The 143,405-nt window shown below is 46.0% G+C and overlaps 4 protein-coding genes and 2 pseudogenes across 8 annotated transcripts; 3 read left to right on the plus strand and 3 right to left on the minus strand.

The window, feature by feature from the left end:
* Positions 1 to 8,571: 8,571 nt before the first annotated feature.
* On the minus strand, positions 8,572 to 72,002 carry DGCR2 (DiGeorge syndrome critical region gene 2). 3 transcript variants are annotated; one of them, XM_079956819.1, is made up of 11 exons: positions 71,660 to 72,002; positions 46,323 to 46,355; positions 35,523 to 35,645; positions 29,371 to 29,496; positions 28,134 to 28,344; positions 26,862 to 26,938; positions 24,698 to 24,874; positions 23,246 to 23,449; positions 16,609 to 16,761; positions 15,525 to 15,761; positions 8,572 to 14,485 (listed from the first exon to the last, which is right to left on the minus strand). In XM_079956819.1, exons 1-11 carry the CDS (start codon positions 71,736 to 71,738, stop codon positions 14,244 to 14,246), a joined length of 1,662 nt encoding a protein of 553 aa, XP_079812945.1. In that variant the 5' UTR covers positions 71,739 to 72,002; the 3' UTR covers positions 8,572 to 14,243. The 3 variants fall into 3 exon arrangements, with proteins under 3 accessions (XP_079812945.1, XP_079812946.1, XP_079812947.1); XM_079956820.1 differs by lacking the exon at positions 46,323 to 46,355; XM_079956821.1 differs by lacking the exons at positions 35,523 to 35,645; positions 46,323 to 46,355.
* Positions 72,003 to 81,712: 9,710 nt separating this feature from the next.
* On the plus strand, positions 81,713 to 82,752 carry LOC307204640 (testis-specific serine/threonine-protein kinase 2-like). The gene has a single exon (XM_079956242.1). The coding sequence runs from the start codon at positions 81,834 to 81,836 to the stop codon at positions 82,671 to 82,673; it is 840 nt and encodes a 279-aa protein (XP_079812368.1). The 5' UTR covers positions 81,713 to 81,833; the 3' UTR covers positions 82,674 to 82,752.
* A 6,818-nt stretch (positions 82,753 to 89,570) lies between these two features.
* LOC307204909 (testis-specific serine/threonine-protein kinase 1 pseudogene) lies at positions 89,571 to 91,542 on the plus strand (annotated as a pseudogene). Its single transcript has one exon. The product of its transcript is annotated as a testis-specific serine/threonine-protein kinase 1 pseudogene (transcript).
* A 14,670-nt stretch (positions 91,543 to 106,212) lies between these two features.
* Positions 106,213 to 107,910, plus strand: LOC307204874 (testis-specific serine/threonine-protein kinase 2 pseudogene; annotated as a pseudogene). Its single transcript has one exon. The product of its transcript is annotated as a testis-specific serine/threonine-protein kinase 2 pseudogene (transcript).
* Positions 107,911 to 113,347: 5,437 nt separating this feature from the next.
* Positions 113,348 to 124,321, minus strand: ESS2 (ess-2 splicing factor homolog). The gene is made up of 10 exons (XM_079956877.1): positions 124,037 to 124,321; positions 121,766 to 121,934; positions 121,091 to 121,186; positions 120,595 to 120,764; positions 119,573 to 119,693; positions 118,991 to 119,124; positions 117,330 to 117,432; positions 116,315 to 116,424; positions 114,432 to 114,547; positions 113,348 to 113,937 (listed from the first exon to the last, which is right to left on the minus strand). Exons 1-10 carry the CDS (start codon positions 124,187 to 124,189, stop codon positions 113,652 to 113,654), a joined length of 1,458 nt encoding a protein of 485 aa, XP_079813003.1. The 5' UTR covers positions 124,190 to 124,321; the 3' UTR covers positions 113,348 to 113,651.
* Positions 124,322 to 132,149: 7,828 nt separating this feature from the next.
* On the minus strand, positions 132,150 to 134,365 carry LOC307205243 (uncharacterized protein; the record flags this gene model as incomplete). Its single annotated transcript, XM_079957438.1, has 6 exons — positions 134,146 to 134,365; positions 133,883 to 133,978; positions 133,441 to 133,749; positions 133,233 to 133,373; positions 133,100 to 133,120; positions 132,150 to 132,424 (listed from the first exon to the last, which is right to left on the minus strand). The coding sequence occupies exons 1-6, from the start codon at positions 134,276 to 134,278 to the stop codon at positions 132,150 to 132,152; spliced, it is 975 nt and encodes a 324-aa protein (XP_079813564.1). The 5' UTR covers positions 134,279 to 134,365.
* Between the last annotated feature and the right edge of the window lie 9,040 nt (positions 134,366 to 143,405).

Below are 143,405 nucleotides of genomic sequence, written 5' to 3' on the forward strand. Positions count from 1 at the left end.
TCGGCCAATAAAGCGAGATGAGCGCCGCAACCCCAGAGTCGGTCACGACTGGACCTAATGGTCAGGGGTCCCTTTACCTTTATGAATATATAAATAAAGACCTTGCTGTATCTGTTATGGCAGCAATGCAAAAACATCAGAATTTATGTGATGCCTGGTGGTGGTGGCTGTAAAGAAATGTGCTCACTTGCATCAAATCCCTAGCCTTACACACACAAGCAAACGCACGGACCTTCTTGTGAAAATGCGTTTTAGTTCTGTGCTTGTGGGCACACTGCCAACTTTGTCTGAAAGGTGTTGCCTGGCCCTGGTGGAGAACACAGGTTGGGGGGGAAATCCCCTGCCAAACCCACAGCAGAACAGTTGGAGTAACAGCAGGTGCCAGAAGCTCCCCCTACTATTTTTTCTGACAAAACACACAGACGAGCGTTGAAGGCAGCAGTTGATGATGGAAAAGCGGCCTGCAGGAGCTGCTTTGGCATTGCTGCTGTTATTTAACTTCCTCACCCAATGTGCGTAGCACTTTTCAACAAATCAAGATGATGGCGGCCTCTGCCCTGAGGAGCTTACAAATTCAAACAGAATGGAGGGAAGGAAAAAGAAAGAGGGAGGGAGGTGGATGTGAACAAGGGAGGACGAGTTCTTCAGTTTCATGTAAGCCTTGAGCAGGACCCACCTGTCAGAAGTAAAATAATATTTCTAAGGCATTTTATAAAAAGAATAAGAAAGAAAAACTACCTGAACACAGGCCAAGAAGTATTGGCATGAGATGGAAATCCCTGCATATGCAAGCCAGGTGCGTTGTGGGAATATCTCTGAGCCTTTCTTAAGCACAGAATTAGCCAGTCTGTTTAAGCATGTGACGGCAGACCCATCCAAACCATCTGAGCTGTACAGAAAGGGGATTATTGCTGATGCTTAGCCAACTCCAAGGGAGGCACAATTGAAGCTGAGCTCTGAGAGAAAGGAGATGAAGCACAGGTTGCTTTCCAGCAGTTCAGACCACTGGTCCATCTGGACGAAACTTATGAAAACATTGCTCCATCAACCTCAAGATGCCCTACACCGACAGGCAGCAGCAGTCTATGGTTTCAGAATTCAGTTTTTCTCTTCAGGCAGGAAGCTGCAGCTCAGAGGTGTGTGGGGAGAGCAGAGCCACATGTGTCTCCCTCGGTCATCTCCCCAAAGCACTGACAGCATGTGAGATGTGCCTATTCTGGGATGTGGAAGCAACAATTGCATTACTCTAAGCAGCCGGGACGTGGGTGGCGTTGTGGGTGAAACCACAGATCCTAGGACTTGCTGATCAGAAGGTCCATGGTTCGAATCCCCGCGACGGGGTGAGCTCCCATTGCTCGGTCCCTGTTCCTGGCAACCTAGCAGTTCGAAAGCACGTCAAAGTGCAAGTAGATAAATAGGTACCACTCCAGCGGGAAGGTATATGGCGTTTCCGTGCGCTGCTCTGGTTCGCCAGAAGCGGCTTAGTCATGCTAGTCACATGACCCGGAAGCTGTACGCCGGCTCCCTCGGCCAATAAAGCGAGATGAGCACCGCAGCCCCAGAGTTGGCCACGACTGGACCTAATGGTCAGGGGTCCCTTTACCTTTAAGCAGCTGGGAGGCAGCAGAAAACAGCAACAGAAGGAGCAGGCGGAAAAAATTAGAGCATTTCATATTTGGAAACCTTTCAAAGCAAAATGCCAACAGTAGGGGGGGTTGGGGGGGAGCAGATCTACAATGAAACTAATAAAGCTTAAGCTCCAGGGCCCCTAACCCTGAAGGGCCCCCAGAAGCAATTTCAGTCCACGTTGCTTTAAAAAATTGGGTCTGCTAGACCCAATTTGAGTCCCACAACTCAAATTGATCATTTTTTTTGCTGTACGTATTTCAGCATACTCAGAGTTTGAGAGTCAGCAGCTTGTACATTGTGAAGGTTGCTGTAAATTGAAGAAGATAACAAGGGTTACCCAGACCTCGTTGCTGGTTGCAAAGGGAACCCCACAACAGCTCAAGCATCAGAAACGTAGATCTGCCACTGGATGGGTTGCAGGCATCACAAAATCAAAACACAGAACAGCAGCCTATAAAACCAGCCTTGAAATGTTATTCTTCTGATTCAGAATGCTGGACCAGAGGGGCCATTGGCCTAATCCAGATGTTCCAATGGGCTATGGATCTGATCCAGCAATTGCTCCCTGGTGTTCTAATAATGTGATGCTCTTTGGGGATGTACAAAAACCCCTGGAAGAGGTTTTTGTTTCCCCAGACGGAACCTACGCAGAGGCATTTTGGCAAACTCCCCAAAGAACCATATTCATCTGCGTCAGATTGCAAATGGTGAGCATCTCACACACACACACACACACACACACACACACACACACACACACACAAGCCTCTGTGTTAATGCAGAGACAGGATGGAGCTGGCGGCTGCCTTCGAACCCAGCGATTCATAGGAGCGCTTTGCTCTGCCAGCTGGCCACAATGACATCTCTGGATTCCTGCAAGACAGCGTGATGATATCAGCCAGAGCAGCTCAGAGCAGCAGCAGAAAGGATCCTGCTGAAGGAATTGTTTTGTCCTGGGATTTTGGATTTGTTTACAGGGCCGCTCATCATCTCGATTGCAGTTGGCTTTGATTGTTCAGTTCTTTTAAAAGGAAGAAAAAAAGACGAGCAGGCTGCTTTTGTGTATTTGGAAAGATTTAACAGTGCCTCCCGATCAAGACGGATCGGGAGGCACTGTTAAATCTTTCCAAATACTCTACTGCTTTATATGCATAGTTCACCTACGGAACTCACTGCCACAGGAGGCAGTGATGCCCACCATTTGGATGGCTTTAAGAGAGGATGAGGCAAAGTCATGGAGAATAAAGCTATCACTGGCTACTAGTCATGATGGCTATGCTTCGCCTCCATGGTCAGAGGCAGCAATGCTTCTGGGTACCAACTGATGGAAATTAAGGAAAAGGGGTGCCGTCTGGTGCCCAAATCCTGCTTGCTGGTTTCCCACAGGCATTTGGTCGGCCACTGGGAGAACAGGATACTGGACTAGGTGAGCCATTGGCCTGGTGCAGCAGGCTTACATGAAAACCCCAAACCCACAAGACCCAGGTAGCCTAAGTGCAGAGACTGATGCAAGAGGCCAGAGAGTGATTCCTTTCTGCTCTGCAGAAACTGAAGTCAGAATAGTGCCAAGTGTTCCCTGACGCACAAACACCCAAGAAGTCAAAGCAAGCTCCCTGCTGCTGCTCCTTCTGTGGCCGAGGGAATGGGGCCCAGCCGGTCTTCTCCTTGCCATGTTCTTCCAATGGGGCAAGGAGAGCAGCCGCCTTAGCCTCTGAAACCGGATGGGGCCGGAGCGTGCAACACCACATCAACTCTGCAATCCCAGAGCAATTGGAGCTGAGCTTTCTCTCTTGCAAGAAAGGTGGGGAAGGAAGCTCCTTGCTGCTGTTCTTTCTCTGGCTGGTGACTGTGGCCAAGCTAATCTTCCTCCTGCTGCGATGTTCTTCTTGGAAGGCAAGTGGTAAATCTCTCAGCATCTTTTGCTGCAGCAGCTAATGGATAGGGACCAGAGCCTGTTTCCTTTCTGCTCTGAATATCCAGGTCAACTGGTTGCATTTTTATTTACAAATACTTCCATCTTGCCCCTTTTCTGTTTCGTGCAAATGTGCCTTCTCTGAATCGCGTGTAAACAAAGCACTGTAAACCCCAGCTTTTGCCAGTCAGATGAACTATAGAAATCCTGAAATCCAGAACAGACGGAACAAAGGTTGCATTGGCTCTACAACCTGAAGCAGATCGGGCGATTTATGCCTCCACAAACATCCAAAATAAAAACAAATGTTTGCGATGGCGTGGAGAAAACCAGCCCGGTCTGTGTGCAGAACATTTGGTATGGAGTCCACAGATCATGGCAGGGTTCTGCATTAGAAAGCCTGCAGTTCAAAACATGTTTTGAACTCTGGTCCCGTTTGCTGGCTTCCCAGAGGCATCTATCTGGTGGTGGACCATAGTAAGAACAGGATACTGGACCAGATGGGCCATTGGCCTGATCCAGCCGGGCTCTCCTTATGTTTTTAGGTTGGCAAAGGTTGATTTACATGCACAAGTTATTTTTTATTAAGCCAGTGAAACCTGTGAGGGTTTTGGACTGCCCACTTCACTGCAGCACAAAACCTGGAGCCTGGTAGCCGCTAAGAGATGTCGTATTTATTTATTTAATGAAATGTATATTTCGTTAATTGTGCTATTTGTATATTTCGTACTAATGTATATTTCGTTAATTGTACCGCTTAATTGTACTACAGCCAACATGTTTTGTGTGTGTGTGTGTGTGTTGAATTATTAGTAAAAGGCTGTTAAAAATGGGTACTCAAAAATATCCAAAATATATTTTTAAATTGATAAACTAAAAACCGATTCAAACACGTCAATATTCTACTTAGGTACCGTATTTTTCGCTCTATAAGACGCACCAGACCACAAGACCTAGTTTTTGGAGGAGGAAAACAAGAAAAAAATTATTCTGAATCTCAGAAGCCGGAACAGCAAGAGGGATGGCTGCACAGTGAAAGCAGCAATCCCTCTTGCTGTTCTGGCTTCTGTGATAGCTGCGAAGCCTGCATTCGCTCCATAAGACGCACACACATTTCCCCTTAATTTTTAGAAGGGAAAAAGTGAGTCTTATAGAGCAAAAAATACGGTATATCCCCCCCCCAAAAAAAAATTCAGCATCAGCAGCTGGAAAATATATAGCAAAGAAACCTGTATCAAGAAGCAGGGAGTTCCAAAGAGTAAAAGTGCCACCCCACTAAAATATTTTTATTATATTAATAAAAATAAAAATAAAAATAAATTTATACCCCGCCCATCTGGCTGGGTTTCCCCAGCCACTTTTACAGATGCAGAACAGGTATTTTGTGGCACCTGTAACAATGCCAGTTCTACATGTAACCAACTATTTAGCCAACTTATACTCAAGAGTCAACCCACCAAAATGAATGGCTCCACGTCATCTCAATGGGTCTACTCTGAATAGGTTTAAAAAGAAATACAACCCTCTGTTTTCAGTCAAAATTGCTCCCTGCCCCCACATAACCAGACTACAATTTCAGGGTTATGTGATATTACTTATCCACTAAATATCTCCAGTTTTATCTAAGATATCTTTGCCAGGCTTTTAATGGATAATGTTATTGCAACCATCTCTTATTTCATTGCGGCTTTTACTTCTGTTTTTAGCTGGCGGTGCAAAAAAAAAAAAAATGTTCATCAATTTTTATGTCAATTGCTAGAGTCCACATCTTTCGTTAAGGTGGCCACATTGAAGGCTTCATCTGAAAGGCAGAGTCTTTTTTAAATCTTCCTTCAAAATAAAATAAAAATTGTCCTTTAGAGAAAAGCAAGGCAGGTACTTATGTGCAACGATAAAAACTCAGAATGCAAATTATTCTGCAGGTAACTAACTAGTTCACAAGGGCTTTAAACATTGTTCAATTTAATTGCATGGCTTTTCTGCCATCTGAAAACCAGTATCATCCTGGTGGTTTAAGACATTGTGCCTGAAGAGCTTTATGCTCTTAGTTGGGGATAGGAACAACTTTGCTTGCAGCTACTGCCCTCTGCAGGAGCGGAAAAGGTACTGCAGGAACTCTCCATGGTAGCAAAATTGAACCATACAACCAAAACACAGCAGAAACATGGAAATACCCAGCTGTTAACAATCCTGCTTCCCTCCAGACATCGCTGGTTATACAGCACAGGTTTTTTTGGTAGTTGGGATGCAGCGAATCCAAGAATGGGTTCCAGCCCCATTTATAGGAAGACCCATCTATGGACTACTCAGGACAGCAGATCTCCCGGTCTCAGGAAGATTCCCATTTCCAATCACCTGTTACCCTTTTAGATACCAAGGATTGAACCTGGGATCTTTTAGCTGTGCAAAGCTCCACAGACTAGCTAGTCAAGGTGCCTTCTGCTTTTTCAAACGCGTCCTAAGAGTAAGAATGAATAGTTCACGTTTTTCTAACACCTTTTAATCAGTTAAGTAAAGGTAAAGGGACCCCTGACCTTTAGGTCCAGTTGTGGCCGACTCTGGGGTTGCGGCGCCAGCGTACAGCTTCCGGGTCATGTGGCCAGCATGACTTAACCGCTTCTGGCGAACCAGAGCAGCGCACGGAAATGCCGTTTACCTTCCTGTTGGAGCGCTACCTATTTATCTACTTGCACTTTGACGTGCTTTCAAACTGCTAGGCTGGCAGGAGCAGGGACCGAGCAACGGGAGCTCACCCCGTCGCGGGGATTCGAACCGCCGACCTTCTGATCGGCAAGTCCTAGGCTCTGTGGTTTAACCCACAGCGCAGTTAATCATGGGCAAATCTTCACACCCTATTAATCTTGCTGCTGCTCCTGTCTGGTCCATATACACTTTTGTCTCTGGTGATGCAAATGCTAAGAGCTCAGTTGGATCGGGCCCAATGGTAAAAAGTAAAGGACCGCTGGACAGTTAAGTCCAGTGAAAGGTGACTATGGGGTTGCGGCACTCATCTTGCTTTCAGGCATTTGTCCACAGACAGCTTTCTGGGTCATGTGGCCAGCAGGACTAAACCGCTTCTGTCACAACAGGACACCGTGGCGGAAACCAGATTGCACAGAAACGCCGTTTACCTTCCTGCTGGAGCGGTACCTATTTATCTACTTGCACTGGCGTGCTTTCAAACTGCTAGGTTGGCAGGAGCTGGGACAGAGCAACGGGAGCTCACCCCGTCGTGGGGATTCGAACTGCCAACCTTCTGATCGGCAAGCCCAAGAGGCTCAAGTGGTTTAGACCACAGCACCAGCAAGGCTCACCTAGTCCAACATCCCATCTTCACAGTGGCCAACCAGATGCCTGCAAGAAGCCTGCCAGGACACGAGTACAACAGCACGCTGCGCTCCTGCCGTTTCTGGCAACTGTTACTCAGAGGCACACTTCCTTCGACAGCGGAGGTTGTTGGCATCCATCTTGCCTCAAGAAATGGAGGGAACTTCCAGGGGTAAAGTCAAACTGCTGCATTAGCAGCAGTGAAGCCACCTCCAGGGGCGCATACCTGGGCAGCGTGTCTGGAGGTCCGGAGCTTCCCAGACAAGGACCCTGCCCCCCTTGGCCTTGCTGATGTGATCCAAAGCAGAGCAATACATTTGGCACCAGCTCGGCTGCAGGAGTTGCTGGGAGGAAGGAATACAAGGCGCCATCCACCTGTATTAGGACTCCACTCTGGATGTGTGTAGAGTTGACTGCTTAGCCTTTTGCGTGGCGAGTTCCCGCCTCCCCCCATGGAAATAAAGACACAGGACACAAGAATTCGACCAGGTCAGCTGCAGCGCGGGAAAGAGAGAGGTCATCGGCCACGCCAGACCTAAGTAGGCGAGGCCACGCCCCCCGCACCAGCCGATTGGCTGGCACGGGGTATGACGCGGCTGAGGATTCCCTGCTATCGCGTGGGGCTGGAGCCAACCCCCACAAGTGTGGGGAGGGGCGTGAAGCCTGCAACCCCACCTCCTCCCTATCTCGGAAGTGGATTTCTCCTCCAATAAGGCAGCATAGGTTGAGGATCAGTGTCCCTCTCCGCCCCCCACCCCCCAAAAAAACCAGAGTCCTTTTCATTGGGGATAATTCAGATGGAAATTCCCAGGTGTTGGAAAAGGTTATCTATGTATGCCAGTACTGCGGTCCATGTTTTATTAGCCCCAAAATGGGAAAAAAACGAAGTCCAGACTAAAGAAGACTTGCAATTTAAACCGATGGAATATGCGCAGCTTGCAGACTTAACATACAAAATAAGAGAACAAGAAGAACGTACGTTTAAAGAAGGATGGAAGATGTTTATTGAATGTATGGAGGAAAATTGTGTTTATTTGAAAACGTGGGCAGCATTAAGATAAATTCAACGACGTAATTAAGTTTTGATGGATGTAATGATGGCATACTGAATGGTTTGGTTTATATAAGATATGCAGGGGTTTATGTTGAGCAAAATGAACCATGGAAAGAGAGGAAGGGAAGTCACTGATATCTAAAGATTATTTAAGTGAATATTATAAACAAGCCTCATATTATTACTTGGTGTAATAATCTCACTGCTGCTTTAGCAGGCTTGGGAGAGGTCAGTGGCCTAATGGGAATGCAGGGTTTGCCATTGCCAATTTCATGATGGATGAAATGCAAGATAGAGAAATAGATAGATCACTGTTACTCAACAGCACCCACAGCAAGGTTTGCAGCGCCTCACTAGAATCCTGGATTTGCATTCAGTCAGAGACAGGGAGAGAAGCCAGGTTTTATAACGGTGGTTTTAAAGAAAAGCAGTGACGGACAGACACAGAGGAGCAGTGAGGTTGGGGGGCCTTCAAGGAACCAGGCAGGGATGGGGTGTAAAGGGATGGGGTGGGGTTAAAGCAAGCAGGAGCAGGAACCCCTGGCAAATATGATCTTTAAAAATATCCCACAACCACAATGGGAACTCCAAAAAGTTAGGGAGGTCCACTGCCTCCCTTTAGGGGCACACACAAACACAGAGACAGGGCCCTCTTTACAGAACACGATTTATTTGGCATTTGGATGAAATGTCTCTCACAGCATCTTGAGAAAAATAAAAGATTAGTGTCATCCCATCCCACCCTCTTTTTCTCCTAAAAAATAAAATAATAATAATAATAAATCAAAACATTAAAACTTAAAAAAAAAATGTCACAGGGACCGAACTATTACAGTATCAAATTTCTTTTCTACATAGTATTTTCATGGAATATCAAAATCTTTTTTTTTTTTTAACACGCACACGCACGCACACACAGCCACAGTTACATCCAATCACAAATCAACAACACGGGGTGGGGGGAGTCCTGCAGACACACAGCCTTGGCTAAAAGTGATTTTCCGAGAAGCTAATAAGCAAGTGTCTCATTTGTCGCCTTGTACGCATGTCCCAAGCAAACAGCAAGTCTAGCATCCAGCCATCAGAAAAAGAAGCGTGGCAATTAAGAGATTCGAACACAGAAAGCTGCCTTGTGCTGCGTCAAATCATTGGTCCGTCTGGCTCACAAATTGTCTACACTGGGGGAGGTGGAGAGGGAGAAGAGGACCTGAGGATCTCCAGATGTTCATGGAGCCCAACTCCTGTTGCGACCACAGGATTCCCACCTGCGGTCTACACTGGCTGGTGGCAGCTCTCTGGAGTCTTCCATAATGCAACCTGGAGATGTCAGGGGATGAGTCTAGGATCTTTCACAAGCAAACCTTGGGTCTACCCAGAGTTAGAGACCTCCCCCTTGGGGTTTCCCCATAATAAAAAGATGAGAGGGGCTGAAATTCAGCCAATGCGAACTGGCTCCTTGTGCCTACCAGGAGAAATCCCCTTAAAACTGGGGAAAGGAATCCACCTCTGAACACATCTGCTGCTGCTGCTGGCTTGCCTTCGTTTTTTCATGTTAGCTGGGGTTTAATTTGGCCAAGGATGCACAGTCTATTAAGTGCTCTTTCCTGCCTCTCTTCCCCATCTCCACAACCGCATGCCGCCCTGTTGAAATTGACACTGTGCGGCAAAGGTTTCCGGGAGGCTGCCTTCCCGGCGGCATGTACAGAAACCCAACACAATCGTCCCTTTCAAACACAAGACCCACATCTGGGGGTGGGAGGAGACATGAACTGGAAGCCAACCAAGCCTATGTCCAAACATGCAATGTTTGAAGAACGACATCGGGGTCCCCAGAACCGATGAGAAGTTTCTTCCCTCCAGACCAAAGTAAGACTATTGTTTTGTGTACATTGAATTTGGGAGGGGGACACAAACACACACACAAAAAAATACCTTCGTGAACAAGCCACCCGCCCCACCCACCCGCCAAGAGAAAGGAAAAGAGGGTTTGCAAAGGGCAGCTTGTAAGCAGAGGGATGTGTCATTTCAATAGCAAAAAAACCCCAAAATAGACTTCGTTTTAATAAACTGAAATTCATAGCAGGGGCCTATTTGTCTCAAATTAAGAGTTTGGCTTTTAAAAGGTTTGTTGTTGGTGTGTTTGTTTCTGCTCTTCATCCTACACCATTCCCAAGCAAATGGTCAACATGGAACCTGTGGCTACAAGATTAACCGCTAAAGACATTTATGCTCTGATATCCGAGTTAAAGATCAATAGCCTCAAGCAGACATTTGTGGAAAGATATGCAGAACCTTTACTGCTGACATCGGCTTTTTTAAAAAATGGGGCAAAACAGTATTAAAAATAGGCAGAGAAGAGAAGAGAAAAACAATTGGGCTATTTGCAAGATGCAGAAGCCTGCAGTACCGGAGGGGGGCATGTACCCCAACACAAGAAGTACTGGTGAGCATTGCAGATTGGTTCTGCAGTTTACTATGGCACCTGCATTAGGCCTTATAGAACTGCAGTTGGAAGGGACCCCAAGGGTCATCTAGTCCAACCCCCGGCAATGCAGGAATCACAGCTAAAGAATCCCTGACAGACAGCCATCCAACCTCTGCTTCATCTCCCAAGGCAGTCTGTTCCACTGTCAGATCTCATCCTCAGAAAGTTCCTCCTAACGTTCCGCCAGAATATCCTTTCCTGCCATTTGAATCCATCAGTTCGATTCTTCCTCTCCGGAGCAGCAGAAAAACAAGCCTGCTCCATCTTCCATGTGCCAGCCTTTCAGATATTTGAAGGTGGCTCTCATCTCACCCTCACAGTCTTCTGCTCTCCAGGCTAGTCTTTCTGGCAACGCCCCGAGAAGCAAAGCAGGAAGAAAATTAAAAGATCTCCACAGGCTAATAAAACAAAAAAACACCGGCACTTGGGAAAGGGACAGAAGCCTTCAAAGGGACACTCTTAATAGCTTTGTGTACAAAGGTACCTCTGGATGCGAACAGGATCCGTTCCGGAGCCCCGTTCGCATCCTGAGTAGAATGTAACACGCAACTATGTGTGCGTGGGTCGCGTTTCGCCGCTTCTGCATGATGTCATTTTGAGTGTCTGTGCCTGCGCGAGTGGTGAAACCCGGAAGTAACACATTCCGTTACTTCCAGGTCACCATGGAGCATAACCTGAAAACACTCAACCTGAAGCATATTTAACCCGAGGTATGATTGTACAGTATTACCTTCCACTGACCCGCTGCAAAGCATGGGCAGTTCCGAGCAATAACACACAGAGGACTGGCTGCATGTGGCGATCAATTCAAACACTTGGGTTAACCCAGCTGAGCTATTGTAGGACTACAGGGACTGGGCATCTTACTTCGCTCTTAGGCCCAGACCCACCTCCTGCAGAACGAATCCAAGGGCCAGCTCTGCAGCCTGGGGAGAACCGGTTCCTATCACATGCTGCTCTGCTTTGCTTAAGACTGCAAGCGGCAGAACATGCAGGTATACTCAGCACCCTGAACACTCACTCTCACACACGTACAAAACTCAAGAAGCCAGTACATACAATGTATAAAACTTATGAGTGTGCTAAAAACGCACAAAACCCGCTTTTATTTCTCATACTTCAGAAACGCTCAGCACCATCCAACTCGGAACACGTACCTGTGGCCACAGCAGTCCAGCTACACCCGGACTCGCAGCTGAGAGGCAGAAGAAGCTGCAAGTCCTCTCAATAAAGGATAACTCCCTCTTGTCCTGCACTACATCCGGGGTGTAGGTGTGCAAGAAATCGAGGAACCAGATTTTCCTCGGCTGCAACTTCTGCAACCATTCGGAGGACATCACATTTGAAGCCGTGCCTTGCAGTAGCCATCGGGTCTGGTTCGGCCACCACAGGGAGGAGGGGGGGACCCGTTCTGCCAACCTACCAATGCTTGTTACACAAAATCCTATTACAAGACGGGTTTCCTTGCAGTTTCACACACACACACACCCCCGGGGCAACTCCACAGAGCACTGCTGTGCTCTGAAGGAGGGTAACTGTGTGAGCCTATCCTATGCTGCCAGAAGGGCTGTGTCTGCAACGCTCCTCGAGGAAAGGGGATCCTCTTATCAATGATTATCTAACATGCTTGGACAGGAACGTGATTGCCGCGCTGCAAATTGTCTTCCATCGGCTTGTGCTGATTGCTTTCAGGGGCTCTTCGCAGCTGCCCTATACAGACTCGGGCAAATGACTTTCCGAGTGGGTACCATCGGCTCCCGACGGGCAAGCAGCTCTCCAGGGATTCAGAGAGGGCTCCTTTTCCCCAGCCCTACCCAGAGATGTCGGGGATTGGGACCTTCTGCGTAATGAAGCCTATCCTCCTCCTTTAAACACAGCCCACGTGGTGGTTACTATCACAAATCCTAGTGTAGAAAAATAGAAAAGAGCCCTGCAAAATATTGCATATGGAAATACACCCAATGCAACGCAGGGGGAATGGAAAGACACCCTGACAAGCTGGGGCCTGAACTAGCCTGGTGGGAAAGTAGCTCCCTCCCTCTCTCTCTCTCTCTCTCTCTCTCTCTCACACACACACACACACACACACACACACACACACTCCATGTTCCTTTCCTGTCCCTCTAGGCTTCCTGCCTTTCATAAGGTAAGAGGAACACATCAGTGAAAGATGGAGATTACCACCTCCTCGCCTGGCCAGCCTCTCCAAAAGGAAACTAGCTAGCGACGAGAGGCGTCCTCTCGGCTCAATTCAGAAACCTTGCTATTTACAAGCTCTCTGGAACGAAACGCACCTTGCCTTTCAAACTGGAGACAAAACTTCTCAGGGGAGAGTAACACCCTGAGCATCATGACCTAAACTGTACAAAACGCATCTTCCGACTCGGGTTTGTCATGAATTCCAGCAATGTTCACTGCTGGCGACGGCTTTTGTCAAGCGCCGGGGACCAAGGGGGAAGGTGGGGAGGGAAAAAAGGAAAGAAGAAACCCAGCCACCTGCCTAGTGACTCTTTCAATCCCAATCCCGCTTACGACAACAGTGGCTATTGGTTGGCCGCAATATTCACTGCTGTGCTAAACTCCACCCTCACCCAAAAAGCCTGCTATCGTTCTCTAGGGTTGCCTAATTTTTTTAATGATACTTTAAGGCTTCAACTATCAACCCCCCCCCCAGTAGTGTAAAATTAACATCAATCTAAGTAATTCTAATGAAAACCTAGAATTAAATAAGGGGGGGGGGCATGGAACCTGATGACACTGGACCAATTCATTGAAGCTTTATGGAGTTACCGACACCATTTCATCCCCCAAACCCAGAACCTCAAAAATGCCCAATGCCTGTTAGAAGCCATTACATTACAGGTCACAGAGTTTAAAATAGCTGCTGTACAGGACTTGCAGTTTCACAGAGAAGGAAGCAGGTTTTTGCAAACCGTCCCCCTTGCCCTCTCCCCAAAAAACATTTGGATCTCACTGCGCTTCGTCGAGGAAACAGCCAAGTATCCAGCAAACCCTTTTTAAAACCTTGCAGTCCCTCCTCCAAGGCAGTGTTGAAAGGAACATGACAATCAAAAGCTGCACGTCCACGTCTACCTGCCTCTCTTTTCTTTGGCTCATGTTTCTATCTGCCAGGAGGGTGATGGGTTGTGGTTCTGCCTTCTGTTCAAAGGGACACCCAACAAGCAGCACCAAAATCCAATCTTCTGTGCTCAAGGAGGAAAGGTCTGAGTTGTGGCCGGGGAGCGTTTCAGGGCGACAAAAGAGATTCTCCAGCAAGCAGGCTCTCTGTAACCGCTTCTGAGTTTCCAAGCTCCTGTAGCCCCGGTCCCCACAAAATTCAAGAAACGTCTCTATCCAATGTACAGCTCGCGGTTTCCTTTCCCGTGATTGACAAGGGAGGTGGAAAGAGGCCAGGCGACAAAAAGCTATCCATGCTTTTTTCTTCCTCCTTGCGAACAAAGAGTTGGGATGCTGTTGTTCAAGAAAAATAAAAAAGAACATCCTCTGCATTCTTCCCATCATTAGTGAGAAAGGTGCAGCTTCCATAATCCTTTTTTTAAAAAACAAAAATAAAATAAAATTTAAAGAGGGCAACCCAACCAGGCTAGAAAATGACAGCAACAGCCAAGACGCATGATTTCCTAGAACATAAAAGTAGTGTCCTAAATAAGAGAAAAAGAAAGAGAAACAAGGAGCGGAGCTTATTTCTGAAGTTCGGTCCATTAGTGTCCGTCTGTACATCTGGTGTGCAAACAGTTGCTCAAAAATTTATTTCTGACCGGCAGTAAGATTTCTTTTTTTTTTTTTCAATCCCCTCCCGCCCCCCCAATTTTCCTTTATACAATGGTATTCAGAGAACAGTGAGTGTGGAGGCTGCCTGAAAGTGTCTCTGCCGGTGGGCTTTCACTTAAGGGCGTGTCGGGAGGTACGAGGAGGGTGCTGCTGTCAACAGAGTCTTCCAGCTCTGCTGGAGAAGGACCGACCGAAGGAGGAAGAGATTCCTCTGTCAGCGGCGGAGATGCGTCGCCGTTTCCGAGGGACAGCTGGTTGCTCTGGCCTGTCTGGGAATGGATTCCACCTGGAAAATGGAAAAGGCAAGGCGGAATCGACAAGTCAGAGGCAGCACTCTTGAGTACGTTTCCGAGCACAATTTGAAGTGTCGGAGCTGACCTTTGAAGCCCCAAACGGGCTCAGCCCAGTATACCTGAATCTCCACCCCCAACACTCAGCCCAGACACTGAGGTCCAGCTCCAAGGGCCTTCTGGCAGTTCCCTCCCTGTGAAAAGTGAGGGTACAGGGAACCAGGCAGAGGGCTTTCTCGGTAGTGGCACCCGCCCTGTGGAACGCCCTCCCTTCAGAAGTCAAGGAGATAAGCAACTATATCATCTTTAAAAGACATCTGAAGTCAGCCATGAATAGGGAAGTTTTTAATGTTTTGTGTTTTATATATATATACATCTGTATATGCTAGAAACCGCCCAGAGTGGCTGGGAGATGGTAGTGATACAAATATTACTACTACTACTACTACAGTGGTACCTCGGATTAAGAACTTAATTTGTTCCGGAGGTCTGTTCTTAACCTGAAACTGTTCTTGACCTGAAGCACCACTTTAGCTAATGAGGCCTCCTGCTGCTGCTGCCGCATCGCCGGAGCACGATTTCTGTTCTCATCCTGAAGCAAAGTTCTTAACCCGAGGTACTATTTCTGGGTTAGCGGAGTCTGTAACCTGAAGCATATGTAACCTGAAGCATAGGTAACCCGAGGCACCACTGTACTACTACTACTACTACTACTACTATTATTATTATTAGCAGCAGCAACAGAGTCATCATCAGCTACTTGGACATGGCCACCACCAATTCTTTGGAGCAGAATTCCACTGGCCATGCTACCTGAAGCTGATGGGAACTGCGGTCCAAACCATTTGGAGAGTGCCATGTCCCTGGACTAAGCTGACCAACAGTGGTCCTCTGGGATTTCAGGAAATGCTCTCTTCCAGCCCCAACCTGGAGATGCCATGAGTTCAACCTGGCACCTTCTGAGTGCACAATGTGCTCTACTGGTATAACATCCTGCAGGCCAACAATACTCAAAACAACATCCCAATGATGTACCTGGGGGAGAACAAAGAATGCTGTCTGGGTTAATGGAAGCTTCGTACGGCGGAGGTGGGTCATCGGGATGCTGGATATCTGGGTATTTGTACGCCGTGTAGGGAGGAGGAGGGTCGTGGAAATGAAACGCCCCACCTTCCCCGTCATCGGAAAGGTGGAGCGGCGTGAGTCCAGTCCCAAAGCCATCGGGGCCATAATCAAAACCGGGCATCCTGCGACCCAAGTTGAAGTGGTGCACTATTGGGGGAGAGGGGAGTTAGGAGAAAGCACACAAAACCCAAAATGCATTATTATTCCGCCACTACCTCTCGCCAAGTAGGTCATTTGTTCTGCAAAGGGTAAGCCTAACTTGAAACCCAAAAGCTCTGTGAACTGAAAGTGGAGACATTATTATATGTACTTTTGTTTGCTTGTTTTGAACACAAGGAAATTGTTAATAAAAACTAATTAAAGCAAGAAGCTTGGTCCTGTTAAGGATGAACAAAGCATCACAGGGAGTTACCAACGATGAACTGACATGAGCCATTAAGAAACTCTGGGCCATATACATTGCTAGCCCTGACTCAGCGTAGTAGATCCTTTGAATCTAATTGATCTAAGCCATGTCCATTAAGTTTGATGGGCCTAACTCTGAGTAAGGCTGCAAGTTCAGCAATATCTAGAGGGCCAGAAGGCTTCCACACCTGCGCTGGGTCAAAGAGAGACATGTTTTCAAAAAACAGCAACTGAAAGCTGCACGTAAGTGATTTATTATTATTATTAATTAAATTTCTTACCCACCCTTCACCATAAAGTCCAAGAATGAGTGAACATATGGTCACAAGAGTAGGCTGCGTCTAGCGTGCCTTCTCTAACTTTCTTGTTTTATCTTCAGATTTCTTATGGCAATAGTGGGAACCTCTGATATTGCTGGACTACTTACTAACACTGCCATGACACCCTAACCCTGACTGGCCAGGGTTAAAAAGGAGCATATTCAGCATATGACGGCAATGACTTAATGAAGGTGCCAGGAGCACCCTTGCTGCAAAGGAGAGTTCCGTAACTTGGGGGCTTCCAGAGCAAGCAGAGCCAAGGGACTTACGGTTTGCTCCGATCAGAGACTCGATGCGCTCCCTGCGCCGCTGCCGTAGCCGATGGACCATGAAGAGGAGCAGGGACAAGATCAGGAAGGAGGAAATACAGCTCACGATGAGGCGCATGCCGCTCGCCATGGAGTCGAACAAGCTGTTGCCGTCTGCATGGAGGAATCAAAAGTAGAGATCTCATTAAAAAGGTAAAGGGACTCTTGACTATTAGGTCTACTCGTGGCCGACTCTGGGGTTGCGACGCTCATCTCGCTTTATTGGCCGAGGGAGCCGGCGTACAGCTTCCGGGTCATGTGGCCAGCATGACTAAGCCGCTTCTGGCGAACCAGAGCAGCGCACAGAAATGCCGTTTACCTTCCCACCAGAGCGGTACCTATTCATCTACTTGCACTTTGACGTGCTTTCGAACTGCTAGGTTGGCAGGAGCAGGGACCGAGCAACGGGAGCTCACCCTGTCGTGGGGATTCGAACCGCTGACCTTCTGATCAGCAAGTCCTAGACTCTGTGGTTTAACCCACAGCGCCACCCGAGTCCCATTACGTTACGTTACAGCAAAAAATCAGTGGTGTGCTGTTCATTTCCAACCAAGTTCTTTTCCGGCCATTCAGCAGGAGGGGGCAACCAAAAAAGAACTTCCTGGTAAACTGTGGAAGAGGAAGGGGAGATAGAGCAAGAACGTGTCTAGGTGTCTGGCGGTGGAGCTTCAGCCTCCGAGCCAAACGTGGCCTGCCAGGCCTCGACAATCGGTCCATGCGGCTGTTTTTCTGAAACCTCACCCACCTGAGGTCATATGTGCCATCTGATGTAGGGCAGGCAAGAGAGGGGGACGCAGAAAACAGAACTGGGCTCCCCGCACAACTTTCTGCTGGACATCCTCTATCCCAACAGGCAACGTTGACAGGACAACCCCACCTGTCAATCGCCTGATGACACAATGACGGGTGATTGACAGGTGGGTGGGGTGGGACCTGTAAAAGTTGGCCTGGTGGGCTGGGGGAACATGAAGATCTGGTCCGCTGAGTCAAACAAGTTCTTCACACAATTCTCGGTAGCCTGGACCTGCAGGCTGCTTCTAATGGAGACTCCTCAAAATGGCATTAATCCTCTTCCAAAAATATCTTTCAGTGCCCCCACTATGCTTTTAAAGCACCTCTCAAATTTAGGATGCAGATGCAGAACTGAGTCCTCTCCGTGCATTAGAAATCTGGACAGGAGTGCTGAGATGCATGCTGGTTTTCCTAATGTAAGTTATGTTCTTGACTGGCTCTTGACTTGAGAGCCAGTGGGGTGTAGTGGTTAAAGAGTGGGGTGTAGTGGTTAAAGAGTGTCGGACTAGGACCTGGGGGACCAGAGTTCAAATCCCCACTCAGCCATGAAACTCACTGGGTGACCTCGGCCCCATCACTGCCTCTCAGCTTAACCTACCTCACAGGGTTGCTGTACAGGGATTAAATGAGGAGCGTGAGGACCACGTATACATCACGGTTGGTGGGACATAAATGCTATGCGATAAGTAAGCCAAGAATAGATGTGTAGCTTAAACGACTATGATTCCTCAAAATTAATAATCCACGTGAGAAAACACTTCCCAATAACTGCATCAGCTGAGAAGCCCTCTGTTCTGAGAAATGCACTGTCAGCTAAAAACTACTTTCCTTTTCATATTGCTCCCACTGCAAAACAAAATTAGCTAGTCACTAATCTGTTTTCCAATACAAGCAAATCCACTTAGATACAAAGCATTTGGAAAGCAAAAATGCAAGAAGTGTTAAGATCCTAAGTTTGCAACAAGACAAGGGGGAACAATTGTGAAACCACCAGGTGCCTATAAATTGCAATGGCCTGTTATTCTAGCATTACTGCTTCTTGTCATGAAACATACTGTAACCTGATTCAAGAGCCTCTCTTCTGAAGCTAACCAAGAAACAGGAAGAGCATGTCGTGCCTCATAACAAGGGGTGATGGAAAAATAATTGAAAAGCTTAATATAAATGTTTTTGTTTCCAAATCCAACCAATTTACTTAAAGGAAACCCATTTTCTGAGTTTAGATCCTTATAAAGCCCAAACAGCTCCAAACATGGGCAGCTGTTTTAGACGGGCCTTCACTATGTGAATTTCTCTTTAGAAAGAAGCAGCACCTGATGTTTTATATATGCTTTTAATTATGTTTTATAGATGTTTGCAGACTAGCTATACTCTATTTTTCATACTGTAAGCTGCCTCAATATACTTGATTCAATTAAATATTTTTAATCCGCACTTGAATAAACAACAGGGGTGAGGTGCATCAGCAGTCTCCAGGGAACCACATTTGCAAAAGCATGGGGGGGGGGCTTCTGCATCCTCAGTGAGAATAGAATATTGACCAATTGTTAACAGGAAACCAGGAGGAAGAGGGAATGAAATGGAGCACTCTGGGAAAGAGTGTGGCTGGCTGAAAAAGGAGTATAAACAGCAAACAACAGTTTCAGGTCTAGTTTCACTGGTCTAAGTCATCCCTACTGCCCGGTTATCAGACAGACAGCATCTGGGACTTTTCACAAACTTTAGAGGCACAAAGAAAGTTTCAACTCAGGCAGGTGTGGGGGAACCTTTGGCCCTCCAGATGCTGTTGAACCACAACCTCCCGCACCCCTGGCCATTGGCCATGCTTGCTGGGGCTGATGACAGCTGCAGTTTGACAGCATCCGGGACAGCCAAAGGCTCCCACACACCTGAACTAAGCACTGAATGAACTGGGCATCTGGTCCCCTCACAGACACAATAATGCAACAATGCATAATACTGCTCACATTTCTGGCCACCTTGGCTGAAAAGTAACCTGCCACAAGCGTTAAACATAAGGACAGGAACTTTAGAAATAGTCGAGAACACCCTGCCACGTGCGTTCCAAGAATCCAAATATATTTCACAACAGCCAAGAGCCAATCCATTTCCCAGGCAATCCCAAACTGCAGAAGTCCAAATAGGTTCATGCCACCCGGGTTTGGGAGAGGGGCATCTCTCCAGTTTGGTCAAAAACTATTCCCTCTTTGGCTGAGGGAGGGGGGAAATAGGCAAGGAAATTTCAACCAACCAAGTGTTTCTGTCAATTTCAAGGAAACAAGACCAAACAGCAGCAGCACCATCTGCTGGCTACTTGCGGGACTGGCGGGCATTTCAAGTAACGATGGCATCACATATAACAGAAAAGTGAACAGTGGGTGGTGGTGGTGTTGGTTTTTGCAATGCACGATAGGTATCCACACCTGGGTGCCCAAGGTAAATATGTTCCCACCACATCTCCCTGGCTTAACCCAATTCAGCAGGCTCCTTAGAACATTTGCGACCTTCCAGTGATTTGAGACCTTCCAGTGATGCAAATATCCTTCCGTTTCCTTAAAAGAAACAAGGTTGACTCAGACTGGTCCAAGTCCTTGGTTATAATGCAGCAGCTCTTAAACAAAGAGTAGGAAACTAGATCCGACTGGTGAGTGAGATCCTTAGCTTTTCATATCCCTCACTGGGCCAAGTTTGTCAGGTAAGCAAGTTTGCCTGCCTGCCAGTCAGGTCACAATCATGTCAGGTGACCGCAGTGTCTGAAATCAAAATGTGCAGCCAAAAGAATAACATTGTGCAAGCTCTGCTGATCAGCTGATTGCCAGGACTTGCAAAATGCTGTACGGCGACTTTTGCAGGTGCAGCCATACCGCTGACTGGCGGGGCCTGCAAATGCCCTTTTGGCCCAATCACCTTTCTACCTGCCCACACCCAGCAGTGCAGTGCAGGTGGGCATGACTTGGCCAAAATGGCCTGGTGGGCCAAAGAAGGGAGGTTGGGGGACCTAGTGAAGCCTGCAGGCTGAAGGTTCCCCAACTTGGTCTTAAAACTACAAGGCTGATCTGCCAGGGAGGGGAGGGAATCACAATGTTTGTGGGCAGGCCAAGATCCTGAGGCAGCAGGAGTTTTCATCCACCAGAACCAGGGTCAATGGAATGAAGTATCACATTGACAGGGAATCCTGGCTGGTCCACATGGGATTCGTTATGCTGTTATAATGATCATCGGTTGGATGCGATTTTAAGAAGAAGTCAAGTACCCCCATCACTCCAACTCTTGTAGCAACTCGCAAGAGGTGAGTGGAAACAGGATTGCAGAAGAACAGAGCGACCAAGAAATAAAAGGAAGGGATCAGCATGCCTGGAGACCACTGAAGCACACATGTTCACTAGCCACAGAATGTTGGGTATCATTTGGAAGACAAAATGGGGAAGAGAGGTGGATTGGGAAACATGAGCTTCTTACAGCTGATGATATCCTGAAGGATTGCACGGCTGGCAGGTAGGTACTTCAAACTGGAGCACTCCTTCCCAATTGGCAAGGCTACACTGCAACATTTTGTTGCAGAACTGGCCTCTCCTCCCTGCTCACTTTCCGATACCAATGTTGGGCAGGTACCCTAATTCACAAATACTCACATGCAAGGCAGTGTTGAATGCCCCTTATGCAAGGGGACAGCTAATGATTGTATTTCTGGTCCTGGCTTCTAGTCAGACCACAGCTTTTCAGACTTGATGCAAGGGGAAACTGCGGTTTGATAAACCACAGAAGATTCAAGTTACAGTGTGCAAGGGAAGGGAGAAGGGGAGGAGGCATGAAGCGGCAAGGTTAAATCAAGGCTTGAAGAGCTCACTTGTTGCATTTGAACAGAGGCAATCTGAAATTTGCAGCAGAGCTGGAAGAAGCTTGTATGGCTACTAACACATTAAGGGTCTTTTTCTGCCCCAATGCTTATCCATTCAGAAAAAAAAGGATTCCAGGTAGGAACATAAGTAGAGCCTGCTGGAAGCCCCAAATGGAAGCATACAGTGGTGCCTCGCAAGACGAAATTAATCCGTTCCGTGAGGCTCTTCGTATAGCGGTTTTTTCGTCTTGCGAAGCAAGCCCATTGACAGCTTAGCGGATTAGCGCTATTAGCGGCTTTTAGCGATCAGCTGTTAAGCGGCTTATCAGCGGATCAGCTGATAAGCGGCTTAGCGGCTTAGGAAAAGGGGGAGGGAAAGGGGGGGAACCGCAGGAACTCGCAAGACATTTTCGTCTTGCGAAGCAAGCCCATAGGGAAATTCGTTTTGCGAAGCGCCTCCAAAACGGAAAACGCTTTCGTCTAGCGGGTTTTCCGTCTTGCGAGGCGTTCGTCTTGCGGGGCACCACTGTATAGGGAGGATGCGAGGGCAGCAGCCCTCTCCACTCTTGCTGTTTCCAAAAGCTGGCATTCGAACTGTCTCTGTCTGTAGAGGTAGCAACTTATCTTTGTTGCAGAAATCAAACCACAGGACAATGTTTGTTTTATGCCTGATGCTTCTCTTTATTTCCAGGTATCTGGGAGAGGCCTCTGACACGGGTGCCAGAGAGTCCTCAGAACATGGTACAAAGCGTGTATTTATAAAGGAATCACCGTGCAAAGTACAGAGGCTAACTTCCTTCAAAGATAGTGGAATATTACAAAAAGCTCAAAGCAGTATTTCAAGACGTTACTGAAATAGCTGGTCAACCATTTAGATTCAGCTTACGTAGCAGGTGTTTTGCTTCACTGACACAGTCCAAGGGTCCACATGTTATAACATTTTTGCACAGCTTTCATTGGCACCCAGAGCCAATGATACATATGGTGGCAGCCACAATAATATAAAGTATATTTGATCCCCAATCTTCCAGCCATGAAAAGAGGTTCCACTGATCCCTCTCATGCAGCTTGGCCATCTATTATTATTATTATTATTATTATTATTATTATTATTATTATTATGTGCTCCTGCCAGAGCACATGCTTCTCCCTGACCGGTAAGCAAAACATCCAGACCATTCTATTTTGCAATGTTGCCTGTCTTATACTAGGCAATTCCACAGCAGTGTCTTCCAGTGCTTGCACAGCACTATTTGCAATCTTTCCATCACGGCGTTCATTTTTTAAAATTTGCCTTAGAAACAATTGCCACACCAAACTGAGGTACGGTTATGTCCCAAGACTTCTGGGACTCTGAAAGTTCTCTGGTGTTCCTAATTTTACCAGAAGGGAACTGGGATATACGGTATTTTCCCATGTATAAGACTATATCCCCCCCCCCATTTTTTTAAGTTTAAAATTGGAGGTCGACTTATGCACAGAATGTTGCAATTATTTATTTCTTAATTTTGGGCTCAAAAAGTAGGGGTCATCTTATACATGGGAGCGTCTTATACACAGAAAAATATGGCAATTCTAACAGCAGGAGCAACTGTTCTTGTTTAGCAAGAACCATGTTAATTAGGTGGGAGTTTTACTAGCACATTTTCCACAGATAAAATATTGATCCATGAGAGCTAGAACAAAGTGAACATAGCAGGAGCTCTACCTTCTCCACATAATTTTTGAGAAATTCCTTAAAGACAGTCCATTCCTTATTAACTTTCTGAAAGTATTTCCTCTAACTCTCCCTGTTAATTTAGCAATAAATATTCAATCATTTTAGCTAGCCAGTCTGTTTTGGTGGGGACATTATTACTTTCCCAGTTCTTGGATTCTTGTTTTTAAGGTGTATGTTGGATATACGATTGTAAAACTTTCATCTGAAAAACCAAATAAATAAACTTTAAAAAAAGAAGCAGCTCTTACCAGGATCTAAACAGGTAAACTTGCAGCACTCCTTGGGGTCCTTCCGATACTGCTGGCAGCCCTGAGGCCGCTCACATAGGGCCGCCACGCACATCTCTGGCTCGCCATTGTGGCACGTGCAACTCAGACAGGGGTCATCTCCTTTCGGGGTGAAATAGTAGCCTTCATCGACAATGTTGTCTTTTATATCTACACAGGTTTGGCCTGAAACAGGAGAGGCGCGCACACGTTAGCTCCCACCTTCCCTCACTGATGGACAATAAGATGCACCTCACTTTCCTGGACAGATCAGTGTGGGTCTGCGCAGAAGCTAGCCTACTGTATAAAGGATTACATGTGCATGCCTTCTTCAGCTAGTTTTTGCCTTGGGCCCTGCCCACAACTGATACATCCCCTCCACCAACCCCACCGGAAGGCTGCCCAGGAAGAAATACTGCCCGCCCTGACAAAAATCTTTAAAGGCAAAGAAACAGGTGTGAGGCTTTTCATACCAATCAGGGTAGATAAAAATCAATGGTCTTTTAAAAAAAAACACAAAGAATCTTTTTTTATTTAAATCTGATTTTTATTATTTAAATTGAATTTTTAATATAAAATGCTTTGGAGGAAAAATCTTTCTAAAGATACGTTTTCTATTTAAGTAACACTATAGGCTATTCATCAGGAAATAAGAATTTGTTTCAAGTTTTTCAAGTGTGCTAAAGCTCAGTCTAAGTGTTTGGGTTTTTTTAAAAAAATATTTAACCATATCAGTTAACAAACATGGATATGTGTGCTATAATGTTATAGTTTTAGTTAAATAAATTGTTCACACTGTTATTAAGGATATGTTTATTTTTCTCTTTCCAATAAAGTACAGCAGAAAAGTTGTCTAAATATAAACCGTTAACTTATTAAACCTCACAATAATTTCATAATTATCCGTCTATGTATTTTGAATAGTACAAACAAATCAGTGATTTTTGATATAACCGAAAAACTACTCTGAAAATTTATTATTCCAAAAGTGAAACCTTCATCTGGTTGTAAATATTAAGAGTATACCAGCAAGAATGAGTCCCTCTGTAAAAAAATCAACTCTTACTGACTAGTGATTTAAAATCAATTTGATTTAAGTAAAATCCACCTGGATACCAATTGCTTTTCCAAGCACTTCAGCCGCAGCCTTTTGTAAAGTGGGGGAAATGCAGTTCTCGCCCCTGCCGTTGCAACTACCACAACAGCTCCTACCATGCCAAATGCCACTGCAGAGCAGTGGTAAGAAATACAGCTGTGGTCCAAAGAGCAGGGTGACCTGATCCTGGTCCGTACTACAATACAGTTTTGCTTGGTGGCCTCGGCCTCTCTGTCCCCTGCTGCAGTGCAAGTGAGCATCCCTGCGGCTCTTTTGAGTATGTAACTGTTCCTGCGTGCTTATAAGAGCTTGTGTGTAACCCAGAACGGATGACTCACTTCTTTTGCAGAGGAATGAAGACTTCTCATAGCAGTTTTCAGCATACCAGCTGTGAAAACCGCGGTGCCGCAGGGTTGGGAAGTGGGAACATTGGAACTGGGCGCAAAGGATGTTTTCGTTTTCCGACACGGACGTACTGAAGGTAGGGTTAGGGGGCAAAAATACTTCCGATGAACCTGAAATGACAAAATGCATCATAACTAGAAGAAAGTTGTTGCTGCAGAGCCTGTGGACAAATTCGGCTTTGCTGCCTCTTAGAACATTTTAAAGGAGAAAGTCATTCATGCGATGTACCAGTGCTTTACTCTGTATGCTTGGGTAGCTTGCTACGTTATCAGAAGGCTGATTTCAGGCTATTGTAGCTATATCTCTATTCCAAAGACATTCAGGGGCCTAATGTTAAAAAAGGTGTTGCAAACATTGACTTTATTCTCAGAAGTGTACAAAACCAGGCTCCTGCACATGAGTCCTTGCTCTTTAAATTCAAACAGCATACACCTTTTTAAAAAAAATGCATTTCTTTCCAAAGAAGGCTAAAGCAGGTTAAGGGAAGTATAAATCCAGTGGATTAGCACACAAAGGACATATACAGTAGTACCTTGGTATAAGAACAGCCCTGTTTACGAACGATTCAGTTTACAAACTCCACAAAACCGGAAATAGTGTCCCGGTGTGCGAACTGTACCTCGGTCTAAGAACAGAATCCGAACGGCAGAAGGGCACCAGCAGCAGGAGGCCTCATTAGGGAAGGCGCACCTCAGATTAAGAACGGTTTCGGTTTAAGAACCGACTTCCAGAATGGATTAAGTTTGTAAACCGAGGTACCACTGTATATGCACCCTTGTGATATTCCACTGGTTAGTGGAGTCAGTTTCATTCTAGCAGACTTTTGCCTTGCAGGGCAGTTAATGGTTTTCTTTAAAAATGGCATTTTATTTCCTGTATCCATCTCTGCTGTATTTGTATCAAGCATTGTTTTAGGATGATATTGTGTTTTCAAAACTGTCAGAAGGCACCCCGAGTAATACTTAAACGGGAACGCAGAAACTCTTGCATAAATAAAATAAGCTGGCTGAATACTGTGCAACCTCCAAGACTTCGCTTACAAAGCTGGAGTACAGGAAAGGGAACCTTTAAAGAAGGATATACACTGATACAGAATAATAGAATTGTAGTTGGAAGGGACCCAAGGGTCATCTAGTCCAACCCCCCCCCCCAAAAAAAATGCAGGAACCACAGCTAAAGAATCCCTGACAGATGGTTGTCTGTTTAAAAACCTCCAATGAAGTAGAGTCCATCACCTCCTAAGGAAGTCCATTCCACTGTCAAACAGCTCTTCCCATCAGAAAAGTATTCCTAATGTTTAGTGAGAGTCTCCTTTCCTGTAGTTTGAATCCATCGGTTCGGATTCCTAAACACCAAAACTTCTGACCAGTAGAAGCTTTGATTTGTCATGTGTTAGGACAGGTGAGCATTTTCTTTCACGCAAAATAATATCCTCATTCAAACATGCCACATAACTGTCAACTTGAGCTATCCCTTCTGCTTTTTCCTCCTTTTATAAATTAGCATTTAAACAACAAATCAAAAGCCAATTGCTTTCAGCAGTTCTGCCGCCAGATGGCAGTATTATTGCTAGCTTTGGGAGGAAAGCAGGATTGCCCCCCAAAAAAACATTAAACACTTGATCAGATTTCCTTATCACTGTGTTGACGCTTAGACCACCAACCACACTAAAATACAAAGTTGTATTAGGAGGACTGGGTGGTGCAGAAAGGTACTCAAGAACTGTGAAAACTTCTATAAGATGTGCTTAGCAGCAAAAATCCACCTGGCACCTACCTAATAACTTTACAAGTCCATGTAAAGACTTGGCTGTTTCCATGGGCCTTTTGTTAGAGGGGGAGGGTTTTGTTTTGCTACAATGTGCTGCCCAAACTTCCTATGGCTATTATGGGGATTGTTGTTTTGGATAGTGCAATTATTTATATTAAATGTGTTCTAAGTCATTTGGAGACCTTTGGGCAACGAGCAACTAACAAGCCGTCATTAATAACATTAACAGCAGCAGCAGCAGCAACAGCAACACAAATACATGCTTTAGATGGCATCAATTCTTAACCAAGTGACACAAGAGCTCATCGCTCATTTCTTGGGCCTTACCTTTGTAAGCAACCTCCCAGTGACCTTCCAGAGAATGATTTCGGTTTGTGATGACATACTGGTATCCGACCCAGAACCTACAATCAGAAATGTGTAAGCTTTGTAAACTCCAGGGAGGAAAAAACAAATTATGCAAAAAAGCAAAATCCTAAAAGGTAAGTTGAAAAGCTCCTAAGCATGGCTAATAAGCTCTTCTCTTTCCTGAGGTTTTCTGAGGTTTTCAAGAGCCAGTGTGGTGTAGTGGTTAAGAGTGATAGACTCGTAATCTGGGGAACCGGGTTCACGTCTCCACTCCTCCACATGCAGCTGCTGGGTGACCTTGGGCTAGTCACACTTTTCTGAAGTTTCTCAGCCCCACTCACCTCACAGAGTGTTTGTTGTGGGGGAGGAAGGGAAAGGAGAATGTTAGCTGCTTTGAGACTCCTTCGGGTAGTGATAAAGCGGGATATCAAATCCAAACTACTACTACTACTACTACTACTACTACTCTTCTTCTTCTTCTTCTTCTTCTTCTTCTTCTTCTTCTTCTTCTTCTATTTAGACAAGCTGAAAGCTGACTGTCACTAACATAACAATCCTTGCAAAGGCTAAGGAACACCATGCTAACGTTGCTGTGAATCTCAGTTAAACCTTCAAATCCCATATTTTGCAATGCAATCTCTTCAGATAATATCCATCACATGGACTGGGAAGAGTGACTAAGGCCCCATTAGTGTTATGCATTTAAAGCAGTTATCACATCACTTATAACAGTCATGGCTTCCCCCAAAGAAACCTGGTGATTGCAGTTTGTCCAGCCCCCCGCTATTCCCGCCCCCCCACATTAACTCCCTAGAGCTTTCCTTCCATGAAACTACTCAGCTCATTTTTCACCTTCCCAACCCTCCTCCTTCACAAAAATCCAGGATTGTGATTTGGTGCTACAAATCCTGCAATAGAGACTGCATGATGACAGCCTTACATTTTTCTGTATATAGGAAGATCAAATATATATTGCAAACACACACACACACACACACACACACACACACACACAAGTTTGTTTGTTTTAAAGAATGCATTTAATTTAAATGGTACACCCATCCAATCCCCCACCCCCGGTCAATGAGCATTTAGATTTCTCGATACCTGCATTAAGACATGGATTCCATTCTAGTTTGGATCTTCACATAGCGTAATGTAACCTGTCCCATATTTATCCTTAACATATCCACCCATAATTGCCCATGTGTTGCCAGTGGGAATTCAGTTCTTCCGTGCATGCTCACTGACCTACTCTGGTCTTTCCTCCCAAAGGCTTTATCTTGCGAGTCCCATTCCTGCTGCAAGATAAACTTGAGCTCCTGGTCAGTTGTAAAAGTGGCCAGGGATCCATTCACCCTCTGACAGGTCTGGACGGCGTCCCAGTAGTTCTCACCACTTAAGTACACTCTGTAGCAGCTAGCCGTGCCCTCGTAGTGATGCCATTCTGACGGGCATTTCCCTAGGAAACATAAAGGAGAGAAGGGAAACAATCCCCCCCAGTTAGGATCTCAACCTGATTCATCACTTCTGAAAACATTAGCATCAGCCCAGTCCTCACTGGGTGGAAAGCCCACGCGCCTAGTCAGGGCAGACTTCAGGCAGGGGCTCAGGTGGTTAAAAATCTCTCCATACACAATTTTTCTCATGCAACTTATGTGTCTCCTGCCCTTGTACAGAACACTGGAATCCAGCCACACAAAAAATTAGAGGCTTCGAAAAAGAAACACCCACATCTCCCCATGCAGTCAAGCAAGAGACATTGTGACAGTTCAAGAATACAATCCAGCCAGGGAATATGCCTGATTATCGTCTTCCAGAGCAACTACTCTACTCCCAACTTAAAAATGGTAAGCGTAATGTTGGTGGTCAACAAAAGAGGTTCAAAGCCTCTCTCAAGGCAAATCTAAAAAAAATGTAGAACAAACACCGACAACTGGAAAACACTGGCCTGCGAGCGCTCCAATTGGAGAACAACTTTTACCAAAGGTGTCATGGATTTTGAAGACGCTCGAACTCAGGACGAAAGGGAGAAATGTACTAAGAGGAAGGAATGCGTGGAAAACCCTCACTATGATTAACTCCCACCCGGAAACCTATGTCCCCGCTGTGGAAGGACGTGTGAATCCAGAATTGGCCTCCACAGTCGCTTACAGACTCACTGTTAAGACCATGCTCATGGAAGACAATCTTACTCGGCTACAAGTGATCGCCAAAGGGTACAGAGGTGTTGCGGCCTGGGGAGAATCCCAAAAGCCAGAAAGAGCTGCCTGGCCCGAAGTTCCCCATTCCTATGTTATACTTTATTCTAAATGTTCAGAGAATCTTATCCCAAAAACAGCTCAGACTAAATTGCCAAGGAACGTTAGGGAGCTTTAATATAAAATAATTTGCGTACACATGGAAGCACTTTTAAGAAGCATGTGCCTGGACCTGCAGCCGGCAACTTAGGGGGAATTTCAACCCTGCTTCCAAGTCTGCAACTTACTGCTGAACCGCACTGGCTGTGCCACATTGACGGTGTGGAAGCGGGTCGTGTCCCCTCCTCTTCCGCGATTGTGCCTGGAATCCGCATTATCCTTCCCGTGGTAAGTGCGCTGGTCCCCAGTAAAATCTAAAAGTGAGACACAGCCCATTCTTAGTGACACTGTGTGAGAACCATTAGCTTTTTTTTTCTTCATTCAGCTGCTGTAAGGAAAATATCGTCATAAATCCTTCCCAACATTCAAACGGGCAAAGACAGCTCCAAGTGGGCACAGGCAAATAGAAGGTTCTTAGGCTACAGGGAACAGTCCAACATTTCCCAAAAGAAAGCAGAAAAGAGTGTTAGGGCAGGTTTGGGGAACCCGTAGTGCTCTGTTGTCCTCCCAACAACTTTGCCATGACATAGATTGGCTACGTCATAATTTAGGCTACTGCAATGTACTTACTACGCATGAGGATATCCTTGTGCCTGGTTCAGAAGCTGCAGCTAGTGCAAAACGCAGCTTTGTGGGACACCCAGGTTTACACGTTACACCGGTGTTGAAAGATTTGTGCTGGTTCTCTATTAGCTACTAGGCAAAATTCGAGGTTTTGTTGTCATCATTAAAGCTCTAATAAATTGGGATCTAGATACCTTGCAGATTGCTGGTACAAATCGAGTCAGTTTTAAGACCTCCCTAAAATACACTGATGGTCATTACATGACCAGAGAATTGTCAGTTGATGCAGTTATAGAAGCTAAGCCCCAAGTGGCACCTTAAATCTTGATTACAGTCGCCACAGCATAATGTCTATTCGCCAAACATCCCTTCCAGTGCTACAAGTCTACAATTCTATTATCTCAACTACACTGCTCGACCATAGCTTGCTCTTACAACCATTCACTTCTCCCAGTGTGCAAAGAGAAACACGCATAGTGGAAATGGAAATAGCATTAATTAAGGCAGAGGTATTTGAGCCATGGTTGCCAACCTGGTACCCAGTAATCTCCCCTGCAACATGCTCTCTCAAGTAGTTCATGGGGCAGAGACACTGATGACCTTTCAAACCTTCATTAATGCGGGTCATGGACCATAACAATAAAGATCTGATCTGATTTACCCCTTGCTGCCATTTGCTACCAGACTCTGCCAACCTGAAAGGGGTAGCCACACCCACTTGCAAGCAAATTAGCACAGACACACGCATGATGAATGTAAATGACGTAGGGTTGGACCCAGTTAATGATACTGACAGACACAGGTGCAGGGACACAGGTGGCGCAGTGGTCCAAACCACCAAGACTCGGGCTTGCCAGTGGCAAGGTTGGCAGTTCGAATCCACACAACGAGGTAAGCTCTTGTTGCTCTGTCCCAACTCCTACCAAACTAGCAGTTCGAAAGCATACCGGTGCAAGCAAATAGGCACTGCTGTAGGTGATGGACTATATGGAACTGGCGGAAATGACTGGCAGAATCCGAGACCAGGGAGAAGAGTCGGTAGAAGAAGATTGGAAGAAATTTAAAGACTATCTACAGAAATATTGTAAAATTAAGGAATGTTAGAAGGATGTTGGAATGAAGTTATGTGGTTTTAGTAGTAATGTTATAAAGGAGTATTTAAAGATGGATTATTAACAGGTGAGAATGTGAAGTTATAATATATTAAGATAAATTAGTAAGATAAAAGTAAAAATGGAAAGGATTTGCTGAAATAACCGATTGAACTAGAATACAAAAAAGGGAAGTATGAGGAGGTCAGGGAAACAAGTAAATGAAAGACAAGATATGGAAAAGTTGGTTTGTTTTTAATTGTTTTTATCTTATTGTATTTTGTATTTTTGTATTTTTTCTGATTTTTGTAACTTTTTTGAAACTTTAATAAATATTATTAAAAAAAAAAAATAGGCACTGCTGTGGTGGGAAGGTAAGGAGTGTTTCCATGAGCTCTGGCTTCCATCACAGTGTCCCGTTGTGCCAGAAGCAGTTTAGCAAGATGAGCACCACAAAGTCCAATTTGACTGGACCTAGCCATCCAGAGGACCTTTACCTTTACCATACTCAAAACAGACCCACTGAAAGTAGCAGAGTTGACCAACCTAAGTCCACTTCAGTGGCTGTACTCAAATTTAGTAGGATGCAATCCCTGTTTCTTTGAGCACAAAAAGTCTCCCAGGATTAACAGTTCAAAGAATCAACTGTAGAGTTGGAAGCGACAACGAGGGTCCTCTAGTCAAACCCTCTGCGATAACAGAAATCTTTTGTGGAATGTCGGGCTCCAATCCCATGCTCTACTGACTGAGCCATCCCTAACAATTATTCAGCGTGTGTCCCCCAAAAATGGAAAGCATTAAGAAACAGGGTGGTTAAAACATGGTTGTGCAGAGCTGTTTACATTCACTGTGTGGAATTACAACTCTGCTGTTCTCCTCTGAAAGTTCTTTGGCCAGGGGATCACACTTCGAAGAGTTCATGGAACAGTCAGCAAAACTGGAATCACAGCTCTTTGACCTCTTGCATGGACGCAAAATCTGCAAATGTTTTGTCAGCACTAGAACACAGTCACTCACTTGGTGTACGGCCAGCTTACTTGCCCTTTGCCCCCTACAGCAGAAAAGAAATTGATAATAGGGCTGTCAGAAAAATGTGAAATTGCAAAAGAAGGGGTCATGGAGGGGAGCTTAAGACTGCCAGGAAAGTGAAAGACAACTCATCTATCTCTGCTTAAGTTTCCACGGAGAGACAACATCTTAAAGAGCTTCACTGGAGACCCAGTTCCGTGTCCCTGCCTTCTGAAACAAAGCGAGGGACAGGACTTTCTCACTAGGAAAGAGCCAAAGTGCCTTAAAACATTTACTGAAAACTAGTACACAGTAACTGCACAAGAATGGATTGTTTTTATTTGTATTAGTGCAGGGGTTGACAATTTTTTTTAGCTGCGGGCTGGTCCACTGTCCCTCAGACCTTGTTCTGGGCTGGAGAAGTGGCACCGGGGGGGGGGGGGAGAGAGCTGGAAGAGGCGAAGGGAGCAAGTAGTTCTCCTCCCCAACCCCCAGCCGCTGCGCTTACCTTCCCAGGGGCTGCTACTACTGCTGCCGCCGCCGCCGCTGCATCTTCTTGTGGGTAGGCAGAGCGAGCTCGTCCAATCAGCTCTCTGGCCCACAGGTGCACCAGAGGTAGCAGCAGAGGGAAGATGAGCAGCACACAAGGGCTGGCTTCAGAGAGGGGCTGCTTAATGGCGCTCAGACAGCTCAGCCCAGCCCTCTTCCTCCTCTAGGCAGGGCGGGGAGAAGCCAGGAGGAGGGAGGGAGGAGGTGTGTGAGGGAGAAGGGGGGAATATGGCGCAGGGGGGAAATGGTGCAGCCCAAACAAACAATCCCCACGCTGATCCATGGACGGTCCGCGGACCGGATCCTGAAGGCAATTGGGCCTGATCCGGCCCGCGACCCTTGCTTTGCCAACCCCTGTATTAGTGCTATAACATTTACATCGTGGTGCTACTTTTAAAAAAACAAACAAACAAACAGCCATTAAACCTCTGCAAAGTATTCAGAGCTACCAAGACTGAATGTCTGGTGGGAAAGCATTTGATTTGGCATCAAGTAAATGAATCAGGAGAGGAAGGAAGAATTGCCATTTACTGTGTTCATAAAGTTGGATAAGAAACTTAAACAGCCACAGCAATGATACTCAGTGCTCTAGGTGTTGGGACACTGATACTATCGCTGTTTGAACTGGTAAAATCTGCCGGTTTTCAAACAAGACCCTGCGGGACATTATTTCATGTGACTAAGACTTAGAGCAAAAGAAAAGGAGCTGCGAATACATGCTATACAAATCCTCCCAGTAATTTCGAGCACACAGGCAAGTTAGCGGCAGCCAGTGACTTCATCCCCTTTTTGAGCAAAAGATCAAAGATACAAAACTGCTGAGCTACAGATGCTCCTAGTTATTTGGGTTTGATGTTAAGAAAAAGAAAATGTTTTGAGTGTCGGAGGCTTAAAGTTAAGCTGGATTTAACAGAATTTGGATGTTAAAAATAAAATTCGTACAGTGAGCAAAAGGAGTCTCTTTTTTTGCCGGCGGGGACCTGACAGTGATATAAAGATGGCAAATAATGAGTATGCACTCAGAACGCCTTAACCGTTCTGTCTGCTGCTCACATGCCATATGGGTTATTGAATGGAGGAAGTAATGCATGAGTAGGCAAACTAAGGCCCGGGGGCCGGATGCGGCCCAATCGCCTTCTCACTCCAGCCTGCGGACAGTCCAGGAATCAGCGTATTTTTACATGAGTAGAATGTGTCCTTTTATTTAAAATGCATCTCTGGGTTATTTGTGGGGCATAGGAATTCATTATTTTTTTTCAAAATATAGTCCGGCCCCCCACAAGGTCTGAGGGGCAGTGGACTGGCCCCCCACTGAAAAAGTTTGGTGACCCCTGAAGTAATGACTCCCACCAAGACACATTTAAGAACCCCCCCCCCCAATTTGTGGAAATGGAATGGGTCTAACTGTCTTGATATTTTTGATCCCTAAAGTACAGACATTATGGCTTTACAGCCCCTTAGATTGCATACCTGACATCTAGTTAGAAACTCAAATATATAAGCTAGGTACCAAACTCTCAGCTTCTCTACCCAATGCAAGCTGCCTTCCTACCATCACATAACAGAATTTCCCTATTCCTGGCCTGCTGTGCTCAGATTCGCTTATGTAGGCATATACATAGCAGAGTTGTTTTAAATCAAAATGCCTAGAAACAGCTGTTATGTTACGAATTAGGACTGTCAAGACAAGCAGAGCTCTCCATCTGTACTGAACACAAATGGTGAAGACAGGAAAATAGCTGGCAACTGTCCGCAGATGATAAAAAAGTATGTCTCTTATGTAATCTTGCCAGGCACTTTGAGTACACTGAACTGCACGCTGCATATTCTCTCTCTTCCAAGGATTCTGAATTTCCAACTTCAGTAGAAGCCAGCTTCAAAAAATAATGATGCATCTGCACACGTTAAGAGACTTTACACTTGATATTAAACATGACTCATCCAAAGGTGTTTCTGTGTGAAATCTGAAAAGCATGTCATTCAAAAATAAGTTATGACTCTAGCTTTTTCAGAAGTGTACAGACTAAATGGATAGAAAGCCCCCATAAAGGGACACCAATGTGTTCAGGTAGACCCTGAAATACAGCCCACAAATAGCAATAAAGGGGGAAACTAAACTACAGCCTCTGAGAAGAAATGAAGTTGCAATAGGAATTCTCAGACGAAATTTTCTAACCAGAATTTGCTTGCAAATATGTAGTAAGTGCCATAAAGCTTTCCTGATGGTGTGGTACATTGTTGTTGTTGTTGTTGTTGTTGTTGTTGTTGTGATTATTACTACTTACCTACCCTTCACCCTAAGGTTCCAGGGAAGGTTCCAACATTAAAACACAGTACTAGATTAAAACAGCTTACAGTCACAAAGTGGGTCCTAAAAATATACGCCCTGAGTGTCAGAAGCCAGGGTAAAGAGGTGCATCTTCAGCATTCACCAAAAGCTCTATAGTGAAGATGCCAGGCACACCTCTGTGGGGAGTCACAGCTCAGAGGCCGCAACAGAGAACTGGTCTCTCCTGGGCCACCATCCATTGAACTTCTGAGGACAGAGGAACTGCCAAGGGGGGCTCTTTCTGCTGAACTCAGCAGCCGAGAGGATCTGTAGCGAAGGAGGCGACCAGCTATTTGGGGCCTAAGTCATTTTGGGCTTTAAACACTAACAGAGCACCTTAAATTGGCCCAGAAAAGAACTGGCAACCAGTGCAGCTGTTTTACAACAGGGGTTATATGAGATCTAAACGAAACCCCAGCCTGTAATCTGGCTGCTGCATTTTGGAGCAACTGAAGTTCTCAAGTCATCTTTAAGGGCCACCGCACATACAAAGCAATCAGTGAAAGCCGGTGAATTAGGGCACTGCCCCACTAACCTGAGCCTGTCCTCAGCCACCAAGCTTCTTAGTCATTCCCATCATATTTAGTATTTATTCAATGTATACCCCACTATACCTGACCCTGGCTCTGGCTCCCCTTACTGTTGGGTCTCCCTGCCTCCCCCACCCCCAACCAGTACTAATGATCTTCAACCATCGCTGCGTACAATTCATTCTTTCTTCTTTTTTAGGTGCACTTACTTGGGCAGTCAACTTCATCACTCTCATCCTCACAGGTGGGCCATCCATCACACTGCCAGTTCAATGGGATGCACTGGATGGAGCCACTGCGACAAGCGAATTGCCCTGGGATGCAGCGCAGTTCTGCAAAACACGAGGAGAAGGAAGCTGAAGGTTTCAGACGAAAACAATTGCTCTACTAGATCTACAATAGATCTACTAGGAAACTTCAGGCTGATATCCCCACTGTACAAGTACAAAAAGTTTAACCCCTTACAATCGTTTATGAGTTTTCTAGGGTGAAAATGGTGGTCAAGACTTGATATACAATGACCAGAAGGAAGTTTTACCAGGTGGTGGTTGTTTTTAATATAGCTGAAAAGCAGGAATGACTTCACTGAAATAAATACATACTCTGGAGACCTAGGGCTGATGTGCACCATGGTCTGTTTTGCACATAACACTAAGCCAAGGTTTAATGGCTTAGTGTTATGTGTAAACCCAGCAATTTATAAACTATGATAAAAGTTCACTCATTAACCAAGGTGTACAGCTTGTTTATAAATCTTACTGTTAAACATAAGCTTAGTGGTACATATAAATCTGGACTTCCTCCTCAACTATAGCTGGGTTGTAGCTCACTTCAATAAAATATTTTTTTTAAAAAAAAAAAACCTATAGCTGAGCTGTAGCTGCTCAAAATCTGCAGAGCCCTGAGTGAAGTCTTTATTTGCAACAAGGTCCTACTTATTTTCTGCAAGGGTTCCTGGAATTACAGCCCACAAAAGCTACCTTACCAGTGTGACTGAAGGCGTCTGTTCAAATTACCCATTTTGCAAGTGTCTTCTAATCAGAAGACACACCCTTTGCAGGGCATGTGGGGTGATCACAAAGCTTGCCAGCTTTTATAGTGTGGATTTTTCAGGCAAGGTGACAGGGGGCAAAAAGTTTAGTCTAAACTAGATACATAGAGCAAAGGCAACAAAAACATGGCAGCACAGGTAAGACATCCTTAAAAAGCCCGGCAAGGCAAAATTGGGATGCTAATATATTAATTCAACCAATGGGGGTTGAATTAGATGACCCTTGGGTCCCTTCGAATTACACAATTCTATGAATGTACAATTTATGTACCCATGTATACAAATAGTTCAACAGTACCCTCATACTGTTATTCAAATGTAAAGTTCAACAAGTGTACAGTCTATACAGTGGTACCTCGGGTTAAGTACTTAATTTGTTCTGAAGGTCCGTTCTTAACCTGAAACTGTTCTTAACCTGAAGCACCACTTTAGCTTATGGGGCCTCCTGCTGCGGCCGTGCCGCCAGAGCACGATTTCTGTTCCCATCCTGAGGCAAAGTTCTTAACCCGAGGTAATATTTCTGGGTTAGTGGAGTCTGTAACCTGAAGCGTATGTAACCCGAGGTACCACTATATATCTGGGTATATAATAGCTGAGTTATGCAAATCAAGTGCACACTCTTTCACACTAAGACAAATGCCTGCATAGAACTATCTTATACCTATGTTCAGTGCAGAGTGTTAACAAGTCAAATGTTAGCAGCAATCAGAGGACTGATCCTGCTTATCAGTCTGGATCAAAAGTTACGCAAGCCTAGCAGTTCATCTAGGAAAGCTGTAGCTCACTGACAGGGAAATTGTTTTGCATGCAGAAGATCTCAGGGTTCAGTCCCTGGCATCTCCTGGTAGGACTCACTGTGGGCAATACTGAGCTAGATGGACTCAGCTGCATAAGGCAGCTTCCTATGAACTGATCCAACCAAGTGGGTTTATGCAGTGCACACCAGCCTCATGGAAAAGATCCACTGAACAGGTTTTAAAAACTGTGCATGCTCAGTGCACAATCTTGGGGAGCATTTGGATCTCTACAAGGTAGCATGTGCACTGCTGAATGCTGTCTCTCCCACACGTACTCAACATTAAGTCTCTGCACACCTTCCAGGGCAGATCTACCTGCCAAACCCCATTCTGGAATGCAATCTTCTGGAGTGGGGAATTCTCCAAAGCAGGAGTTCCACCCGATGTTTTGAACTACAGTGGTGCCTCGCAAGACGGAAAAAAACCGTTCTGCGATTCTCTTCGGCTAGCGGTTTTTTTCGTCTTGCGAAGCAAGCCCATTGACGGCTTAGCGGATTAGCGCTATTAGCGGTTTAGCGGCTTTTAGCGGCTTAGCGGCTTAGAAAAAGGGGGGGGAAAGGGGGGGGAACCGCAGGAACTTGCAAGACATTTTCGTCTTGCGAAGCAAGCCCACAGGAAATTCGTTTTGCGAAGCACCTCCAAAACTCAAAACTCTTTCGTCTAGCGAGTTTTCCGTCTTGCGAGGCATTCGTCTTGCAGGGCACCACTGTACAGCTTCAATCAGCTTCATCAGAGCCTATGGTCAGGAAGCTGAGGTTGCTGTTGGCAACACTGTGCAGGCCACAGGTTCCCCACCCCTGAATAAATCAAGTGAGAGAAAGGAAATGTTGGCATTGCCAAACAAATAAAGTAATTTCTATCATACTGTGAGGCTTGGGGGGGGAAAGCTCCAGATTTCTGGAAAGAAAGTGGCAGTCAGCACCATTTGTAAAAGATTTCAGTTACAAATACCCTTAAAACCAATGAGTCATTCCTGGAAAAAGTTAAATAAACCTGCCCTTGGTATCAAGAGTTTCCCATATATATTAGCTATTGCTAGACTTCTCTCCTTGTCAAATATTCTGAGACAAAAGCAGGTAGAATGGCTCAATAAAAATATAAAGCAGCTATAAATTCCTGAAATTGAAACTGCTGCAAATATATATTTAAATATGAAGAGGTTAATCAAGCCTAGAGTCCTCTAATTGAATTATCAAAAAGCTCTCGATGTCCACTCTGAACCTGAACCTGTGAGGACAGCAGAGAAAGGGATGCCGTAGCAGACAGACTTTTGTGACCATTCAATTGGCAGACAGTCATTAACCTTGACAAGATCACCTTTGCAGCACAGCAGGAAAAGTCCATCTCATTACAGTTCAAATCAGTTAAGGCTTGCAGCAAGAATCTGCCAGTACTTTGATGCTTTAAAACATTAAATGTTATTCTCCTCCGAAGTGAACTAGGTGTTTCCTAAATTGGCATCAATCAAAGGCAGAATCAGTCTGACATGCTGGAAATGTTCGAGCTTAAGGAGTCCTTGCTTTTAATGCATGCAATCCTATATTTACAAGTCAAAGCAGAATTTTTAAAAACCCCATTTTAACACACACTAGTTATTTTTACTGCTGCATAACTGTAGCTTCCTTCCAAGTTAAAAAATGATTTACAAAAGTTGCTTTGCTTCAAGGTCTCATGCAAAAAGACAGGTCAAACTCACTGAGGAGGCAACCAGAACAGAGGGTACCCACACATCAAATAGGTAATAAGAGAAATAAACAGTTTCATGATAGCGTGAAAGGCTCTCTGTTAAGGAGCAGGAAAGCAGCTCAAGTAAGAGGGTGGGAATAAAAATAGGCCTTCCTTGCCTGACACACCGCCTACTCGGGATGAACATTGAGGTCACAAAGACAGCTAAGAACTCAGACCTGCCAGACTGCTATAGACAACTATGCAAAGTTACAACACAGCCAGAACAGCTTTGACTCATTTGCGGGTACATGCTTGTTTTGTTTTCATATTATCATAATTATCATAGTCTAAGACGACTGGATGGCATCTTGTACGCCTCCTTCCAGCAACTCCTGCAGCCAAGCTGGTGCCAAATGTATTGCTCTGCTTTCCTTTGGACCACACCAGCAAGGCCCAGAGGGAGAGTTTGTTGTCTGGGCAGCCCAAGACCTCCAGACACACTGCCCAGCCTTGTCCCCGGGAGGTCGCTTCAGCTAAAACAATACAGGAGGCAACAGTTATGAGCTACAGGTCTTTGCAGCCCCAGCAGGCGCTGTGATTCTCCAGTTCCCCCAAGGAGCACTCCACTGTCTCTCAAGACAGACGAATGCCAGTAACAACAGCGAAAGAAACACAGCACAATTGGGCAAAGCTAAAAGTCATACCCACCCAGAAGCAAAGGAAAGCTGGAATGCCAAACTCAGAGTTTGGGTTCTGTATAAATACCACACTTCACCAAGATGAAGGAAAGATGGCTGCTATATAGATTATCACCAGAACTCAAGAATGCTCAATCCATGATCAAACTCCCATCATCACCATCTTGTGGGTTAATGGGGGGGGGGGACTTAAACTAGGGCATCTTACTACTTGGGTTTATAGGATCTGTGGTCACTCATCTCCATGTTTGTAACTTAAGGTGCTAACAGTACAGAAACTTGAAATTCAAAGTATAAGTGTCTTGTGTCAAACAAGAATGGTGCATGCATGTTTAAACATCACATCTGAACCAGGCCAGTGTCTAAAACCATCTTTGTTCTCCATAGCCTATAACTCCTGCTCCCCGCCACTCCTTCATTTGTCTGACAAATGTAAATGAAAGGGGTTGTCCTTTTTGGCACAATTGTTGTACAATGGCTACCTACTAGTAGGCACTTTGTACATAATAACTATTGTTACTTAAGTCATCTCTCATCTTAAAGAAATACACAGAAGTGGTCAGGGGCCCTGTTGAGTGACAGCTCTTCACTTCATCAAATCTGGCCCTCTTTGAAAGAAGTTTGGACACCACTGCTCTGAATACAGGAAGGCCCCAAGTTTAATCTCCAGCATCTCCAGTTAAAAGGATCTCAGGAAGCAGGAGTACAAGGAAAGATCCTCTGCTTGAGACAATGGAAAGTCACCATCAGAGTAGATGGATTAGATCAGGCATCCCCAACCTTTGGCCCTCCAGATGTTTTGGACTACAATTCCCACCATCCCTGACCACTGGTCCTGTTAGCTAGGGATCATGGGAGTTGTAGGCCAAAACATCTGGAGGGCCGCAGGTTGGGGATGCCTGGATTAGATGAACTCATTGTGTAATTCATTTTAAGGCAATCTCCTTATGTGCCATTCTCAAAATAATTTTACTGCATTTATTAACCACCCTGTGTGCTCGGGGAGTAATTCAAGAACCAAGGGGGGAATAAAATAAAAATCCTAAAACACAAGGAACACAGCACTAAACCAGCTAAAAGGGGTCTAATGCAGAAATAAACAACTTTTAGTCATTTCCAAGAGTAAATTCAGAGGCTAAACTATGAGATTTTAAAGGTCTGGGAGAATAAAAATGGCTTTGTTTGCGAACAAAAGGTCACTGGCAAAGGCACCAGGAGAACCTCTCTGGGAAGAGCATTCCATAAACAGGGTGCCACTACTAAGAAGGCCCTTTATAGCAACCTGCCATACCTACATTCGTTGCTGCACCCATAACCTAGGTTTAAGCTGCCATTCAGGTCCTAGCTTTCATATCTCAGTTTCTAACACTGCTCGGTTGGTGAGGGTACTCAGCACAGAGCCACCATAGATTAGCTCATAGAACAGGCAGGTACATATGGGAAGAGGCGGTCCTTCAGATACTGTGGCCCCATATCAATGAAGAGCCTCAAAAGTCAAAAACAGCACTTCGAACTGGGCCCAGAAAGGAACAGGTAGCCGGTGAAGATAATGGGAGTTCTAGCAAAACTTCAACGGGGCATCTACATTTTACATTCTAGATTTTGAACTAACAACCAAAATACAAAACAGTTATGATGCACCAGCACATTTGAGAATGGTACGCAAATTTTATTTTAAAGTGCAGTTTGTCCTGGAGAAATACTCAGGAAGCAAAGCCCAGTTCCAGCTGTCAGTTTGATGCACTTCTCCAAGGAAAGCTATTTAAGCACGCATGTGCAGCCCTCCATGGAAGCACATGCATGGATTCTGTACGTACTCTGGCATTCACGCCCTAGTGAAAAATATAAAGTGGAATGCGTCCCAAAGACTTGTTGCAACACCAAATAAATGCACAAAATGCTGTGTCAGTTAATCATCCCAGGGCTTCAGATCAAGAAGCCAGCTCACATTTTTAGGATGAAGCAGCTGCTCTCTTTTTCAGAGCTACTGCATCTCAGGACTGGCCATATAATCTTATTCACATATTCAATCTCTCCCCTTTTAGCATGTAGAGCAAAGAACAAACATTTACACAATGTAATTGCCGGCCTACCACAAACACCTCATTACATTCAGCAGCTATTGGTTTTGGGTTTCTAGCCCAGAAGCCAGCTAAGTATTACTTTTGTTTGAAATAAGACTACTTTTTAAAGGAAAGAACAGCCACAGTCCTTTGCTAAGTATCTGACAATGCAAGCGTTTTGATGCAATGGGACATTGTTAGGAGGCCAACGTTGTTAACAACACAGCCAATTGTTAAGCATTATTCCACAATGAAGTTTATACATGATGAGCATGGACAATGTGAAGACAGTTTGTCTCAAAGAAATCTTTAGTAGTTCAACATATGTTCTACATGTGACCAGGTCCTATATTCAGCCTTTCCCAACTTGGTGCCCTCCAGATGTTTGCACTGAACCTCTCATCAGTTTCAGCAGCACATCGTGCTGGCTTGGACTGGTGCAGGTTGTAGTCCAAAACATCTGGAGGGGACCAGGTTGGAGGTGGTTAAATATGCATACACACACACACACACACACACACAAGTCCTGCTGAATTCAACAGGCCATGGCTGTATACAAAGACCATAGGGCAAAGGCTTGGAAGTACTGATCTTCCAAAAAAGAATTTGAAGGTCAACCCTAAGGTGACAGAACTACATGACCAGAAGTCAACCTTTGCCAAGCCTCTTATACAGTTCCAAAAGCAAGCACTTCCAGGTCATTACCCACATTATTTAAACTAGTGTAGTGTTCATCATCAGGTCCCTAGATGCTGGACTACAACTCCCATCAACCCCAGCTGGTTAAGTCAATGGCCATGGACAATGGGAGCCGTAGTGTTATGGTTAATAGTGTTGGGCAATGACCTGGGAGACTAGGGTTTGAATTCCCACTCAGCCATGAAGTTCACTGGGTCATGTCGGACCAGTTCCTATCTTGCAGCCTAACCAACTCACAGGGTCATTGCAATGAAAAAATAAGGAGGGAAGAATCATGTACACCACCCTGAGATCCTTGGATTAAAAAGTGGCATATTCCTGTATTAAATAAGCAAAAGTACATCTGCGAATTAACCTAGAGAATGCCATGAAAAGGACTACACACAGGGCAAGGAATATGTTTATGTTCTCAGCTGTCCTGATCAACAACTCAAGAGTAGACAACAACATTCATGTCCATCTCTTCACATCTGAGAAACACCAGAGGAATCCCAACCGTGAAAAACAGTCACCACCATTCCACTCAAATGGTGAAAAAGAACTTCCCAAGCACAGCTTGTAATCCAGGAGCAACCAGACAAAACAGACCAAAGCTGTTACCATTGACAACAGAGACAAATGTAAGGTCCTACACTTAGGCAGGAAGAACCAGCTGCAGAAATATAAGATGGGGGACACCATGTGAAAAGGATCTAGGGATCTTAGCAGGCCACAAGCTTAACATTAGTCAACAGTGTGATGCAGCATGAACAGAAGTATAGTGTCATGATCAAGGGAAGTAACAGTCCCACTCTATTCTGCCTTGGTCAGACCATACCTAGAATACTGTGTCTAGTTCTGGGTGGCACAATTCAAGGATACTGACAAGCTGGAACGTATGCAAAGGAGGGAAACCAAGATGAAACCATAAGGTAAACCTTTATGAGGAACAGAAGAGGTAGCTGGGTATGTTCAGCCTGAAAATGAAGAGACTGAGAGGAGATATGATAGCCATCTTCAAATATCTAAAAGGCTGTCACATGGAAGATGGAGCAAGCTTGTTTTCTCCAGCTCTTGAGGGTAGGACCCAAACCAACGGATTCAAGTTACAAGAAAGGAGATTCATACTAAAAATTAGGGGAAACTTTCTGACAGTAAGAGATGTTCAACAGTGGAACAGACATCCTTGAAAGGTTGTGGACTCTCCTTCCGTGGAGGTTTTTAAGCAAAGGTTGGATGGCCATCTGTCATGTGTGATCTAGTTGAGATTCCTACATTGCAGGAGACTGGACTAGATGATCCTTTTCAGCTCTACAATTCTATGATTCTTTGAGACATCTCTAGATCCCAATCCCTTGACCACTGTTCTCTTCAGCTTTGCAGAGTAACCACTTTCAGTCTGTTCGTGCCTCTACTGCTTGAGATCAAAACATGCACTGCAATGCAGCCACTGCAGAACCAACGGGATATTAAAAGGAAAGCAGAGAGCTGGATGCTTCAAGCAAGCCCTCCAGCGTTTCACAAATGAGAACTAGGATAGGCCTTTATCACTACAATCATCACACCAGAAAGGACTCCTAAGACTCTGTCTGCTTGCCCCTATTGTTTACTGCCAGTGGTGTACCACACTTCCTTTATGTTCACACTGATAAAACTCTGGAATGAGTTCTACCAATTTTGAAGCTGGGCGAGTGCATGTTCTTATGCCAGAAAATGTGACTGTCCCTACAGTAGGACATTAACAGTTAGTAGCTGCAGTATGAGAAACTGCAGCAGGCTGTAGACCAGGGGTTGTCAATTTTTTTGGACCAGTGGGCACATTTCGAATTTTGAGGGAGTACTGCAGGTTGCTGAGGGAGCACGGTAAAATACAACAGAGCTGCCTCCCATGGGGAGTGGAGGCATGGCATAACACAAAATTAGACAATACAGCCATAGTGAAGCTTTTCCCATAACTGTATGTTCATACTATAAAAGGCTTAGCTTACTGCATTTCTGCCTGCCAAGCAGCCACTAAAGGCACAAGAAACCTGTTCCCTCCCCCATGCCAACACTAGATCAAAGTCTGGGCTGCCCCATTAAAAACATATAGATTTTGAAGCAGCGCATTTTGCACCTGGCTATCAGCCACTGTCTCCACCATCTGGAGGTGCATGCCTGGGGATCCTTGGATCTTGACTGTTTTAACACACTAGCGACACATGCTGTAGAATTCTACAGTGGTACCTCTGGTTACGAACTTAATTCGTTCCGGAGGTCCATTCTTAAGCTGAAATCGTTTTCATCCTGAGGCGCACTTGCGCTAATGGGGCTTCCTGCTACTGCAGCGCCGCTGGCATGCAACTTCCGTTCGCATCCTGGGGCAAAGTTTGCAACCAGGAGCAGCTACTTCCGGGTTAGTGGAGCTTGTAACCTGAAGCACTCGTAACCAGAGGGACCACTGTATCAGTTATATTTTGTCTGCACAATCAGAATGAATTTCAGGAACCAAAAAGTTGCACTGAAAAATTCAACTTTTGAGCTGTCTGGTCCAAAAATGGCAACAGGCATTCTGTTTTGGCAACGGTAACACTGATTTAAGGAGCCATTTGGCACCTAACTTATATATCTAAGTTTGTGTCACTGATAGTGCTCACGCTCATGCACTTACTTGCATGAAGGAAACAGGGCAAGTTGAAGTGTAAGCATTAGCTGAACCACTTCAAACTTTCCAAGCAAATCCTTCTGCAGAGGAAAAGCTTCCAAATCCTAATACCATGACTATTAAGCAACCATATTAAGTTAAAACTACTGGACAAGTCTGAGGGAGTTAGCATAACCATGAAAGCTTCTCACATCTTTGGGCTGGATTTCCAAGGGCTACCATGTCATATTTCGCAACTGATGGGATGAGCCCAAGGATTCATAGCAGAGGCTTTTCAGCAGCACTCACATGTCGGCAGGTTTGGTTTTTTTTTTATGAAAGACATCTTGACAGTATAGCAAGCTGTGTCAAGCAAAATGTCAAGCCTGCATTGTGAGATTCAAGAGCCTGCTTAAAGAGTCTGAGGCAGATTCGAGTTCTTCCAACTTAAAAAAAAAACCAAACTAAACAAAGTAACAGAAATGGCATATGAGAAGTTCTTCAAAGAGTTTTCTGCACCAAATTTAATGAAATGCATCAAGGCTTTCAAGATTTCCTTTAAGAAAAAGGTATGACACGTGGAAATAAAATGGCCGGGGTGCAAATACCTATACACTCAGCAGAATGATAAGGGCAGCCCTTTCCACAAAGTCCATTCATCCCTGCACCACAAGTGTCACTCCTGAAGTTTGGAGAATCTTTTGAAGCAGTTGTGGGGAGACCTTTGGGCCTGCAGATGCTGCTGAACTACAACTCCCATCATCCCTGGCCACTGGCTATGCTTGCTGAGGCTTATGGGAGCTGTAATTCAGCAACATCTACAGGATCACACCTGCTTTGGATCAACCGCCTCAATAACGTAAGAGTCCTGCTTGGTCATCATTTGTAAAGGCACCTAAAAAAAATTAAGCAGCGGCAGGAAGTACAACACAAAACAGTCCCCGCCCACAGGCTTCAATTGTAAGACACACAATACAACAGCAGGAGAGGAACAGAGAGGGAAGCAAGCAAATGCAGACCAAACTTCTCCTAGTCTACCATCCTGCTGGCCACAGTAGCCAATCAGATGTATCTGAGAAGCCCACCAGCAGGGCCTTAATGCAACAGCCTCCCCACCAACTAGCATTCTGGTCAACAGCTGCCATCGGACCCACCTTCCAGGTATCTGCCTGTTTGTCTTTTAGAGCTATCTATTCTACTCTGCTGTTCCATAAGCTAATTACATACTGCATAAAATACTTTGTCCTGAATCTATTGTACCAATCTAGTTTATTAGTGGATCCTGTGTCCTACTGCTAGAATGGAATATGCAGAACACACTGGGCATCAAAAAGAAAAGAATGGCACAAAATTGTTAAATTCAAAAGCTGTAAGCACCATTTGGTTAGGTTATCTGACCCTGTCAACAATCCGTCCACATCGAACACTCACCTGAAAGAAGTCTTGCCAGAGCTAGTCTTGCACCTGCAGGTTGAAATGTAAAAGAAAACTTACAAAAGAATAGGAGACTTAAATGTACCAATATCAGAGAGGTCAACTGCCCCTTAAAAAAAATGAAATATGGATGGAGGCATGAAGCTAAGCTACTTCAACAAGGTACACATGCCTGCTAAAGCATAGAGTCAAATGTCTTTCATGAGCACAATGCAGACCTTCCAAAGGAAAGGTCATGTTGGAAAGAGGGAGCGGGCATATTTAACTAACCACCACTGCACAGCTCAGCAATGCACTCTGACAATTACCTGCATTAGTACATTACTAGCCTCATTCACACATCGCTGTAAGCCACCTTTAATAGTTTTACCATGAGCAGACCAATTTCGCTCACTTTGCTCCTTCCCACAACTGGGGAGAGATCCACAATTCCTGGCTTATTGTTATGTCTCATCAGTTTATGTTTTGCCCAGACAAACCATGATCAGTAAGCCAAGAGCAAGCCTTGGCTACAGATCATGGTTTGTTTGGAACAACAGAACCCATGATCCCAAGTCAGACAAAATGCTCAATCAGGGATTGTGCTTTGTTTCCCCGCACATGCTAGCAAGCAGCAGCAAAGTGGGGGAGAGCAGCATGTTCGCACTAAGCCATTAACCATGGTTTACAGTGATGTGCAAACTGGGCTGAGGTTTTAGCAACATTTCAAGTCCCACATCAGTGCCGGTGTTAGAAACTCAGATATATAAGCTAGGCGCCAGGTACCACCTTAAACCTAAGTCATGGTCACCCCCACGGAATGTCTGTTCGCCGGGGGGTTGGACTAGATGACCCTTGGGTCCAATGCTACAATTCCACGATTCTATGATTGTGCGATCTCAACTACATTGTTTGATGTAGCGTGCTCTTACAACAATTCACTTGTCCCAGAATGCAAGAAGGAGAAACACACACAGTGGAAATGGAAATGGTATTAATTATGGACTAAGGCAGAGGTCTTAAGCTGTGGTTGCCAACCTGGTGCCCAGCAATCTCCACATGGTCGCAACTGGACCTGTGCCAGAAGCCAAACGTGCCTGGTGAATTTTGAACACTGATCAGTGCTACATGTTGGGCACCATTGGGTCTATATCTGAATGTACCCTTTTGCCCAACATGCCTTTGAAAAGAATATTGGATGGGCCATGTTCTCAAATAAACACCTGGTTGGTTCCAGGTCAAGTGGTGGTGTAACACAGTGGGCGAGAGCATCCTGCTTCCCAGGATAACATCAGGAAAAGCTCAGCAACATATGGAGGAAACCGCTTTTCCCAACTGGAATTCAGAAGTATATTGCCTTTTATGTTCCAACATGGCCAATAGCCATTGCTCTCCAGTGCAGCTTTCCCCCAACCAATAAGCTCACTAAATGTAAGCTACTTTTTTTTAGCCCTCACATCTGCATCACAGGGATAATATTGTTCTATCTTAAATAGCTGTTGCGAGGCTTGCTGAAAAACACTTGGAACATTTGGAGTCCACAATATGCACACACCTTAAATATGCTTACATGCTAACAAGTGGCACCGAAAAAACAGATCCAAGTCTCTACATCCCAGCAGGTTGCACTTCAAGCAGTTTAAATTAAAGGCAGACAATCCATGTCTTATTGAACCCTTTTCATCTGCTCTTAAGTGTGCATGATGAAACTCAAAACATATTATTTGAAAAATTAAGGCTATGCTGGTAATCCCTCTGACAGTATAAAGTAGTATCTTCAAAGAAATTTAAGAGGAGAACACAGAGAACATTTGTAGGAGTCTCAGACACTGGATAGCAAGACTCTTTGATCGGCTGTACTGGGACGGAGGCGGGGGGAGATGATGCTCAGATTGGGTGAAGGGGACTGTTGTACTCAGTCGATCTTGCCAAATTGTGTCCTCAGAGAAGCATTCAACCTCTGCAGCTGTGCACCGTACAAGACATTGCATAAATAAGAGTTCTAATACAAGTCAACTACAGAATGGTTGGCTAGGCTCCAACACTCATAATTTATGTTTATGGAGGAAGTTATGTTTTATGTTCATACAGAATAAGGAACAACGCAGACAGTGTTGCAGGTACGGCACCCTCTTGTTACTGGTCGGAATACTTTGGGATCAGACAATTATGCAAGATCGTGCTTTGCTTCTTCAAGTTTCCTTACACAATTTCACCATATTAGTTGCTTTAAAATAAACAGTGATGTTGCCACCTTATGAAAAAAATGTTTCTAATCATCCACAGGGTTAGAGTCAGAGAAAAATGAGCTGAAAGCGGGATGATATAAGCAAATTTTTCCTCCTCTGGCATCCCCATAATAGGTCCTCATGAGGATCAGGGGCATTGCTGAATGACTGCAATGTGGCACGAACGGTGATCGAATTATGTGGAGGCAACATTGGTGACCAGACATTGTCGGCTAAGGTCATTTCTAATAGCGCCCCTCAGCGCAATTATCTCTGCATCTGCAATATTTAGCACAGTTTTCCAAACCTTTTGAGTTCACCGACCCCTTGATGAGCTTATAAAGTTATCATTGACCCCAACACAATTTTTTAGAAAAGGAAAATAAAGTCAAGAAATATCATCAATCACCATTACTAAGAATCATTAAGATACAGGGAATACTTTTGTATTGTGGAAGCATCTTATTAAACACGGAGGTTTCTCATTGGCAAGTGATGTGTACTCTGTACACGCCCTTTATTTCTGAGGCCCATGGCCCCTCATTATATATTTTTCACTGTAGCTCACAAACTTTTTTTTCACCCCTCATTTTTCGCGGGTGCCCTTTCCGCCCGCAAGAATTTTATTTACTCCCTGGAACAGCCCAACCATTGAGGGGAGGAGGTCAATATTGAACGCTCTGGTTGAGTAGGAAGGAATCAGAAATATCCTGCCCGTCTAGCCCCATACAGTGGTGCCCCGGAAGACGAACGCCTCGCAAGACGGAAAACCCGCTAGACGAAAGGGTTTTCCATTTTGGAGGCGCTTCGCAAAACGAATTTCCCTATGGGCTTGCTTCGCAAGACGAAAATGTCTTGCGAGTTCCTGCGGGTTTTTCCCCCTTTTTCCCCCTTTTCCTAAGCCCTTAAGCCGCTTATCAGCTGATCCGCTGATAAGCCGCTTAACAGCTGATCGCTAAAAGCCGCTAAACCACTAATAGCGCTAATCCGCTAAGCTGTCAATGGGCTTGCTTCGCAAGATGAAAAAACCGCTATACGAAGAGCCTCACGGAACGGATTAATTTCGTCTTGCGAGGCACCACTGTACTATCCCCAAAAATAGTGCCGTTTAGAGGAAAAGGGGGAATGCAAGAAAAAATGTATTATTTAAAGGGAGTGCTGAGCAGAGCCTGTATGCATTCCAGGCTCTGCTCAGTGCTCCCTTTCACGAGCCGCGAGGAGCATGTGTGTGGCGCTTGCAGGCTTTTACCCGAGGAGGGCAGCCCGTCACTGATGGGTTGTCCTTCTCCCTCCTCGGGGAAAGTCCCCAAGAGTTGCACACACGCTCCACACGGCTCTTGGGGGCTTTTGCGGGAGGTGGGGGAAGGGACAGAGTGCGACTAAGCCAGAAGCTAGAACAGCGAGAGGGAGCACAGCGATCCCTCTCGCCGTTCTGGCTTCTGGGATAGCTGCGCAGTCTGCATTCGCTCCATAAGACACACACACACACATTTCCCCTTACTTTTTAGGAGGGAAAAGTACGTCTTATAGAGCGAAAAATACGGTACTTCTTCACACAGCTTATGGTTAGACAAGTTCATGGAGGATAATTCTACCTCCGCTGTCAGAGGTAAGCTTTTGGATACCAGATGCTGGTATCTGCAAGGGGGGGAAGAGTTGCTGTTGCACTTAGGTCCTGCTTTCAGGTTACCCATAGGCACCTGGCTGGCCACGGTGAGAGCAGGATGCTGGACTAGATGGGCCAGTGGCCTGATCCAGCAGCCTCTTTTTAGTTTTTAAACAACTGACGCACCCATATCAGCTGCAAGAAGAAATCCTGAATGGGGCTTATTTCGTGAGGGCAGTTTGAGGAGCAGAGCCCCGAGCAATTTGAAGAGCTGCAAGTGAACTTGGGTCTGCCCCAGCTTCACCTTTATCCTTGCAAGTCTCTTGTTCCCAAACTGAGCATTTGCAATCTTGCCCTTTGTTCAGAAGAGGCCAGATGCTGTGCCAGTAAGATCAACACAATAAGCTAAAGAAATGTGTCATTTTGGCTGAACATCAGGATTGGCAAGGACATTTTTTTAAGTGGGTGAACCGAATCCCTGGTTCTAAATTCCTCGGGCCTCCCCCTCTGCTGAAGATGTGGTGTGTTCAAAAACAAAGAGACCTTTTTTCAAATGCTGAAAAGAGGGGTATATTTTCCAAGCACCTCATGTTCTTCCAAAATATGAAGGGAAGCAAGAAAACCCAAATGCCTAAGCAGAGCTGCAGATTACACAATGCAGAAATCTGGCTCAAATACTTCTCTTCCTTCCAAAATATTGGTGCAGTTCAGTAAATGAACTACTTACTTTGCATTGCAGAAGAACTATTACCTCATGATGGCAAGTAAACAAGGGAAAAGTCCTAAGCAAAGTGCTAGCACAAGAAAAAGTCAAACGAGAACAAACTACCCACACTACCTATGAAGGACTCAGAATTAGTTTGGCTTCAAGGCTATTGGTTTTACACCTATGTAAAATGGATCAATCAACTAAATTAAACAGAGTGGGATTTCTCTGAGAAGCAGCCCTATTATTAAACATATTCTAATATGATTGTGCTGATGTTCAGAATACGTACATATGTGCAGTACAAATTCAGACTCATGTGGTACATATGCCCTGCCTCAGCATAATACATTGGATGGAAGTGGTCACACCAGACAAATTAGATATTCTGTAGTATTAACTTCCACCCATTTCTGAACTGTAAGTCCAAAATCAGCTGAATGGACCATCCTGCCCTGTCACTAATGCAAACGCATTGCTCATAAGAAAATGAAATACATACACAGATATACTAATGCTAAGCAGGCACTGTACCTCTTATTGCTCAGATGACCAACCCTCTGCCATCCCTCCCCCTATAGACCGCTGTGCAACCTGCCTTCTGTTTTGCTCCCCTTCCTCATCCTAACATCATGCAGATCCAGTATTGGGATGCAGTGCTATAAATCCTCCAACAGGGACTGCATGATGACAGCCTTACATTTAGATATATATATATATGAATATATTTGGACTGTGATATTAAAGAGCATAATAGCCTGAAGTATAGAAGGCATGTTACCCATTGGATCACATCTTTGCTTTGAATGAGCCTAGGATATTTGGTATGTTTAATGGCTTACTGGTCTACTTAAGTTTATACCTTATTTAATAAATATTCAGATTGGTATTTTAAAACAGTTGTGCATACAATGCTCTCCTACATTGCTTTATCAATGAAAGTAGTAAACACTAGCATAGGACCATTTGTAGACACAACCACTGAGCCTAATGAACCATCCTTTGCAGATACGATAAGAACAAATTTACATGCACTGATATAAACGTTGCCATAATAATAATAATAATAATAATAATAATAATAATAATAATAATAATAATTTATTATTTATACCCCGCCCATCTGGCTGGGCTTCCCCAGCCACTCTGGGCGGCTTCCATAGAAACCAAAAATACACTAAAATATCACACATTAAAAACTTCCCTGAAGAGGGCTGCCTTAAGATGTCTTCTGAATGACATCTCGTGGGAGGGCGTTCCACAGGGCGGGCGCCACTACCTAGAAGGCCCTCTGCCTGGTTCCCTGTAGCTTTGCTTCTCGCAATGAGGGAACCGCCAGAAGGCCCTTGGCGCTGGAACTCAGCATCCGGGCAGAACGATGGGGGTGGAGACTCTCCTTCAGGTATACTGGACCGAGGCCGTTTAGGGCTTTAAAGGTCAGCACCAACACTTTGAATTGTGCTCGGAAACGTACTGGGAGCCAATATAGGTCTTTCAAGACCGGTGTTATATGGTCTCGGCGGCTGCCCCCAGTCACCAGTCTAGCTGCCGCATTCTGGATTAGTTGTACTTTCCGAGTCACCTTCAAAGGTAGCCCCACATAGAGCGCATTGCAGTAGTCCAAGCGGGAGATAACCAGAGCATGCACCACTCTGGCAAGACAGTCCGCAGGCAGATAGGGTCTCAGTCTATGTACCAGATGGAGCTGGTAAACAGCTGCCCTGGACACAGATTTGACCTGTGCCTCCATGGACAGCTGTGAGTCCAAAATGACTCCCAGGCTGCGCACCTGGTCCTTCAGGGGCACAGTTACTCCATTCAGGACCAGGGAATCCTCCACACCTGCCCGCCTCCTGTCCCCCAAAAACAGTACTTCTGTCTTGTCAGGATTCAACCTCAATCTGTTAGTCGCCATCCATCCTCCAACCGCCTCCAGACACTCACACAGGACCTTCACCGCCTTCACTGGTTCTGATTTAAAAGAGAGGTAGAGCTGGGTATCATCCGCATACTGATGAACACCCAGCCCAAACCTCCTGATGATCTCTCCCAGCGGCTGCATGTAAATGTTGAAAAGCATGGGGGAGAGGACAGAACCCTGAGGCACCCCACAAGTGAGAGCCCAGGGGTCTGAACACTCATCCACCACCACCACTTTCTGAACACGGCCCAGGAGGAAGGAGCGGAACCACTGTATGACAGTGCCCCCAGCTCCCAGCCCCTCAAGACGGTCCAGAAGGATGTTATGGTTGATGGTATCAAACGCCGCTGAGAGATCCAGCAGAACTAGGAAACAGCTCTCACCTTTGTCCCTAGCCCGCCGGAGATCATCAACCAGTGCAACCAAGGCAGTTTCAGTCCCATGATGAGGCCTGAATCCCGACTGGAAGGGATCCAAATGGTCCGCTTCTTCCAGGCGTGCCTGGAGTTGTTCAGCAACTACTCACTCAATCACCTTGCCCAAGAATGGAAGATTTGAGACTGAAAGTCTCCTACTATTCAAAATAGACTAGCTCAGCCATCCCCAACTTGGTGCCCTCTGGATGTTTTGGACTTCAGTTCCCATCAGTCTCAGTCAGCACAGCTAGGCAGGCAGGCAGGTGATGGAAATTACAGTCCAAAGCACCAGGAGAATACCAGGTTGAGAGTGCCTCAGCTAGATTATGCACATTTGCCATAACGTGAATCAAACCGCGTACATTTTATAGCCTTTTTTCATTAATTAAATAAATGGAGTTGCTGACCCTTAAAAACTGTTGATGCTCAGCGGAAATCAAGGAGCTTCAGCTTCACTTGCAGACTCAGCGCTGGGGGAATGGGGGACGACAAAAATAACATGCATGATCTCAGCCAAGTTTTCTTGCTCTTGCAGGCTATCTAAGATTGGAGAAACCCAGATTCCAATAATAAAAAAGCTGCAAAATATTCACATGCTCCCCTACCCAGGCATGCTGCTACTGTTCAAGCACAGAGGAAGCTTAGGTCCGGCATTCATCATCTTCGGTTTCAACTCAGGGGTGGGGAACCCCAGGTCCAAGGTCCAAATGTGGCCCTCCAGACCTATGTGGCCCTCAAAACACTCCCCAGGCCACATCCCTCGCTGCCCTGCTTTGCCACTGAATGTTTTTGCCAGGCTGGAATACCTCGTTGATCATGCCTCTTGCTTGCCTATATGGAGGATGGAGTGGTGCATGATTATGCAGATACCATCTACCATGCAGAGATCAATGGTACATTCTGTGCTCCACCCATTTCCCCCTCTAGCCATGCCCAGCACTGGCATGTGGCCCCAAGGTTGCCCAAATGGGAACGCAAATCCCAAGCTGAAAAAGTTTCCCACCTCTGCTCTACCGGATAATATCACTTTGTAGCCAAATGTGCTTGGCACTAGGAGCGAGACCAGCTCCGTTATAAATACGCAAAAAGGATGGTGTGTGCCTTCTTCTATCACTACTTGAGAGAATGAGAGGAAATGATGCCAAGTTAAGACGTGCCTCCTGGGCCAATCAAGATTCGCAGTGTGGGTGGCCAGGACAAAGCTGCCCAGGCAGCCATCCAAGTCTGCTCAGCCAGGGCCCATTTCGCACTTGGAACACAACAGCCAATACACTCAGGACCACTTCACAGGGAGCAGCTCTTTGACATCTATGACGAATCATTTAATTACATTTGCACAGAACCTCTCACAATGCGGCTGAGGCTCACTGCAATCCTTCACTGGCATTTGCTTAGATGTTTCTCAGGAAGCGGGTTTATACTGAATGAGACCACTTGCTCGTCTAGCTCACTTGTCTTCAGCTGCTGGGCCACGGCCTGATCCAAGTTGGATTGCAACAGAAACACTATCCCCATGCAAATACACGGGGAGAGCCATATTCGAAATTCCCCAAGCACATTTTGTGACTGGCATGGGTCCAATTGCAACCATATTTTAAAGAACAAGTCTCAAAGCAGTTTACATTAAAACATCAAATAATGCAACCCAGAATAAAACAAATTCAAGCTTCAAGGGAAATGTTTCAGATCCTTCTCTAAGTGACCTTTCGCCTTCCCGAGTCGTCAACCTAGCACCCAGCGATCTCCACATGGTTGCCATTGGACCCATGCCAGTTTCAAAACATGTCTGGCACCTGGCTAATTTTGAACACTGCCATGTGGAGATGGCCCGGCTGGCAACAGACATCTCCATCTGGCTGACCCCTCCAGCGTTCTTAAGCAGGTTAGAAGAAGCGCTTATCTTTTGCATTTATTTCCCATCGTTTGCTCCAAGGAATACATGGTTCAGCTAGTCCCTACAATGACCCTGTGAGGTAGGTTAAGAGGCTGCAACTGGCCCAAGATCAAACAGTGAGCTTCATGACTAAGGGCAGATTTGAATGCTGATCTCCCAGGTCCTAGTCCGACACTCTAACCACTGCACCACCCTGCCTTCCTAGAGTACTTCTGCTATATAAATCAAGTAGGTAAATAAATATGAAGAAAGCAACATGTCACTTAGAGAAAGAGCTGAAACATTTTCCTTGAAGCTTGAATTTGCTTTATTCTGGATCCACAAATTCACATCTTTTGCCACGTGTAGAAACTGGTTGGGTACTTCTGCTATGCTGTCACATCATATCAGGCAATGGGATAAAGTTTAATAAGATTCTAATGTACCAAAAAGTGCAACAGAAGCAAAAAATGTTGCCAAAAAATAGTATTAAATGTTCTTTTCCTTTCAATTCAGGATTCAGCACCAGCTACTGGAACCTAAAAAGATTCTGTAATCAGCTGACACAAAATTCTTCATGTCCCTGTTCGATGAGCTACTTTTAGTAGACAGCTATGTGGCTTCTCCAGAAAATAAAGAATTGAATCAGGAACTTTTCCAGTGCACTAAATCTCATTTGGCATGTTGAATTATTATGTGTACTTTAATTAACTATACCATCTACCCCACTTTAGAAAGAGGCGGGGCTGCATTCATAATCAGTAATGAACAACAGCAAATCTTATACCACATGTTCCTCATCGTTGTCCACCTTCATCTGCGCACAAGCAGGTGAAATTAGAAGCTTCGGTTTCTGGTTAGTGTACAGTACACCATGTTTTGTCGATGAATCCAAATGCAGTAAACTACAACTTCCCTGCAAACAGCGACTTGGGATCTTTGTTTCTGGGCAAACTATGGCTTGAGCAAGTCAAGGTTTACACATCTGGATGCATCACCAAACTATGGTTTGCGGCTAACCAGAACCAGGAAGAAGGAGCATGAGAGCCCAAACCTCCAAACCAGTTTAGAATAGTGTCTGTATGGAGTCAGATAATGAGTGCATATGATTCTTAGGGGAAGTCACCTGGAATTAAGATAGTTACCATTTTGAAACCGCCCAATTTGACTGATATTGCAACCATTCATTAGGTGACCATTTTTCTGAAACAATGGGGTTGTTTTTTTCCATAAAACTGTTCAGGAAACAATATCAGGTTAGATGATAAACAGAGTAATTGGGGGGGGGGGATTTTTGCTGATGTTGAAGTCATGGTCATGTGGTCCACAGGCCCAAGATAGAATGGGGGAAGAAGATGGAATACGAGAGGAAGAAGCAGACATTCAAAAAAGGCTCTTTTAGATGCTAGTATCAAGTTGCAGTAAAGGCCTGCTGGGAACAAGGAGCTTAACACTGGCTGATTCCTAATCTCGGGGAAAAAACCAAGACCTGGCTGTTACCCAAGACTGTCTCCAGCCCCAGGCAAAACAGACTGGTTCCTTGGTAGGTGGGAAACAGGAATCAATAGATCTGAGGGAGTCCTTTATATTAGGAAGAGGAGGGATTTAATTTCAGGTGGTAGGCTAGGCAAAAAGTCAACAGAAGCCAAAATGAATTGCTTTACCTAGCAGTTGGAGGGAACATTCCCACAGGGAATAATTTACATCTTCAGGTGATAGAAGATCCTCTTCTTCCAGTTTAGAATCCCACCACTTCGAAGCTAAATTTGGCATTTTTCAAAATCCCACAAAATGGGAAAGTAGGATGTTATTCTCCAAGGGAGCATTCCCTTCCATAGCTAGGCAAAGCTAGCCCAATTTGGCTTCTATTGGCTTTCCTTTCCCTACATAGAACAATTAATCTCTTGGTAGAGCATGAGAAGCTCAGGTTCGTGGTGGGGTCGAGCCCCACATTGGGCGAAAGATTCCTGCATTGCAGAGGGCTGAACTACTTCCAGCTCTACAATTCTATGACTATAAGCATTCTTCAAATAAGTGAAAGCAGCCAGTTTTGGAAAGGCACTTTATTCAAACAGGCCAAATTCAAATAAGCAGTTTAAAATAGCTCTTTTAAAATCAACAATACTGGATAGTAGAATACAAGTTTAGATAATTTAAAAGGATGAGGAAGAAGGCCACTACTCCAAGAATCCACATATTTGCTGCCAGCTCTCCAGAAGCAAATGCCCCCTAACCTCTGGCACCCCGCAGATTCTACCCCACAGGTCTCATCTGCTTTAAAAAATGTAGAAGATATAAGAAGAAGCAGTAGAAAATCATATTGATGCTTCAACATCTAAATTTATGACACAAATGACAGACAGCCCTGACCATCTCCCAATCCTTCTGGGCACCCCAGAACCTGCAGATTGGTTGCAACCACACATAAGAGATGGGCAATAAAACAAGTCCATGCTTGTGGTGCCCCTTCATATCTTAAACTGTACAACTCCATTAAACGGGAATCAAAGTCTATCCCGGTTAATGAGAAAACAAGATTCAAATCAATTTTTAATTATACCAGCAGTGGTGAGCCTCATAGCTAATGTTGATTAGCCGAGACACAAGATTTTAACAATATTTAATTTCCTCCAGGTAACCTTGATTATTCCATCTTGTGGGGAGAAGCTATTAAGAAACTTTGGTTAAGAGCCTGCTAAAAATGCCCAGTGACCCTACAGAACAGTCTTCTGGTCTTGCTGACTGTTGATAAGATTAATATTCTAAAAAGCTAGCCTGTGTTAAATCCTCAATAACAGGTTTCTGAAAAATATTAAAGCATTACAATTGCCCTGAGCTACAATAATCTGAATCAAAGTTCTACACAATCAAACTGCATTGCAGGGGGTAGGATTAGAGGACTCTCAGGATTCCTTCCAATGTTGAAATTCTATGATAAAATATGACTTGCCGTGATCATTTCAGGCTTTCAATCAAACTTTTTAGTGTTCTCAAGCCATATTACTCTTACAACTAGAACCTTCAACAAGGAAACAGTAGGCTTCTCTCCTATAGTAAAGGTAAAGGTACCCCTGCCCGTACGGGCCAGTCTTGACAGACTCTGGGGTTGTGCACCCATCTCACTTAAGAGGCCAGGGGCCAGCGCTGTCCGGAGACACTTCCGGGTCACGTGGCCAGCGTGACATCGCTGCTCTGGCGAGCCAGAGCCGCACACGGAAACGCCGTTTACCTTCCCGCTGGTAAGTGGTCCCTATTTATCTACTTGCACCTGGAGGTGCTTTCGAACTGCTAGGTTGGCAGGCGCTGGGACCGAGCAGCGGGAGCGCACCCCGCCGCAGGGATTCAAACCGCCGACCTTTCGATCGGCAAGTCCTAGGCGCTGAGGCTTTAACCCACAGCGCCACCTGCGTCCCCACTTCTCTCCTATAGAAACTAGCTAAATCCAATGTCAATTAGCGTAAGAAATGGAGGTCATCCTCAAAATACAACAAAAAAATTATTGTGGCACCTTTAAAGACTAGAATATACACTGTGGCATGTTTTCATGGACCAGAGAGATCACTGGATCAGATACAGGAAAATTGCAAAGCTCTCTTAAATAAAGAGAGACCACTGTTCTACCTCCTGCTCAATACTGCCTCCTCCACACTGATTGTCAACAGCTTTCCCAAAGCTTCAGAAAGAAGTGATGGATTGACCCTGCACCTTTTGGCAGACACAGAGTTATGTGCCCCACCACAGGGTTATCTTTGGCTGGCAGAGACAAACAGACACGGATAAAAATTCTGAACAGCAAGACTAAAAGGCTGCAAAATACACAAGAGTCATTTGGGGCCTAGCTTATATATTTGAGTTTCTAACACTACACCAGCTTGGCAAGGGCAGGATTGGTCAGTTTCTCTGCTGCTATCACACACGTAAGCAGTGGTGTTTGAGTGCTTTGAGTGCATATTTAAACTATGTAATAAAATGATGTCATGATGAACAATGGTTGGCCTCGATCCACACACGGCAGGAGCAAGGTGTACATGCAAGCTTAGACATGCAAACACTAGACAAACACACAGCTGGTAATATTGGTTTTTATAGCATCCATCACCTGACTTAGGGGAAGGGCTGTAGATTGAGTGGTGGAGCACATGCTTTTTGTGTATAAGGTCACAGGTGCATGCCCTGGCATCTCATAAGAACCTGAGAGGGGACTGCCGGATCAGGCCAATGGCCCATCTAGTCCAGCATCCTGTTCTCACAATGACTAACCAGATGGCTGTGGGAAACCTGCAAACACAAGAGCACTCTCTCCCCCTGCCATTTCCAGCAACTGGCATTCAGAAGCATTACTGGAGGCAGAGGGCAACCAATGTTAGAAACTTAGATATGAGGAGATTTCACCCCTCCCATATCCAAGAATCTCCTGGCGAGTCTGCTGATTCTCCAGAGAGGAGGATCAGTGTACTGCTTTCTACTTATTCAGCTCCAGCACCAGGTCAGTCAGTCAGTCAGTGTGTCGGAGAGAGAGAGAGACTGAGTGTTAGAGATCGCGTGTAGAGATAAGGTTGCTGCTAAGAGCAGCTGCAGACACTCAGTGCAGCATTCATTTATGCTTAGACCTATTTAGCTCTGTATATAGTTTTGTATTATAGTTGTAGTTATAGAATAAAAGAAGATATTCTACAGAGCTGCTCTCCGAGTTGTTTATACACTGCCAGACTCTGCTATACTCTGCTGTGCGACGACTGTATTGTGGAAGTGAATCCGGTGCTCACAACTCTAAGCTGTGAGTCCACAGCACTTTGACCTGGTGGTCTCTGGAAGTGCTACCCAGCTCGCCTAGCCCAGTCGGGGTTGAAGTGCATGAGTCCAGTTGGTGACACTGGCTCAAGGGCGATGCTGACAAGATATACAAGCTGGCTCTTTAAAACCAAATGGCTCTTTAAAACCAGGGTTACAGTCAGAACAGAATGTCTAGTTGCCATTTGGGGGCCAGACCGCTCAAAAGTCGTATTTTCCAACCTAATTCTTTGGTTATTCGCTCCGATTGTGTGGATATAATTGATAGAATTCCACAGGATGTGTTGCTAATGTGCGAAAAAAGAGAAGTTCCAAGGATCCCCAGGCATGCACCTCCAGATGATAGAGACATCAGGCACCATCCTGGTGCCTGGGCATCTTCACTTGGTCGCAAGTGGCTGGTATGCAGTAAAGGTAAAGGGACCCCTGACCGTTAGGTCCAGTCACAGGTAATGTGATTACCAGCATTACTAAGCCACTTCTGGCAAACCAGAGCAGCGCATGGAAACGCCATTTACCTTCCCACCAGAGTGGTACCTATTAATCTACTTGCACTTTGACATGCTTTCGAACTGCTAGGTTGGCAGGAGCAGGGACCGAGCAACGGGAGCTCACCCCATCACGGGGATTCAAACTGCCGACCTTCTGATCGGCAAGCCCTAGGCTCTGTGGTTTAACCCACAGCGCCACCCACGTCCCAAGTGGCTGTTAGCCAGGTGCAAAATGTGCATGGCAAATTTCAAGCACAGAGGGTAGCCATTGTGATTAGTAGTTTTTGGGGGGGTATTGCAGGGAGATTCTGAACCACTAGTGCCAGTCCATGTAGGCAATGCTGAGCTAGACAATGGCTTGCCTCAATAAAAAACAGCTTCCTGCAGGGATAAGGAGAAAAGGGAACCTGGATTAAGTCTGCATATCCAAAGCAAGCAAAGCAGCACTGTCAACACTGCCAATTCCAAGCAGGAGCGATATGCATGCAGCTCCATTTGTATAAAAGGAACTCCTACAACTAAATGGTAGCTGCTGAATGTGAGGATCCCGCATTCATAGCCATCGAGTCAAATGGAGACCCACACACGCGAGTCTGTTCTGTACGTCTGGTACCTTTGCATGACAGGGGAGGATAAGAAGGGCACCAATCCCAGGGGGAGTAAATATAAGCATATAGTAATATGGGAACGAGACTAGCACAGATTTACTGAAAAGCTAAAAGGGATTACTTGACTGGCAGAAACAGAGTCACAGGATACAAGTTCAGGCCTAAGCCTCATGCTGCATAGCGATTATTACATTGAGAAAGATTTGAGAACAGTATTACGCACTACATAGTAGCCATAATGGGAACATAAAGCAAGACAGAAACCTTAATAATATAGTCCTTTAATTAAAAAAAATCTTCACTCTATGGAAATTATTCTCTCTAGAAAATCCCAAAAGAAATCTGAATTTAAGGGGAGGAAGTGTTCTAATTACATGGCCTTCCGTAATTGCCCCTTGGTTTTCCAAATATTTTGGAATACAGCTTACTTCTAAGCACCTTTGTAGCACTTTCCTGCATCTTCGGCCTCATTACACCAAGTGCGGGAAGTACTGATGTTTCTCTAATTATATAGTTTTAAATGTTATCTCATAGGCACTTCCTGAAGGAAGAACTAGGAGCAAGACAAACAGTCTTGATCTATCCCTTAGGGCTGGCAAGCTCCAAGCTGTAGGTCGCTGAAATGGAGAGTCAGTCGCTGGGAACAGCTCAGCAAAGCTCAACTAGCTGGTCAGTATTTTTAAAATTATGTTTGTGGCAGTGAAGTCTCAACTTGCACACAGCGCATGAGCTAAAAAGGAAGAACAGAGAAAGTTGGGAGATGGGGCACGCCTCTGCTATTATCCTCCTCATCATCTGTTTATTAGTATGCCACTTTTCCACCATGGTGCACAAAGTGACTCACAACATACCAAATGAACCATAATAACTAACAATTAAAATGCATATTAAGAAAAATTAGAAACAATCATAATGTCAGTAGGTAAAGAAAATAAATCCATACAAAAATGGTACAAATAAGCCAACACAATAAAACAGCTCAAAACTGAACGGGGGAAGAGAATAATCTCCAATAAAGAAAATGGCAGCACACAAAATTGGGAACGGGGTTGCTATTCCCAGAAGCTCACCACAATTAACTTGCAAACATTGTGGTAGCCTTATCTCCCAGCTCTCACCTGGGTCTCCCTCTCTCAATCACTTCCCAATTTCTCACCTCCCTACTGTCATCAAATGTATGAGCACAAAAGAGGGCAGTGTGAGAGAAAGTGCCCCGTCACAGTGTTCGAAACTCCCATTGTTCCAGGTGCATATTGCAACAGGGAATTTCATTAGCGCGAGGAGTTTCTGAGATCAGGGCGCAGTACTGCGCCTAAGATTTCAGATTAAAACTGCATAGTGGAAGGAAAGGGCCTTCTTCTGCGCCTCCACTTCCAGCTACTCTCTGAAGACTGGAGAAGAGACCCTCTTAAGAATATTAGGGGAATAGGCAGGGAAAGGACTAGACCATGTGAAAAATGAACATAATATTTTAGCTGAGGTTCATTCATTTCCAGCTTTGTATTCTTATAAAAAGCCAGGCCTAAATATTCCATTGTTGCACCCATAACCTAGGTTGAAGGTGCCATCTAACTCCTAGCTATCATATCTCTGTTTCTAACACTGCCTGTTCACTATTTTTAAATCACCCTTCTAGTGATATGTTATTGCTTCTCACCTCCACACCTCAGCAGATCTGCTTCCCTTCCTTGGCTCACAGGTAAATTCCACATTTGTAAGTACAGTGGTACCTCTGGTTGCGAATGGGATCCGTTCCGGAGCCCCGTTCGCAACCTGAAAGGAACGCAACCTGCTTCTGCGCACGCGCGGGTCGCGATTTGCCGCTTCTGCGCATGCATGTGACATCATTTTGCGCATCTGCGCATGCACGAGCAGCAAAACTCAGAAGTAACCCTTTCTGGTACTACCGGGTTGCCACGGGATGCAACCTGAAAAGACTTAACCTGAAGCATACGTAACAAGAGGTATATGACTGTTATGCAAAGTAAAGAATCTTGGCTTAAACTATACCCCATGCACACAGTGTTAGAAACTGAGATATGAAAGCTAGCAGCTCAATGGCACCTTAAACCTAAGTTATAGGAGCAACAACAGAATGTCTAGGCACGCTTTTTTTATAACAAGAATACAGAGTTGAAAATGAATGAAGTGCAGCTAAAATATTTTCACATAGTCTAGTCCTTCTCCTGCCCACCCCCGTAATATTCTTAAGAGGGTCCCTTCTCCAGTCTTCATAGAGTAGCTGGAAGTGGGGGGGGGGGGGGAGAGAGAAAAAGGTTCTCCTTTCCTTCCATTCTGCAGTTCTAATCTGAAAACCTAGGCGCACTACTGCGCCCAGAGCTCAGAAACTGCTCACGCTAATGAAATTCCACCGCAAAATGCGCCTAGAACAATGTGAGTTTCGAACACTGCCTGCATGAAGCCCCTACCTGTGATGAGCTGGTAAACAAACCAGGAAGGAGATAACTTCATACTATGCCCATAAAACAGGATGGCTAGCCAGCTTTAAACAATGTTTGTTGTTGGCTTACAAATCCTGGTTTGTCAAGGTAAAAAAAAAAGCCATGATCCTGGGCATAAGCCATAATGCTAAGCTATCATCTTCTTGGTTTGTTTTTTACTCACTTGAGCCAAGGGAGAAGCAAAGCAGAAACACTGGCATGTGGGCCATGCACAGTATGGTTTGCTAAGTCAAGGTTCTTCACATACCATGACCTGCAACACAGCCAAAGAGTAGCTGCTGACTTCCTTCTCCCAGCCACTGAGCAACAGAACAGGAAACCAATGCTCTTACCAAGCAGCTCCTGCTCTTCCTCAAAAGCGTGTGTTTTTGAGAGGAACTTGGCTGCATCTGTGTTTAGCAAATAAAAAGCGTGGGGGGGGGGGAGGACCTGGAATGGACATTTTCTGATGGAGGGAAAGAAGAGGGTACATTCTGTACCTGGGGCTGTAAATACATATCAGGGCTCAGCTCAGGAATAGAATTCTGGATGGAATGAAAAGGGACAATTTAAGCAGGCAAGAAGGGAGAGATTTGTTTTTTTAGATGCGGGGAGAAAATGTCCTCTTGAAAGGAGCTGCTAGCAAGGGGGTGGAGGTGAAATAGCAGGTTTTGGGGGTGTCATTCAGGCAAAGGAGGAGTAAAGTAAAACTTAATTTCAAGGTGGGACGCGGGTGGCGCTGTGGGTTAAACCACAGAGCCTAGGACTTGCCGATCGGAAGGTCGGCGGTTCGAATCCCTGCAACGGGGTGAGCTCCCGTTGCTCGGTCCTTGCTCCTGCCAACTGAGCAGTTCGAAAGCACGTCAAAGGGCAAGTAGATAAATAGGTACCGCTCGAGTGGGAAGGTAAACGGCGTTTCCGTGCGCTGCTCTGGTTCACCAGAAGCAGCTTCGTCATGCTGGCCACATGACCTGGAAGCTGTACACCGGCTCCCTTGGCCAATAAAGCGAGATGAGCGCCGCAACCCGAGTCGGCCACGACTGGACCTAATGGTCAGGGGTCCCTTTACCTTTACCTTAATTTCAAGGTACTGAAGCTCAGGCCCATATGGAGCATAGGAAGCTGCCTTAAGACTGAGTCAAACCACAGGTATGTCAAGCTCAGTACTGTCTACACTGACTGGCAGCAGCACTTCAGGGGTTTCAGGAAGGGGTCTCTCCCAACACTATCTGGAGATGCCTCTGTGGATTGAACTTGGGACCTTCTGCATGCAAATTCAAGGCTTTGCCACTGGCCCTTGGCCATGCTTATGGAAATTTAAACATTGCCATGGCATTCCCGGGAGAAGCATGCTGATGTACACCCACAACATCATTGTTCTGGGGCTCAGGGTGAGATCCCACAAAGTGCTGCCATACCTGCTCAAGACGGCATGTTAAATATAATTACCCTACCCTTCACTTCCTTGTTAATAGTAATTCTGTTGCCTTTGAAATATCAACAACAACAACAATCTTTATTACGGTCCAGAGACCCAACAAAACATTACAAATCAATACACAATTCATACAGCCTATCTCCAGGTTAATCAAGCATTTTGTTTAGAATATAGGGCTCATTTGTTCTTGCAACCACCGATAAAAACTTTGCCACTGCCAACGTTATAGCTTTTCTCTGGTCTTCCAGTAGGAACCTGACATAGTGAGCCTCTGATTTTCCAGGGAAAGGTACCAGCAAGGGTAGTATCAGTTCAGCCCTGGCCTGCTCATACTTCGCACAATGCAACAAAATATGATTTATGGAATCGATGTCATGAGCACACGAGCAAAGTCTGTCCTGGTAGGGAACTCCTCTCAACCTACCATCCAGCACTGCAGAGGGGAAGACATTTAGTCTGGCTTTGGTGAAAAGCCTTCGATAGTTAGGTACTGTCAGGTTTTTGATGTAAGACATACCCATATTGAACATATTGAACATACTCAAAGACATACCCATATTGAACTCCTGCTGCCAGCAGACTACAGACTGCGTGTGATCGAGATCGCAAGTCACTGTGTGCATTGTCCCATAATCTTTGCTTTAAAACCTTTTGGGCGCCTTCATAACCCAGGTAATACAGTTGGGGGGGAGACAGACCAATAGAGGTGGCTTTTTTAGCCATGGTTTTCTGCCATTTGCTGACAAATTCCTCATTGGTCAAATGTTGGTACAGACCCTTCCCTAGATTAAACACTGAAATCCTGAGCCAATGTTTTAGGGCAGCCCACCACGCTCTAGCTGAAATTGGGCATTCACCAGCTTCCAACAGAAGTACGGAGTTGGGGACGCAGTTAGGTACCTGCAGCAGAGATAAATTTTGCCTGAAAGCAATCTAGCTTTGGCAGGTCCCCATTATGTCAGACATTTGCTGCATACAGGCGTTGGGAAACGGGCTTTGCGTTGAAAACCCTTAAGGCTGCTGGAACATATTTGCCGCCCTTTGTGAAGAAGAATCTATGTATGGCTAGCTTTGTAATCTCCGCCTTTTGAAGGGAGGTTTGCCAATGGTGCTTCCAAGATCCTGTATGATGGAATGTGAGCCCTAGGTAACTGAAGTGTTTTACCTGTTCAAGGTTATGGCCATCCAGCACCCATTTAGACTGGGAGAATCTTCTTTCGAAGACTAAAATTTTATATTTTTCATAATTAATGGATAAACCATTTCCAGAACAGTAATCAGAAAATTTCCTCAACAGATAATTCAAACCCGGTCTGGAAGGTGAGATGATGGCCGCGTCATCAGCATACAACAACAAAGGGGGTTAATAGTAAGTTCCTGTATGGCAGGCACTCCAAGGAGTCCTGTCCTCCTCATCTCGCTTTGCTCTCTGGGAAGCAGCATCCTAAAAGGTGCACATGGTTTCAAGGAAAAAAGGATGTGAGCAATCATAGAATCATAGAGTTGGAAGAGACCACAAGGGCCATCGAGTCCAACCCCCTGCCAAGCAGGAAACACCATCAGAGCACTCCTGACATATGGTTGTCAAGCCTCTGCTTAAAGACCTCCAAAGAAGGAGACTCCACCACACTCCTTGGCAGCAAATTCCACTGTCGAACAGCTCTTACTGTCAGGAAGTTCTTCCTAATGTTTAGGTGGAATCTTCTTTCTTGTAGTTTGGAGCCATAGCTCCGTGTCCGCTTCTCTGGAGCAGCAGAAAACAACCTTTCTCCCTCCTCTAAGTGACATCCTTTTATATATTTGAACATGGCTATCATATCACCCCTTAACCTCCTCTTCTCCAGGCTAAACATGCCCAGCTCCCTTAGCCATTCCTCTTAAGGCATCGTTTCCAGGCCTTTGACCATTTTGGTTGCCCGCCTCTGGACACGTTCCAGTTTGTCAGTGTCCTTCTTGAACTGTGGTGCCCAGAACTGGACACAGTACTCCAGGTGAGGTCTGACCAGAGCAGAATACAGTGGCACTATTACTTCCCTTGATCTAGATGCTATCAGCTGGCGACAGATAAGAAAGTGGAGCATGGAAGACAGCAGCACCTAACACAAGGACTAGAGTAATTCTGTGGTGTTAGGTAACAGAATGGGGCCTCTGCAGCCCGTTCCTTGTTGAACCACTGCTAGTAAAGAGTTCTGGGCTAGAAGAATTAATGGGCTGACTCAGTGTGGTTGAATCAGCTATGCTGAAAACCAAAAACTTGCAAAGCACACACAAGGGAGGCCAGCACACCTTGTGGCACAGAACAAAACAAAAAAACTAGAATAACTGCAAACCTTGGTTTGGAGCACAATGAAAAGGGAGGCTTGCACTAGTGTGATTTGCTTGGAGTCTGACTTAAGCAAGGGCCACCAACGTGTGAAAAAATGGACCACAGTGTAACCCAGTAGAGAAAGCTCAATTATTACACTACAGTGATACCTGAAAGGGCATGACGATGCTCTTGATTCTGCAAAATGGAACACTGAAATCATTCATAAACAAGTTAGCTGCAAATCAACAACTGGGTAACAATCAAGTTTTGAACAGGCGGGACAATTTGTTTTTGAACAGCATGATGTGGCAATATTACAATGTGACAGCAGAGCAACACAACCCATTTTATACAGTGGCCGGATGCAGTTATTTTTGCCATGCTGTGGAACTAAAGGCTTTAAATTAGGGATAGGGAATGCATGGTCCTATAGATTTCATCATTGGACTCTAGCAGCCCTATGTAGCATAGGCAATGGACAGCATCTGAAGGACAATAGGTTCCCCTTCCCTGCTTTAAACAGAACCATACAGAGAACACATATCAACCCCTCAACTTCATCATATAGAGGACCTTAGCCTTCACTTAAAATGGCAAACTAAAAAAACTATGAGCATTCATCAGTAACAAAAAAGGTGGCACTCTTTATTTTAATAGGAAACAAGAAGCCACCAAGTTAACATACCAATGACCAAGAAATGTAAAAAGAAATTCCTTCAGAAATTTAAAAGCCCTAGGTCTCTGTGATATGGCTGTACAATAAAGCTGATGTAGTATCTACAATAAAACACCAAGAACAATTTGCAGGAACATGCTCTTGAAAGCACAAGATCCTCAGATCAGAGGAAAAGGTCTCAATTTGTACAGCTACCCAAGCTGATAACAAGTGCTTTAAAGGAGGGGTCGGGGAAGAGAGAACCACTTATAACAGAATCTGTTTATTAGGAAGCACCAAAGCAGCAGAGAAAATAATAAATTACAGAAAACGCATGAAAGAAGTCTTTGCTTTTGCTGCTGCTTCCTTTAGGTATTACCATGCTTAAAAGGTAACAGACTTCATTAATTCAGACCAAAATATTCCATTTCATTTCACTAGTTATATATATTTAAATAACGATTTTATCACCATTAAAATCACTCACACATACTAATTAAGGACCCAGGCCGTGATCTAACAAAGATATATGCTGCACATGGATAAACCCCTTTGAGCAGGCAAAGGTTGCTTTAATTTTCACCTCTCCTACCGCTGAAGAGGCAAACCAACTGCCTATTTAAAAACCAGCTTGCCTCTTCAGCAGCAAGAATGGTTCTCCCTCATATACGTGCAGTTTTGCTAGTTCAAAGTTCCACTTTCCACATTCAGATATAATCCCAAGTTGTAGGATGGAAAAGATGTAGGAGACAATTTTAAGAAACCATTGCTCCAAGCAACAAAAGCTCCACTTGTCAGCTCAGTGTATTTTACAGCCAAATTTTAAACTTATTTAAAAACAAAAAGAGGGCAAAGAACACACTATGAAGAACTTGATAATATTACGGCAACAAGCCTCTTCCAAAGCAAACCACCTAAAGACTGGTGCATGTTCTAAAGGTTTTTAATGTTGTGATTAAATCTTAAATGTTATGCTCCATGCTAGATAGAGTGCATCAGCAGTTAAGCAAACAAGCCACTACTAGGCTCTATGAGATCATCATTCAGGTTCTCAGCAATATTCTTATTTATAAGAGCAAAGGCAGAAAAACCCAGTTAAATTCTGCATGCAATGAGGTTATATAACATGGCAAAACCATTTCATGAAGATTAACTTTAAAAAAAGTTCAAGTTCTGAAAAGACCATATAATCTGGAGTTCCTCCCGACCACACACATATAATGACCACTTACGTAACTCTAGTCATATTACTTTGAAAATGCTAAATCATATCCTCTGCAGATTGTTTCCTGATAAGGATTCCTTCCAAATAAATGTAACTTAGCAAGAAGCAAAGGCGCACCATTAATTTCATCCATACATTATAATTTTCTCCACAGCTAGGTGCAAATTTTTTGGATGGGGGGGGCATGGGGGGGACTTAACAGCCGCATTTTCTGAGAGCTATGTAGAATGCCAAATTGCACTACAGAAAAATGAAACAGAACAACGGGAAAAGGTCCCATCAGTCAATTAAAACTCCACCACAAGACAAAGCCCTCTGTTCTCAATGCGCTCACCATTATTCCTTTGCCAAGTAGCTTCTGTATACAGTGACAGGTAGACAAAGCAGGCCTTTTTCCTACCCAAGGGTGATTATCCAACATTCTTCTTTAGAGTAGACCCATTGAAATTAATGAACTTCAGCCTGCTAATTTCAATGGGTCTACTCCAAATATGGCCAGAGTTCAATATCCTCCTCCTGACTTACCTGCAGAACTACACTTCTAGATTTCAGCTTGCGTTGCAAACTGCAGACAAATATTGGGGGGAACAAGTACTGAAAGGGAAAATCTGTGGAAAGCATCCTGCTTTTCCCTCAGCCCCACAACAGGTGAAGTACTGAAAAGGGTCCTAGATACTGCCACCCCCATCAGCCAGGTCCAACAGAAGTTTCCAAAGTGGAGATCACCTTCTGTTCAGCAGGGCTTAATAAGAAAATGGCACTGCAACTAGGACAGGATTGTTTTGTCCTATCATTCAGCACTACAACATTCCACTGGGAAACCATTTTTTCTTTTCCCATCTTCCACATATGCTCCAAATGCATAGGCTCAGAGGTTTTTTCACATCATTTCACCCGTCCATTTCCTTCCATACAGGTGACTATTTTCCTCTTCCTCTTTTTACTTTAGCCTGTGCCATCATTTCTCTCTTCCCAACCTGCTTGTTTTTTGTTTTGATTTTAATGCCAGTGTAAACCACAGGAGTCATCAAGTTCTCCCAACCCCATCATTTCTTGGTGCCATATACTAAGCTCCCTCTGACATTTTTGGACCCCTTTCCTGATCTTGGTGCATCACAATTCCTGAGTAGATCTGAATTCCGTATCTTACAACCGACTTTGGCTATACAAATGTGCACACACCTCATTCTAGGTAGTAACACATCTCCAGATCCTACTGCCCCTTATCCTCTCTGATCTCAATTATTGACTGCAAAGGCCTATGAAATACTCTATAACCCCAGATACATTCTTGGAGAACCACCAGGGGTTTCCTACTGTCACCACTCCAGTGAGGGAGGGGAAATCCCATCCCCCTCTCCACCAACACAAGACCTCAGTCTCCCATCGCACAGACAGATCCCCAAAGACAACCCAAACATCCCCTTACTTATAAAATCACACAGGTGCTATATAGGGAAACCACCTGGGAAGAGCGGCTCCTTTTTGAGCTCCCAAACTCCAGTGCAAGAAGGTGGAAGGCCCTGAGGTTGAACGCCAGAGCCACCACCTCCCATCTGGAGGTGGGGCCACATCCCCCCACTCTTTGGCAGCGCTCTCTCCCCACCTCCACCTCCCATTTAAAAAGCCAAACCCTCAAGACACCCACCTTATCCCAGTATCCTAAATCCCCACCTCTCTTGTAGATTTATAAAATGCAATGGTGCAGATAGGGAAACCACCTGGGAGATCGTTAGCAACATCCAAACTCCTGAGCAAGGGGGCTTGAAATCTCCCCTTAAGGTCCCATCCCAGATCCCACCCCCCAGCTACAAGCGGGACCCCTCCCCTTATTTATAAAATGCATAGGTGCTGGTAGGGAAACCACCTGGGGGATCCGTAGCAACATCCAAACTCCTGCGCAAGGGGGCCTGAAGTCTCTCCCTAAGGTCCCATCCTAGATTCCCCCCCCACCTACAAGTGGGACCCCTCCCCTTATTTATAAACTGCAATGGTGCAGATAGGGAAGCCACCTGGGAGATCGTTAGCAACATCCAAACTCCTGAGCAAGGGGGCTTGAAATCTCCCTTTAAGGTCCCATCCCAGATCCCGCCCCCACCTACAAGTGGGACCCCTCCCCTTATTTATAAAATGCATAGGTGCTGGTAGGGAAACCACCTGGGGGATCCGTAGCAACATCCAAACTCCTGCGCAAGGGGGCCTGAAGTCTCTCCCTAAGGTCCCATCCCAGATCCCCCCCCAGCTACAAGTGGGACCCCTCCCCTTATTTATAAACTGCAATGGTGCAGATAGGGAAACCACCTGGGAGATCGTTAGCAACATCCAAACTCCTGAGCAAGGGGGCTTGAAATCTCCCTTTAAGGTCCCATCCCAGATCCCGCCCCCCAGCTGCAAGCGGGACCCCTCCCCTTATTTATAAAATGCATAGGTGCTGGTAAGGAAACCACCTGGGGGATCCGTAGCAACATCCAAACTCCTGCGCAAGGGGGCCTGAAGTCTCTCCCTAAGGGCTCATCCCAGAGCCGCCCCCCACCTGCAAATGGGGCCCACCACCCCTTTAACCCTTGCGTGTGCGCGCGCACTTCCCCCCTCCCAGCCCCCTCCCCGAGCCCCCCGCTTCCCCGCATGTCCCTTCCCGGCCCCCGTACCTGGCCGCAACGGCTCGGTGATGCTAAGTACCAGGAGGAAGAGGAGGAGGAAGGTGCCGCTGTCTGCCTTGGGCACCATTTATCCTCCGTTCATCCTCCCCCAGCGCAGCAACGTAAACCCCCCCGCGGGAGGGGGGCGGTGAGGGGAAAGGAAAAATAAAAACAACAGGAGGCGGAGGCGGCCTCCGCTTCTCCGTCACAGGCCCGGGAGCGAAGCGGGAGGCGGGGAGGGGGAGGAATCCGGAGAGCTCGCCAAGGCGCGGGGGCCGTTCAGCCCGCCTGGCTCGGCTGACTGGCAATCGCTGCACGCACAAGATGGCGGCCGCGTCTCCCCTGCTCCTCCTGAGGCGCCGCCCCCTCTCCCTCCTTCGCCGCCGCGCGCCTCGCAGCCAATAGGGAGGCGGGGGCGGGGCCTCGGAGGCGGAGCGATCTGCATAGGCGCGTGGGGTAACGAGGGGCGCGTAGTTCTCGCTGTGAAGGAGCCTCGGGGGCGGGGGGAAAGACGAGGAGGCTCCGCCCACACGCATGCGCGATCGAGCGAGCGTGCGTCCCTGAGTTTGCAAAGCATATGGAATGCACCGTTGAGTTCAATGGGGATTAATCCCTTCCAGGTATGCTGGGGTGCGGCTGTTTGGACCACTTATAAACGCCATCTCTCCAACTCCTCGAAAGATTCCAACAATGCTATCTCCAAAAAAAAAAAAATGCACATCACTTGGGAAGACAGAAATTGTACTAAAGTAATTTGGTTGGATCACTGCAGATGGTGACAGCAGCCGCGAAATTAAGAGACGCCTGCTTCTTGGGAGAAAAGCAATGACAAACCTAGACAGCATCTTAAAAAGCAGAGACATCACCTTGCCAACAAAGGTCCGTATAGTAAAAGCTATGGTTTTCCCAGTAGTGATGTATGGAAGTGAGAGCTGGACCATAAAGAAGGCTGATCGCCGAAGAATTGATGCTTTTGAATTATGGTGCTGGAGGAGACTCTTGAGAGTCCCATGGACTGCAAGAAGATCAAACCTCTCCATTCTTAAGGAAATCAGCCCTGAGTGCTCACTGGAAGGACAGATCCTGAAGCGGAGACTCCCATACTTTGACCACCTCATGAGAAGAGAAGATTCCCTGGAAAAGACCCTGATGTTGGGAAAGATGGAGGGCACAAGGAGAAGGGGACGACAGAAAACGAGATGGTTGGGCAGTGTTCTCGAAGCTACCAGCATGAGTTTGACCAAACTGCAGGAGGCAGTGGAAGACAGGAGTGCCTGGCGTGCTCTGGTTCAGGGGGTCACGAAGAGTCGGACATGACTAAACGACTAAACAAAAACAACAATTTGGTTGGATTTGTAATAATTTGGAAAATTAATAAAAATAATTGAACTGCAGAGTGTTTGAGGACCAGAATATTGGCAGGGAAACCAAAATGCTCGTTTAGAAAGATATTGTACTACCAACCTTACTGTATGCTTGTGAAACATCGACCACTTATAAACGCAATCTCCAGCTCCTCGAAAGTTTCCATCAACGGTGTCTCCAAAAATTTTTACACATTACTTGTGAATACAGGTGAACTAATGCCAGTGTAGTGGAAGAAGCAAAGATCACCAGTGTCGAAGCAATGATTCTTCAACATCAACTTCGTTGGACTGCTCATGTTGTGTGGATGCCTTATATAATGTTATATTTATTTATTTTAACTTTAAAAATAAAGTTTAAAAAAAGTAAAAAAAAAAGTGGTGGGTATATGATTATCCCTCCTCATTTAATCCCACAACTACCCTGCAAGGTGGGTTAGGCTGAGAGAGTGATCGGTCCAAGGTCACCCAGTGAGCTTCATGGTTGTGTGGGGATTCGAACTCTAGACTCCTAGTTCCTTAGTCTTCACAATCTAAGCACTGCACCTCACTGACATCAGGCAGGTTCACTGCACTCTTCCTAGAGCACCTGTTGTTAGGTTGTGAGTGAACATATCAGACGACACAGCGATTCTTCAGACAGCTCTTGTTTATTCACAAGTCAGAACAGAACTGAACTGAAGGGTTCAGCCAGCTTGCTTATATAGAGCTCCACTAGAACGCAACAGTAACCATTTTCTGTAACTATCCAATCACTGAACGTCACTTTCGGTCCCTTATTTGCATATGTGGACCTGAGTGAAAACTATCTACAGTATCCCCCTGCTGGCCCAGGGTGAGAACTTCAGTACATAACACCTGCTTAATAACATTTTTGTGTAGACAAGCCTACCCATATATCTTGAATGTTGATATGTGCCTTTCTAGTTTATTGTTGATTTCAGTCATTCTTAAATACTTTTAACTGGCTGTTTTTGACAGTTTTTACTGATACAGTTTCATTGTTTTATTCTTTTGGTAAACTCTTTGAGGCTTTTTACAATCAAGCAGCATGAAATAAAGAAAGATGGTCTGGTACAGTGATTAGAGCAGGGGTGGGGGACCTTTTCCAGCCTGAGGGCCGCATTCTATTATAGGGAACCTTCCAGGGGGCCACATAGTTAAGCTATGGAACTCAATTCCGAAATTTCCTCAATTTCCTTAGGACGTCCCTGTTTTCATTGGAGAAATGTTGGAAGGTATGGTGTTATGTAACTCCTGAGCCAAGGCAGCGGCGTAGCGTGGGTTGTCAGCACCCGGGGCAAGGCAAGTAATTTGCGCCCCCTAACCCAGGGCAAGGCAAGTAATTTGCGCCCCCTAACCCGGGGCAAGGCAAGTAATTTGCGCCCCTAACCCCTAACCAGCCGCCGCTGTCAGCTTCTTCTTGCTGCTGCTTGGGCTGGTCGGGTGTGGTTCTCTCCCGCGCTCAGCGCTGTGCTGGGCGGCCGCTGCACTGTCCCTCCCCCAGATAGTCCCTCCCTCGCTCTCTCTCCGCTCCGCACCGCAATGCACGCCTGGCACCCTCCCCCTCCACAGTGGGCGGCGACCCAGCAGCTCGGATTGGATTCGCACAGCCAGCACTGCAGTGAGAGAGAGAGAGTGAGCCAGGCAGGGGCAGAGAGCTGTGAGTGCGAGCGCGCCCCCCCCATGTTTTTTTTTTTAATGATATTTATTAAAATTTCCAATAACAACAAGTAAATACAAACAACAACAACAAAAACATACATAAACAAAAAACAACAAGTATAATTTCGAGTCTTATTTTCTCAACCTATTTTCCCCGACTTCTTCATACCTCCCCGTTCTGTATTCTATTTTCATTATCCAATCAGTAAATCCATTCCCTTATTTCCCAAAATTTTTTGATCAATTCCATTCCTTTTCTTAATCAACAACTCTGAACACCATATTATTTTTCAACCCATGTCATTCTAGCCTTCATTAATTTTATAATATTTGTTAAGATAATCTTTAAATTTCTTCCACTCTTCTTCCACTGTCTCTTTCTCCTGGTCTCGGATTCTGCCCGTCATCTCTGCCAGTCCCATGTAGTCTGTCATTTTCATCTGCCATTCTTCCAAGGTGGGTAGATCTGGTGTCTTCCAATACTTTGCGATAAGGATCCTTGCTGCTGTTGTAGCATACATAAACAAAGTCCTATCCTTCTTTAACACCACATGGCTAACCATACCCAAGAGAAAGGCCTCTGGTTTCTTTAAGAAGGTATATTTAAATACCTTTTTCATTTCGTTCTATATCATTTCCCAGAAAGCCTTAATCTTTGGGTACGTCCACCAAAGGTGAAAGAATGTACCTTCAATTTCTTTGCATTTCCAACACTTATTGTCGGGCAAGTGATAGATTTTTGCAAGCTTGGCTGGGGTCATGTACCACCTATAAATCATTTTCATAATATTTTCTATGAAGGCATTATATGCCGTAAATTTCATCCCAGTGGTCCATAACTTTTCCCAGTCAGCAAACATAATGTTATGACCAATATCCTGTGCCCACTTAATCATTGCAGATTTAACCGTTTCATCTTGTGTATTCCATTTCAACAGCAAGTTATACATTCTTGACAAATTTTTAGTATTGGGTTCTAACAGTTCAGTCTCTAACTTTGATTTTTCCACCTGGAAACCAATTTTCCTGTCCATCTTGTAAACCTCCATTATTTGAAAGTAATGAAGCCAATCTCGCACTTTATCTTTCAATTTCTCGAAACTCTGCAGTTTAAATTTATTACCCTCCTGTTCTAGCATTTCCCAATATTTTGGCCATATACAATCCATATTAAGCTTTTTCACTGCTTTTGCCTCCATAGGTGAAAGCCACCTTGGGGTTTTGTTTTCCAGTAGATCTTTATATCTAATCCACACATTGTACAGTGCTTTCCTGACAATATGGTTTTTAAAGCCTTTGTGAATCTTTACCTTGTCATACCACAAATATGCATGCCACCCAAAAGCATTATTAAAACCTTCCAAGTCCAGAATGTCTGTGTTCTCGAGACGCAGCCAATCTTTCAACCAGCAGAAGGCTGCTGATTCATAGTAAAGTTTCAAGTCTGGCAGGGCAAATCCCCCCCTTTCCTTTGCATCAGTTAAAATCTTAAATTTTATTCTGGGTTTTTTGCCCTGCCAGATAAATTTAGAAATATCACGCTGCCATCCCTTGAAACACTCCATCTTGTCTACAATTTGCAATGTTTAGAATAAAAATAACATTCTAGGCAATACATTCATCTTAATAGCTGCAATTCGACCTGACAGGGAAAGATTCAAACTTGACCAAATTTCCAAATCTTTTTTCACTTGATTCCAACATTTCTCATAATTATCTTTAAATAAGTTTATATTTTTGGCTGTCATGTTGATCCCCAAATATTTCACACTCTTAACCACATTTAAACCTGTTTCACTCTGAAACCTCTCCTTCTCCATTACTGTTAAATTTTTCTCTAATACTTTAGTCTTTAATTTGTTTAATTTAAATCCTGCCACTTGACCAAACTCTTGAATTAATTCCAACACCCTTTTAGTACTAGACTCTGGCTCCTGTAATGTAAGTACCAAGTCATCTGTGAATGCTCTCAATTTGTATTGTTTCGCTCCGACCTGAACTCCTTTAACCAGCTGGTCTTTTCTTATCATATTCAGCAAAACCTCCAGGACCGAAATAAAAAGTAGTGGGGAAATCGGGCACCCCTGACGTGTCCCTTTTTCTATCTTAAGTTCTTCTGTGACTACATTATTTACAATTAACTTTGCTTTTTGTTCAGAATATATTGCGCCTATACCATTTTCAAACCCTTGGCCTACCCCCATCCCATGGAGATTCTTCTTCATGAAGGTCCAAGAGATGTTGTCAAAGGCTTTCTCCGCATCCACAAATATCAGAACAGCTTTTGTGTTTATGTTAACTTCTAACATTTCCAGAATGTCTATTATATTCCTTACATTGTCTGACAAATGTCTTCTCGGGAGAAAGCCCACTTGATCCCTATGAATCTCCTCCATCAAGACTTTTTTCAGTCTCTTAGCCAAAATGTCAGCAAAGATTTTGTAATCCACATTTAATAACGAGATTGGGCGGTAGTTCTTAAGTTAGGTCTTTTCAGTCTCTGTCTTCGGTATAAGCGCCCCCCCCCAATGTTGCGCCCGGTGCGGCTGGCCCCCCCTGCACCCCCCACGCTACGCCACTGAGCCAAGGAGATAAGTAACTATATAACATTTGGAAGACATCTGAAGGCAGTCCTGTATAGGAAATGTTTATTTAGTGTTTAACGTTTTATTATGTTTTTATATATGTTGGAAGGCACCCAGAGTGGCTGGGGCAACCTCATCAGATGGGAGGGTTGCAAATATTACCATTATTATTATTATGGATGTCCCTATTTTCATCTGAGAAATGTTGGTGGGTATGAAATAGCAACAGATCTTTGAGGCTCCCCTCCCCCCACTCCACCCACAAAAAAACCACACACACTGGGCACTGGGTCCAACCCTGATCTAGAGACCCTGGGGACCAAGATCAGCCAACTCTACTGACTCACAGTGACAAAACATTGCCAAGGCATTCCAAAAAATGCTGCAATACCTCAAGGACAACCCCTTTCCATATGAACCTAACCAGACCCTGAGATCATCTTCTGAGGCCCTTCTTCGTGCCCCTCCTCCTCAAGAGGTCCGCAGGGTGGCAACATGAGAACGGGGCCTTTTCTGCAGTGGCTCCCCGCCTGTGGAATGCTCTCCCCAGGGAAGATCGCCTGGCGCCTTCATTACACACCTTTAGGCGCCAGGCAAAAACGTTCCTTTTTAACCAGGCCTTTGATTGATCTGCTTGACATCCTACGCCCTTTTAAAATGTGGCTTTTTGGGGGGGGGGTGTTATTGGGTTATTGTTCTTATTTTGATTTCATATATTGTGATCTTTTCTGCGAACCGCCCTGAGACCTCTGGGTGTAGGCGGCATATAAATTCAATAAATATTAATATTAATAAGACAAAAATGGGGATGAAGTAGAGAAAATGATGTATCATGGAGAGCCATAGCTGTCAACTTACAGATTTGAAAATAAGGGACCAGCAGCCTTGAAAATAAGGGACCAGCAGCCAAAAAAGGGATTTTCCAAGCACAGGTATGTTCAGCTTCTGAACCTCTCTGAGCCAAAGGCAGAAAGCCCAGCCAGCAGCCAAACGAAGCCTCAAGTGGTGGTTCCCACAGCACAGCAACCCGGCAAAGGGGATGCAGAAAGGGAAACCACCGTCACCTCTCCGCTGGGAAGCGCTGAGCAAAGGCAGGTCCCCAGCCAACAAGGCATGCAAGCTCCACCCCTCAGTCATTCTTAGACTCCTTATTGGGTGAGCAACGCAGCCAAGCAACACAGTTGGAGCCTCCCTCCTCCCTGGCCGGCAGGGAAGGAGGGAGGGAGAGGAGCTGCTTCCTTTGAAACCCGGGAAATTTAAGGGACATCATCAATAAGGGACAGCAGCGGGACACAGCGCTGAGATAAGGGACTTTCCCATCAAATAAGGGATGGTTGACAGCTATGTAGAGAGCTAACAAACAGGCACTAACTCTGTAGTAGATAAACATATCTGCAGTAACAGATGCAACAGATCAGAGGTGTTGGGTCTCCGATCCTCCAGATGTTCTTGAACTTCCAACTCTATTCATCCCTAGCCAGTATGGTGAATGGCCAGGGATGACTGGAGTTATGGTCTGGCAGCATCAGGAGGGCCAGATGTCAACATCTGTTGCCCCCCAAATCTTCACGTCAGTGCATCCACCCTGGTTAGTGCGTGTTTTCCTTTTCAGCTGCCTGCTGTACTACTGCAGAGCAATAAGCTTGCAAGTTCTTAGGCCTGTGGCCTTTCCCTCTGACTGATGATTCCTGGTTATAAGGAACTGGAGGGGAGCTGGCCTAACAGCAATCTGCTCTTAATGATATGCCCCTCATTGCACAGTGAGACGGAAAGAGGTCGAGGAGGTGGCTTCTCCCCGCCAACGTGGTTTCTGCAGCCTCGGAAAGAAGGCGATTGTAAGAAGGAAACAAAGCATAAATCCGTCCCCTTTGTAGAAAAGTAGAAGAGGAAGAAGAAAGCTCTCTACAGAGAAGCACAATGCGTGGCCTTCAAAGGGAATTCGTATCCACAAGAGTTACAAAGGCATCGGTGGACTTCCTGATTTCCTAAATCACGATTTAGTGTCACGCCAAGTACAGTGGTACCTCGGGTTACAGACGCTTCAGGTTTCAGATGCTTCAGGTTACAGACTCAGAAATAGTACCTCAGGTTAAGAACTTTGCTTCAGGATGAGAACAGAAATCGCGCAGCAGCAGAGCGGCAGCAGGAGGCCCCATTAGCTAAAGTGGTCTTCAGGTTAAGAACAGTTTCAGGTTAAGAACGGACCTCCAGAACGAATTAAGTTCTTAACGCAAGGTACCACTGTATTCTGCAGTTGGGTCACACAGGTTTGGTTTGGTAACAACGATCGTTATTGTCCTTGAAGTATTGGATTGTGTTATGTACTGAAGTTCTCACCCTGGGCCAGCAGGGGGATACTGTAGATAGTTATGCAAATAAGGGATCGAAAGTGACGTTCAGTGATTGGATAGTTTTAGAAAGTTGTTACAGTAACGTTGTACTGGAGCTCTATATAAACAGGCTGACTGAACCCTTCAGTTCAGTTCTGTTCTGGCCTGTGGATAAACAAGAGCTGTTTGAAGAAGCGCTGTGTCGTCTGATATGTTCACCCACAACTTAACAGATTGGATCCAAATACTGGTCCTCCTCGGTGTAGAGCCAATCAAGGCAGTGATGGCCTCCAAGGTGGGCGGTTTTAGAAGAGGGTTCAACAGATTCATGGAGAAGAGGGCTTTCAATAGGTCATTATGGCTATGCTTGTCTCCACAGTTGGAGGCAGCAATGCTTCTGAATATCAGCTACTAGATCCCACAGGAGGGGAGAAGGGTTTGAATCGTGCTTATGAGCTTCCCACAGGCATCTGGTTGGCCACTGTGAGAACAGGATCCTGGATGAGATGGACCACTGGCCTGACCTAACAGGCTCTTACATTCTTCTGAGTCCATTTCCTCCACACCATCCCTTCAATTGGGAAAAGCAGGGATTTCTCACCTACGAAAAATGGAAACAGATAGCTTGAATTCCCAGCAAAGGTGCAGGGATGAGGGATAACATCCTGTTGTGTTATTTCATTTCTCACACCTACTTGCTCTGCTTCTCTATCCATAGCAAGACTAGCCCTCCCCACATATGGGGACAGGAGACACCAAAAAGGGATGCAGTGGTAGCTTGGTTCTCAAACGCCTTGGTACTCAAATAACTTGAAACCCCAATACTGAAAACCTGGAAGCAAGTGTTCCGGTTTGTGAACATTTTTTGGAAGCCGAACATGCTCCATTTTGAGTGCCACACTTCCCTTTTGTGTGTTACCCTGAGGTCTGTCTGTTTCTGCTAGTTGTGTTTTCATTTTTGCGGCTTTTTTGTTTTTGTGACTGTGTGGAACCCAGTTCAGCTTCTGACTGACTGACTGACTGACTGACTGACTGATTGATTGATTGTGTGGCTGCAGTACATTGTTTATTGCCTTCATTTTATGAATTAATAGTCTCATTAGATAGTGAAATTAATCTTAAATTGCTGTTTTAGGGGTGTTTTTTTTAAAGTCTGGAACGGATTAATCCATTTTGCCCTACTTTCTATGTGCCTTGGTTTTGGAATGCTTTGGTTTTGGAACGGACTTCCAGGATTAAGTTTGAGAACCAAGGTACCACTGTGCTAAAATGTTGTTTGGTTTGCACTCTAGCCTCAAAAGGGTGGAATTGTTCTATATAAAGCCAAGGCTTTACATTAAAATCAATGTTCATAGCATCCATTATATTAAATAGCAGGTAGTGAGATGAGACGGTGGGACGCGGGTGGTGCTGTGGGTAAAACCTCAGCACCTAGAACTTGCCGATCGCATGGTCGGCGGTTCGAATCTCCGCGGCGGGGTGAGCTCCCGTCATTCGGTCCCAGCTCCTGCCCACCTAGCAGTTCGAAAGCACTCTTAAGTGCAAGTAGATAAATAGGTACCACTTTATAGCGGGAAGGTAAACGGCGTTTCCGTGTGCTGCTCTGGTGCCGGTTCGCCAGAGCAGCTTCGTCACGCTGGCCAAGTGACCCGGAAGTGTCTGCGGACAGTGCTGGCTCCCGGGCTCTAGAGTGAGATGAGCACACAACCCTAGAGTCTGTCAAGACTGGCCCGTACGGGCAGGGGTACCTTTACCTTTACCTTTAGTGAGATGAGACACATAGTATTTGGTGGAAATCAAACTGCAGCAGAATGAATACAATGCTGATTGTGACGAATACAGGTCAGCATTTGAATTCTTACATGCTTATTATCCAGAGTTATGGGTAGCTGTTTCTGGGCTTCCGAAAGGCATCCAGTTGGTCACTATGGGAGATAGGATGCTGTCCTAGAAGGGTCTTTGGTCTGATCTAGCAGGCACATTCTGCCCCGTGGAATTAGCTGCGATTGTTTGGGGATGTCAATGGGCAACGATAGTGTACAATTTTCATTTAAGCCCCTGAATCACATGTTCATGCTCCTTATGACCTCAGCTGATGACATCAGGTATTCAAAACAGTGCTTGAGAAACCAGGCAGTATCTCCAATCTCCCACCCCAATGATGACCACCACACAGCCGGAAGGAATGCCCCACTAAATTACACTCAGATGGGAGGTGGGTGTTCCCACCCTTTGCGTCATGGATGATGCAGCTGTGCTTAAGAAGAAAGGTTATATTTTGGGGCATACTCTGGGCGAGAGTTCCTTTGCCAAAGTGAAATCCGCCTACTCGGAGCGCCTGAAATTCAACGTGGCCGTGAAAATCACAGACCGGAGGAAAGTCCCAAACGAGTTCCTGGAAAAATTCCTCCCCCGGGAGTTGGATATCTTGTCGATGGTGAACCACTGCTCCATCGTCAAAATCTACGAGATCTTTGAGACGTCCGGCAAGGTTTACATCGTGATGGAGCTCTGTGTGCAGGGAGACCTCTTGGAGTTCATCAAGAGCAACCATGGTCTGCCAGAGGAAGTTGCCTGCCGGATGTTCCGGCAGCTGTGCTGCGCCGTCAAATATTGCCACGATTTAGACGTGGTCCACAGGGACCTGAAATGCGACAACGTCCTCCTGGACAAAGAGATGAACGTCAAGCTGTCGGATTTCGGGTTTTCCAAGCGGTGCTTCCGGGACGGAAGCGGGAAAATCATCCCCAGCCAGACTTTCTGTGGCTCAGCAGCTTATGCCGCTCCTGAGGTCATCCAAGGTATCCCTTACCACCCCAAAATTTATGACATGTGGAGCTTGGGCGTCATCCTATATGTCATGGTCTCTGGGTACATGCCCTATGATGACTCCAACGTCAAGAGGATGCTGCGACTGCAGAAGGAACACAGAGTGCTCTTCCCAGATTCCCTGAGCATGGAATGCAAAGACCTTATTTTCCGCATGCTGCAGCCCGACGTTTCCCACCGACTACGGATCGAAGATGTTTTGGACCACCCCTGGGTGCAAGGGAAGCGCCTGAAGGCCCGCATCTTGTAAGAGTAGCTAGCTGGTAAAGGGGAAACATGGACGATCTTGCTTTTGCAGAGTACAGTAAATGTGAATTCCTTTTCCGTAAGCTCCACTGCACCGCTCTCCTTATGAGATCAGGATATTATTTACATGGTTGTTTGTTTGTTTACTTTGTGCATTCCTACTTAGGTTTTCATTATTTACATTTCTGCTTATAGCAGCTTTCTCCTAAAGCACACCGGAAACAACAGCTGGCATACTAAGATATAAGGCTTCAAAGGAAAGGGGAATGGGGAGGGTAGAAGAAAAATGAGCACTTTCAGCTACCAACTCTTTCATTAGCGTTACTGAAATATACTCGGAGTCAAGAGTGGATATCATGCTCTTTATTCAGCTCATAGTGGTGAGGAGGAGGAATGAAAGTTCCCCCAAAGTATCTGCTTTATATACATTATTTACACAATGGGCTGCATGTGATTGGCTAATTCCGGGATTCTCCTGTAGGCCAATTGTGGATTCACTTCCATCTGGAGCTGGATTGGGTGGCTCCTGCGGACCAATCATACTGCTGCATTGTTCTAGGACCAATCTGACTGCTGCATTCTGAATCCTATTGTTCTAGGACCAATCAGACTGCTGCATATTGGATCCTATTCAACTCAGTACATAACAGTTACAGAATGAAGTTAAGCTATTGATCGGGTAGAATGGAGGGTAAGAATTAATAGCAGTGGGTTCCAGCGAAGCTAACAGAGGGGGGTTGCTGCTTTCATATGATGCAGCTGGTTCCAGCAGAGCCGATGGAAGCAGCTCTGGAAAAGGAGAGGGGACTTTCCACTTCCCCCTTCCCTCCACCAATTGCAGCCAGGGCTGTGGATTAAACTATTCTAGTCCTTTCAGACCATCTGGTCTGAACGGTTGTGAGCTATTATATGCACAAAGGTCATCCTTTTTAAACTTTCTACTACCATAATTTTTAGCTGGCCCTATTCTGTTAATTTGAATGTTCAAATTCATCTTATTGCAGTCAGATTTGGGTAACAATAAAATTTATTACCTGCCGTTCATCCTAAGAGCCTGGGGCAGGATTCCACAATTTAAAATGCAACTTTAAAAAGAGCTTTAAAACTTATTGTTGCAAAAAAAAAATAATGCAATCACAAAAATAGGATGGAAAGTATGCATCTTAAGTGTCAAAGGCCAGCAAATTACAATCAAGCAGTATATAAATGTTAGCTAAATAAGTAAACCCATTTAGTGGTGGCTGGTGCCCATTGGGACATGTGGGGCAGCAGGCAGGGAGGTCAGCAGTAGGGGGCATCAAAGCCAACTCCGTCTAGTTTGGTCCCTATCTTCCTCCTTGCCTTGTAATAGAAGGGCAACAGTGAGACGACAGTAGCAAAAAATGTGCATTTGTTGCTCCACCCACTTGTCCCTCTGGCCCTGCCCGCCACTGGAATGTTGTGGCCCTCAGAAGGTTTCGCAGAAGGGAACATGGCCCTTGGGTTGAGAAAGCTTCCCTACCTCTACTATAGACCTTGAGGGACAGCCACCTCGTGCTTAGCCAGGAGACAAGGAACAAGTATATTGGGAACAGCAGTTTCCAGGTACATAACACATAAATAATAATTATTATTATTATTATTATTATTATTATTATTATTATTATTATTATTTATATCAGGCTGGGTTTCCCTAGCCACTCTGGGTGGCTTCCAACAGAATATTAAAAATACAACAAAACATCAAACATTAAAAACTTCCCAATACAGGGCTGCCTTCAGATGTCTTCTAAAATTCAGGTAGTTGTTTATTTCCTTGACATCTGACAGGAGGGTGTTCCACAGGGCGGGCACCACTACCGAGAAGGCCCTCTGCCTGGTCCCCTCTAACCTCACTTCTCAGTGAGGGAACTGCCAGAAGGCCCTCGGAGCTGGACCTCAGTGTCCGGGCTGAACAATGAGGGTGGAGACGCTCCTTCAGGTATACTGGGCCATTTAGGGCTTTAAAGGTCAGCACCAACACTTTGAATTGTGCTTGGAAACGTACTGGGAGCCAATGTAGGTCCTGTGTTATATGGTCTCGGCGGTCACTCCCAGTCACCAGTCTAGCTGCCGCATTCTGGATTACTTGCAGTTTCTGGGTCACCTTCAAAGGTAGAGCGCATTGCAGTAGTCCAAGCTACATACCACACATAGACAGTTGCCTCATCAAAGGTCAGGTACTTTGCCTACCTAGCCCTATATTGTCTGCTCTGGCTGGCAGCTGCTCTTCAGAGTCTCAGGCAAAAGCAGTGGAGGCATCCCCTCCCACCCCCCATTTGTACTGTAGGCAAGTTTCTCCACAAACCCCTCTCTGTCCTCCATCCAGCAGACCAAGGACTGTGATCAGAGTTCAAGGGCACTTTTCCAGGTGGGCAAACTCACCTGGGTGTTTTGAGCAGTGGCGGTGAGGGGTTGCAGCCTGGAGAGAGGAGTGTCACCTGGGGAGAGTTCCAAGGGGCCAGGCACAGAGGCTTAGGGCTGAATCACACGTTATGAAATCATTAAACGTACAGTGGTGCCTCGCAATGCGAAAATAATCCGTTCCGCGAGTCTCTTCGTCTAGCGGTTTTTTCGTCTTGCGAAGCATCCCTATTAGCGGCTTAGCGGATTAGAGCTATTAGCGGCTTAGCGGCTATTAGCGGTTTAGCGGCTTAGAAAAAGGGGGGGAAAGGGGAAAAACTCGCAAGACTCGCAAGACGTTTTCATCTTGCGAAGCAAGCCCATAGGGAAATTCGTCTTGCGAAGCGCCTCGAAAAATGGAAAACCCTTTCGTCTAGCGGGTTTTTCGTCTTGCGAGGCATTCGTCTTGCGGGGCACCACTGTATCCTAAGAACATGGCGTTTCCGCGCGCTGCTCTGGTGTCGCCAGAAGTGGCTTAGTCAGAAGCTGGCCACATGACCCAGAAGCTGTACGCCAGCTCCCTCGGCCAGTAAAGCGAGATGAGCGCCGCAACCCCAGAGTCATTCGCAACTGGACTTAACTGTCAGGGGTGCTTTACCTTTACCTTTTAAGAACATAAAACAGCAAAATGAAACAGCAGAGGTACAAAGATACAGTGGAAGAATAAATAAATATGGCCTTTGTAGAATTAGAGTTGGAAGGGGTCTGCCAAGGATCACCAAGGCCAAGCCCTGAAATAATAATAATAATAATAATAATAATAATAATAATAATAATAATAATAATTTATTTGTACCCCGCCCATCTGGCTGGGTTTCCCCAGCCACTCTGGGTGGCTTCCAACAAAGATGAAAGATACACTAAAATGTCACATATTAAAAACTTCCCTGAACAGGGCTGCCTTCAGATGTCTTCTGAATGTCAGGTAGATGTTTATCGCTTTGACGTCTGATGGGAGGGCGTTCCACAGGGCGGGCGCCACTACCTCTGCCTGGTTCCCTGTAACTTGGCTTCTCGCATTGAGGGAACCGCCAGAAGGCCCTCGGCGCTGGACCTCAGTGTCCGGGCAGAACGATGGGGGAGGAGACGCTCCTTCAGATATACTGGACCGAGGCCGTTTAGGGCTTTAAAGGTCAGCACCAACACTTTGAATTGTGCTCGGAAACGTACTGAAATGCAGAAATCACCTTGCTAGGGTGTCAAGAAACACCTGGGAACTAAAAAGCATGTTTGTTTACCTCACTCCCTTTTCTGCCGTTGAGTTCTGAGACATTGGCCGTTCCAAAGTCACTTTGTCCCACACATAGCTTTGGGTGGGGGGTTGAAAAGGGGAAGTATGTCTCTTAATGCTCTAACCACTATTCCACACTCTCGCGCTACTTCTTCCTTTTTTTGACAGCCCAGGACTCATTTTATTACAGCGTGTGTGTGTGTAAACAGAGAACAACCTTACATTTACAGAGCAAAATGTCCTCTTGAATTATATACCCAGCATATAGGTAAAGGGACTCCTGACCATTAAGTCCAGTCGTGGCCGACTCTGGGGTTGCGGCACTCATCTCGCTTTATTGGCCGAGGGAGCCAGCATACAGCTTCCAGGTCATGTGGCCAGCATGACTAAGCCACTTCTGGCGAACCAGAGCAGTGCACAGAAACGCCGTTTACCTTCCCGCCGGAGTGGTACCTATTTATCTACTCACACTTTGACGTACTTTCGAATTGCTAAGTTGGCAGGAGCAGGGACTGAGCAACGGGAGCTCACCCCGTCACGGAGATTCGAACCGCCGACCTTCTGATCGGCAAGCCCTAGGCTCTGTGGTTTAACCCACAGCGCCACCCGTGTCAGCTTATTATTTATTATGTCGTGTGTGTGTGTAAACAGAGAACAACCTTACATTTACAGAGCAAAATGTCCTCTTGAATTATATACCCAGCATATAGAACTATACAAAAGGACAGTACGAGTGGACTCTCTGTGCCCTTACCACAGGAAAAAGCCTGATCCAGATGAATCGGAAAAATAAAAATGTGGCTCCCTTCTACGACTGGATTGAAGACTTATACAAACTCGCAAGATATGAACAACTTGCATATAAAAGCAGATTTACCTTGGACAAATTCAATGATATTTGGAATCCATTCTTACAAATACTGTAATAGGTTAAGATCTGGTGAAGTACACTAACAACCTTGTAAAGGATACAGTTTTGGGGTCCCCTCCTCCCCTCTTTATTTTCCCTTCTACACGGGTTCTGTTTCTCTTTTTCTTTCTCTTTTATTTATGTCTCACCACGTTTAGTGCACATATAATTATGTCCTTTTTGAAGGTTCAGTAAAGATGTTTAAAATCTAAAAAAAAAAAACACAAGAGAGTGGGTTTCAGTACAGCTCTCAATTTGATTCAAGGTTCTTCTGAAAGATCTTCCCAAAACTTAATGGAGAAGAAATGTCACCTTTGGCGGGAAAGATCTGGCGCCATCCTTCAGAGGCAGAGCGGTCCTCCTCTTCAAGCAGGGCGGGTGGGTTTTTTTCTTCAAAGGAATCATCTCCCAAGAGCCTTCTGCGATGAATGGAATAGTGGCTCTTATTAATAAGAATTGCCTCCAAACTTCCTTGTTTATCAAAGCTTTGATGTTTTACCAAGGTGCAGTGACACCACTGGAGAGACGCAGCACATCATCTGTAAGCAAGGCACGTAACATTGACCGTGTTCTCCTTCATTCAAGGGTACCTGAAGACAGGGGAAGGGAGGGCTGTTGTTTCTAAGTGTGTGTCCTTTATTGTATTCCATTTCTTCACAGGTTTTTGTGTATCATGAGTGGGCCGGGTTGACAAGGAGGAAGTTAGTCAGCAGCGTGATGTGGGGCTATCAGCCTTGACATCAGTCCCATGTTCTTTGTGACCCATAAAAAGGTAAAGGGACCCCTGACCATTAGGTCCAGTCATGACCGACTCTGGGGTTGCGGCGCTCATCTCGCTTTATTGACCGAGGGAGCCAGCGTACAGCTTCTGGGTCATGTGGCCAGCATGACTAAGCCGCTTCTGGCAAACCAGAGCAGCGCACGGAAACGCCGTTTACCTTCCCACCAGAGCGGTACCTATTTATCTACTCACACTTTGACATGCTTTCAAACTGCTAGGTTGGCAGGAGCAGGGACCGAGCAACGGGAGCTCGCCCCGTCACGGGGATCCGAACCGCCGACCTTCTGATCGGCAAGTCCTAGGCTCTGTGGTTTAACCCACAGCACCACCCACATCCCATACCTCTGCCCTAATTAAGAACTAGCTGGGAGTGCCCAGGAATTTGTAGAAAGCAAAAATGTTTTTTTTTAAAATGGATAGTGTAATTTGTGTGTGTGTGAACCCATCACACCAAATAATGGGCAAAGTCACATTTTGGCCCACCGTCTTGAATAAAAATGGCGCCCAGAATCCAAGTGTAGGCAAACACCACATTCCCCCTGCCCTTTGGGAACCCGCATGCCAGGTTTGGTAATGATATCCCGAGAGGCAGCCAAATCTATGCCAAAAAGGGCCAAGTCACTTTACAGTCATATTTTGGTCCACCATCTTGATTCAAGATGACACCCGGCATCCAAATGCCACTGCTAACTGCCGCCACCACCTCAGGACCCCTTGTGCCAAGTTTAGTGATGATTTCTCAAGAGGCAGATAGACAACCAATAAACAGGTGGACAGACAGACAGACCAACCACTCTCCCAAATAAATATTTAGTAGATCCAGTGTTAGTCCCAGGCCCCATCTGCACTATACATTTAAAGTGGTATCATACCGCTTTAAACATCCACAGTTTCCTGCAAAGAATTCTGTGCCCTGCCTTTTGTTCAGGGTGCTGAGAATTGTTAACACACACACACACACACCATTCCCCTCCCAGGGTTACAATTCCCAGCATTCCCTTTGGAAGAAGAATGTGCCCTAATTTTACTTGACTCATCCAGATTTATAGTTTTGTAGGGAAAATGTAGCATGGAGCTTTGCTCTCCCTCCTGTCTACAATACATAGGTTGGTCTTTTTGCAAAAAGGTCAACCCTTTTAAAGGCTCCCAGGCTACCTGAAATATCATATCTCCCTATATAAGCCTGCCTGGGTGTTGAGATGCTCAGGTAAGCACCTCAGAAGCACAGTTGCTCGTGACAAGAGACAAGAGTCTTTTCTGTAGCTGCCCCCATATTGTGGAATTCCCTGTCTGGGCAAGCAGCACTTTAATTGCTGGTTCTAAATGTATTCTATTTGGGGTGGGTGAGTTTATTTTTATGGCGTAGGATTTTATATATTGATGTTTTTAAAGTTGCAAGCTGCTGTGAATTTCAGTCTGGGAGAAAGGTGGGATATGAAGACATCAAATAAGGAAATAAATAAATAGACAATAAGCCCGTACTTTCAGATGACATGCGGGAATGTTACCTGAACCTTGGCGTCCCAAATGACTTAGCTCTGACACAAACCATTGTGACATCACAAAAGAATGTTGAGTGTTCTCCTGCAACATCCCAGGAAGGGGAGCCCAAGGCCATTTCAGATGACCATCCTGGAATGTGCGTGAATCGGAGGGGGGCAGGATCCGGGATGCTCAGCCAACTTGAACATATTGCTTAGGGTCTGCCTCCAGGACTATGGATGATGCTGAAGTTCTTAAAAAGAGAGGCTACATCATGGGGATCAACCTCGGAGAAGGGTCTTACGCCAAGGTGAAATCGGCCTACTCGGATCGGCTGAAGTGCAACGTGGCCGTCAAGATCATCGACAAGAGGAAGGCTCCTCGGGACTTCTTGGAGAGGTTCCTCCCCAGAGAGATAGAGATGCTGGCCAGGGTGAAGCACCCCGCTATCATCAAGACCTACGAGATCTTTGAGACCTCCGACGGCAAAGTCTACATCGTGACGGAACTGGGCGTCCAAGGAGACTTGCTGGAGTTCATCAAGAAGAGAGGAGCCATTCCTGAAGACGTTGCCCGCAAGATGTTCTACCAGCTCGCCAGCGCCATCAAGTACTGCCATGAGCTGGACATTGTCCACCGGGACTTGAAATGCGAGAACCTTCTTCTGGACAAAGAATTCAACATCAAACTGACGGACTTTGGCTTTTCCAAGAGAGTCGCCCGCGACGAAGATGGCAGGGTGGTCCTCAGCAAGACGTTCTGCGGTTCGGCGGCCTACGCGGCCCCGGAAGTGCTGCAAGGCATCCCTTACCAGCCGAAGGTTTACGACATATGGAGCTTGGGGGTGGTCCTGTTCATCATGGTGTGTGGCTCGATGCCTTACGATGACTCGAACATTAAGAAAATGCTCAAGCTACAGAAGGAGCACCGGGTACACTTCCCCCGATCCAAAGTGCTGTCGGTCGAATGCAAAGATCTCATTTACCGCATGCTCCAACCCGACGTCTCCCGCCGACTCTGCATCGACGAGGTTTTAATGCATGTGTGGATGCAGGACCAGAGATCCGCTTCGGACACCACGCTCATGAAGTCGGGGGAATGCTCCCACCATCATAATCAGATAAGGGCCATGTTCGGGAAGGAGTCGTCGGGGCCGGAGCCTTCGGACAACGAGCAAATTCTCCAGGAAGAAAGGCATGCAGACTTGGATGTCCTCTCTGACAAGATGCAAAGGACTTGTCTTTGAAAAATCCAGCGGCCCTGCGACAAGCAGAGGCGAATAGGACAGTGGGTTTCTGTAGCACCGCCAGTTCCAGAGACCTCTTTAAAGACTACGTCCTGAAAACTTTTTTTGAAAAGAGATAAAAACAATTGTGGAGGCATTTTCTTTTCTTTTCTTTTGGTCAACATCAAGTCCTTTCAGATTGTTGTTGGCCACAGGAGCCAACAACATCTGCACCTCTCGACATTTGCAAGATGCACAATGTTGGTTGGAGAGGAAATAGATTTTTCTCACCCTTTTTTAATCCTCTGTAAACAACCGCACCATGCAGCTTAAAGCGCTCTTATACCACTTCAACAGTCATGGAGGATCCTGGTAACTGTCATTTGCTAAGGATGCCAGGGGGGTTAGCTTCGTGAGGTCAGCACCCTTATCCAACAACAGTTCCCAGGATCCTTTGGGGTGGAGAGGAGCCATGACGGTAAAAGTGGCCTAAGAGTGTTTTCAAAATGGGTGGCGTAGATGTGACTTTTGCCATGTCCTGATGAATCTTGGCCCGATACACCTTCCAGGTTGGTACCTGCTACTCGTGAGATCTAAAATATAGCTTCAAAGAGAGCCGCCTGCTGTAGCACCAGCCAGTTTTTTCTGCAATGACGACCAGCTGCAAACCCTTTGAACTGTCTGCGTCTGTGATGGCAACTTCTGCCACGGAAGGTACACACACATAAGGTATCTGTGCTGAAGTTCCGCGTAAGAAATCAGTCCCAGTGAAATTAAGGTTATAGAAAATCCAGATCCAGTAAAACTATAATCTTAAACTCTCTCCCTGTGTTTTGTTTTTAAATGGATTCCTTACTTAACACGTGCAGGAGTTTCAGCTAAATCAGGGGTGATTTCGACTGGCTTCCGGCCAGTTTTCCCCAAACCATGCCCACCTGCTTCTCAGTGGATGTGGCTCGTGTGACATCATCTGATGGGCAGGAAGGCAAGATAAAATCCTATTGCACATGCCTGTTATCTGGAGGGACCAGGGGCACACAGCCAAACAGAGCAGGGTTTAACCCCCGCTTGTCAGTCGATGAGCAGGGGTTAAATCCTGCTTAGATATTAATCCCCATTCCTGATTCAGCATAGTAGGTAAGGTAAAGCGACCCCGACTATTAGATCCAGTCGTGACTGATTCTGGGGTTGCGGTGCTCATCTCACTTTATTGGCGAAGAGAGCTGGCGTACAGCTTCCGGGTCATGTGGCCAGCATGACTAAGCCGCTTCTGGAGAACCAGAGCAGTGCACAGAAACGCCGTTTACCTTCCCGCCGGAGCAGTACCTATTTATCTAATTGCACTTTGACGTGCTTTCGAACTGCTAGGTTGGCAGGAGCTGGGACCGAGCAATGGGAGCTCACCCCGTCACGGGGATTTGAACCGCCGACCTTCTGATCAGCAAGTCCTAGGCTCTGTGGTTTAACCCACAGCGCCACCCCCTGCTAAAATAATAGGGTTCCCCCCTCTAGTTTAGCAGGGGATTTTGATGCACTCCCCTTCATGAGTCAGGAAGCAGTTGGCCTAGAACCTCCTGTTAAAATTAAAGGTAAAGGGTAAAGGTACCCCTGCCCGTACGGGCCAGTCTTGACAGACTCTGGGGTTGTGCGCCCATCTCACTTAAGAGGCCAGGGGCCAGCGCTGTCCGGAGACACTTCCGGGTCACGTGGCCAGCGTGACATCGCTGCTCTGGCGAGCCAGAGCCGCACACGGAAACGCCGTTTACCTTCCCGCTGGTGAGCGGTCCCTATTTATCTACTTGCACCCGGAGGTGCTTTCGAACTGCTAGGTTGGCAGGCGCTGGGACCGAGCAGCGGGAGCGCACCCCGCCGCAGGGATTCGAACCGCCGACCTTTCGATCGGCAAGTCCTAGGCGCTGAGGCTTTAACCCAGTTAAAATTACAGTGCCCAAAATACTTTTGTTGACCACCAGCATTACGCTTTCCACCTTTAAGTTCGGAATAGAGTAGTTGCTTTGGAAGATGATACTCAGGCATCCGAACAACATGACCAGTCCAACGAAGTTGATGTTGAAGAATTATTGCTTTGACACTGGTGATCTTTGCTTCTTCCAGTACACTGGCATTAGTTCGCCTGTCTTCCCAAGTGATGTGCAATTTTTTTCGGAGACACCGTTGATGGTATCTTTCGAGGAGTTGGAGATGGTGTTTATTATAAGTGGTCCATGTTTCACCAGCATTCAGTAAGGCTGGTAGTAAAATAGCTTTGTAAACAAGCATTTTGGTTTCCCTGCGAATGCCCGGTCCTCATACACTCAATTATTTTTATTAATTTTCCGAACTATTACAAATCCAACCCAAATTACTTTAATTTAATACAATTTCTTAAAATCAGGTTTCCTGCTCCTGTTGCAAACACATGTCAATCGTTTCCTCCCATAGCTGCATCATTTCTTATTTAGTGTTTAGTTGTCATCCGTCAGTCTTTGTTACGTCATTTTTGCAGCTTACCGAATTTTCCACCTTACAAACAGCACCTGTGTTACATCTTATAAGTATAAAATCCACTACATGTGTGTAATCCTTCATAAACATAGTTGTTTGAGACTTGTTGTGCTGGGAGAATTAATTACTATCTTCCATTGTCCAGTTCTTTGCAGGGTTTTCCAGGATGTTACAAGGTCCCATTCCATCCCTTCCACTGCTCACCAACTAGTGTACAGGCTGTGGCCATAAATAACTCACAGAGTACATGTCCAGTCTCTGCCATTAAAACTCCACTCTGGAGTTCTTTCTCGGCACACAGTTAAAAACAAAATATTTTCTCAAGTTTGGCCTCTTGCCCAATCTATCCGGCAGCCGTTCATTCTTCTCGCTCTGCGTCGCTCCATCACACTCGTGGCCTGATCCAAAAATAATTTTAAATAAAATCTATTCAACCTCAGTCGAGGGGGGAGGGCATAATAAAGCCTTGTTAAATTCCTTGTTGAGCATAAATCAAAGGCCTCCCCCCTCTTTTCTGCAGTAACAGACAGAATAACATAACAATGGCTACACACGTCTCTTTCATTATTCAGGGGAGAAGAAGAAATAAAACCATTTGAAAACCCTTTGAAAGCACAACACACCTTGTACTCCCCTTTCCTTTCCCAGCTGTTGTAAGGATAATCAAGCTTAAAAATAAAACATTCGGATATCTTCAAAGAACCAAGCTCAGTTATTTCATTAGCTGATTGATTGCAGCCAATTGGCTAATAATAATAATAATAATAATAATAATAATACAGTGGTACCTCAGGTTACATATGCTTTACGTTACATACGCTTCAGGTTACAGACTCCACTAACCCAGAAATATTACCTTGGGTTAAGAACTTTGCTTCAGGATGAGAACAGAAATCGTGCTCTGGCGGCATGGCGGCAGCAGGAGGCCCCTTTAGCTAAAGTGGTGCTTCAGGTTAAGAACAGTTTCAGGTTAAGAACGGACCTCCGGAACGAATTAAGTACTTAACCTGAGGTACCACTGTAATAATAATGTATTATTTGTACCCCGTCCATCTGGCTGGGTTTCCCCAGCCACTCTGGGCGGCTTCCAAAAAAATTAAAAATACATTTAAAATGTCACACATTAAAAACTTCCCTAAACAGGGCTGCCTTCAGATGTCTTCTAAATGTCAGGTAGTTGTTTTTCTCTTTGACATCTGGTGGGAGGGCGTTCCATAGGGAGGGCGCCACTACCGAGAAGGCCCTCTGCCTGGTTCCCGGTAACTTGGCTTCTCATAATGAGGGAACCACCAGAAGGCCCTCGGCGCTGGACCTCAGCATCCGGGCAGAACGATGGAGGTGGAGATGCTCCTTCAGGTACACTGGACCGAGGCCGTTTAGGGCTTTAAAGGTCAGCACCAACACTTTAAAGCCCTAAGGAATGACTGCCATTGACTCGTGATGCAAGCCGGAAACCCAAACACACTGCAATCGGGAGAAAGCTGCACTCGCAAAGCTCAGGCGATGCTGGATTTTGGTATCTGAATGCTGGGAACAACACTGCGCTCTGTCTAGGATGGGTGTAGGGAGCAGACAAGGGAGCCTTCCTCTTCAAAGCGGCTTTCTCAGCAAACATTCTTACAGTGGTACCTCGGGTTAAGTACTTAATTTGTTCCAGAGGTCCGTTCTTAACCTAAAACTGTTCTTAACCTGAAGCACCACTTTAGCTAATGGGGGCTCCTGCTGCTGCCGCGCCGCTGGAGCCCGATTTCTGTTCTCATCCTGAAGCAAAGTTCTTAAGCCGAGGTACTATTTCTGGGTTAGTGGAGTCTGTAACCTGAAGCATATGCAACCTGAAGTGTATGTAACCTGAGGTACCACTGTATTTCTTTTTTTTTTTACAAAGAAAAAACCATACCCCACCTTCAGTGTTATCACCTGCTGGTCAGTTAAAAGCTAGGGCAAGTAGAAAGGTCTTAAGGTAAAGGCAAAGGACCCCTGACAGTTAAGTCCAGTCACGAACGGCTCTGGGGTTGCAGCTCTCATCTCGCTTTACTGGCCAAGGGAGCCGACGTTTGTCTGCAGACAGTTTTTCTGGGTCATGTGGCCAGCAGGACTAAGCCGCTTCTGGCAAAACCAGAGCAGCGCACGGAAACACCATTTACCTTCCCTCCGGAGCGGTACCTATTTATCTACTTGCATTGGTGTGCTTTCAAACAGTTAGGTTGGCAGGAGCTGGTACTAAACAACGGGAGTTCACTCCAACGCGAGGATTCGAACCGCCGACCTTCTGATCGGCAAGCCCTAGGCTCAGTGGTTTAGACCACAGCGCAGCTTGGTGCAAAAGTTGCCCAAAAATTGGCTGTGGGCATTCACCAAGCCTCCCTCCGTTCATGGTTCCCTTGGTCAAGAACTGGTGAGTGCAGCTGCTTTTCTCTCCCTTGGGAGAGCCAAAGGAGGAAGTTGAAAGAGTATCCCTCTTCCCCATTTCCTGTCTCAGCTCTATGTGCTTTTTAAGGCTCAGGTTAATACTACCGGATCTGGCTTTAACCCAGTTCACTCAGAAAAGTCAAACTTGTGTGTACATGTGCATGTATACATGCTCTCTCTTTCTCTGCAGGAGGGAGCTGATCCAGCAGAGAGGAGAGGAGACAGCAGTTGCTATGTACTGAAGTTTTCACCCTGGGCCAGCAGGGGAATACTGTAGATAGTTTTCACTCAGGTCCACATATGCCAATAAGAAATTGAAAGTGACGTTCAGTGATTGGATAGTTATAGAAAGTTGTTACTGTTTCTTTGTAGTTGAGCTCTATATTAGCAGGTTGGCTGAACCAGTTCAGTTCTGTTCTGGCCTGTGAATAAACAAGAGCTGTCTGAAGAATCACTGTGTCGTCTGATATGTTCACCCACAACTTAACAGCAGTGTCCAGAGTTCCCCCTTCAAAAATCCAAATGTGCCAATGTGGACTTAAAACTGGTAGTGATCCCTGCCTGGAACCTATCAGACTAGGGACTTAGCTATACAGCTGCAAATATAACGTTTTAAGAGTGTTTTAAGTACATTATTCAAACGTGACACTAGATGGCGATGGTGAGCTTATGGCAAATTCAAAATATTTTTCAAAACGTTTTTTAAAACATTTTTGTGTTTTTTTACATGGGTCTAGATTCTACCTAGGCTCTGGGGACACATTGGCAATATTGGAGAGCAGCCTTTCCCACAATTTCCACCTGCCTAACTCCCAAAGTTGAGGGACTGGCAGGGGGCAACCAAAGAAGGGCCTCCAACCATGGTATTGACAAGTGAGAAGATGCTTCTGGAAAGAGACGGCCCTTTCGTCACCAATCTGAGTCTTGGCACCAGCAAATTCACACAGCCGAACTGTTGGGTTAGGGTGCTTGCTCACCCAACTGCTTTCATCCTAGTTGGTCCAGAGCCATCATCCATAGCCTCCAGCATTCCTCAAAGAAAATAAGAGCCGTTGTTCACTCCCCTACCTCTTCCCCAACCCTTCTGGGACCTCAATTTTTGTACTCCCACCACAACTGTGGAGCATTTCTAGTCAGAAGACCAGCGAGAGCAACCATCATTACACCAATGGGACACAAGGGGTGGTGGTGGTCCCGAGCCAACTAGTTCAGAAGGTGGTTTCCCCCCCAGACACACCAGGGACTGGGGGCAATACTTTGATCTGGGACAGGGGATGAAGTGGACTAGGTCAGGAGGGAGAAATATGATGGGGACACCCAGAATGCCAGCACGATGGCAGGTGTACTCCTGGAATTGTGCCTCGAAATCCTGCATACAGCTACAGGAACGGTTTTGGGACTGGGGTGGGAGTTTAGAATTTCTGACCACAACCAGAGAGGCCAAATCTGTGGGTTCGGCACAAAAATGGCTGTTTAACTTGCTTGAGCTGAGAACATTATGAAAGTGCCACAAGGAACTCCATGTAGCCTCGTGATTCACTAAAGATGAAGAACCCCGTGAAACCCCAAGGTGAAGGACCATGCAGAGTCTGTTTGGGCCTGTTTTCTGATATATATATATTTTTTTCCTGCAGGGATCTTTCCTGAAAGTTAGCAATGATCTTTAAATGCTGTTAATTCATGCTTTTTACACGACTGGTAGTCTGAAAAACACTGGTGCTTAATTTTAATCTTAACATGCAACTTGGTTTCTGTCACCTCAAAATACGTCGTTTGACTTCTGCATTTCATATTTAACAAGATGCGGAATTTTAAAAATGATGTCACCTGATTCCTCTGCAACCCCAATGCATTGTGGGAATCTGTTCAGAAGCTGACTTAGCGAGGACTTCTGGAGGCGGCGCGAAACAGCAATGGTGGTCCTCTTCGTGCTCTGAAGAGGGGCTCCGCAGAAAAGGGTCGTTCGCTGCGGCATAGCGGCGACCCATCAAGAAAAACCACGGGCAGAGTGAGCTCGTGGCCGTGGGACTCGGCGGGCGCCAGAAGCCCCCCCAGAAACGGAGAAGGAACCCCGTAAGGGGCTCCGGAACGTGAAAGGGGGAGCGGCGCTGTGAGTTCATCGCTCTTTCTGCGGGAAGCAAAGCCGCGCGGCTGCTGCTGATGAGCGCCGACCTTTCTTCTTGGAACATCAGATTTGCAACTACAACCCGTGAGTAAGGGGTCTTAAAAATTATCGGGACTAAAGTATTTAATTTGGCTGAAAACGGGAAACGTAACCAGGAAGTCCGTTTCCCGACTGTGCTAAAGAGATCAAAGCAAAGTTTGACAAGCGGGAAGCGCTTTGAAAGAACTATAAAAAAGATTGGATTATCGTGCAGACTATTGAACTTTTGGTAGGGATTAAAAGAGACAATTTCGGAGTATCTATGCTGATTTTCTGACTGGATCTTCCTTCTTCCTTTGGGATTTATAAATAATTGAAGAAACCAAATCCGTGGGCTGCCAGGGTAAAGAAGAACTGTCAAACTGCCAAACTGCTGATATTGTTTTTAAGGTTGAAAGTGTTGCATGCAAACGTTACACCATAGAAGAAATAGGAAAACTGTTTCTTGCACCCTCTCTGAGACTTTGTATTAAGTTGGGAAAAGCTTAATGCTAAAAAGAAACTAAAAGACCTTTTAGAACTTCAGTTGTTTCTTCTTTGGAGTATTGGGACTGTAAAGAAGGAAAAACCTCTTTCTTTCGGTTGAACTTTATTACTCCCCCTAGAGGACTTTGGATTTATAATTCTCTGGGAACTATATTTTGTTTTGATTCTCTGCTGCCTGGTTGTTTATACTTTGGAACTGTCTCTCTCCTGGGAACACATACAGTCTGACCTTGATACACAGACGGGATTGGAATGAGTGACGCAGGGAAGACAAGGCTGGCTAAAATAAAGGCAAAACAATTGGTACAAACAACTTTGACTTCCCAACCACGTAGATCATCTGTCCCAGCTGTTCTAGAAATACAAAAAGGGGCTGTTGAGCAGACATCTACAGGGGATATGGCTTCAGGAGGATCTGAAAAAGTTTTAAATCAGATCCTAGAACAACTGGCAATTCTAAATAAAAAGGCGGACGAACATTCGACTAAAATTGATCAAGCCACATCCTCAATAAATAAATTGACTGACCAGGTGGCTCAACACACACAAGCAATTGGGAATCTTCAAGAAGCAACAGCAGAGAATCACAAACTGGCTGAGGAAGCCAAACAAAAAGCAGAGGAAGCCAACTTGAAAGTTGAGGCATTAAAGGTGGAGGTGAAGCCGTTGCATAAACAGATTAGTGAACAGCAGGCCTACTGGTCGATGACTGAACTGAGAAATCGGGAAAGCAATCTTAGACTTAGAGCTATTCCAGAACTTGAACAGGAAGATCTGATTGGTTATCTGACATTAGAATTTTCAAAGTTCTGGGGTATTGAAGAGGATAAGGATTTTAAAATTGTGACTGCTTTCAGATTGGGAAGAGTGACGAGGAGGGATAAACCCAGAGACTGTTTGATCACTTTAAGATCTAAGCAAGAGAGAGATAAAATATTAGGCCTTCATTTTGGAAAATCACTTGACATCCACGGCAACAGAGCTGAAATTTACAGAGACATACCAAAACAGCTTTTGGATCTTAGAGCGACGTATATAGAACTTGCAAAATTACTGAGAGGCAACTCAATTCCTTATAGGTGGGAATTTCCTCAAGGACTATCTTTTAATTTCAAAGGAAAGAAAGTTAAAATTAGAACAGCAGAAGACCAACAAAAATTCTTGAACGACCACGAAGAGGATCTACAGAAAGGGACAACAGGAGCCTGGCCACCGCCACCGCTTACACCTATACTGGCACCTACACCCTCGGGACCAGAGGACCAAAAGAAAGGGACGTCACAACAGGACCAATAGATTGACCCAGGATGTCTCTGCAGCTTCTTAGTTGGAATATAAATGGCGGAAATTCCCCAGAGAAAAGAAGAAGAATTTTTCATATATTGAAAAAAGAACAATTGGACATCATCTGCTTGCAGGAAACACATGTGACCAGGCTCCATAGAAAAGTTTTGATTAATAAAAGATTAGGCCAAGAATTCATCTCATCGGATAAAGTAAAGAAAAGAGGAGTGGTGATTTATGCAAAGGAGAGCCTGTCACCAAAATTTTTATTCAAAGATGAGCAAGGAAGAGTTTTGGCTATTGAAATACAGGCCCAAGGAGAAAAATTTTTGCTATTAGGAATTTATGCACCGAACGAGGGGAAATCAGAATTTTATAGGAAACTGCATGAGACAATCCTGGACTATTTGGACTACACCAACATCATTATGATGGGAGATATGAACGGAGTGGTCTCTACAAATATGGATAAGTCACAAGACCTAAGTCTAACAAAAGATGGCAGACTACCCAAAACTTTTTTTGAACTAACTGACAATATGGACTTAATCGATATTTGGAGGACTAAGAATCCCTTAGGTAGAGAAGGAACTTTCTTTTCTGAGGCTCATCTGTCATGGACAAGAATAGACCAAATATGGACAACTAGAAGGCTGGCACCTATGATTAGAAAAGTGGAAATCTGCCCAAAAACTTGCTCCGACCATAACGCTATGAAAATGGAATTAAGACTTACTCCAATCGGCTCCTTTAGATGAAAAATGAATGACACCCTATTAAGAGATCAGGAGATTGTGAAGAAGGCCCAAAAAACCTTGAAAGATTATTTTGAAATAAATTTGAATACTACGGTGGAAAGGAGAACAATCTGGGATGCAAGCAAAGCAGTTATGAGAGGGTTTCTGATACAACAGAACACGATAAAGAAAAGAATCTGGAATGGGAAAAAAGATAAGATTTTAGAGAAGATAAGAGATGGAGAGAAAAAGTTGAGATCTAAGCCAAAATCGAAGGAGATCTTGAGAGAAATTAAATTTTACCAAGCACAGTACGCGAAATTGATAAATCAAGAAGTTGAGTGGAAAATTAAACAAATGAAACAAAGATCATTTGAATCAGCTAACAAGTGTGGGAAACTATTAGCATGGCAATTGAAAAAGAGACAAAAATTGAATACAGTCACCAATCTAGAGATTGAAGGGAAAGATATCCAGAAACCCGAAGAAATTAGGAAGTGTTTCCAGAGATATTTCAAAAAGCTCTATACTCAAGGGCCACAAGAGGAGAAGGAGATAGACCAATTTTTGAAAACAAATGGTTTATCAAAACTTGCCCAGGAAAAGAGAACAATCCTGAATCATAAAATAACACAACAAGAAATAGAGGGTGCCATCCAGAATATGCAGCTAGGCAAATCTCCAGGTCCGGATGGGCTTACCTCCAAGTATTATAAGATATTGAAAGATTATTTGATACAACCATTAATGGAGGTATGCAATCAGATTTTGGAGGGGAAGAAGGCACCGGAATCGTGGAAAGAAGCCTTCATCACATTGATGAAGTGGAAACTGAAAAGTGGAAACTGAAAAGACTCAACTTAAGAACTACCGTCCCATCTCACTCCTAAATGTGGATTACAAAATTTTTGCAGATATTTTGGCAAGTAGATTTAAAAAAGTATTAAATGAAGTAATTTACAAGGACCAGGCAGGCTTTCTCCCAGGAAGACATTTGTCTGATAATACTAGGAATATTATTGATATTTTGGAACTTTTGCAAACCAACATTAATACAAAATCAGTGTTAATTTTTGTTGATGCGGAGAAGGCCTTTGATAACATTTCTTGGAGGTTTATGAAGAAAAATTTGGAAGGGATGGGAGTGGGACGGGGGTTTGAAAATGGAATAGAGGCGATTTATTCAGAGCAGAAAGTTAAACTGATAGTAAACAATGTGGTGACAGAAGAATTTAAAATTGAAAAAGGAACACGACAAGGTTGCCCCCTATCCCCTCTGTTATTTATTTCTGTTCTGGAGGTGCTTTTGAACATGATTAGGGAAGACCGGTTGGTACAAGGAATACAGGTCGGAGTGAAACAATTTAAATTGAAAGCTTTTGCAGATGATTTGGTTTTAACACTACAGGAGCCAGAATCTAGTACGAAGAGTGTGTTAGAATTAATTTATGAATTTGGTCGGGTAGCGGGGTTCAAACTGAACAAGCAAAAAACCAAGGTTTTGGAGAAAAATCTGACACCTTTGGAAATAGATGGGTTTCAGAAAGAGACAGAGTTAAATGTTGTTAAAAAGGTAAAATAAAGGTAAAGGTAAAGGTACCCCTGCCCGTACGGGCCAGTCTTGACAGACTCTGGGTTGTACGCCCATCTCACTTAAGAGGCCGAGGGCCAGCGCTGTCCGGAGACACTTCCGGGTCACGTGGCCAGCGTGACATCGCTGCTCTGGCGAGCCAGAGCCGCACACGGAAACGCCGTTTACCTTCCCGCTGGTAAGCTATTTATCTACTTGCACCCGGAGGTGCTTTCGAACTGCTAGGTTGGCAGGCGCTGGGACCGAGCAGCGGGAGCGCACCCCGCCGCAGGGATTCGAACCGCCGACCTTTCGATCGGCAAGTCCTAGGCGCTGAGGCTTTAACCCACAGCGCCACCTGCGTCCCCTAAAAGGTAAAATACCTAGGGGTAAACTTGTCTGCCAAAAATTTGAATCTATTTAAAGATAATTATGAAAAATGCTGGGCAGAAATTAAGAAAGATTTAGAGATCTGGTCAAGATTGAAACTTTCCTTGTTGGGTCGAATTGCAGCTATAAAGATGAATGTATTGCCGAAGATGTTATTTTTCTTTCAGACCCTACAGATCGTGGACAGAGTGGAGTGTTTTGGGAAGTGGCAGAAAGATATTTGGGAAGTGGCAGAAAGATATTTCTAGGTTTGTCTGGCAGGGCAAAAAGCCCCGAATAAAATTTAAAATATTAACGGATGCAAAAGAGGGGGGGGGGTTGCCCTGCCAGATTTAAGGTTATATTATGAAGCTGCGGCTTTCTGCTGGATGAAAGATTGGTTACTCCTTGAGAACACTGATGTCCTAGATCTGGAAGGGTATAATAATGTTTTTGGATGGCATGCATATTTGTGGTACGATAAGGTAAAGGTTCATAAAATGTTTAAAAACCATATTGTCAGGAAAGCTATATTTATGGTCTGGACAAAATACAAAGACTTATTGGAAGGTAAGACCCCGAGGTGGTTATCACCAGAGGAGGCCAAGGTTCGAAAAAAACCCAATATGGAGGCCGGATGGCCGAAATACTGGGAAATAATAGAAAAAATTGGAGATAATTGGAGGCTGCAGAGCTTTGAAAAATTAAAGAATAGGGTGCAAGACTGGTTTCATTATGCTCAAATTCAAGAGGTTTTTAAGTCAGACAAAAAAATAGGATTCCAGGTGGAAAAATCGAAATTAGAGACAGAACTGTTAGAACCTAAGACCAAGGCGCTTTCGAGAATGTATAACTTGCTGCTTAAATGGAACACCCAGGATGAGATAGTCAAATCAGCCATGATAAAATGGGCTCAGGATATTGGGTACAACATTATGTTAGAAGACTGGGAAAGGTTATGGACCACTGGAATGAAATTCACGGCATGTAATGCCCTGAAGGAAAATATTATGAAAATGATATATAGGTGGTACATGACCCCAGTCAAACTTGCAAATATTCTTTCATCTCTGGTGGACTTGTCCAAAAGTGAAGGCCTTCTGGGAAATGATCTATAATGAGTTAAAAAAGGTGTTTAGATACACCTTCCCTAAGAAACCAGAGGCCTTCCTCCTGGGCATTGTGGACCAAAAGGTGTTAAAGAAGGATAGAACTTTTTTTATGTATGCAACTACAGCAGCAAGAATACTCATTGCAAAATATTGGAAGATACAAGACCTTCCCACGCTGGAAGAGTGGCAGACACAGTTGATGGACTATATGGAACTGGCTGAAATGACTGGCAGAATCCGAGATCTGGGAGAAGAGACAATGGAAGAGGACTGGAAGAAATTTAAGGACTATTTACAAAAACATTATAAGTTGTATGAATGTTAAGAATCTGCATGACTTGGAAATTTTAGCTCCTGCAATTAGATTAGGAAAATAGAAAGTTAAGTTATAAGTAAGAAAAAGTTGAAATTTAAAGTTATTTTATGTATTATCTTAAGGTATAAATATTTGACAAAAGGTACTTTAAATTTAGAAGTAAAACACTCTGAAAGATATAAATAAGATACGAAACAAGGTAATAATTTGCTGATATGTTTATTGTAAAGAACGCAGGGTGAGGGAGATGTGGGGAAGTCCAGTTAGTAACTTAAAAATGTATTTTGAAAGTTGGATTGTTTTTCTTTCTTTCTTTTTTCTGGTTTGTCCTTTTTCTTTTCTGTAAACTTAAAATGTAATAAAAATTTTAATTAAAAAAAAAAAACAGAAGCTGACTTAGCGAGGACATCTTACGTCATCCATTGTCTGGAAATTTCACGTTTAACCACTGTATTTGCTACAGGGAAATGAATAAAGGACCCTTCAAAGTCCAGTCAAGTTTTCTGTACCCAGTCTGTATGTGTTCCATGGATTCCTTTTGTGGCTGCTAGCTTTCTTTCTTTTTTTTATAAAAAATTTTATTAGGTTTTCACATTTTATACACACACACACACAACAAAAACAAAAACAAAAACAAAAACAAAACATATATAATTTCATACTCTTACTTTCTTTACCCTCTTTCCTTGACTTCCCCCCACCCCCTCTTCATACATCCCAATTCCAATAATTAATTCAGCAAGTTCTTATCTCTCATCTTTAACATATTATTATTATTTTTAAAACTTAACTCTTTTTACTTGTCCACATTTAACTTATCCAATTCTCTTATAAACATTAAATCTTTTTTCTAAGGTCGACCTAATTTCCCTCCCACGAATTTCTCCCTTTATATTTTAATTAAGTATATGTCATAATGGCCAAATACAAAAATCATAAAATTTTAAAATTCTGTTCTCCCCTCCCTCCCTACCCCAGTTTCCATCCCTTATGTCCACAGAAACCGTTCCTAGCCCGGATTCCTCACATCCGAGGCCTTCAAGTCTCTGTCAGTCTCTCTCCGCCGATTTTGTTGGTAACCCTTTTTGTTGGTCCTCAGGTCTCGAAGGAGTTCAGTCGCAGTCACACCAAGTTTTCTTCCATCCAAAATACTTAAAAGCAGTTGCTGCAAAAGGTCAGCTGATCTCCCATACTCAAAGAGGAAGTCCCAATCATATTTCTTTATTCTTTTAAATTCCAGAATTCCAGGTACTCCAGGGACTTCCTCCTTCATCTTTCTCATCTTTCGCAGATTTGTAATCCGAAGATTTTCTTCTTTATTTCCTGACAATATAGGCTTCTGATTGGTATTTTCCTTTTCCACTCCTTCTTTCCTCTCCACCTGTTCCAAAAATATCTCTTCTGGTTCAGCTGCAGATTTCTTATTAGTCAAATCCTTTATGCATTCAGCAGAGTTGTTTGTTTTAGAATTCAAGGTCATAAGTTCTTTGTTCATAGCCGTACTCTGCTCTTGCAGGATTCCCACGAGAAAAAACATTTTTTCTATCTCTGCCAGTAATTTTCCCTCTGCAGCCATTGTAATGTCTCTAGTTCCCCCTAGGGGGATTCCAATTACTTGATAGTCCTTTTCCAACAGTCCGTTACTTATTGTTTATAGCTACGTTGTTTCCAACCACCTCAGTTCAAATGCAACACTTTTAATTCAGAGTTTTTAAGTAACAAAGTTCTTAACTTTAACCGCCCGTTTGACAGCTCCTTTGACAGCTGTCAAACTCCTTATTCTTTTTCCTCCGGCTTACGCACAGGACACTCCCGGGTTCGGGGGGGGTGTTACACAAAAGCTTCCAAAATTCCTCACTTTCTCTCCAGCACAAAGACTTCTTCTGTCAAATTCATTGAAGTATCTTTTATCTAACACCAAAAACAATACTCTCCACCTTAGTTCTCCAATCCTTGCTTTAGATCGTTTGTAGGTAGGGGGGGTGCGGACTTCCCTTTAGCACATCCCCCGATTGTACCAAATTCAAAGGTATAAATTTTAAAGTCCAGACTCCAATCTACTCACGGGTTGTTTATTTTCCAGTCCGAATTTTGGGAAAAAAGTCAGCGCTCTCCGGCCATGGCTCGCGGCTACGCTCCACTGAAGTAGCGATCTACTCACAGCACCACGCCACTCCCCGTACCCTCTCCGTAGCCTTTAAAAAGGCTCTTCGTGGGTTGGGGAAGGCGCTTAAAGGTGCCCGTCGAGTCACCAAGTCCGCAGGCTTCCACGCCTGCGGTTTCTAAGGGTCCCCGCGTCGCCGGCGCGGTAAGACCCGTCCTCAGCAGAGCCGATTCCCTCCGGAGCTCGGAGGGAATCCGCCATTAATCCGATCGCGCTAACCCGGAAGTCCCTTGTGGGGACTGCTAGCTTTCACCCGCAATTTAAAACACACTTATGATAAGCTAATTCAGCATTTGAACACTGTGGAGTGGAGTGAAATTCCGCTAGGCAGAATGATTTGAGGGTTGCTTGATAATGTTGTGAAGGTGGAAAGGAAATAGTGCCTGTGTACTAATCAGCAAATGTCCAAACTCTTTGCTTACAAGACAATTTCCTTCTTTCACTATCAGGCTAAAAAAAACAACCCAAACAAGAACAGAGATGGGTTGTTTGTTTTTAAAGAACCTATAATGTTCCCTCACCAAAGATCATTTGTCTCTGATGTTGATATTGACTATTATATCACAGACTGCTAGTTGCTTAATGCTAGTTGTGACATCACATGGAGACATCACCCGATAAACAATGCTCAAAATTCTATGTCATCAAACTTCCCAGAACCAGGCAACCCTCCAATGACCAACGATGGAATACCTAGTAAGTGGCTGGAAGAGTACGCCAACAACGTGACCAAACTTATCTTTGCGTCTGCCTATAGCACAATGGACGACGCTGCCGTCCTTAAAAAAAGAGGCTACATCATGGGAGGAAATTTGGGAGAAGGCTCTTACGCCAAGGTGAAATCGGCCTTTTCGGAACGGCTGAAATTTGACGTAGCAGTAAAAATCATAGACAGGAAGAAAGCTCCGCTGGACTTTCTGGAGAGGTTCCTTCCGAGGGAAATAGACATCTTAGCCAAAGTGAACCACCGATCCATCATAAAAACCTATGAGATCTTCGAGACGTCAGATGGCAAAGTCTACATCGTGATGGAGTTGGGAGTCCAGGGGGATTTGCTGGAGTTCATCAAGAGCAAAGGGGCAATGCCCGAAGACATTGCGAGGAAGATGTTCCGCCAGCTATGTGCTGCTATAAAATACTGCCATGATTCTGACATTGTCCACCGGGACTTGAAATGTGAAAACCTGCTTCTGGACAAAGATTATCACATCAAGCTTTCAGACTTTGGCTTCTCCAAGCGCTTGACCCGCGATGAAGAAGGCAAAATTATCCACAGCAAGACCTTCTGTGGCTCTGCTGCTTATGCCGCCCCAGAGGTGCTGCAAGGCATCCCCTATGAGCCCAAGATCTACGATATGTGGAGCCTAGGGGTCATTCTGTACATCATGGTCTGCGGCTCCATGCCTTACGACGACTCCAACATTCGGAAGATGCTGAGGCTGCAAAAGGAACACCGGGTGCACTTCCCCAAGTCGAAAAACCTGACCATGGAATGCAAAGACCTCATCTACCGCATGCTCCAACCGGACGTCGCTCGGCGGCTCCACATCGACGACGTTTTGAGCCACGTGTGGATGCAGCCCCCCAAACCCAAGTGCGTCTCGACGACTTCTGTCATGAAAAACGGGGAGAGTTCCCGGACTGAGTGCGATCACAAGCCAAATCACAAAAGTGAAGTGCAAGTCAGTGGCAAATCAGAGTCCAAACAGGCTGGACATTCCCGGCTGGAGGTAGCCGAAGGAGTGGGGAAACTGGGGGAAATTGTGAAACCGGACAACCTGGCAGACGATGTCGTGCTGCCCCAGTTTGAGAACACGGAAATCTGATACACCTGGACCAGCAGATGCCCATTCACTCAGCAACAGAGAATAGGTAGCCCAAATGCCCAATCAAATGGACAAGGTGGTTTTGGGGTCGGGAGAAGATAAAAGATTAGTGGAGGAAGCAATCAGAAAAGCAGACTAAATGAAAAGAAAGTAAAGAGGTTTCTTTATAAGCACTTTTATACTTATATATATATATCGATACCTATAAAAGGACACAATATTATTAAATATTTTATACCTTGATAAATATTTTACTGTAATTGCCCACTGCCTATGAACCAAAACGGGTGGTGTTTTTAATCACCTTGGAATTAAGCTGACGTGCCTTAGAAAATACAAGGTTTTACGCTCTCCAAGGACTCACTAAAGAGAGGCAGGCAGTTGCAGAGAGTCTCAAGGTTCTCTTGAAACCCACTCCATCTTTTAGGCCCCACCTGCAGCCCTGTAACAGTTTATACTGTCATGGCTTCCCCCAAAGAATTATGGGAACTGTGAATTGTTAAGGGTGCTGAGCATTGTTAGGAGACCCAGATTCCCAGAACTACAATTCTCAAAGTGGTTTCACTGTCAGTCTGTGAATAATAAATAAGCAATAACAAAAAATAATTGTAGCCCTGGGAGGGAAATAGGTTTCCTAACTCCCAGCGCCCTTAACAGACCACAGTTCCCAGAATTGGGGGGAGTCATGGCAATTCAAAGTGGGTGTGGCATGGCTTTAAACATTTAGTGTGTATGGGGGCTTTGTGAGCTTGCTTGACTCAACCCAGACCAAACAGACAAAAGGACATATCTATGTAATTTGCCTGCATTTCTTCCTCTGCAAAATAAATAATGTTAGATGTCAATGGACAACTCCAAATTGTAAGAAGCAATCGCTTCCTTAATACAGTGGTACCTTGGTTCTCAAACTAAATCCGTTCTGGAAGTCCGTTTCAAAATCAAAGTGTTCCAAAACCACGGCGCGCTTTCCCATAGAAAGTAATGCAAAATTGATTAATCCATCCCAGACTTTTAAAAACGACCCCTAAAACAGCAATTTAACATGAATTTTACTATCTAACGAGACCATTGATTCATAAAATGAAAGCAATAAACAATGTACTGCAGTCACAAAATCAGTCAATCAGTAGCTGAACTGGGTTCCACACAGTCACAAAAATAAAAAAGAGCCACAAAAACGCAAAATAAATAGCAAAAACAGACAGACCTCAGTGTAACACTCAAAACGAAAGTGTAGCACTCAAATCAGAAGCGTAACACTCAAAACAAAACACATCCAGCTTCCGGAAAAAGTTCGCAAACCGTAATACTTACTTCCAGGTTTGCAGCGTTTGGGTTCCAAGTTGTTCAAGTACCAAGGCTTTTGAGAACCAAGGTATCACTGTACAATTTTTGGCAGAGAGCCTTACACACCAGAAAAAGACTGGAATAATCATTCCCTGCTAAGCTGCCCGAATTTCATTTGGTTATTTAGATGTAGGTTTGGAGCTTAATGAGTTGCAGATTCAGCTCTCCTCCGCACCAAGCCAAGCTAACTAAAGTGCCACTTTCCCCAAAGGATGCTGTGCCAAAGAGGTAGGCAATCTGGGGTCCTCCAGATGTTGCCCAGCCATGACAATTATCCCTGATCATTGGCCATGCTGGCTGCAGCTGATGGGGATGGGAGCCCAAAAACATGATCTAGAGCAGTGTTTCCCAACCTTGGGCCTCCAGCTGTTTTTGAACTACAATTCCCATCATCCCTGACCACTGGTCTTGCTAGCTAGGGATGATGGGAGTTGTAGTCCAAAAACAGCTGGAGGCCCAAGGTTGGGAAACACTGATCTAGAGGACCACAGGTTCTGCATCTCTGCCCTAAAGCTCTGCAGTGAAGAGAGGAAGTCAGTTCACTAATTGATTGTTAGAACGGTTTAAGTTTGTGGTGTAGACGTGCCATAGGTTTACTTGGGCCTATAGTTTTGTAGGGGAAATAAGAGCTTTGCTTTCCTCCTGTCTATAATACACAGTGTTTTTTGCAAACAGAACAAACCTCCCTATACAACCCGGTTCCCCTCTCAGACCTACAATCGAGTGGTTCAATAGTCAATCCATTTTCATAGGTAAACTCTGGGAATTGTGAACACGGTAGTCTCCTAACAACTCTCAGCATCCTTAACAAACTACAGGTCCCATAATTCTTTGGGGGGAAACTGTGACTATTTAAAGTGGTATAGTGCTTAAATGTTAAGGTGTGAATATAGCCGTAGTGATATCTGCAACTGGATGGTGAAACTGTGAAGTTTGCTTATTGTTTTTGCCGGGTTTTTCCAAGCACAGAGACAACTTGGTGTTTAATTCTGACGTCGAGTAATAGTTCAGGAAGTTGATTTTGCAATGCCTTGCTTACTGAGACCTACATCCCCCACCACTGCAGTCTACATGAAGAAATACATGTGAAAAAATTGTACAGCAAAAATGCAAGAACAGTGTGCATTTGACTCAAGAAGTCCCGACCGACTCACATATTTATGTTTCCTGCAAATATTTTTCATTGGCATTCCTCCAGTGAGAATAAGCCTATCAGCAAAGGATGGGGAAGCTGCGGTCCTCTAAATACTAACGGACTCCAACACCCATCAACTGCAACCAGCAGGTCCAATGATCAAGGATGATGGGAGCTGGAGTACAGGAACGTACAGAGGACCACAGCTTCCCCCATCCATGCTATAGGCTGCTTGGTTTAAAGAAAATGGGCTCCTGGTGGCCCCCCAATAATTGTCTTTTGCTAAGATGGTATTAAGAAACATCCTGGAAATGTTATATATTCTCAGGTCTCCCCTCTTCTGGTGATGTCTAACAAAACAAAGTCAGTGACAGATCAGAGATACCTTGACCTTGCTATTACGATTTAATGTAAGGTAAAGGTAAAGGTACCCCTGACCATTAGGTCCAGTCGTGGCCGACTCTGGGGTTGCAGCGCTTATCTTGCTTTATTGGCCGAGGGAGCCGGCGTACAGCTTCCGGGTCATGTGGCCAGCATGACTAAGCCGCTTCTGGCGAACCAGAGCAGCACACGGAAACGCCGTTTACCTTCCCACCAGAGCGGTACCTATTTATCTACTTGCACTTTGACATGCTTTCGAACTGCTAGGTTGGCAGGAGCAGGGACCGAGCAACGGGAGCTCACCCTGTCGCGGGGATTCGAATCGCCAACCTTCTGATCGGCAAGTCCTAGGCTCTGTGGTTTAACCCACAGCGCCACCTGCGTCCCATGATTTAATGTACAATACACTAACTAATCTCTGCCTGGTTTTATTTTACAAGAGTAAAAAGCTGCTCACACAACTAGGGGGAAAATGAGATTTGAATGTTGCTGTGCTGTGCTGGTAACCCTTGCGATATAGAGTCATGGCAACTTTCATTAAACCTCTAGATAAGTTGCAGCATTTAGGACTTTTTGGTTTCGGGAAAATGCAAGTTAAGAGGTGACATGACCGAAGTTTATAAAATGATGCACGGCATGGAGAAAATGGATAAAGAAGTTTTTTTCTCCATCTCTCATAGCACTAGAACTCATAAGATAAACTCAACAGTTAGAAAATTCACAACATATAAAAGGAAGTTTTTCACGCAGTGCATAGTTAAACTATGGAACTCGCTCCCACAAGAGGCAGTGATGGCCATCGACAAATGACTGTAGAATAGTAGACAAATTCATTGAGAGGGATGTCAAGGGCTAATAGACATGATAGCTATACTCTTCCTCCACATTTGGAAGCTGAAATGCTTTAGAATTCCAGTTGCTAAAAACCAGAAAAGTGAGAGCTCTTGTGCTCGGGTCCTGTTTGTAGGCTTCCCAAAGGCATCTGGGTGGCCACTGTGAGAACAGGATACTGACTAGACAGACCATTGGCCTGATCCAGCTAGCCCTTCTTATGTTCTTCTGATACAGACAAGTGGTGCAGTGAATTCCAAGTGCCACCCATTTCTGCACACCTGAAATCATTAACACACAATGACTTATTGGTTCCAAGAGAGACTAACTAAATGGCTTTCTAAGATCAGAACTCCATTGCCTGGAAAGCCTTTCCTGTAGTAGAGGGATGGCCAACCTGGGGCCTTCCAGATGTTGTTAAGACTCCAACTCCCATCAGCCCCAGCCAGCATGTCCAATGGTCAAGGATGCTGGGGGCTGGAGTCCAATGACATTTGAAGGCTACAGCAATAGCCGGACTCTGGCATACTTTGCCAGTCCCAAAATTAATCAGGCTCCCACTTTGTGAGCCTTTCACTGGAACTGAAAGCACATTTCCCTGAAGATTCAATATATTAACACTTCCTAATACTGCTCCCAGTTTTAACTTGCAATATGTTTTACCTCTGCTGCTGTTGGTTTTTTATTTAGGTTTTCTGTTCTTATTACTTTTACACACAGTTCTTCAGTTGTACACGTACTTTTTATTGATTATATACTATATGCTTTACCAAGTGTGTTGTATGCTGCTCTGGATACTGTTGGTAGAAGAGCAAAATATACAAAAATAAATTACTATTTTTAAAAATAAAACCAACCTTTTCCAGCTTTGGGGGATATCATGCTTACACATCCCATAACCAAAGCCAGGCTTCCTGTAGGCATCTGAGAGCAAAAGCTCTGGCCCTCCCAAGCAGAAATACCAATTCTCCACATCTGCCAATTGCCACACGTCACTGAGAAGTAGCCTGAAAGTCATTCCCTGGATGAATAATGTAAAGCTGGAAAGTGGCTCTCATATATTCATCAGAATTTTTCCAACAGTGATGTTGAGAGCTGCAGGCATACCCTTGATTTGTGCCGAATCTTTATCCCAAGGCTTTCTGTGTTCAATAAATAAAAACATACGCCTGTACAGACAGAATCAGAGGCACCCAAACGCAAACAACAAGGTCCCCTTTGTGTCACTGTCAGGGGTTCAGGGAGAGAGGCGCAGAGGAGGGAGGAGACCGAGAGTGAGGGAGAAGGATTCCAGCCTGACGAGGAAGAGGACGACAATGACCCGAGATGGTCCATGAGTCCGTCCAGTGAATCGGAGGATTCCCAAGAGGGAGCCCCCCTGGTCAAGCCAAGGGGAGCCCAAGGGGGAAGCAGTCAGGAGCAGGGAAACGTAGGGGGAACCGCCAGTGGGAGTTGGAGATCGAGACCTGCTTCTCCACCGGAACGGAGTGAAGAGGGTGGAGTTACCAGTGTGTCGGGAGGAACAGAACAAGGAGCAGAGGGGGGAAGGAGATCGGGGCAAGACGTCCTGCCGGAAGGGGCGGAAAGCAGTACCGGGAGCAGTGTGGCTGTTGAAAGGAAGGTCAGGAGCAACGTACGCGCGCCAAGTTCAAATGTGGAGGCGCGCGGAAGTGGGGAGAGCTCTGGGGAGGAGCCTGGTGCTAAAGCACGAAGGAGGGGGCAGCAGGCAGGAGAAGACTCAGCCTCTGGGGAGTCCCGGAAAGAGGGAACACAGGGGGGCAGGAAGACCCTGCGGAAAAGGAAGGAGAGGAAAAGGTGGAGCAGCACAAGCCTCTTAAATTGGTGCAGGGGAGGGACGGACTCAGAGGGGACTTCTAACATCTAAGGGTAACAGATGTGGAGCCACGGAGTTTGGATGTAATGACGACAATGATCTTCAATAAAACCTTTTATATATAACTTGGACTGGACTTTGGTCTCTTGTGAGCTGGGACCCAGGGTGGCTCTGACAGTCACATACATCATTTCAACTACAGTCTTTCTTTCCTTGGCTCCTGGGCTCATGTAGCACAGAAGGCGACAAAGATCAAACCTGACGCCTGGCCAAAAAAGGCTTCTTCTACCTGTGTTACTCCTTGCAGCTGACAAAAGTGCAGCAGCAACACAGGTTTGGAGGGTAGACACAATCCTGAAAATCTGGGCAGCCCTTCTTGTCGCTATTGTGTCTATTCTGTCTGCTATATCCGCATACTCTGCTATGCATGGTCCTGCAGAGGAGAAAGAGAGATGCCGTTCCTCAGAAAAAATCCGAGGCTTTGCGTCTTTTAGGCAGCTGCAGCAGATTGTCCGTGATTGAGGTGGGGTCCTGAGTCCCTGGTGTTTGAGACGCTGTCCTGGAAGTTGGGGTGACAGTGGGTGTCTGCGGCCCACCTGCCGGGGTCTTGTAGCCAGGTGTGCTCAGGTGTGCAGGGGACGGGGTGTAGCTGGCTCGGAGGGCTTTGTCTGTGAATTTGCTGGCAGTCCTGTTTACTAAGCGTTGCATGGCTGGTGACATCGCTGGGTTTAGTCCTTTGGGAGTAAGACTAGAAGAAGAAAAAGAAACACATGGGTTTTTAAAATAAAACCAATAATAATTTTAGTTCAGAGACGACTTGCATTGGTTGGTTGTGACTAGGTAAGGCTCTATCTGCAATATCCATGTAAAAGTATCATGGCACTGCTTTAAACAGTCATGGCTTCTTCCAGAGGCTGCTGAGAGTTGTTGGAGACCCCCTATTCCCCACACAGAACTACAATTCACACAGTACCCAGAAAAGAGGATTGTTTACCTCCCAGACATAGCCCTGGCTACCAAAAAGGTACCTGAAGAACAGATGAAGCAGAGCATTCAATATCTACCACTAAGCTAAGACATCCAATTTCTTTGCTTCTAAAAATCAACATCCAAAATTCAGGTTAGCTATTCTGGCACTCTAAAAATGCCAAGTCTTCCTGGTTTCCCCCCAATGTGTTTTCCCTCTTGAATGCTGCAGTTAGCTTTTTGGAAAAGAGGCCCCCGATTTTAGCAAAGTCTCACCTCGCGAGGTTCTCCGTGACTCTTCTTAAAGCTTCCTGCTTTTTTGCTCGGTTCTTAGCAGCTGCCTCGTTGGCCATCTTAAGCCCTAGCCTCTCTCTGCGACCAGGCTCCAGGATCTGGGAAAAGACCAGGGGTTACCGGTGCTAATAATAACAATAATAATAATTTATTATTTGTACCCCGCCCATCTGGCTGGGTTTCCCCAGCCACTCTGGGCGGCTTCCAACAAAGATGAAAAGTACACTAAAATGTCACACATTAAAAACTTCCCTAACAGGGCTGCCTTCAGATGTCTTCTGAATGTCAGGTAGTTTGACATCTGATGGGAGGGCGTTCCACAGGGCGGGTGCCACTACCGAGAAGGCCCTCTCCCTGGTTCCCTGTAACTTGGCCTCTCGCAGTGAGGGAACCGCCAGAAGGCCCTCAGAGCTGGACCTCAGTGTCCGGGCAGAACGATGGGGGAGGAGATGCTCCTTCAGATATACTGGACCGAGGCCGCTTAGGGCTTGAAAGGTCAGCACCAACACTTTGAATTGTGCTCGGAAACGCACTTGGAGCCAATGTAGGTCTTTCAAGACTGGTGTTATATGGTCTCGGCGGCCGCTCCCAGTCACCAGTCTAGCTGCTGCTACACGAGAAACTCAACTTTCCAGCCATAGGTTCATTGCTCACTTGTGCTTTTGCTATAAAAGCAATGTAGCCAGAGGTGGGGAACCTATGGATGTTATTGGATTCCACCTCCATCCCTGCATTGAACATTTCCAGGGCAAACACAGAAGCTCTACACCTTGTGCTCCATACTCTTCAAAAGTGCTACTCAAACTAGGGCAGTAAGAGATCTTAGAGCCTAAGACTGGGGTAGGGGAACCTGTGGCTCTCTAGATGTTGCCTGACTACACCTCCCATCATCCTCAACTACTGAGATGTTGTTTAGGACTTATGGGAGTTGGAGTCCACCATCCAGAGGGCATCACGTCAGCTACCCCGGGGCTAGAGTAATGGATTGGTTCAGAGAGACCCGGGTTATAATTCCAGGTATGAGACAAAGCTCACTGGGTGATCTGAGGTTGGTCACCATCTCTCAGCCTGACCTACCTCACAGGCAACTGGGCAAGTACGTGGTGGTGAGAGAACTTAATATGTCGCCCTGAAGCGGAAACAGAAAGGTGCACACACCCTTCTCACTTAACTGCAAAAATACACAAGAGTGTAAAACTGAAACACCCTCTATCTGAGCCACCTTCTTAAAGTTGCTTCGCTTTTGCAAGAAGTATACTGGTGGGTTTTTTTTTTACAGAAAAGGTACATCAAGGGCAAAGATGAAACACGGATCTCTAAACTTGGATGTGCTGGATGGATGTACTGGATAGCTTTAATAATAACTGCCGTCCATCAATGCCCTCCCACTGCATGCAATTTTGACTGCTAGGAGACACGCATTTCTTCTTCACCTTTTTGCCCATTTATCACAGCAAATGCAGGTGTGCTGCAAAGGCAGCATACGAGCTCTAAAGCCTTTGGGCCCAGATGACTGTGCAGTGGGTGATGGGGCTGAACCAGGGAAAAGAAACACCAGGCATCAAGATTCCCTTACCTTCACCATAGGAAGTGGGCAGCAGGAGAAGACCCATAAATTCCCTGCTGCCTTTGTCACTTTGTTCCCGCTGGCTACTGGTGCACACTCAGAGCAAGTCAGCTCGGGGCTTTAATATGCCCGAGGCTAGAACAGATGTTTCTGATGCCCAAGTGGCAATTGCTGTACCTTGCATGCTATTTCAGCCAACTTCCCCCACCCAGCTGGAAGCCACAACCTCATTTGTGCAGCCAGGCTCCACCCAGTTTGCACAGCAGACAATGTTCTGAGAAACTCGCCCTTTAAATACCTTGAAGGCTGGTCCAGGGGTCCTGTCTACATACGGCGTGTCTGAGCCTTCTAACCTCAAAGGGGTGCTTTCAATCTCACCCCACGTCATAAGAGGGGAGTCGTTCACACCTATGAATAGAGTTTCACAAGTTAAGTCTAATGAGACAGACTTATGACAGGCTCTTTGCTTAAATATTGCCAGTTATAGCTTGAACTGCAGTTGTGGTAGCCTTCAATTAAATCCACAAGAACTACCTTTGGGGGGGCGGGATCGTGGTTGCCCAATTGCTATGCAGCCTGACCCTAGCTAAGCAGGTCAGTAATAAAGTCTAAACCACAGAGCCTAGGGCTTCCTGATCAAAAGGTCGGCAGTTCGAATCCCTGCGACGGGGTGAGCTCCCGTTGCTCAGTCCCTGCTCCTGCCCACCTAGCAGTTCGAAAGCACGTCAAAGTGCAAGTAGATAAATAGGTACTGCTGCGGTGGGAAGGTAAACGGCGTTTCTGTGCACTGCTCTGGTTCGCCAGAAGCGGCTTAGTCATGCTGGCCACATGACCCGGAAGCTGTCTGCAGACAAATGCTGGCTCCCTCGGCCTATAGAGCGAGATGAGCGCCGCAACCCCCGAGTCGTCCGCGACTGGACCTAACGGTCAGGGGTACCTTTACCTTTTAATAAAGAGTTAAAGGGACAGGCACCCTCTCCTCTCCATACCTTAGCTGACTGCCCACAAACACTCTCTCCATTATGTACTCCCTATTACTAGCCAATGCCAGGAATCACAATGTAATTGTTTACTCTATGAGCCATCCCCTTGCTTGAACCTGTTAGAAAGCTATGCTTTCTTCCCCATAACCCTGCAGAATTCGCTCCTGTGGCTGAAACTGCCCTTTCCCAATGAACAAGGTTTTGTGGACTTGGGGGGCTAAGCATTCAGTCACATTTGCTAATAAAATATCAGTTTTGCCTTGTCTAAGTGCAAGCTAATTTATTTTTCTACAACACAATTCTCGGTATTCCCCACCCGCCTCTTCTTACCGGGAGCTGGGGAGGGCGTGGCCACAAATCCATATCCATTGACCTTTGGCGATTCCTGGGGAATGAGCTCCTTCCCATCAGGACCTACTTTACCCTGCTTGTACTAGATTTCGCAAAGGAAAAAAAAGAAAAGTTTGGTAACAATTGCTTACACAGATTCAAAAAGCTTGCTTAACATTTTATGTATTTTTAAAAATTATTTCAAATATTTATACCACTTAATCCTGAACCATCTAGTATAGTATAGTATATACTAGTATACTAGTATAGTATAGTATAGTATATAGGCTCTGACTCTTTAACTCCTCTAAGGCAGATCTTGCATCAAGCTCCCCCCTCCCCAACTTCAACAAAAAAAATCTGCTTTTTTGTCTTAAACTGATTCTTCATCATTTGATTATTTTATAATGTTTGGCCATATACTTCACTGGTCATATTTGCACCTGATGCTAAACCAAGATTTAGCACGATGCTCATAAGCAAGGAAGATCCACAACAATCCTTCGGATCACACACTCGTCCTCTCGATGGCTGGCAGAAGGACTTCAAAGGCTTTTACTCATAGGTTTTACTTAAACCTAGCTTTTTCTGTCATCCAGACAAGGAATTGTGGTTTAATGTTTCTGAGCCAGATTTGAGGTTCTTGTACTCATTTACAAGGCCCTTTAGCAACTTAGTCCAGGATATGTTAAGAACAGACTGATCCTTTTTATCCCTGTCTAATCACTAAAATCCTTGGGGGAGTCTCAGCTGGAGGTCCCCTGTGGCTGAACTGCTCGGCTCATAAGCCTTGCAACTCCCTCCAAACTGAATTAGACAGGTGCCCTCCTTGCTGAACTTAAGAGGCACGACAGAGGCTTTCTTATTCAAGCAGGCATTAAAAGGTAGTGTTTGCGTTTCTGTTTGGTTTTACGATTTTTATTGATTTACTCTCTGCATGGTTAATTTTTATGTACATCGCTGACAAAGGCCAACAATTGAGCAGTATAGAAATGCACTAAATACAATACAATAGTTGTAATCAAGTCACCTTCAACACCCACATCTGAAGCTGGCTTGTTTTGCAACTAATCATGATCCCCTGTCTGGGTGTTATGGCAAGGCGTGATTAATAGGGGAGGAGTAAAAGCTTCCAAAGTCATCCTCCCAGCTGAACAAGGAGCAAAGGTGTTCGCATCCACGGCTTGCTGTGGTTCCCTCCTGTTCATTCACCACGGTTTTGTGCAAAATGCAAATGCAACCACTGACGGTCAATATAAACAGAGGAGAGCAAATAATAATAATAATAATAATAATAATAATAATGTATTATTTATACCCCGCCCATCTGGCTGGGCTTCCCCAGCCACTCTGGGCGGCTTCCAGCCAAATATTAAAATACAAAGTCTTCTGCAAGCCAAATATTAAAATACAAAGTCTTCTGCAAGAGGCTCTCTCCATTGGAACTCACCAGCCTTCTCTTTCCTATTAAAAATTGCATTTAATCAATTGAAGGACTTTAAAGATGCTCTGCTTAAAGCTAGTAAGGGTAGAATTTTCCCTCAGCTGCATGTATGTGGGGTGGGTGGAATATATAATTTTAAGTGTATCCATCTGTAAGTAGAGGAAACACACCAATTTCAAATAAATAGGATGTGGGAAAGTTAAATCAGCTCTCTAACCTGAGCATTGAGGGCTGCTGCCTGTTGGAGCTGGGATTTGCTCAAGGCTTGGCTGAACGGATCCTTCAGGAAACGGGTGTTCCTGTGGACAACTTCCCGTGGCTTTTTAAACACATTCTCCTCTTCGGGAACACCTGGAAAAGGCAGAACATTAGCATCAGACCGGAGGCCTGATATCAAAGCAGCAAACAAGAGTCTTGCCATTTGCAATTTTAAAAGAAAAATGTACTCCCGTAAGTTAAGAATGAAAACTCAAATAGAAGAACAGAGGATGAGTTTTCTCACAATTACACTTCCATGCTCATCTCTCAAGGGTGCAGAGAATGAATCAGTATTTCCCACCCCCCATCCCATAATATTAGAACTCAGAAGGAGCACCTCAAAGGCAGCAATGACCAATTAGGCCCAACAAAATAGTTAATTCTGAAAAGGTACTGAAAGATGAGAAGACACACAGGGAAGAAGATGCAGAGAATCCTGTCCGGCGTGTGTGTGCGTTCACATACAAACACACACTTACAGCTATCGGTCCATTTGGCTGTCTCCATTTGCTGGAGACTCTTGCGACATCACTGAGCTCACCTGGTGGGTAATACATGAGGGAATTCTTAGCCTTGTACTCCCATGTCTCCACCCCAGCTTTCCCATTCGCCAGGGCCTGCTGCTCTTCTGCTGACGGAAGTGCCAGCTGCTCCTGATGCCGCTGAAACAGATTTGACAAAGATCTTCAGTGATGGGCACAAACGGTAGTACATAAGAGTAAAAAGGTGCAAATTAAGTGGGCCTGCAATTTACTTGGGGAGTATATAATTATTATCTTATAATAATTACCGTATTTTTTGCTCTATAGGACGCACCGGACCATAGGCGGGGAAGAACAGAGGGGAAAAAATTCTCACCCTCTCTTCTCAGCGCCCCTTCAGCGAAGCGGCAAGAGAAACGGAGCCCCTTCCATTTCTCCTCCCGCTTCACTGAAGGGGCGCTGCGCAGAGAGGGAAAACTGTGCAGTGCCTCTCCAGCGACCCCTCTTGCTCTCCAGGCTTCAGGTGGCTATCCGCAAGCCTTCGGAGCGCAGCAGGAGTTCTCGCTGCGCTCCGAAGGCTTGCGGATATCTGCCTGAAGCCCCCAGAGCACAGCCTCCCTCTGCACTTCGGAGGCTTTGCGTTGCTATCGCTGAAGCCAAGGAGCCTGCATCCGCTCCATAAGACGTACACACATTTCCCCTTAATTTTTGAAGGGGAAAAAGTGTGTCTTATAGAGCAAAAAATACGGTATAAGATATGCATGCCTTACTTTATTACTTTGTGGAATGCTTGGTGTGAAAACATGGCTCAACCCCATTTTTTCCCATTAGAAGTCAAGACTGTGTGTATGGCACATACCGGTTCATCTACAGACCCCAAGCACTTGACCATGACCAGATTGCTTGGCTAGAGTGAGTTTGCTGCATATGCTTCAGGACCATAGGTGATCATTTCAGAAGAGAATGCCATCTAAAAGTCTTAAGGGAGGGCTGTGTTGGTGGTCCTCTCTTACCAAGGGAAGATCAGTCACCTACATAGAGCTATTTAAATAATGGAGATACACAAAGCTCTTTCCCGCACCTGGGCAAATTCCTCTTCTGCATCGTAGAGCCATGAATGCCTGGCTCTCTCCTTCTCTTCTGCCACGTCCATGATCTGCTCAAAGGAAGCGTTATCCTCGCTGGTGTGTTTTGCCAAGAAGCTGTCCAGGCTGGGCAGAGCATCTTTGCTCTCTTCTTCCTCCGTTTCACCTTTAGAAAAGTGGGGAGGAAGCAAACACAGGTAAGACTTTGAAGTCCTGCCTCAGTCCTTCAAAGGATGGATTTCCCCATGCCTTTAAACAAGGCACCAATGAGGATACCAGAAGCTACGACACAATACAACTAGAGATGACAGGGATTGAACCTGAGATCTTTTTGTGTGTAAACCATGCGCTCTTATATCACCAAACTGCAGCCCCTGCCCCCAATTTTTAATACTAGGGATACCAGGAGGAATTGTTTCACATCCTTCTCAGCCCTGAAACCAAACAGCAACATATAGAACAACCCAAACAAGCAAAATGAGAATTTCTTACCTTCCTCTGTAGTTTTCACTGGGAGCTTGGGTTTATTCAATGTCGGGGGGTCACCGGGATGAACCTCGGGTGTTTCAAACGTGGCTGGAGTAACATCTGTTCAAAAGCGTTTTTGAAAAAACAATGATTTAGGAATGTATTGTTCCGAGAGCCAGCATAGACAAGGCTCCGGTTCAAATATCCACTGAGCCACAAAGTGCAGTGTGTGTACTTGATTAACACAACCCCCATCCACCTAAGTACCTCACAGGATAAAAGGGGGTATCACATATCACATGTAGGGAACCTGTGGCCCACCAGATGGTGCTGAACTACAAATCCCATCACCCCTGGCCACATACTTGCTGATGGGAGCTGTAGATCAGCAACACTTGTAGGGCCAAAGGTTCCATAAATGCTGCCTCTAACTCTTTCGAGAAACAGAAAAGACTGAAAGGAAAAGCAAAAAAACAAAACTTAAAAAAACAAAACAAAAACAAACAAACAAACAAACCCCCAAAGAGTATTCTGGCCCTGTCAGCAGCATTATATGCAGGTTTCGGTGATGCATCTAAAATTGCTCTACTGAGTATTCTTTGCAAATCATAAAGACACCCCCAAATGACAAAGGAACATGTTCAAAACTCTATGATAAACATCAACACCAATAATCCAAGGATCCAAAGAAATACTTACATGGTGCAGGGGTGTCTTTGGAAGTTCTCCCCAAGGAAGAGCCAAATTTGATGGCTATCTGCCTCATTTTCTCCAAATCACCACTTTCTTCAGCATCTAGATAGTCCTTCTGAGCACGCAATTTCTCAACGTCAGGGAAAAAATCCCTTTGGATGATTTTCTCCAGGCTCTGCAAAATGCCAAATTAACAATGTTTCAGGGTAGGAGGAAAATAAAAAAAATGAAAGGAACGCGTAGTATAATTTTGTGGTCTGCACGGCAAGATCCTCGGAAATTTAGCTTAAGTAGAGCGGCTTGCTGGCCCGGGCCTGTCAAACCTTCAACCCATGTGCCGTGACACCCTAGCAATGTATTCCATCTTACAAGGTACCTGAGAAACCACCCTGAGACCTGCAGGTATAGGGCGTCATATAAATTCAATAAAATAAATAAATAAATAAATAAATGCCTTGTTTTGCACCCCAAGAAACAAAGGTTTTGATCCAAAACTCAGCTGGCCTAAATTAATATAACCGCTGTCACCAGTGGAGATAGAAAACAGCCATCATGACGAGCAGACTTACGAATTTATAAGGTCTGCCTGTTGGCATCACCCACATTTACTTATTTTTCTTCTAAAGAAATATGTGCAGGATATTGCTTCTCAAGCAAGCCAACACCTGAATGTCCAAATCCAATGTCTGTCAGTTGTTCTGCAATGCTGCCTTCCTTACCGCCCTTCTAGTGTATGCATTTATTTTATTTTATTGATTTTCAATACATTATACATACTGCCAAGGACCTGCCCAACCCACCCGTGTCCAAACTGCTTTCCCACGCCATTGTGTTGTTGCGAAAACAAAAAACCCACAGGGATCTTCAGTTAACGGGTGAGATATAAATACAGAAAACATAATAACAGCCCTTTGATGTAGACTTGGCGGGGTGGGGGGGGGGAATATAATGCAGAGAGAGAGAGAGAGAGAGAGAGAGAAAAGGCCTGCAGTTACGTTGGCATCTCTCCAATGGTTAAAACCACATACAGTGGTACCTCGGGTTAAGTACTTAATTCGTTCCGGATGTCCGTTCTTAACCTGAAACTGTTCTTAACCTGAAGCACCACTTTAGCTAATGGGGCCTCTTGTTGCTGCCGTCGTCGCCGGAGCACGATTTCTGTTCTCATCCTGAAGCAAAGTTCTTAACCCGAGGTACTATTTCTGGGTTAGCGGAGTCTGTAACCTGAAGTGTATGTAACCTGAAGTGTATGTAAGCCGAGGTACCACTGTATACTAATAAACACATTAGACGTTTAATAATAATAATTATTATAGTTATTTATTGAATTTATATACTGCCCTACACCCAGGGGTCTCAGGGAAGATCACAGAATAAAATCAAGATATAAAACCACAAAATACATAATAAATATAAAAACAACCCAATAGTCCACCCTACTATAAACAAACAAACAATAATACCCCGCACAGCACCACACTGTCTCTCCAAACACCCAAGACAAGGAAATGCCCTGCCAGACCCCTCCACTCCCACTGAACCCTCCACCCCGCCAGACCCCCGCTGCCACCTGACCCCCGATCACCCCACCAGACACCCACCGCCAACCCTGCTCCCACTGGACCCCTCACCCCGCCAGACACCCCTCCCCACTCCCACTGCACCCCCCCCGCCAGACCCCCGCTGTCACCGAACCCCCCACCCCACCAGACCCCCTCCCTCCCACCAGACACCCACCGCCAACCCCCCCTCCCACCGGACCCCTCACCCCGCCAGACACCCCTCCCCACTCCCACTGGACCCCCCACCCCACCAGACACCCCCCCACTCCCACTGCACCCCCCCGCCAGACCCCCGCTGTCACCAAACCCCCCACCCCACCAGACCCCCTCCCTCCCACCAGACACCCACCGCCAACCCCCCCTCCCACCGGACCCCTCACCCCGCCAGACACCCCTCCCCACTCCCACTGGACCCCCCACCCCACCAGACACCCCCCACCCCCACTGCACCCCCCCCACCAGACACCCCTCCCCACTCCCACCGGACCCCCCACCCCGCCAGACACCCCACCCCCACTGCACCCCCCGCCAGACCCCCGCTGTCACCAAACCCCCCACCCCACCAGACCCCTTCCCTCCCACCAGACACCCACCGCCAACCCCCCCTCCCACCGGACCCCCCAGCGCACCAGACACCCCCCACTCCCACTGCACTCCCCCCGCCGTCACTGAACCCCCCCCCGCCAGACCCCCCGCTCCCATTCTCCTCGCTCGCCTGGATGTAGCTCTCCTCGTCCAGGACCCTCTTGCTGCTCTTGGGGGCCTCCTGGGCCGCCTCCTTCACCACAGCCACGGCGCCCGCCTCGGCCGGGACTGGCACCAGCGCTCTGGCCGAGGCGGCGGCGGCGGCGGGGCCCGGGTCGCCCATCTCTCCCGCCAGGCCCCGAAAATCCCAGCAACGGCACCTCGGTCGCCTTAGCAACGCGCCCGGGGGTCCTTCGGCCGTACGCAGAGGCCCGAACGGGGAGACGCACCCTCGCTTCCGGCAACAGTGACACCGACGCCCGGAAGCGGAGCGGCTAGAACCCCCCCACGGAAAAGGTCGCGGGGAACCGCAAAGGCCTTCGGGATTTGTAGTCTCTGTGAGGGGGAAATTGCCAGGTCAGGAAACCACGCCTCGCTCCATCCGTCGCCATAGAGGTGTAAGCTGTAGATGTTGCCAAACAGCTGCAGCTTCCGGGTCTGTTTGGAAGCCGAGGTGCGGCTCGGTTTGGTTCAGCTGGTCTGCATTGCAGGGTTGGCGTAGTATCTCTTCCTATATATATAATTTTTTATTAGTTTTTTTAACATATCATTTTCAACAGTAATTAAACATACTTTTACATCTTATTTAAATTTTTGATTTCCATCAGTCCTGTCTGAAAATTTTCCAGTCTAATCTCTCAGTATTCATTTCTTCTTTTCCCTATTACATTTCAAACTCATAACCAATATCTCTATCTTTTTCTACTTTTTAACACTTCATATATTTCTCCTTACAAAACTTCTTGTAGTCCGCATGTTTCGAATCCTTCCTGTCATTTTGTCCAATTCTGCATAGTCCATTAATTTCGGGCATAGTATCTCTTCCATTTGCGCCACTTGGGGTCCAATTGGGATCGAATTTGGCCCTCCAAGTCCAGCCCTCTAAAATCTCCCCAGGCCACACCCCTCACCCTGATTGATTGATTGATAGATTGATTGATTCCATTTCTCTGCTGCTTTTTATTCCAATAAATCCCAAAGCAAGGTTTGCGCTAATAATAATAATAATAATAGTTCAATAATAACTGCCCCTCATTTATATAAATGCCTGCTATTATTATGTGGGAATGGTGCTTATTACAAGGGTGAAGATATCTCCAAAGTTGGGAGCTGTACTTCTTTGGTTTTAATGACTTTGATTATGTAACACAGCTGCAAAATGAATAAAAATGTTGGTTAATTAATGCAATTTTTTTTGCGTTGTACATTGTCATCACTTCTCCTGCCCTCCCGTGAAGCAAAAGAAAAATATTTAATAATAAATAAAAATCCCAAATAATGGAATTACACTGCACTAAACACAGTGGGGGGGGGGGGCAACCTTGTATGTTTATATGAGATGTTACTATGAAGGAATCCTGTACATCATAAACTGTACTTTATTCTTGGGCGGCGGGGGGGGGGGGGATGGACCACAATTGCATAAAGGCGACTCCACAAGCCTTCTGATACACTACACTGACATACCTCACACACTCAGTGAAAGAAATGACACCAGGCAGGGTAACTGACAATAGTTTATTCATTAGATGCAGAAACTGAGACTACTAGGAAATGTGCATCAGGAGATGAGACGGCAAGGGGCCACAAACATTCCAGCGGAAATCCATAGATGTCCTGAGTCAAGTAGCTGTTGCATTATTTTCGCAAAGCTGTTCCTGTTGGGGGGGGCGGGGAAGAGCAGACAGATTAGTAAGGTAAAGGTACCCCTGCCTGTACGGGCCAGTCTTGCCAGACTCTAGGGTTGTGCGCTCATCTCATTCTAGAGGCCGGGAGCCAGCGCTGTCCGCAGACACTTCCGGGTCACATTGCCAGCGTGACAAGCTGCATCTGGCGAGCCAGCGCAGCACACGGAACGCCGTTTACCTTCCCGCTAGTAAGCGGTCCCTATTTATCTACTTGCACCCAGAGGTGCTTTCGAACTGCTAGGTTGGCAGGCTCCAGGACCGAACGACGGGCGCGCACCCCGCCGCGGGGATTCGAACCGCCGACCATGCGATCGGCAAGTCCTAGGCGCTGAGGTTTTACCCACAGCACCAGCCGCGTCCAGCAGACAGATTAGCCAGCAATTATTGTGGGCACACGCGCTAAACCCTGTCTGTGGTGCCTACCCCTTTACCCCAAATGATGAGACAAGAGACCAGAGTATGGGTTCAAACTGGCCACAACTTTATTGAACTTCAGAAGTGGGAAACTTGCCTGCTGACCCTGCCTGTGAATTGTGATGGTTGTGCCTTGGTTTTTGTTATGTAGTGAAGTTTCACCCTGGGCCAGCAGGGGGATACTGTATATAGTTTTCACTCAGGTCTGTAGATAGTTTTCCCTCAGGTCCATGTCAGTTATTTTAGGCGGGAACTCTGGGCTGTTGTTGTTACAATGTTGACAGCCGGCAGCCTATAAAAGCAGGCCGGCTGAGCTGTTTGCAGGCAGTTCTATTCCAGCTTACAAGAATAAAGAGCTACTTGGAGAAATCGCTGTGTCGTCTGTCATGTCTACCCACTATTCAACACTGGCGACGAGGATGGGATCGATGGACATCAGAGCACAGCCAGACGCGGCCACCCTCTGAGATGAGCTGAATCACGGAGCTGAAACACTGAGCGAAATCACGGAGCAGAACCAATTCAGAGCTGACCGTTCTGGCTAGAGCACAGTGTACCATCCATCGCCTCCACGTCGGCATCGGAACCATGGCTTCACTCGTGCCTCTACCGCCGTTTGCCCCAGCCTCTGAATCCTGGGACTCCTACCTCGCTCGGTTTGACTGCTACCTCCAAGCAAATGAGCTGACAAGAGGGTCGGTAGAGCAGAAGCGGGGCCTCTCCTCAGCCTTTGTGGCCTCGAAGTGTTCGCGACGGCCCGAGCATTGGTTGCGCCTGAAGCAGTCCAGACAACACCTGAGAGACTACCAGGGAAACGACATTCCGTGGTAGGCGTTGGCCGGTTCCGGATCGCCTTCAAGGATTTTTCGGGCCTGCTCCGGTTGGTGGTGGTCGAAGGTCAGCGGCCAAGCCTCCTAGGGTTAGACTGGTTTGATGCCCTCGGCCTGGAAGTCACCGGCATCAACTGCATCTCTAACGCAGAGACTGAGGGTCTGGTCAAAGACTTTGCCGAGGTTTTTGACGGCACCTTGGGGCAATATACAGGTACGCCCATCTCCTTTAGCCTTGATCCACAAGTCGCCCCCATCAAGCTAAAGCCACGCCAGTTTCCCTTTGCTCTCAAGGCTAAGGTGGACGAACAACTGGACAAACTGATCGCCCAAGGAGTTTTGGAGCCGGTTGACCACGCCAAGTGGGAAACCCCCATCGTCACGCCTGTCAAGCCAGATGGGTCGGTGAGAATCTGTGCTGACTACAAGTGCACGATCAACAAGGCACTTCAGCAGCACGCTTATCCGGTTCCTGTTGTCCAACACCTGCTGCATTCCCTGGGTGAGGGTAAGGTCTTCGCTAAGCTGGACCTTGCCCAAGCCTATCAACAACTGCCAGTCGATGATGCCACTGCTGAAGCCCAGACGATCGTCACCCACCGGGGGGCATTCCGTTGCCGCCGGTTGCAGTTCGGGGTAAGTGTGGCTCCTGGCATCTTCCAAAGCCTAATGGAGCGTCTCCTGCAAGGGCTTCCGGGCATGGTACCATATTTTGATGACGTCTTGGTGTCTGCAGACTCACACCAGCAGCTGTTTGAGCGCCTCCGTGCCGTGCTGACCAGGTTCCAAGAGGCCGGGCTCAAGGTAAAGAGGGAGAAGTGCCAGATCGCCGTTCCACAGGTAGAGTTCCTGGGCTATCTTATCGATGCCTCCGGCCTTCACCCGACCACATCCAAGATCCGCGCTATCCAGCAGGCCCCCACCCCAAAGAACAAGACGGAGTTGCAGGCGTTCCTGGGGCTGCTGAATTTTTATAACATGTTCCTGCCCCACAAAGCCACAGTGGCTGAGCCTCTTCACCGACTCCTTAGCACTAAGACGCCTTGGGCCTGGGGTCATCGGGAGACGGCGGCCTTCAACGCGGTCAAGGCTCTCCTTTCATCAGACAGTGTGCTGGTACAGTACAGTGAATCCAGGCCGCTGGTCCTTGCCTGCGACGCCTCACCTTTTGGCATCGGTGCTGTCCTTAGTCACCGTTTTCCAGATGGAAGAGAAGCACCACTCGCCTACTTTTCCAGGACGCTATCTCCGACGGAACGGAATTACAGCCAGCTCGACAAGGAGGTACTGGCACTTGTGGCTGGAGTGAAGAGGTTCCATGAATACCTCTATGGCAGGACTTTTGACCTCATCACTGACCACAAGCCACTCCTGGGCCTCCTCGCCGGTGATCGTCCAACTCCACCGGTCCTCTCGCCACGCATGCTGCGATGGACTGTTTTCCTGGCTGCCTACCACTACCGGCTCATCCATCGCCCGGGGAAATCGATGGACCATGCCGACGCCCTCAGCCGTTGCCCTCTTCCAGCATTTGTGGAAGACCCGGCTCCAGCTTCATCGCTCCTTCTGATTGAGGATCTTCCGGCAGCGCCTGTATCGGCTGCCACTGTGGCCTCCGCGTCTGCCCGGGATCGCACCATCAGCCGGGTGCTCAACTGGGTGTGGAGGGGGTGGCCACAAGGGCCTTTTGCATTGGAGTTCCAGCCCTTCGCAACCAGACAACATGAACTCTCAGCTCATCGCGGCTGTCTGCTGTGGGGAGACCGCGTCATGATTCCCCAGGGACTCCGTCAGCGCGTCCTGGAGGCTCTGCACGTTGGCCACCCGGGAATTGTCAAAATGAAGGCGTTGGCTCGGTGTTACGTCTGGTGGCCTAATATGGACGATGCCATCACTGCCTGGGTGTCCGCCTGTCAAGCGTGCCAAGAGTCGAGGCCTGCACCACCGGCAGCTAAGGGACACACCTGGGAGACGCCAAAGACACCCTGGTCGAGGGTGCACATCGATCTGGCTGGCCCCTTTCACGGCCGGACCTTTATGGTAGTGGTGGACGCCTATTCCAAATGGCTGGAGGTCGCCCTGATGCCCTCCACCACTACCGAAGCCGTCATCCGGGTGCTGCGAGGCCTGTTTGCAACGCATGGGTGTCCTGATGTCCTTGTCTCTGACAACAGACCGCAGTTCACGTCAGGCACGTTTGAGCGGTATCTTTTGGGACTGGGCATCCGCCATGCCCTAACGGCACCCTTTCATCCATCCAGCAACGGGCAAGCGGAAAGAATGGTGCGCTCGGCAAAAGAGGCACTGGCGCGCCTGGACCGGGGAGACTGGCATGAGCGGGTCACCGAATACTTGTTCATGCAACACATCACCCCTCATGCGGCCACAGGGCGGAGTCCTGCTGAACTGCTTATGGGCCACCGCCTCAGGTCACCGCTCGACCGGCTACACCCGGACTTTGCCGTGGCTGAACCCCCAGGCTGTGCCAATGCGCCACGGTCATTTGTCCCAGGAAACCAGGTCTTTGCCCGGAACTATGTGGGGGACATTCCTTGGGTGCCAGCCACAGTAGTGGGAGTCACTGGACCTCGCTCGTACCAGGTGGCACTCGAAGACGGATGCTTGTGGCGACGGCACATAGACCAGCTTAGGCGCAGGGTTGGGGACTTGGACACTACCGAGGTGCCCCCAACTACGCTTGCGGCTCCAGAAGAGACACGTACAGATGGCGAGGCCCCACCTACACCTCCCTCGCAAACTACCAGCGTGGAGCCGAACCAAGCCGCTTCAGAGGGTCTGCCAGACTTACCACAGACTCAGACCACTCCACTTGCGGAGGCTCCACCCACAGCAGCGGATCCAGGGGAGTTGGTTCCAACGCCACCTAGGGTCGCACCACAGCCTCAGCAAGAACTGTGTGGCCCTCCAGACTTGGCTACCAGTCCCCGGCGGTCTGGCAGAGTTTCCAAGCGCCCAACTTATTTAAAGGACTATGTTGTTGGACATGTATCACTGTTGGTCTAAGTACGGGAAATGTAACCGATATGCTTTTGTGCCTAATTGAACCATTACGCGTAGTGCTGTATATAAGGAAACCATTACGATTGTAACTAACGCCTTATCTCGATGGGGAGGGGTGTTATGTAGTGAAGTTTCACCCTGGGCCAGCAGGGGGATACTGTATATAGTTTTCACTCAGGTCTGTAGATAGTTTTCCCTCAGGTCCATGTCAGTTATTTTAGGCGGGAACTCTGGGCTGTTGTTGTTACAATGTTGACAGCCGGCTGCCTATAAAAGCAGGCCGGCTGAGCTGTTTGCAGGCAGTTCTATTCCAGCTTACAAGAATAAAGAGCTACTTGGAGAAATCGCTGTGTCGTCTGCTATGTCAACCCACAACTTAACAGTTTTTATTGTTGTTCTGCCTTCCGCTGCTGCCTGCAAAGCATTGTGGTTCCGCCTTGGTTGTTGTTGTTGTGCTTGCCACCCCTGCCTGCATATCGTAATGGTTCTGCCATTGGTGTTCTTGTTGTTGTTGTGCCTGCCGTCCCGTGCCTGTGAATCGTGATTGTTCTGCTTTGGTTGATGTTGTTGTTCTGCCTGCTGCTCCTGCTTTCGAATTGTGATGGTTCCGCCTTTGTTGTTGTTGTTGTTGTTGTTGTTGTGCCTGCCGACCCCTGCTTGCGAATCGTGATGGTTCTGCCTTGATTGTGGTTCTGCCTGTTGCCCCTGCCTGCGAATCGTGATGGTCCCGCCTTGGTTGTTGTTGTTGTCGTTGTGCCTGCCACTGCTGCCTGCGAAGCGTTGTAGTTCCGCTTTGGTTGTTGTTGTTGTTGTGCCTGCCCTCCCCTGCCTGTGCAGAGTGATGTTCCGCCTTTGTTGTTGTTGTTTTTGTTGTGCCTGCTGCCCCTGCCTGCGAATCATGATGGTTCTGCCTTGGGTGTTGTTCTGCCTGCTGCCCCTGCCTGCGAATAGTGATGGTTCCGACCTAGTTGTTGTTGTTGTTGTTGTGCCTGCTGACACCTGGCTGCAAATCATGATAGTTCTTCCTTCGTTGTTGTTGTTGTGCTTCCGCCTCTGGCTGCGGAGAATGATGGACCGCCTTCATTGTTGTTGTTGTTGTTGTTGTTGTTGTTGTTGTTGTTGTGCCTGCCGCCCCTTCCTGCGAATTGTGTTGGTTCTGCCTTGGTCGTTATTGTTGTTCTGCCTGCCCCCCCTGCCTGAGAAGCGTTATGGTTCCAGCTTGGTGGTTGTTGTTGTGCCGGCCGACCCCTTCCTGCGCAGTGTGATGTTCCGCCTTTGTTGTTGTTGTGCCTGCTGCCCCTGCCTGCGAATCATGATGATTCAGCGTTGGTTCTTGTTGTTGTTGTTGTGACTTTCGACCCCGCCTGTGAATTGTGATGGCTGCGCAGGGTGATGTTCCGCCTTTGTTGTTGTTGTCGTTCTGCCTGCCGCCATTCCCTGCTAATTGTGATGGTTCTGCCTTGGTTGTTATAGTTGTTCTGCCTGCCCCCACTGCCTTTGAATCGTGATGGTTCTGCCTTCGTTGTTGTTGTTGTGCCTGCCGCCCCTGGCTGCGCGGAGTGATGTTCTGCTTTTGTTGTTGTTGTTGTTATGCCTCCCGCCCCTTCCTGCAAATCGTGATGGTTCTGCCTTGGTTGTGGTTCTGTCTGCTGCCCCTGCTTGCGAATCATTATGGTTCTGCCTTGGTTGTTGTTGTTGTTGTTCCTGCTGACCCCTGCCTGCGATTTGTGATGGTTTTGCCTTGTTTGATATTGTAGTTGTGCCTGCCACCGCTGCCTGCGAAGCGTTGTGGTTCCGCTTTGGTGGTGGTTGTGTCTGCCGCCCCTGCCTGCGAATTGTGATGGTTCTGCCTTGGTATATGTTGTTGTTGTGCCTGCCGACCCCTGCCTGTGAAGGGTGACGTTTCTCCTTTGTTTTTGTTATTGTTGTGCCTCCCGCCCCTGGCTGCGAATCATTATGGTTTTGCCTTGGTTGTTGTTCTTCCTGCTGCCCCTGACTGCAAATTGTGATGGTTCTGTCTTCTTTGTTGTTGTTGTTGTTGTTGTTGTTGTGCCTGCTGCCCCTGCCTGCGAATTGTGATGGTTCTACCTTGGTTGTTATTGTTGTTGTGCCTGCCACCCCTGCCTGCGAATCATATTGGTTCTGTCTTGGATGTTTTTCTGCCTGCTGTCCCTGCTTCCGAATCGTGATGGTTCCTCTTTGGTTGTTGTTGTTGTGCTTGCCGACCCCTTCCTGCGCAGGGTGATGTTCCGCCTTTGTTGTTGTTGTTGTGCCTGTCGACCCCTTCCTGCGCAGGGTGATGTTCCGCCTTTGTTGTTGTTGTTGTTTTCCCTGCTGCCCCTGGCTGCGAATCGTGATGGATGTGCCTTGGTTGTTGTTGTTGTTGTTGTGCCTGCCGATCCCTGCCTGTGAATCATGATGGTTTTGCCTTGGATGTTGTTCTGCCTGCTGACCCTGCTTCCGAATCATGATGGTTCCGCCTTGGTTGTTGTTGTGTCTGCTGCCCCTGCCTGTGAATCGTGATGGTTCTACCTTGGTTGTTATAGTTGTTCTGCCTGCCGCCGCTGCCTGCGAAGCGTTGTGGTTCTGCCTTCATTGTTGTTGTTGTAGTGCCTGCCGACCCATGCCTGCACAGAGTGATGTTTTGCCTTTGTTGTTGTTGTGGTTGTGCCTGCTGCCCCTGCCTGCGAATCGTTAAGGTTCCGCCTTGGTTGTTGTTGTTGTTGTGCCTGCCGCCCCTACCTGCAAATCATGATGGTTCTGCCTTGGATGTTTTTCTGCCTGCTGTCCCTGCTTCCGAATCGTGATGGTTCCACCTTGGTTGTTGTTGTACCTGCCAACCCTGCCTGCGAATCATGATGGTTCTTCCTTTGTTGTTGTTTTTTTGCTTGCCACCCCTTCCTGCCTAGGGTGATGTTCCGCCTTGGTTGTTGTTGTTGTTGTGCCTGCCCCCCCTGCCTGAGTATCGTGAGGGTTCTGCCTTGGTTGATGTTGTTGTTGTGCCTGCCGCTGCTGCCTCCAAAGTGTTATGGTTTCGCCTTAGTGGTTGTGGTTGTTGTTGTTGTGCCTGCCTACCCTGACTGCGAATCGTGATGGTTCTGCCTTCTTTGTTGTACCTAACGCCACTGGTTGCATAGGGTTATGTTCTGCCTTTGGTCTTGTTGTTGTTGTTGTTGTGCGAGCCGCCCCTGCCTGCAAATTGTGATGGTTCTACCTTTGTTGTTATTGTTGTTCTGCCTGCCGCCGCTGCTTGTGAAGTGTTGTGATTCCGCCTTGATTGTTGTTGTTGTTGTGCCTGCCGACCCCTGCCTGCGGAGGGTGACTTTCCGTCTTTGTTGTTGTTGTTGTTGTTGTGCTTGCCACCCCTGCCTGCGAATTGTGATGGTTCTGCCTTCTTTGTTGTTGTTGTTGTTGTACCTAACGCCCCTGGCTGTGCAGGGTGATGTTCCGCCTTTGTTGTTCTTGTTGTTGTGCCTGCCGCACCTGCCTGCGAATCGTGATGGTTTTGCCTTCTTTGTTGTTGTTGTACCTAACGCCCCTGGCTGCGCAGGGTGATGTTCCTCCTTTGTTGTTGTTGTTGTTGTGCCTGCTGCCCCTGCCTGTGAATCGTGATGGTTCTACCTTGGTTGTTATTGTTGTTCTGCCTGCCGCCGCTGCCTGCGAATCATTATGGTTCTGCCTTGGTTGTTGTTCTTCCTGCTGCCCCTGCCTGCAAATTGTGATGGTTCTGCCTTCTTTGTTGTTGTTGTTGTTGTTGTTGTTGTTGTTGTTGTTGTACCTTACGCCCCAGGCTGCGCAGAGTGATGTTCCGCCTTTGTTGTTGTTGTGCCTGCTGCCCCTGCCTGCGAATTGTGATGGTTCTACCTTGGTTGTTATTGTTGTTCTGCCTGCCGCCGCTGCCTGCAAAGCGTTGTGGTTCCGCGTTGGTTGTTGTTGTTGTTGTTGTTGTGCCTGCTGCCCCTGCCTGCGCAGAGTGATGTTCTGCCTTGGATGTTTTTCTGCCTGCTGTCCCTGCTTCCGAATCGTGATGGTTCCGCCTTGGTTGTTGTTGTTGTTGTGCCTGCCACCCCTGCCTGCGAATCATTATGGTTCTGCCTTCTTTGTTGTTGTTGTTGTTGTTGTTGTACCTGGCTGCGCAGAGTGATGTTCCGCCTTTGTTGTTGTTGTTGTTGTGCCTGCCGCTTCTGCCTGCGAATCGTGATGGTTCTGCACTTGTTGTTCTTGTTCTTGTTGTTGTGCCTGCCGCCCCTGCCTGCGCATGGTGATGTTCTGCCTTGGTTGTTGTTCTTCCTGCTGCCCCTGCCTGCGAATTGTGATGGTTCTGCCTTCGTTGTTGTTGTTGTGCCTGCCCCCTCGGCTGCGCAAAGTGATGTTTCACGTTTGTTGTTGTTCTTCAGTCTGCCGTCATTGCCTGCGAATCATCATGGTTTTGCCTTGGTTTTTGTTGTTGTTCTGCCTTCCCTTGCCTGCACATGATGATTTTCCACCTTGGTTGTTGTTGTTGCTCTGCCTGCCGCCGCTGCCTGCGAATCGTGATGGTTCTGCCACACACAAAAATTGTATAGTTGAATCGACAGTATATGGATTAGTAAGCAAATGACAATTAAAGCAGAGAATGCCAAAATATTGCCCAAAACACTCAAAGATCAAAATCCAGTATCATTAACTCTTAAAGGAAAAGAGAAGAAAGGGAGGGGAAAGGTGGAGAATGGATGTTTTCCTATTAAAAAACCAAAAAGTAATACCAGGAGCCAGAAAGTTGTTGAAGGAATATTTTGAAAACAATTGGAGGAAATGGACAGGTCTAAAAACAGTGTGGGATGCTGGGAAGGCAGTTGTTAGAGGATATTTCATACAGCAAAACTCAATAGCATATAAAAATAAATAAAAAAAGAAAAAGAGCTTTTAGAAGAAATTAAAAGGAAGGAAAAATTGGGCTACGCAAGCAAAAATAAAGAGATTAAACCAAGAAATTAAATTATTGAGAGTAGAATACAATAAAATTCTACTCTCAAAAAATCAAATTTTGGAAATATAAAAATTTTGAATGGGCAAATAAACCAGGAAGATCCCTGTCTGGCAATTAAAGAAACAAAGAAATGAAAAATTAATAAATAAGACAAGAGTAGAAGAGAGGACAATAGGGGATATTACAGAAATTCAAAAAGAATTTGAAAAGTATTATAAAAAATTATATCAAAAAGATGAAGTGTCAGAAGAAATAGAGGAATATATAAAGAAAAATAAATTAATAGATATAGCAGAAGACCATAAATTATTAAATGAACCAATATCAACTGTAGAAATTAAGGAATCAATTCAAAAATTAAAAACAGGGAAATCCCCAGTTCCAGACGGCATACCAGCAGAATACTATAAAGAAATGTTAAGTGAATTAATTGACCCACTAAAAGAAGTAATAGATGAAGTGGTAGAGAAGGGGAATATTCCAGACTCTTGGACTCAAGCGTATATAATGCTCCTGCCAAAACAAGGTACAGACTTGGAATCTGTCTCAAATTATAGACCCATTTCGTTGTTAAATTCGGATTATAAAATTTATGCAGGATTATTGGCTAACAGGTTGAAAATAATAATAGGAAAAATAGTACATAAAAATCAGGCTGGATTTGTGGAAGGAAAACAAATAAAGGATAATATTAGAAATATAATAGACATAATGGAATATCTACAAGTAAGAAGAGATAAACAAGCAGCCCTGATTTCAATTGATGCAGAGAAGGCTTTCGATAAAATCTCATGGGAATTTATGAAAAAACTATTAAAAGAATTGTGTCTAGGTGAAAAATTCCAAAAAGGTAAAAATGCAATATATAACCAACAGAAAGCAAAAATTATTATTAATGGAGAGTTTGGAGAAGAAATCAATATCTTTAAAGGTACAAGACAAGGATGCCCCCTATCCCCAATATTGTTTATAATAGTATTAGAGGTTCTATTAAAGAAAATAAGGCAGGACAACCAAATAAGAGGAATAGTAGTTGGTGAAAAAAGATGTAAGTTAAGAGCCTTTGCAGATGATGTTATGATCACAACAGAAAATCCCCTACAATGCACACCTAGAATATTGGAATGTATAAACGAATATGGCAGATTAGCAGGATTCAAATTAAACTATGGGGAAACCAAAATACTAGTGAAAAATATGTAAGAAAAAGATAAAGTGAAATTACAAGAAATTACAGGATTGGAAATTAAAAAGAAAATAAGGTATCTTGGAATAAATTTAACAACAAATACTATAGATTTAAGTAATGAGAACTATGGGAAAACATGGAATGAAATAAAAAAGGGTTTGCAAGTATGGAGGAAATTAAATCTTTCCTTACTAGGGAAAATATCGGTGATAAAGATGAACATATTACCAAGGATGATGTTTTTATTTCAAAGTATCCCAATACTAGGAGGAGATAAATGTTTTAATAATTGGAAAAGAGATTTGGCCAAATTTGTGTGGTCAGGAAAAAAATCAAGAATAAAACACAAAATAATGATAGACAAGAGGGAGAGAGGAGGATTTGGCCTCCCTCACATGGAGTTATATCATGATGCGGTGGGTCTGACCCGGCTAAAAGAATGGATCAAATTAGATGACTCGGATGTATTGGACTTAGAGGGAGTAGAGACGAGATTTGGATGGCATGCCTATCTAATAGATGAAAAAGTCAAAGTACATAAAGGCTTCCTAGGACATATAGTCAAAAAGTCTATATATAAAATATGGGAGAAATATAAAAGACTCCTAGAACCGAAAACACCTTACTCGGCCACTCAGTCCCTTCTCCCTCCTTGGGGAAAAGCCAAAGACCTGGAGGTTTGGTTAAAGTTCCTAGATAAGTACAAGGGCATTTTGTTGTGGCAGGACAATTTGATGCTGCGTTCAGACTTTCAGGTACAGTCTGATGCAGCTGGTTCCCTGGGGCTTGGTGTCTACTTCAGGGGGCGCTGGTGTGCTCAGCGTTGGCCTACGAGCTAGCAAGGAAAACCTATCACGTGTGACCTCACCTTCTTAGAATTTCCCTATCGTAGTTCCGGTGCACTTGCGGGCTGATGAGTTCGGGAATCACCAGGTATGCTTCTGGACTGACAATCAAGTGGTTGTCAGTGTCCTGTCTAAGTAATCATCGCACTCTCCTAAGGTGGTGAACCTGCTCCGGTCCTTTGTCCTTTTGGGCTTAGAATTACTCATCTATTTCTCTGCCAAATTTACACCTAGGGTTAACAATGATATCACGGATGCTCTGTCTCGTTTTCAGAAGGACTGCTTCCGCTCATTAGCACCAGAGGCGCAGCAATTGCCACAGCCATTCCTGGAGCACCTTGGGAGCCTTGGGAACATGATGTCCTGAAGGGAGTATTGGCTTCAGTTCTCCCGTCCAGGCTTAGACCTTATAAAAAGACTTGGTCGGATTTTATGGAGTTGCAAGGCAAATTAAAAAATGCTAGGCTTGACACCCCCTACCAAGGCTGAAGTTCTGCAATACTTGGTACATTTGAGGGAGCTGGGTCGCGCAGCAAAGACTCTTAAACATCCAGTCAGCTGCAATCTCCTTCTTCTGAAAGGCTATTTACTCCATAGACCCTTGTGCGGATTTCTTAGTTTGAAGGGCACTGGGGGGCTGGCGCAGGGTGCAGCCTCCCAGCAGTGATGGTAGAAGGCGCATAACTTATGACATTCTATGCCAAATCCAAATAACAAGAACAACAATAAAAATAAAAATAAAAATCAAGAAGTACCGTATTTTACGCCCTATAGGACGCACTTTTTCCCCTCCAAAAATGAAGGGGAAATGTGTGTGTGTCCTATGGGGCGAATGCAGGCTTTCGCTGAAGCCTGGAGAGCGAGAGGGGTCGGTGCGCACCAACCCCTCTCGCTCTGCAGGCTTCGCGGACCTCTCCGCAAGCAGCGGGAGCCAGCGCTGGGCTCCCATGGCTTGCAGAGAGCTGCCTGTTTGGGGGCGGGGGCGGGGGAAGCTCAGGCCTCCCCCGCCCCAGCCCCGCACCTGGGGGCGAAGATAATTCCCCCCCCCAAAAAAAAACCTAGGTGCGCCTTATGGGACGGTGTGTCCTATAGGACGAAAAATACGGTATCTGTTGGTCCGAGTACAAGGCCCGGTTATTTTTCGGCTTCATACTCCATCGCCTCCTTTGGCACTCTGCGCGTTGGCGAAGTGGTTTGTGAGGGCCAACAAGATTCCGCTGCCCAGAGAAGTTTATTGAGAGACCTGACCTTGTCCAGATCCAATTTAGTCCTGCGTGTCCAATGTTCCAAAACTGATCAGCAGGGAAAGGCGGCCCTTACTCGGCTCCAAGCAACTAGTCACAATGGGCCATGCCCAGTAAAGGGCACTAGACATTTCATGTACGTGAAACCGACCGTCTCAGGCCCATTCCTCATAAATTTGGGATGGCTCCTGCCTTACACAGCATCAGTTCATGTGTGCTATACGAGGGGTGACTGCTGCCTATGGTTTACCCCCAGCTGAATTCACAGCCAACTCCTTTTGGATTGGGGCCGCCACCACAGCAATGCATTTGGGACTCTCGGCTGAATGGATGAAGGACTTGGGGAGGTGGAAGTCTGATACTTTTAAAGGAAACCGTATTTTTGGCTGTATAGGACGCACTTTTCCCCCTCCAAAAATGAAGGGGGAAATGTGTGTGCGTCCTATGGAGCGAATGCAGGCTTTCGCTGAAGCCTGGAGAGTGAGAGGGGTCGGTGCACACCGACCCCTCTCGCTCTCCAGGCTTCAGGCAGCTATCCGCAAGCCTTCGAAGCCCGGCGGGAACTCCCGCTGCGCTCGGAAGGCTTGCAGATAAGCTGCCTGTTCTGGGGGCTGGGGTCGGGGGAAGCTCGGGCTTCCCCCGCCCCAACCCCACGGCTAAAAATGAAGCCGCACGCAGCTTCTCCCGGCTGGAGAGGTTGCGCTTGGCTAAAGAGGAAGCCAAGACAGCCAGCGGGATGGATCCCGCTAGCTGTCTTGGCTTCTTTGCTCTTTGGGGCTGAGGGGGAGGAATAAAAATTTGTTTCTTTATTTCCCCCCCCCCCTAAAAACTAGGTGCGCCCTATGGTCCGGTGTGCCCTATGGAGCGAAAAATACGGTATATTCGTAAGACCTTGTGATTGTTCATGGTATACCTGACCTGGCTTTGTTACCTTCTTTCGCTTTCAGGAAGCGTTGTGGTGCACATTGGATTACAGGCCACAGCACTGTCCACTGGGCTAGTAACCGTGCCTTCAACTGTGGCCTGGGGTGCAGGCAGGATCTTCCACTAAAAAAAAAAAAGTTTCCTGAATCTCACAGAAGGGCGGAATTTATGCCTGCAGTGAAAGCCAGAGCCACTTTGGAAGGTCTCCTCACGCTCTGGTTATTCAGCTGGGGGGAAATGACTTGGCCTATCGGAAAGGCATGGACCTGATGTGGCACATTTACAATGACTTCAATGAACTGATTGCCTCATTGCCAGATTCAACCCTAATTTGGTCACCACTGCTGGCGAGGCATGTATGGAGGGACTGTCGGTGCCCTATTGCGATAAACAAAGCCAGGAAGCTTGTGGTACATTTGGCAATGTGTAGAGTGGCAGCTCTGGGGGGTTGGGTCATTGACCACCCCAACATCCAGTTCAGCTAAGTGGCCCTCTACCAAGAGGATGGCGTACATCTTTCTGATGCGGGAAATGATGTGTGGTTGGTGGATATGATGGCTGGGATTAGGGATTGGTTACAGGTTTGAGGGTATTGGCGGCAAGCTATTGCTCGATTGGCGGTTAGGCATTGGTAGAGGCATTGGCCGTTAGGCATTATGCAGATGAGTTGGGGGGAGGAAGCGCCATCACCTTCCCCCATATCAAAGGGTGGTCCAGGAAATGATTCCGGGGGGTGTTGCCCTGTCCGAAGCCTATGGAGGTGTGGGCCTAAGGCACGCCCCCGAGCTCCTAGCTGATGTGCATTAGCAGGACTCCCCCTAAAGGTAAAGGTAAAGGTACCCCTGCCCGTACGGGCCAGTCTTGACAGACTCTGGGGTTGTGCGCCCATCTCACTTAAGAGGCCAGGGGCCAGCGCTGTCTGGAGACACTTCCGGGTCACGTGGCCAGCGTGACATCGCTGCTCTGGCCAGAGCCAGAGCCGCACACGGAAACGCCGTTTACCTTCCCGCTGGTAAGCGGTCCCTATTTATCTACTTGCACCCGGAGGTGCTTTCGAACTGCTAGGTTGGCAGGCGCTGGGACCGAGCAGCGGGAGCGCACCCCGCTGCAGGGATTCGAACCGCCGACCTTTCGATCGGCAAGCCCTAGGCGCTGAGGCTTTAACCCACAGCGCCACCTGCGTCCCTACTGGTGGTTAACCCTACTGGTGGTTAACCCTTGCCGGTCTTCAAGCAATCAGGCTGAAGCCAGTTAGACGATAGAACCAATGCCTAAGCCAATACCGCTCAGTTCCTATAATCAATAAAGCTGTGGCCTATTTTCGCCCATTAACCTAAAATACTGATGTCCTGTGTCTTTATTTCCAAGGGGGAGGCGGGAACTTGCAACTGCAAACCTTCCCTGGGGTCTGGCTCATTTATGACACAGGGCAATTGTTGAGCTTGTGTGACCTCACGACTCCCCTACCTCATTGTGACATGATGATGATGATGTATCAGTGATGTATCAATGATGGTTTTGGACATGTATTCTGGTCAGGAGGGAAGGTCTTCAAAGACCTTGCAACCCATGTTTGGGGTTCTTACTCTGTGTGGGGACTTGTTGCGCAACAATAAAGATTGTGGTCTACTCACCACTGTTCCATCGCCATCTTGGAAGTGCCCCTCTTGGCTTGGTATTTCTTCTTGTGCCCTGGCAAAGCATTTCTTCCTGCGCCCTGCACTTAGGAAGGCCCCAGCCCTGCAAAGTCCCACTGGCCACAGGGCCTGGCTCCTGCACGCACTCCTGACACCCGGGATTCTTCACCCTGGCTGGGCCTTCTGCGCCCTGGCCAGATCCTCTCTCTTCCTGGCTACTTCCTTCACTGCTAGTTGGCTGCAAACCTTCTCTGGAGTCTGGCTCATTTATGACACGGGGCGATTGTTGCACTGAGCTTCTGTAACCTCACGACTTTGCTACCTCATTGTGACATGGTGATGATGTATCAGTGATGGTTCTGGACATGTTTTCTGGTGGAGAGGGAAGGTCTTGAAAGAGCTTGCAACCCATGTTTGGGGTTCTTACTCTGTGTGGGGGCCTGTTGCGCAACAATAAAGATTGTGGTTGTTGTAAATAAAAATATGCCCTTTTCCCTTATAGAGTCCTTACATAGGTTCCCTATTGGTAGGAGAAAATAACAGAGGCCAACCAGAGAATATTGAGAAGCAAAGCAGCTAGTAAGCTTGATCTTTATTGATCTGTTGCAACAGGGTGCTCCCCTCACACACAGGAAAGGAGGAGGAACCCAGAACAATGGCGTGCAAGGCCTTATAAAGACTTTTGAAATTGCCACCCTGTAGATCAAGACCACCCCCAGGAACATCAAACCTACATCACAGAAAAGGCGGTCTGAAACAGAAATTTGAATGTTGTTTTTCTTGTTTGCCACTTTATCTGACTGCCTTTCCTGATAGTCTGTCACCCATTAAAATGCTGATTACTCAATTCATGAGACAATAGGAAGGCTCCCTGACCCACCCACCCCCCTCCCTCCTTGCAGGGAGAACATTTGGTCAGTTTGGGAATCAAAATGGTTTCAGGTTTGTCTTCCTGTGCTGATCTATGTAAGTGCTTGGTTGGTACACCTATGAACATTACCATATATCAAGAGCTAAAATTCCTATCAAAATACCATATACAGTGGTACCTCGGGTTAAGTGCCGTATTTTTCGCTCTATAACACGCACCCGACCATAACACGCACATAGTTTTTAGAGGAGGAAAACAAGAAGAAAAAAATTCTAAACGAAACAGTGGATGTATGAATTTTGTGGTTCATGCTGTGGCCACTGACATGTGATCTGACAGTGAGTTTGGAGTAGCCCAATGCAAAAATCCTGAGGATCCATGTGGATCCGTGCTTTGTAACCACGTTTTAAGTGGGGAGGGAAGGAAAAGCACTCAAGGGACAAGGAGCACACGTGGGGTGTGTGGAGAAGGATGCTGCTAATAATGCAGGCGAGGGGTTTAAGGGGAGAAGAAGCACGCGTGGGGTGGGTGGAGAAGGATGCTGCTAATAATGAAGAAGAGGGGTATAAGGGGAGAAGGCTCCTCTCCTCTCCTCTCCCACTTTGCTGCTTTAAAGCAAGCAGGCTCTGCTTTTCTCCCTCCTCCCCACTCATCCCCGGCTTAGTGAGCTGAAAAACATTGCTGCTATGTAGCGAGCTGAGTGGAGAGGAGAGCCTGCTTGCTTTAAAGGAACCAACTGGACAGGAGCCGCTTACACTCGTGTAAGCGGCTCCTCTCCTCTCCCGCTTTGCTCCTTTAAAGAAGCAGGCTCTCTGTCCCTCTCTCCTCCCCACTGAGCGGCTCTTCTCCCGCTTTGCTGTTTCAAAGCGAGCAAAGCGAGCCACGGAGGAGGGAAGGAAGGGGAACCATGGATCCTCTGCTCACGACTGCAGCAGATCCCCCCGCCACCCGTAGGCATTCCCTCCATAACACGTACAGACATTTCCCCTTACTTTCTAGGAGGAAAAAATGAGTGTTATGGTGCAAAAAATACGGTACTTAATTCGTTCCGGAGGTCTGTACTTAACCTGAAACTGTTCTTAACCTGAAGCACCACTTTAGCTAATGGGGCCTCCTGCTGCCGCTGCGCCGCCGGAGTACGATTTCTGTTCTCATCCTGAAGCAAAGTTCTTAACCTGAAGCACTATTTCTGGGTTAGCGGAGTCTGGAACCTGATGCGGATGTAACCTGAAGTGTCTATAACCCGAGGTACGACTGTACTTTCTATGGGAAAGCGCACCTTGGTTTTGGAATGCTTTGGTTTTGGAACGGACTTCTGGAATGGATTAAGTTTGAGAACCAAAGTACTACTGTACTTTAAAAGGTGGGGAGGGGTCATGGCTTGGTGGCAAAGCACACCATTTGCACACAGAATGTCCCCAAGTTTGATACCTGGCATTGGGAGGACTTCAGGTTGATGGGACCCTGGGCCAAGCACTTTCTCATAGGCCCCTCCTCTGACACTGGACTCTAGCAGTACCAGATTTCTGCAACAAGCTTCCCTCCCCCCCCCCCCACAACGCCCCCGATGTAGCCTCACTCCTGGGGCATTGTGGAAAATTAAAATGGCTGCCCAGTGCTGGTTGGTCACTTGTAACCCTACCTGGAGATGCATGGCTTTGAACCTTTTGGCTCAAAACAAAGAGCGGAATTAAATAGAAACAGGAGA

The sequence above is a fragment of the Podarcis cretensis genome (genome assembly GCF_951804945.1).
Source record: "Podarcis cretensis genome assembly, chromosome: 16".
NCBI lineage: Eukaryota > Metazoa > Chordata > Lepidosauria > Squamata > Lacertidae > Podarcis > Podarcis cretensis.

Bases quoted from the DNA above. Each gene is read 5' to 3' on its own strand.
- LOC307204640 (XM_079956242.1), top strand. From the start codon at position 81,834: ATGGATGATGCAGCTGTGCTTAAGAAGAAAGGTTATATTTTGGGGCAT.
- DGCR2 (XM_079956819.1), bottom strand. From the start codon at position 71,738: ATGGTGCCCAAGGCAGACAGCGGCACCTTCCTCCTCCTCTTCCTCCTG. The intron at 28,345-29,370 runs GTAAGTTGCAGA...TATGTTTCCTAG, and splicing joins ACAGCCAGTGCGGTTCAGCA to GGAAATGCCCGTCAGAATGG. The intron at 15,762-16,608 runs GTAAGTCCCTTG...CTCCCCCAATAG, and splicing joins GTCTCTGATCGGAGCAAACC to TGCACCACTTCAACTTGGGT.
- ESS2 (XM_079956877.1), bottom strand. From the start codon at position 124,189: ATGGGCGACCCGGGCCCCGCCGCCGCCGCCGCCTCGGCCAGAGCGCTG. The intron at 119,694-120,594 runs GTGCGGGAAAGA...AATCTGTTTCAG, and splicing joins CAGAAGAGGAATTTGCCCAG to CGGCATCAGGAGCAGCTGGC. The intron at 119,125-119,572 runs GTGAGCTCAGTG...TGCCTTTTCCAG, and splicing joins CCTCATGTATTACCCACCAG to GTGTTCCCGAAGAGGAGAAT.